The 138,343-nt window shown below is 38.8% G+C and overlaps 1 protein-coding gene across 8 annotated transcripts; it reads right to left on the reverse strand.

The window, feature by feature from the left end:
* Window positions 1-57,133: 57,133 nt before the first annotated feature.
* RBM26 (RNA binding motif protein 26) lies at window positions 57,134-121,231 on the reverse strand. Of its 8 annotated transcripts, XR_007768212.1 has the most exons (23): window positions 120,900-121,231; window positions 106,923-107,041; window positions 106,228-106,364; window positions 105,259-105,347; window positions 104,415-104,653; window positions 102,345-102,605; window positions 99,570-99,809; window positions 97,919-98,086; window positions 97,429-97,569; window positions 96,292-96,403; window positions 95,318-95,477; window positions 93,125-93,289; window positions 89,441-89,572; window positions 88,357-88,428; window positions 85,071-85,199; window positions 82,778-82,852; window positions 81,950-82,120; window positions 75,535-75,639; window positions 72,836-73,045; window positions 70,300-70,386; window positions 66,873-66,986; window positions 61,083-62,221; window positions 57,134-57,195 (listed from the first exon to the last, which is right to left on the reverse strand). XR_007768212.1 is itself a non-coding variant. In XM_050915268.1 (22 exons), the coding sequence occupies exons 1-22, from the start codon at window positions 120,968-120,970 to the stop codon at window positions 62,132-62,134; spliced, it is 3,048 nt and encodes a 1,015-aa protein (XP_050771225.1). In that variant the 5' UTR covers window positions 120,971-121,231; the 3' UTR covers window positions 60,681-62,131. The 8 variants fall into 8 exon arrangements, 7 of the variants coding, with proteins under 7 accessions (XP_050771225.1, XP_050771223.1, XP_050771221.1 ...); XM_050915268.1 differs by lacking the exon at window positions 57,134-57,195 and having other exon boundaries at window positions 60,681-62,221; window positions 97,429-97,588; window positions 97,950-98,086; window positions 104,442-104,653; XM_050915266.1 differs by lacking the exon at window positions 57,134-57,195 and having other exon boundaries at window positions 60,681-62,221; window positions 97,946-98,086.
* Window positions 121,232-138,343: the final 17,112 nt, after the last annotated feature.

A 138,343-nucleotide genomic window follows, 5' to 3' on the forward strand; every position in this document is an offset into this window, starting at 1 on the left:
ATTGCAAAGTGTTATTAAAGAAACAAGGAAATAAAAGCTTCGTGTCTCAATTCTTGCGAAATACAGAAAAAAATAGCATGTCTGTAATAAATCCTACATACCAAGAGATTGTTATATTATATTAACTATAAAAAACACATTATGGGATTGTATCTATAAAAATATTGTTACCTGTGTCAGAACTTTGAGAACTTAAATTTTTATTTTTTAACCCTATACTCTGATAACACTGCAATATTGTAATTTCTTCTTTCAACTTCAAGCTGCTAATAAAGCATGTTAGAGAGAACCGCTGTAATTCATCTACAAGCATGTACCGTAACTAAAAGCCACTTCTGTGCAGTGAAGCTTAAATGCTTCATTTACAACATGTATTTATTTACTCACTGAGTAACTAAATACCTACAAAACAAACTGGTAATGCATTCCTGTCTAGTTTTAGTAGGATTTGTGCTGCTAATGCATTGCAGAATGAAGGAAAAGGTATTGCCTTATCATCACAGATTATTCATACACATGAAGTTCTTTATCAAACCACAAATGTAGTGATTGGAAAGTGTATCAGAAAAGTTCGCTAAACCTGTCAGAAAAATCCAAACAATAAATGGCAAGAGGAGATTGTGAACTAATTATTCTATTTATTTTTTTTTTAAATATCATTTTTTTGCTGAAGTGGCAGCATTGTTCAGCTCATGGAGTTGATTTGATCAAAATCACACATTTCCAAAATGGTATCAATTTGCAGAGTGGAGTAAATGCTGTAATTCATAATCAATGCCTGGTTTTGTATGAATTTATAGGAATCATCAGGGGTATTTTAACCAGAGGCTTTTGTTTCCCATGAAAAATTAAAGGTGTTAGTTTATTAGAAATGTTAGAATGAATCAAAGAGAGGAAGCTACACTGCAAACTGCTATGAGACAGACCTTTGGGACAGCAGATGTAATTTGTGATTGACCAAAACCATCCATTAAATTCAATGTAAAAACCCACTTTCAGCTTTGATGGATTTAAAATCTGGCACCTATTTCCTTCTTTCCTTATGCTAAGATCCAGTGAGCTTATTTGAAAAAAAATTGAAATTTTGGGAAGAAAGTAAAAAAATTCCCCCCACCAACTCCATTTTCTCTCCCTTGTATCTGCAACTGATCCAAAGGCATAAGCTTGATTCACACTTATGCTGAAAGCCACACCTAACTGATCCATAGGTGGACCCCTGTTTCAGGTGGCTTCCAGCTGGCTGGATATGATTTTAGTCACCGAATGGTTTTGGCTACAGAAAGTGAGATGATTTAACTTTGCTAGCCAGCTAAGCTCAATAAGATATTCAAGCCATCTTGTTTCTAAACTCAAATGTCTTTTATTTAATCAAACTTTTTCCCTAAAAAACACATAAATTTTAATGCATACTTAACATAACCATTCAACATAACCAAGAGAAGAGAGAGCTGTGTGTATTGGCATCTGGACAAGTCAGAAATAAGCAGATCCTAGTGGATGGCATTTGGGAAAACTCGCTAAAATATGGACATCTATGGGAGATAAGAACATGGTACTGTCCTGTTAATGGCACCATAAAGAGCAAGGCCGACTGCGATCTTGGCTTACTCCCTACCTTGCAGTTGCCTTGACTGCTAAACTTTAAAAAGTATAACAAACTTCAGGAGAATGGGAAGCATAAGCAAGTCTAAACTCAGCCTAAGCTTCTTCTTGATTGTGTTGGTTACATTGCATGAAAGACAATTCAAAGTGCCTTCAGCTGCTCAGTGCCGATGTCTGCGTCGGGTCAGTCTCCCTGGTGGAGAGCAGCAGCCTGTGTGACTGTGTGAGTCAACTTATCATAGGGTGGATATCTAAACTACACCAGAATAATTGAACTCTACAAATGCTTATTTCTCTTTCCATTATCTATAAAGGGAGCCTACAGTGTCTGGCTCAGATGTCATCACCTACATTTTAGATATCTAAGATTAGGTTGGATGAATCATGCCCTGTGAGTCTCAGAAAAGAGTTGACTGGCTTGTCCCACACACATCCAGCCCTCTGAATACATCTGAAAATCAGTCAGAGCTCATGTCATGGGCCATGGTATTTCCTAGGCACCTGATCAAAGTTTGTTATGCATGCTCTGTAGTGCCTGCACTTTGGGACAGGTGAACTTCACCTTACAGGGTTTGATTCATTCAGTGTAATCAGATTCTGTCTGAATTACTGAAATAGCACTGTGTTGATCTCAGAAAGCATAATCAATGGTAGAGTCCACTTTTTATTCCTATCCAGAGGATTTTCTCAGATGATTGACTGATTTTTAAACCTTGTTTCTACATACCAGGAATGTACGTCACTCATCAGGTTACATACGACTGCAGAACAAGAAGGATGTCACCCTATATGCATGCATCTTTATTGTTCCCCGTGATTCTGATTGGTGTGTAGAAGGGCATATAGGATTTACAAAGGTAGATGAGGAGACCAAAACCAGAGAGACTGTAGCTTGATAAGCAAGTGACTTCTCCAAGAAGCACTGAGTTGGCCACTTCTTCTATAATCAACCGAAGCAGGAGACACAAGGCTATTTTCTGGGAAGCCTCACTAACTAATAAATTTTGTGTGCAGGAAGGAACCTCCTCTCTCCACCGTGAAAGGCATCTGCCCTCAGCTTTCTGCACCCCAGCAAGTGAAGGTGCCTCTATGATGAGATGCATTCAGACCATCCTTGGATCTGCCCATGCCTGAAAGCTCCAGGCTGTTCCAGATACAGTCTCCTGATTCACTGAGTTCCTCTGCAGAGATGCTTTAGATCCCTCTGTGGTCGATGCAGAGGAGTAGGCTCCTGACTTGCAATTCCTTAACTGATTTTCAGAAACATTAGCTCCCTCTTTTAACCAAGCCACCTAGGCTTTCAATTCTGGAGGTCTTAATCACTCTACAGAGACCAGAAATCCACTCTTAATATTTGTAATATGGTGGATAGGTCCCTACACAGGCCACTGAAGATGTCCCTCTGCCTCCAACCCAAGGACTTGTTTAACTTCTTTTATACTCAAACTTCGGCACTAATTAGGCATAACTAGCCCAATTGACATGACTAGTCAACAAATTAGAATGATTATAGTTTGTTGCTATTTTAGAGATATGAAAAGGCAGTAGAGAACACAGCTCCATATCTGTACATTTCTATAGACATTAGCTTTGGTAAGCCTATGTATTTTAAACTAAAAGTTGCATATGGGAGTCAACCGCTTCCCTGGAAGTTCCTGTTCTTCAGTTCCTAATGAGAAGAAGGCACAGTCAGGAAATTTCAGAGAGCTTCAGTGGCAGAATATCCCAGAGAAGACACTGAATGTTGCACTCATTTATTTCAGCCCTAAGTTCGGCTCAGATCTAGCTGAGCTGTAGCAGCTCTCAACAGTTTCTTGCCATTTTCGCCACCTACATTAGTGACATTTCCTAAAAGCATCTCCTTGCTAGCTAACACCAGTTTTGTTCCCCTGGGGCTAGCAATAATTTAAAATATATTTATCCACTTAGGAAGAGACAGATCAAAGAGCAGCTGGATTAGAGGGGGGAAAAAGCAACAGCCAAGACTTGAGGGGATTCTTAGGTTTCAAAATAGAAAAGGTTGCTTTTATACTTTCTTGGTTGTTTTTACATTATATATTTTTCTAGCATCCCCACAAATATGCTGATAGAACAAATGAATGAATTCTGTATGAAAAAAATCTGTGACAGTTTGAAGGGCACAGGATCCTTCTGTTCCAAGATCTCTCTGTGGACACTGCCCAGAAGTGATGGGAATTCCTAGACTCGAAGTGCATACCACTTACATTAATTATTGAAATAAACTTCATATCAGGTTCAGCATTTTAAAATATATTTATTTGCACAGAAGAAGAAAGAGATAGGATGCCTCCGATGCTTCTGCCATCTGCTCCTTTGAAAAGAAGACTCATCCTCTTGTCTCTTGGCATAGATAATTTCTTATTTACAGAACTGAAAAAGCAGCTCCAAAAGCCTGTGTTAAGCTGAGGACTTTGGTATCATAAAACAATGTCTCTGTTTTATATTCCATTTTACAGTTCAGAAGTCCTCATCATGTACATTCGTTCTTGAAGATCAGGGTCCTAAACAGCTTAAGGTGAAGCTGACATTGAAAACATGCCCTCCTGGTTTCCCTTCTCTGCTCACCTAACATTCCGTCTAAGGCAGCTGACATCTCAAAGTGATGGTTCGTGCTATATCTAAAGGATAGTTATTGAATTAAAATCAAGCTAAGAGTTAAAACCCACTCATTCTGGTGTTCTAACTCCTCCCCACCCACCACACAAAGCTTTCAAATTCCTCATTTTTGCACATTGCTCTTCAGTAGGTAGTTGTTGTACTAGTTCACCTCTAAAGGTAGTTGTTATGTATCTGGGATTCTGATGTCATTCCCACAATTAGGAAACTGATTAATTCTCCACCTACAGATTTTTCTACCATGTTTAAATCACAGGCTGACTTCTTAAAAACCAAAAGTAATCAAGGTCCAAAAATATAGTATTGGTAAGAAATCTGCAATCAGGTTATCACCATGTAACTTAATAGTTGCTTCCCACATGCTTGTGCTCAAAACCGATTTGAAAGAAAGTATTGGGAGTTTCATTCAGTGTTCAGCAGGAAATAATTTTCAGGGGAGCTAATAATCCCCACCCATGCAGCCCTCAAAACCAGAACACAGCAGCAGCTGGCCTTTCTCTCAGTAGCTGATTGATTTTCCTTTAAAAACGCTGAGATATGAGAGATATCCCATCACGGAGAATATTTTCACAGTGGAGGACCTAGCAACCTTCCCAGAACCAAAAAGGAAGAATGGAGTTTGCAAGATGGGGGTTTGGAGAAGGTGTCAGGAAGTCTGTCTGTGAGGACTCTCACCTCCAATGTAAATGACTACAAGCTAGTCACTTTATATGCCCTTTATATACATGCCAAGCTTTTTTCGCTTGTCCTTTGATTGTTAAGGTCCAGTCTTTCCAGGGCCTTCCACAATGCTGCCTGTCCTTTCAAAGCTGATTCAAGACTTATGTACTGAAGACTATGATCGTGTTCATCCTTGATCCCCAAATCCCTTTTGATTCCCTTTCTTTTCATAGACCATACAAATTCATTTCCTTGCCCCCTGCTACAAACTCTGCATGGTATCAGAGAGGGATCAATGCAGCAGGACGTTCCCTCCTCTGCAAATGAAGCAATGTCGTTTGTTCCGCTTGTTCTTGCTCTCTTTGGTCATTATGTGACTAGTATTTTGCCTCAACATTTACAGCATCCTGACAATAACTTAGGTCAGTTCAAAATACTGTAGTTTCTTTATTTGTTGTGTACTTCTTACCTAAAAACATCAGCAATGTTTGTGAAGAACATGAATTGATTGTACATCAACTTGGGAGTAACTGTGAACTAATTAGCACAGGGTATTTTAACATAAATTGGATGGATGAAAAAACCTATTCAATTAAACACCTGTTTGTTGAATGAGGTTTGTCCTACTTGATTAATGAGCCTGCAAAGTTAAATAACCACCCAGGTAAACGCTTTTTTATCTACTGAACTCTTTGTCACTGTCTATTGAGACTCAAACCAGATGTAGAAATCCGGACTTTTTAAGAACTGTTGTCTTGTGATTTTGCATTAAATAGAGGAAATAGCCATATGTTAAGTGTTTGGCAATACCTTTCTGTGGTCATTTTCATTTCTGATTGAGTGATGGACAGACAGCTAAGGAGGAAAAGATACGGTCTTGATTTAAAATGGTCGGTTTGGTAGTAAATTGGACCCACCTTGCTGATGCAGAGTGCACTGCTGGAGTTCTTTTGGTGAAACTGGGGCAAAACCAGCTTGAGAGTGAAGACTGAAAGATCTTTCTTTGTCACAGAAAATAAAACTGTACACTCTAAGAACTGAAAGAGACTATTATAATCACGTAATGTGATCTCCTGGATAACACAGATTTAAGTGCTTTACTCATTAAACTCTATGCAGAGTCCATGACTCCTGTGGGGGATAACACATCTCTTATCAAGACATCCAGTTCTGATTTTTAAAAGAGGGAGAAAGATGTTAGAAGAGAATTCTCTGTTTTGCTGCTGACCTCTGCTTGGAAAGTGATCTTTTAAAATCTACAGTAATGTTACATTTAATCAGGAGAAGACAGATAAACAAAGGACCTGGGGAGTTACTTGTGACAGGTATTCATGAACCAAAACAAGGGAAAAGACAACTGAAAGCAAATGCCTATTGTCAGTGCAAAAGCAATACCAATAAAAGCAAACTAAACATTTAGTTTGAAATCCATTCTGCTGAGCCAGAACTAACAACGGCTGCAATGCTAAGGTTCCCTAGAACAATGAGTTTTAAGACTCACATATATTTTATTTGTTGATTTGATTTCTGACCTGGAGCATTAAATTCCGGAAGGACTTTCCAAAGATTATGTTCTAAAGCCACCTGGTCATTGGTGGTATTTTCCTTCCAAAAATAGCCTAAGGTGTTGTGATTCTCTTCCCCTGCAAAACAGTATTCTGAAAGATGCTTGATCATCAAAATATTTCTAGGATATAGTAATAACATGTTCTGAAATAATTCTGCCTTGGTTGTTGCAGTGGGACCTGGTATGCTAGGGTAAAATTATGACTACAAGTGGCATACTTCACAGATAGCAAACGAGGGGGAAAGGACTTAAAACTCTGTGAAGAATCTCTTTAAGAATTTGAAGATAAATAGGGAAAAAGTCTGTGGGGGATCACTCTGAAGTAAAAATCACAGTGGACTCAATCTATTTGCTAAGCTGCTATGTCTGATATTATATAATATTGTTATAAAATAGTTTGGCAGCCTTTTAAAATCATAATTTGCTTAGCTCTCTTTTGTTTCCATCCCTGAGTATTGTAAATTGACGATACATTTTTTTTTGACCACTCTAAAATTATTGCCATATACAGAAGGCCATACCTTAATCTTACTCATACCTGTGCTACTTGAGATCAATTGACTTCTACAAAAGAAAATGCACAAAAAATTGCAAGAGATTCCCTGTAACATCCAGAGTTTTTCAAATTTCCCCAGAAATTAGGACCTGGTCTAGAAATGTGCTAGCAAGAGTTTGAACTTTAGCTCTCAGGAAAGGAATTGAGGATGATCAGTATCTCTTCTGAATGAAGTCACACCAAAGTCCTCTCCAGTACTGCAACAGCAGCAAAGCAAACTACTTTGTCCTCCATTTAATCTGATTAAGAAGTTGCATGAGAAATGATCAATGAAATTGTGCTGGCAGTCTGAGTATTTCAAGCAAGCAAATAAAACTGTAACGCAGGCATACAGATCATGAGGGTTTTTCTTACAAAAAAAAAAAAAAAAGTGCTTTTTGTTTCCTTCATGGCTTTTTAGCCTTCAGCCTTAGTTCTTCAAGCTTTTCTTTGCAAATGTAATCAGGTAATTAATTTTTAAATTTATTTTTAAGAAAAATTAATGATCTGACCTATTAGGACTTCTTAAAAAGAAAGAGCCAGGTTTACTATAGAATGGGACAATATGATTGAATTCAGGTGTTTTGCTAAATGTAACCCCATTTGAAGGTTTTCTCACTGTTGGGTGTTCAGGACATCTCTTCTGTGTGGGGGTTCATGAGTGTTCAGTAAGCCATAAGGTCAAGCTTGACTCTCCCTCTCAGGGTTACTTTGGTTTGGGAAACTTTTGCTATCCACAAAGAAAAACTGTCCTTGCAGAGTACGACTATAAAGCCAATAGTTACTCAATACACATGATACAGCTAAATAGTACAAGTGATGGGAGAGTGGGAATGAAGATGCTAAATATCGACAGCAGTGAGGTTGGAAGCTGTTGGGTCTAATCAAGGTTTTGTCACTGTCTCGGTGAGACATGTTAGACAACTGATCCATCTGTTCTTTCACAAATCACCTGGCACAAGGAATGATAATTAGCTGCCTCAGAAGTATAACATGATGCTTAAGTGGTGTTTGAGTAGTGTTTTAATTGGCTTGTAAAGGCAAGAAAGGCAAAGAAATTTAATTTAGCTAGAATGCTAGACTGGGATTTCTGCTTAATTGTAGAAACAGGCCTGGGAAGATTGTCCTCAAATCAGAAGGAGAATCAGCAGGTTGCCAGCACAGGTGACATTTGGGTTGACTGAGGTGGGACAGTCAGTAGATGTTAAGGTCCCCTGCTTTTTACTGCACCTGGCAGTGACAGCTCCAGAACTGTTGCATGCATGCTGCAGGAGGCAAAGGATGGGACCTGGTCTCTCTGGCTGAACTGGGATGCCTGATTTGCATCTCAATTGTCCATGCTCAGGGAAGCAGGGCTTCAGAGGTGCAGAAGTTCCCTATCTAGTCTGTGTAAAAACACAGGCGAAAGCTTCACAAGGACAACTTTCCTTTGGTGCCCAAGCTAAATGCATATTTATCTAGAAGGCCTCAAATCACCTGCTTGTCTCTCCTGACTGTACCAGACTTTAGGTACTCTCTTTTGGAGGACAGCAACACTGTGCACCTAATGTACAGATGCAGTTTAGGGGGCTGAATTGAAGGCAGTGACTTTCCTGTAGTCATAAGGAAAGTCTTTCTACATGTAGTAGCAGTCCCTTCAGTCTAACAGGCAGTACTCTCTAGTTCCTCCTGTGGAGAGACTGACTTTAAACAATCTTATCAAATGCAGAAAATTCCTGTATGGTTAAACCTCTAAACTTGTCCCTTCTGAGAACCTACAGCCAGCTGAAACAAGAAGACTTGAACTTCTCATGCTGAAAGAAAGTGTGTATTATTATGTAACATTTCATAAATGATTTCCTTTTGTGATTGTATTTTTAATACAAAAATGTTATCATGTTTTCATTCTCTTCAAAGTTTGAGGGAGAAACACATTTCTGAACAATTCCTTCAGATCAAAGAGGCCAAACTTATTTTGGGGATGCACAGTTTCAGTTTTAACAAAACCAGTACCATTTAACCTATTGACCCTGTTAGCGAGGTGGGATTAGATGGTGGTGTAAGGTGCTTCTTTTTGCTGCATGGCCATTAAGAAACAATACAAAGAAGACTCTGGGTTGCCAGACATTTTCAGAGGAGAACAACTGTGCAAAGCTGGCTGCTCACAGACACCTCTACTTTTTTCTCTCCATAAATCCATCATCCTGCCACAGACTATTTTAAACAAATAATAAAATTCCTTTATATTATCACATCAGTCACTATACAGCACTTTCAATTGCACAAACTTTTTATTAAACAAATTAAACACTACATATTAACTCTAACTGCAGTAACCCCCCACTATGCGCCACAAGCAGTTTTACATCTGGTAGTATCTGTGCTGAAAGTACCATTCCATGTCTGCAGCTACAGAAATGGCTTTTTTTGCTCATCAGAGAGAGACAGGTTTCTTTTTCTCTTAAAAAGACACATAACTATGCAAAATTAATAATTGTGCTTCAGCAAACATTCATTCTTACAGAAAGTACCTTGTAGTGTCAGTTTTAAGTGATGGAGATATACTTTTCTCTTGATTTTTTTCTTAAAAGTTTTTCAGGATATGTTCATAGAAAAATTGTCAGGTTTAATACTATGTGATTTTATTGGCCATCACTGCAACTTCACAGGGAGCACCACTGAATATCCACCCTATACTCTCTACTAACCTAAATATCACATATGCATTTCCATACTTTTCTTGCATATCCCATTGAAAGGCGTGGAAAAATTTCCTTCAGCAGGTTCAGTTACACCACCTCAAGCTTCTGGAGTTTCCTTCTGGGTTGCCTGCAGAGAAATGCCTGTTTGTTGCAGTGGCTATGTGGCAAGCTCTATTTTGTCACCATTCTTATGTGTAACTTTTTGTCTCACACATCTGTTGCATTGTCATTAGCCTGAACGGTAAACTTTTTAGAGCACAAATTGGTTTTTATTAGATTTTGCAGAGGATGTGTTAGATATTGTCATCACACCAGGTCCTGTTACAGAGTTGAAGACTTGTGAGCCATAAAATGTGGAGTAGCTCATGACTTACAAGGGGAGGTCACCTGGGAATGAGGTGGTTGCTATTCTAGCACATGCTTCTCACAAGAACCGTCAGCCAAAATCCTGACACTCTCACCCACAGCCTCTGCTAGGTGGTGAAAAGGCACAGACTGTTCCTGCAGCACAGGACAAAGTGAAGAAGTCCTTAAAGTCAACCCATACTTGATGTTTTACTGCTTGGAGTGAAATGAGGGCTTTCAGAGCCTGCTGTAGTGATAATGGACCCATGTTAAGAAAGGGCACCCTCTCCTGGCACAGCGCCTACAGTCTGTGGTTTTAGTTCCTCCTTTCTATCCACTCAGGGCCCCTGCGTTTCCTCTAGCAGCAAGTTGAAAGCTATTACATACAGGCTTATTTTTTAAATATGAGCTGAGCAAAACCATCTCCGTGTACTATTTTCCAGTTGCTCAAACTGAGGGATGGTGCCTTGCATGAGAGTCACAGTCCCTGCGATTGAAATTCAACCAAAAAAGTCTTCCTCTGACACTTTGCTGTGCTAGAAATATGCTGAGACCTGATGTGGCTCTGCCTTCATATCTCTGCCGCTTACCCCGGGCCTGAAAATGCTGGGTATTTTTGCTGGTGTGTGAACTGACTCGCTGAATTGGGGAAGAGGCCAAAAGACTGTGGACCCTTGCATCCCCCACTGCAAACAAAAGGTGTACGGAAAGAAGGAACTTGGGAAATAACTCACGCCTTGCTGCACTAGTCATGTGAATCGGCCACGAAGGAAAAACCTTATGAAAGTATATGAGGGGATAAGCAGAAGAGCTAAAAGGTGTCGTGGCCTTCCCAAGTGACGTGATTCCCTGCTCCTTGCAGAAAATTACACTTAAGCAAGAATAATCCATCCCTGCACCCTGCAGTGGCAAGACGCCCCCTCCTCCAAACCGTGTGTTTGTGCCACCTTTTCCCCTGTGCCTGTGTCATCCAAAAAAACATTATTAGTGGAAAGAAAAACATAAGTGAAAGGATTCTGGAAATTTAGGAGGTACCAAACAGTGTTTACTGAGCTACAGGACAATATGTTGTAACAGCACTACGGAGGAGAAGACAAGCACTGTGAAAGAAGTGACACCCTGCTTTTCTGCAGACACTGAGGAATTTCTTCATGGATTCAAGTGAAGGGTGGGGAAGTGGTGCAAGCCCTTCTCTTTCACCCAGCCTATTTGGTGCCAGTATTTTAAATGATAGGCTTCGGGTGCAAACTCCAAGAGCCTGAAAGCATCACTCAGCATGCAACAGTCCTTTAATCTCTGGACAAAGAGGATCTTTTGGTTGCCTCCAGCCATTAATAGGAAGTTTGGAAATTTTGCTTCTTACACATCTCTATCCCAAGAGCAAAATTAACTTACACTCTTTCTCATGGAGATAAAACAGCAGAAAATGTAAAAGATGAGTGATGCTGTGCTAGGGGAATAAGGCAAAGGAAATGTTAAAAACTGATAGCTTATTCCCAAAGAAACAATATGAGCTCAGCCAAGCAGAAAAATGTGCAAATACTGCTCTTAATTCACTCTAGACAATTTGTCGTTTGTAATATTTTCCTTAGAGTTTGTGAAACCACAAACTCGGTGGGTAAACTGCTGCTATTTCTCTTGTGTAGTTGTTTACCTGGGGAGAAGAATAGGAACATGGGCAGGGGGTTGTAGAGAGCTATTTAAAAATGGTCTGGCACCCTAGAATTTAACACTGAGGTGCTTGTGGCAGCAGTTTCCTCTCATTTGTGTATTTCATTCCTTTTAAAGCTCAAATATATGATAGTTAAATTTCAGAATTTCCTTTTATTTTTGCTTTTTCATAACGCTGCTTTAATATTAATTTATTTATAATACATGCAGTATAAAGAAATCTGTACACGCGTGTATGTGTAGGAGTAGGAGGTTGGAGGGCAATTTACTAAAATGATGAAGTGACATAGACTCTTTAAGTCTTATTGACTTTCAGGGGAGCTATATTTAAAGCTAGTCTTTGCAAGGAAATTGATGGACAAAGTTTTTTTGTGAGGTAATGAAAACTGTGCACATCAGTGTTAACAAATATACGGCCAGAAATTTAGGAATAAGTTACCTTAATTTGTGGCTTTGCAAAACACCAGCAAAAAATGTAGTTCAATATACAGCATAGCTCCTTGTGAATTTTGCAAATAGCTGTGATGCAAATAAATAGAAAAATGAGGCAGTCAGTAAATAAATTATCGAGTGAGAAGTTTTCATTTCAGTGTTTTTAGGATGAAATATTTTGGTTTCTTAATTTGAATCTTTTCAGTCAAAAATATTTTCAAGTCTACCTGAAAGGAAATTCCTTGAGTTTGTTGTTTAGCCTGAAGACAAATAAAAGGCTTTTTCTTTCCTTGAATCTCTTTTTTTTCCCACTTATTTGGCAGACTAAAAAAATCTGTCATTCACACTTATCCCATTAATTTTGCTATGATTTCATTTTTTAAATCCCTTCTCTTTTTCCCAATAGTTACACATCCTACGTGGAAACTATAATCACTGCAGCAACACAGTTACTCCAAGTAATTATGTATGTCTGTTTCCTCATGAAAAATGACCCCTCAGGCATGTGGAAGTTAAGTGTGAGCCCTTAAGTTTCATTACGTACTTCTTAAAGTCTTACTGTCAATTTGGAGGTAAAATTAAGAACTGAAACAGATCTCCTAAATCCTAACTACAATACCAAATTTCTTTCCATAGGCAAATCACTTGATCACCCCTCTGAGTCTTAATCAAGTAGATGATATAAAGTATGGCCTGATGAGCTAATAAGAAGCTGAGACTATTTTTATAAATTATTGCTTCACTGCATTTGAAGATGGGAGTTAGGCTCCTAAATCATGTTGGTATCTTTGCAAAATGATAAAATTATTACAAAACAACCCAATATATTTTTGTGGATAACTGTTAATAGAAGAAAAAAATCCGCAGGAAAAACCTATAGTTTCCAATCATACTTTTAATGGAATTACTTCAATGAGAACTCTGATGTTCTGTTTGTTTCGGTGAGCTTTCTCTACAATCAGTGTTTTCAGTCTTCCACTGAGATCTTAGCTCTCAAAAAGGAACCGTCCTTCAGGGAGTTCCCAAAGGTTAATTAGTAAAAATTTCAGGCTTCTTTCAAAATGTTCTTCTGTCTTATGTTTTGATTTCTGTGTATTCCTGATATGTTGCAGTTGTCACAGAGATCAATATGTGAGTTGTGCACCTCTTGCCCCATACCTACACAATGCAAGGCTTTATCCCTAGTAATTCTGGCTCAAGTTGTTTCTTTCCTTTATGTCTAGGTCTGGAAGACACGCATGCATGGACTTCAGCAGAAGCCAAGCGGCTGTGCAGGGATGGGCATCTACCAGAACAACACTTTACCAGAACAGGGCTTTTAGTCTCTTGGTTGCTTCAAGCTACCTGCATTCTTTGTTCAAAGCTTCCTAAAAAAAATGGAGGCCTTTGTTACTGATCTGTTCTCCTCTGCATGTGCTACCTAATGTCTTACGTTTCGAATACACGGCAAAAACTTCCTTTCTTGGGGAAGTTTTTTTATCCATCCATTATACATGGATAATAATTTTATCCATTAGAGGCAGGGACATAATCCAATGTGCATTTTAGAACAAAGTGCAAAAGAATCTCATCCAAAATACCATTATAAGCTTTCTGTCAGTAGACTTTTTCCAGTCACCTTTGACCTGTTCATGCACCTATTGGAAGAGGCACAAAGTGATATTAAACCCTAACACCTGATTTTCACAGTCTTTCTCATGGACTGGTGTTAAGAGACTAAAAAGTGGATAGGAAAAGGTCCTAGAGAGTTTATCTTGTCCATTGTACCACTGCAGTACAGGATCAGTTCTGTTCACATCACTCCTGATCACTTTTTCACTAACATGCTCTGCAATGACAAATAATCCTTAATTGATGCACACAGACTGTCCCAGTGCTTCAAAATCCCTTACCGTTAAAAGTTTCTTCTGTTATCCAACATGAATCTATTTTTCCTAATTTCAGTGCATTCCTTCTTTTCCTGGTCACATGAATGTGAAAAAAGCTGGGGTTTTTTTTCCTCTTTGAAAAGAAATTTATGAGAATAAAATTTATGCACTTGGAAATTTGTACCATATTCCCACTTAAACTACTGTTCTTTAGACTAAACATTCCCAATTGTAAAAGTCAAAAAGCTTTCTAAATCTCTCATCATTCTTGTAACTCTCTGGACTTCTTGCTTTAGCCCACATCTGCCTTGACATACGGTACCCAGAACAGGACAAAGTTTACAGTGGAGAACTTGTCAAGGCTGTCAAGACCAGAAGGACATATTCATGTGTTTTGAAAGCTATGCTCCTATTGATATATCACATTTTGAAATTTGCCTTTCTAAAAGTGTAATATTTTCAGTCACATTTAGTTTGTGATCCATTATAAGTCCTAGTTTATTACTAGTTTTCTAGATCTTATATAGAATGTTACTCTTATTCATCAAAATCAGTCTGACTCCTTACTTTTTCCTAAAAGTCCTTCTCTGTAATAGAGTCACACATAGAGTTTCATATACCAGCCTAACTTCAGATACCATTTTTAATGTCCCTTGACAAGTGCAATTGCAGCGTGGGGAGTCCATGCGGTTATGTTAAGCCATCACAACACTGTCTTCTCGCTGTTCTAACTGCTCCCTTTGATACAGGTATTGTGAGGAGCTCAGCTTGATGGCATATCACTCTGCTTTCAAACATGTTTTCAAAGGGCCTGTTTTCGCTGTAGCATCCTGGAAGAGACACACTTCAGAGTTGCTGCAAAGGCTTGTTGTAAGTATGGTCACTGTGAGAAAAGTCAGACTATTGCCTAACGTTAGTCGCGTTAAAAGGGAATGCTGGATGAGCAAGGCTGCTGCTGAGCTTGTCCCTGTTCTCTCCGTCTTTGATCTGATTCAGAAGCATCAACTAAACCTCACTGGTAACCTGAAAAACAGCAAACACAGTTCACCCCGCTTCAGAGAGCGGTAAACAACGAATGGCAAAGCCTGCCTCTGCTGCACTTCATACCAGCTTGAACAGTGATATGTTGGTTTGGGGAAGCAGCTCCAGCATAGAAAACATATTAATTTCCCCAATGTTCTTCCTTCAGTTTCACCTCTGCATCACAGAGGTGAAAAGCAGCTCCTGATAATACCAGGGAGAGAAAAAGAAAATAAACCTGGACAAATACAGATTTGGGGTTTGCCATAGTTTTAAGAACTACAATGAAAAACTTGCTATAGGTCAAGCTAAGAGAGAAGTATTGTATTCCCAGATAGTCAAAAAGGTGAAAAAATGTAAAGTTCAGTTAAAAAAAAAATTGTTTCAATTCTGAACATTTTACAATTTTTGAAGTTAAATCAAAAGTAAATTTTAGGGTGAAGAATTGTTTCAAGTACATGGAACTGAACCATTTTAAGCTTTAGAAACTTAGGAGGATTCTTCTCAAATTAAATCATTTGTTGAAAATGAGACACACTGCAAAAAATGTTAGTGTCTCCAAATTGTCCTTCATCTCCCTCACCCAAATTGCCCATCATAAAACTTCACTCGCATCTTATAAAGAAGATAGTGAGTATAAGGAGTTAAACGCAATAAGAAGCAGAAATCCTTAGCAAATGGAAAGGAGACTGATGTTTCGACTTTTACTCCCCAAATAAGGAACAATATAAAGTCCTTTGAGAAAATGACTAATGTAAAAGGAGCAAAAGACTCTCTTTCCTGGAATAACAAAAATACACATATATTTTAATCTCTGTTCTGGCTTTCATAATGCAACTACATGCTTTTGACTCTGTGGTGCTGTCAGCAAAAATTAATCTTAAAAGTAGCACACATGAGTGACTTCAGCCTTTGCCTTAATTTAGTTTTTCACTAAGAGCCGAGATAAGACGTAGCCGCACTGAAGAAGGATGGACGGCTGTACACTATATTGTAGGAGACGACAGTGCTAAATTAATCATGCTCTATCTGGAATTTGCAATTCTTTCAGAGATGCTCAAGACAATATAAAAAATTTAGTGGTAACAGTGAAAGTAGGCAGGAGGTTGTGAGGCAGAAAGCTTCAGAGGGCACTTTAAATGTGAAAGATGCATTACAGTTTCTCACACATGAACAAGATAGCGTACCTTACTAAAAATATAATAAATAAGGAGTGTATTCTGCCAGATGCAGCTGTGAAGGGAGCGCTCTCCCAGTCAGATGTACCGAGCGTGATTGACACCCCCTTAGCTTTGCTGTGATATGACTAAATATGAAAACGAACAGCCTCAGAAGGATGTTTGCATTAGGAACAACATACCATTCTGTTACTCTCAGAAGCCCAGCAAATACATCAGAACTTTTGGTACACATACTAGAGGAGTCAGTCTGTTCCTCAGTCACGATTTCACTTTTCATTTGCTTTCCTGCTTCTCTGCTTTTCTTTTCTTTTTTTCTTTTCATTTTCACTGCATTGTCTCCTTGCTCGCTCCTGCTACAAACATCAGGTGAATGAAGGGAGACGTAAATTATCCCATTAGTGGCTCACTGCTGATAGTCTGATGTAATTTGAATAAATCAGTGCATGCCTGGCTGCAGCAGCAACAGGAGGGAGAGACAGATGTGCAGGTTCCCTCTGCTCGGGTACCACTGACTTCCCTGCAAGGGCTTTCAACGCACACTTGGGTTTTGTGAGCCTGCAAAGCTCACTACTGCAACAGGGACCCTCTCGTTCCAGAAAGCAAAATGTAAAAGAAAAACTCCCCTTTAAGTTTGGAAACAAATAGGTAACTGGTGAGTTTCCTTTTCCTTGCAAACCTACCTGCCACAGTCAGTGGATTACAACCAGGTGTTGAAAGTTGCTCTGGGAGTTTCCACAGCAATCAAAGGCTCTTCAGGGTAGCCCCAAAGTCGCTCTGTTTCTGAGGGAAGAAAAGATTGTTACTGACTTGATCAAGATTAGCGAACAAAAGGCTAAATAAGTTCCTCCTTTCCCATCTGAACACACTATTGATGCTTTTGAGCCAGGGCCTCTGCTGAGGGTCTGTATGGGCTTTTCACTGTAGTGAGGGACCTTTCTCTCACCACATCGGTGTCTTTGCATTTGGGGACGCAGGGAGGTGGGGAAGATGCCAACCTTTCACCAGATAACCCTCTACAGACCATTTTTAATTGTGACATTAAAGTGGACTGTGGTTATATAGGTAAATGTAAGGCTGTGGGAACTGTGGGAAAGGCAGCCAAAAATGTATGGGAGGAAAACTTCTAGAGTACCTTTCCCAAATACAGAGAATGAGTATACAGTTAAACAGTTTCAACAGGGATGAACACCCAAGGAGCACAGTGAGAGAGAGTGATAGTGACAGTGCGAGTGAGAGATGCCCTACAGTGTAAGGAAGCAGTTTCTGAAATTATTGCCTTGTGGTTTCAATTCTTCTTGCACGTCCACCTGCATCTTCCCATTTCTGGTTGCAAGACCCTGTTTTGCAATTGAATTTTTCTCTGAGATCACAACAAAAATTACACCTCACACCTTAGCTTGGGAGCCAGTGGTCTTGGAAACAAGCAGTGCCTTAAAAGATAAGTTTGGATCTCCAAATATCACCAACAGAGCATCTGGAGTATATTGGCCAGTTAAAAAGTAGCTGTGACACTGCATCAGTGCAAATCAGCCAAAGTGTAAGGCTACCTCTAGGCTTCATTTTTCACGATACCATTTGTTCTGGGAGACAATGTTGCAAAACTAGTACCGTTAGAAAGCGCTAGGCTGAAAAACCTCTATTTTTTCACTTTGACCCCTTTTGGCTCTTTCTACTTTCACCCAGCTGTGCTGCTTTCTGGGAAAGAACAACCTGAGACCCCACAGGGAAGTCTTTAATGTGCCATGTCCTGGTTTCGGCTGGGACAGAGTTAATTCTCTTCTTAGTAGCTGGTACAGTGCTGTGTTTTGGATTTAGTGTGAGAATGATGTTGATAACACACTGATGTTTTAATTGTTGCTAAGTAGTGCTTATCTTAAATTAAGGACTTTTCAGTTTCCCATGCTCTGCCAGCAAGCAGGTGTGCAAGAAGCTGGGAGGGAGCATAGCTGGGGCAGCTGACCCGAACTAGCCAAAGGGATATTCCATACCATGGAATGTCATGCCCAGTATATAAACTGGGGGGGAGCTGGCTGGGAGGTGTGCATTGCTGCTTGGGCATCAGTCTGTGGGTGGTGAGCAACTGCATTGTGCATCACTGGGTTTTTCCCCTTTTTTTTTCCTTCCCCCCCCCCTTTCCCCCCCCTTTTCCCCCCCCCTTTCCCCCCCCCTTTTTTCCCCCCCTTTTTTCCCCCTTTTTCTCTCCATTCCTTTTCATTACTATTATTATTATATTTCATTATTATTATTGTTAGTATTATATTTTACTGTAGTTATTAAACTGTCCTTATCTCAACCCATGAGTTTTACCTTCTTTCCTGATTCTCCTCCCCACCCCACTGGGAGGGGGGAGGAGTGAGGGAGCGGCTGCGTGGTGCTTAGCTGCTGGCTGGGGTTAAACCACGACATGCCAATAGCCCTGTAAGCAGATAATGCAAAGAGCAGAGCCAGGCGGGCAAACGAAACTGCTGGGCAAACAAGTTGAGTCTGTCTCATACTGCTGACTCACTCTAGCAAAATACTTCCATCCAGGTTAGTTACAAGAGAAGACAATATTTTGTTGAGTTACTGCTCATGTCTCAAAAGATTCACTGTTGAGTTACCTGAATCTGGTGATTGTAACCACTTAATACAGTGGTTATTAATAACTGTTTCATTACAATTGACTCATAATTTCTCAAATTCAATTTATGTATAAAATTTCATTTAACTAATGGAATTCATTTAATTATAGAATATGTGAGGTACGTTATGTTATTCTAAAAAATCTGATTGTTTATAACAAAGATTGATAAAACTCACAGAACATCTTACTAGATACATTTTCATTACAGTGTTTACAAAGTAACTAATAAATCATAAAAATTCTTTAAAATTCTTTCTTTTCTCAAAGTATGCACACTGTAAGTGTTGTAAAGATAATCTTGCCTATAAGCTTCTCACCTGTTCCAAAAGGGATCCATTTCTGTGCAAAATCAAACAAATTATTCTCAGCTTCTAAGCTGTTATTTGTGTCTCAATAGCTTTGACTCCCTTCAATTTTTATAAATATTCATTTTGTTTGGAGTATATTAGTATTACTTTGTAAGTTTTAGGGTTGCAATAGACACAGTGGGTCCCAGCCTAGCCAATTCATGAAGTAGAACAGATGGTGGTAGTTTGTTTAAGCAATGTTTACTGCCTGTTCTAGCCTTGGTTTAAATGTCCTTCACATTATTATTTCCTAATTTCATACTATTATTACTAATTATATGATGTTGGCTTTTTTTTTGCTTAGCAGATAATTCTCCTTGACACATGAGCTAATCACTTTTGTTACTATGAATTGCAGAAGCAATTATTTTTTAAGCTAGAGCCTTTAGGTCTCTCCTTGTACAGTAAATGAAGGTGTGATTGTAGCATGAATAAGCAGTAGCTATTTATGCAAGCTTTAATCTTGCCAGCAGGAGTAGCAGGAGTAGAGAAGCCATGACTGACTCCACTTAGCATGACCTGTACAAGCACACTCAAGACTCTGGATTTCTCCTTCTGCACTGAGGTCTCTGCTATCACCACATTGTTGTCATTCTTAAAGGCAGTGGTGGAGCACTGTAACACCACTGTGAATGCTAATTAAACCAATGATAACTTGGACTTAACAAACCACCAAACCTCTCTTTTCTGTGTGAACATATTAAGAAGAGGAAACAAGGCTCTGTGCAAGTTGTCTTGTTATAAAATGACATAAAAGGGTGAGGCTAGCTCCAAAGTCAGGAAATTACAATGATTGTTCTTGAAAATGCTCCATTGGAAAATAACTTTCCAATACTGTCATCACTTATAAAGAACACTGGAAAAGTTATCTTTAACCACTGGGGTGGCTGGGAAGGAACAAGTATTAGCTCTTACCCAGTAGGCAATAATTCAGTGATTTACTGTGATGGTTGATTTTTGTGTGTGAGAGAGATATTTCATGTTAAAATAATTTTAGAGCAAAAATATTCTGGTGCAGAGTGTTAACTCTTTTAGATAGCCATTTAAAAATAAAACTTTGTTCTGACTCATCAATATGTTTCTTCGTAAATTGCCAGAAATTTTTTCACACAGGTAAATATCACTTTTTAGGTGGTTCAATTTTTTTCTAAGGAGCTCAGAATTTTGGTGTTCTTTCTATAGCAGTCAGTAGTTGAATCACTTCTTTAAATGAACAACAAAATACCACCTGAACTCTAGCACTGAAGGAGGTCCTTCTATAATTAAGGTCTTCTTCCCGCCATTAGAGTGAGAATATTTTAAATTAAATACTGCAAAGCATGTATATATCATCTGGGCTACAAAAATACTTCAGGTGGGCATATATAGCATAAAATACGGTTTATTGTGGATGGAAATCAGTACATTTTCAAAAATGCAGGGTAAGCATTCCTAGCAATTGCTCTTAATACAAATTTGCTTCGTAAGTGGTACTAGCTCTCTTCTATGACTAAGATAGAAAATGTTCCAAGTAGGGAAACAAATTATTAGTGCTCTTTTAGACCTAAAAAGACCTTTTAAGACCTAAAAAAATTGTATTGAGCAAAAATGATTTTGACTTTTCAGTTTAGCTGCTGTTCATGTATTACCGAAACTTACACTGCAAATTAAATTTTATATAACTTGGAAAAGTCCACCAATAGCCAAAATGTATTCAGTCAAGGGTAAAAACATTTTCAGCCTTCGAAACCGGGGCTAGGGCAGAAAAAACCCCAAACACCTTTCTTGCTGATTTCTATGTTGGCGTGATACAGGATTTCTATTACTGTTTTGGACTGTGTGGCTATTGTGGACAGAGTGGATGAGGAAGAAGCCACTCAGTCCTTAAAGACATTGGCCAGAGCTTTACCCAGAATATGGAAAAGATTTCACTTGGGGCCAGTGCATTTAAATGTGAAAGAATTTGAAAACCCTGTTTCCTCTCCCTCCCAAAGACATGCAAAAAACAGAATGAGTTGAGCCAATTCTCACCCGTTTAAAGAGCATGTCAAATGGCTCCAGTGACACGAATATCCAGTCATATACTCCCAGTGGGAACTTCAAACTTTATCCTGTGCCTCCTTGCTTCTCCTAATGATCCTGCTTTCTCACCTCTGCCTGACCAGAAAAGGAATGACACTGGAGGTGACTGTGTCATAGTTGTATAAAAAAAATGGCCCCAGAGAAATCGCTGCAAGACTGCTTCCCAGTCTGGTGTCTCAGAGAGCCCTGCTCTTCTGCAGGTGAGATACAGAGACACCAGTGCCCTCAAAGCACCTTCCCCTTTTCACATCCCTTCCAGTTCCTCCTCTCCCTTACTCCTGCAAAACTTCTGTCATTACATGCCCAGGACTTTCCCTCTTGTTGTGATCCCCAAATTGTACCACTCTTCCTGTTTTATTTCCTTTTTTATGTTATTGTGCTATTTCTTCTCCACCCTTCTTTTACTCATTCCTGCTTTTGCTTCTTGCTTTCATCAAATTGCATATTTTTGCCAGCCCTGTCCCACTGCTGGTTGTACCGTCCCACTCAATTTCCTCTTCCTCAGACACACCTCCCACATCTTTATTTTCACCTTTATTTTCTGTTTATGGTCAGTTACCCTTGGCATCCCAGGCATAGTGCCGCAGGCTCAGTACGTTCTCCACCAAAGCGGTTTCTTCCTCCACATATTGTTTTGTTTTCTTCTTCCGTGCCTTCTTTTCTCCTAAACTAAATATGTCCACTCAGGTAGTCCACAAAGTGATATATACTCTTCATGAGTTCGTGAGGTTATAATAAGAACTTTGAAACCCTGTTGGAATATCCAACATCCTCCTCTCAAAAGCTTTTATCTCAAACAGCTAATTAGGGACAATTCAATGTCTCTACGTTAATGGTGGCTGTATGGCAAGAACAATTTTGGTTAAAGAAATCTTCTTGTTGCCCTTCACCTGCTTTGGACAATTTCAGATTTCATATTAGACTAGGACTCCACAGTCACTATTGCACTTAACACTATCTTTGCAGTCTCTTTTTTTGGGGGGTGGGGAGGAAATTTGCAGAGATTAATATCCATTGAAGATGAATGATATGCCAAAGGGCATACCTTGTGGAAAAATTCTCCAGCTGAATGCATAAAAGATAAGAGGGGTGGAGCAGCAAATAATTAAAGAAATGAACCAGAGAGGATTACTAATGTAACAGTTTTGTTCTTGTTCTGTACATGCATATACAAAATCTAACATGATAATGGCAAAGGTAGCCAAATGCATGCACTGCAAAAGTGTTTAAGGGCAGCTATTTACTTATTTATTTTTAAATAACTGCCATTGTTTGGCATAGTCATGAGTGCCATCTTGTACTAGCATACCATAAGGCCTAACAGAGAGAATGCTCTTAAGAGAGGGAGAAGTCAAAGTCCTGAATTTTTAAGTTGTTTTCACATGAAAATATCATGTACACATACTTCTTAAACATAATCATTTCCTAGTGTTTTACTGCAGACATAGAAAGTGTTTATGACAGCGTTGGTTAAAACATGGTGGCAGTTCTGGCCCTTTCTTTTACTGTTGTCCAGAACTCTTTCCACCAGTTTGATTTTTGACAGATACTATTTATACTTGATTTTTGCCAAAAGAGTAAATGTTTTTTTTGAAAGTTAGAGCAAAAGTGGAACAGCGATGTTGACACAGGGATATATTCCAGCATGCTTCACCTGGGAACGGAGTTTACTTGAGAAGAACATTCAACCAAGGTTGTTTGTAGAGCTCATCAAAGGATGCCTCGCTCTTGTGACAGTAATAGCAATCCCTTCTCGTGTCAGTTCCCATTAAGTCAATGGCAGTGTAACCTTTCCCTTACTATGAGTGGCACAGATGATAGAAACTGTACTTTTTAATTAGGAAATATTATACACGCAGACAGAAGTCTGGGCAGGAGCTCTGTTCATGGCTGCTTCATTTATGCTGCTGACCCTCATTTCCCGTTCTGTTTGCGTCTACTCTCTAGTCTTGAGTTGGCCCTGATTTGAGGTATGGGGGGAGGAGAGGTTCTTTGTGGTGACAGGAATAAAACCTTAGATCAAGCTAAGTTTGAAGTTTCATTCAAGTTTTCCATTAAAGAAAAGTGTAAGAACTCAATTTTATGCTGACTACAATAAAATACCTTGTTTTTAGGAGCTCAGGAGACAAACAAGGACATGAAAAGGTAGATTTGCAGAGAAAGAGTCTTTGTCCTTTTTTATGGTAACCTATTGATTAGGGCATGCATCCAGAGCGTGAGAGATCTGGACACCAGCCCCTTCTCACATAAATATTTAATAGTTATACAAAAGGAAACAGCATCTTAAGAGAAACTAAGAACCTGGTACCATTGCACTGTCAAGCCAGTCCCCGGGGCAACGGGAGACTGATAGTCAAATATCGTCACACAGAAGAGTGAGTTGAACCTAGGGCTCCTATATCTTGGTGTGTCCTAAATGACAGTTTACTAAGTAAAGGAGGAACACCTTTTCTGCCAATATATCCTACTAAAGTTCACTAGCTCCTCTCTCTTTCTTCACCGTTGTTTACTGCAAGGTAACAGGTCAGGAGAATGTTTGAAGAATGAGACCTACATGTCTGAAAAATAATTAATGAAAAATAATATACAAAGGTTTATAACATTGCCTCTGCCCTTGCCCAGCACTGCTGGGGAGTGGTTTCAGAGGTATGTGGACATATTATAACAAAAATAACACAATTGTAATTTAAATTAGTATAGTATGTTTCACGGAAGATCAAATCAGGAAATTCAACTGAAAAACTCTCAGCTAAATTTAAGTTAAATAACTCTACTTTTTTTAAAAAAACAACTAAAGAAAACACGTGCAAAATAACTGAAGGTAGTATGAATTCAGAATTTGGGAATGATGAGCATTCATCATTCTTTTCTCTTATATAAATATGTGTACGTATATGTATATATGTCTATTCATATGTATTTTATGGAATATATTTATATGTTTTCAGCTATGTTTATTTTCCTTTTCCTGTTAAGTTTGTCACCAATAGAAAACACTTCTGGTTAGAGTGTCTTTCTCTTATATGCAGTACATCCTGTTCTGTATTACCAAGAAGAATTGTTACTGTACAGATTAATGTACATATTTAGCCTTGCAAACAAGCAGATGTGATCAATCAGTCTGAGTGTGTCCATAGTAATCCTTTTCCTACTTTCTACTTCCCCAGACTAATTTTGACCTCTTGGCCAGCGTCAGGCACAGAGGACAGAGGTTTCAACAATGAGCAGGAGCAAACTGCTCAGCGCCTAACTCAGATCCTGAGGCAAGATGAACCTCGACTTGACTTAATTTTAAGGCCCAGAGCAAAGCAGTCCTCTTAAGTTAGGTAGCTGTTCCCAGTCCACTGTTTCCTCAGTGGAAAGCAGTGGATGTCTTTCAAGGTCTCAAAAAGCAGGAGATCAGGTCCAAATTTAGATAAATTTAAGGTTCTTTCCTTTGGCATCCTTTGGAAGCACCTCCACCCTTCCATTGACTTTATTGGGAAATGAAGTGCCTATGGCTGTAGGAATGTCACTCATACTGAAGTTTCAGGCAAAGTTAAGTGTCTGTGTTAAGCAGACTGGTTTCAATATTCTGTTTCTACAAGTTCTGTAGGTACAGCCTGGGATTCAAATATACACAAGTTCACCCCATCACAGTTACTTTTGATTTTGTGGGCTGATAGCTGGAGTCAAAGCAGTCTACATTTTGCTATCAAAATACTCTTTCAGTGGAGACTATAAATATGTGTGAAGATGGTACAAAAATAATCTTCTTTAGCTCAAGTGTTCATCCAAATTACTTGATTTTGAAAAGTTTTCTAAGAAACCCACCATGTAAATTCACTTTTTATGTATATGATGTCTGAGGTTAAAAGTTAGATATGCAAAACAAAATGTATGTTCTGTGTATTTCAATTGTAGGATTGATCTGCAGTTCTTTATGGGACTTTACGACAAGGTATTCACAAACTGGCAGCCTTCCCTATCTCTTCAAGGAGCAGACATTTAAAGAAAGCTCAGACAAACAGCAATGTAAGTGAAATTCTTCAGGAAGTACTGCTTTACCTGCAGCAAACCAATATACATGGAGAGGTTTCCGATATCTGTATTCTGCTTTTTGCCCAAACATGGGCCAAGAGGAAGTGGACTGGAAAGCATCCTAAAAATTGGGAATATGGAGGACAGGAGGTTACTCTTCCAGAAATATGTCCTTTAGTTGGAACAAAAGCTCAGAGGAGTGAACCCCTCTCTTATGCTGGCTGAACTCCTAATTTATGAATCTGTAGAAATTTGGATCCTGCAAATACTTGTGTTCAGGCCTGCTTGATTTTAAGCACAAGCAGCACAGCTGAAATCAGACTACCAACATGCCTGGAGTTCAGATTACAGAACATCTTTGCAGAGCTGGGCAGACTTGTTCACTGCGCCTTTTAAGTGAGCCAGTATATAATGGTGGTGTCAAGGGGGAGGACGTGGGGCACTGGCAGCAGCAAAGGCTGCAAGTAATAAAAAGTGCTTTTCTAATTGGCTGCAATAATGTTTAAATTTTCTAATAAATAACATTCACACACGTCACAAATAAGCCCTAGGTGGATGTTCCAATAGAGATATTTATTTGGTATACTGAACAGATTACATTTACAGAGTTATACTGCGCAGCAGGGAAATCACTCTACGTGGAGTGACAGGGCAACGGCCTTATAGCCATCCAGTCCCTTTTGTAGCGAAGCACTTAGGCACGTGAGTATTGATTTCAGTGGAGCAGCTCGAGCTTAGTATTATAGATGTGTATTGCTGAAGTGGGTTGTGGAGCGGTGCAGAAACCAAGCAACCTTTAGGAAAATATTTATAGGATCCAGGTGGGGTGCGATAAGCCCAAGTTCAAGTGAAAGAGGAAGACTGATCGCTTGCTTCCTTGTTCTTAATATTATTCTCTTATATTACAGGTATAACTGTCAGAGAGCTTATTTTTTAAATGTGTTAAGAATTGCGTTCTTCAGAAGCGTAAATGTGCTCTGTCAAGAGAAATATACTCACAACAATTAATTCATTTTTTAATTAAGAGATTTCATACTATTTGGTACCTTAAGCCATGCAGCTGCTAGTGTTTACTGCATCTCTTTGTGTATGTGTGTTTGGCCCTTACTTCCGTCAAAATGTTCTCCTCCGAGTATTTCTTTTTTTCCTGTTCTGTGCAGGGATGCATGAGGGAACAAGATGAAACCTGACTAATATTGTTTGGTAATATGGTTGTTTGCAGTTTATTTGTTCTCTGGTGGATTTTATTATAGCTGCTGAATTTTTACTCATTAGTTTAATGATGGTTATTTTGCAGATTTCTTTTATCCTTTATTTTTTATTGAATCCTTATTCACAATACCACAGTGATTTGAATATGCTCTTCATGATGCAAAATTTAATTAGATACTAACTAAGTAAGTGGTCCATTAAAATATTATTCAGATTGTTCAGGGAAATGTTTTGGTAAACATTTTCTTTGGAAGTTGACTTTTTGGTAAGGGAAATGGAAAAAGACAAATGAATGTTGCTGTTCATTTTGTCTCTCAGCATGCAAAGGGTGAGATAGTGTGCATCTGAATTACATCTCCATTTGCAGTGGGGGAAAGGACCTTGCCATTAGAGGAATCATAGCATCCATTTATTATGCAGTTCAGGTCTAGACTGGCTATACTGTAGTCCATCAAAAAGTATTTTAGGGGAGAGATGCTCATAATGTAGCAGGGAGCTCCACTGTTTGAATGATGATGATGATGCACTGCAGTTGCTGAAGCCACATAATACACATTGCTGGAAAACGTCCCGAAAAAGATTTGAGCTGGAAATAAAGATATACATTGTGTGTATTTAAGAATGGCTCCATTCACTAACAAGAGAGGCTTTAATTATACATGGGTTTTCACAAACAAGTTAGTTCAGAGAGTGTTCAATTCACAAAGGTCTCTTTCCCTATACTCTGGGCTCCCCGTTCTAAGCAGTTTTGCAGCTATTGAAACAGCTGCACAATTTTTGATTTGGTCATGGATACTTTTAATGTGCACATAAAATGAAGAGGAGAGGGAGGGAACATCTCTCTGCCAGCTCCATGCAGAAGAGTAAGCCAGCTTGGTATCTGAAGAATATTGAGTGTGTCTGTGCTGACCTCATGGAGCTGGAAATCAGACCTCCCTAAATCACACGCACAGCTTTGATGGCGAGCAGTTTGCCAAGTGGCAGCACATCCTTCAATGGCAAAAGGGAGGGAGAGAGACTTGTTAAGTAGAGAGGTGAATGGGAAGAGAAAAGGTCAACTGTTAGAAAGAAAGAACAGCATGTGAAGCAAAGGGACTGGAAGAAATGTCAGAAATACAAGGGAAGACCATTTCTCTCTCAAGACAGTGGACTGAAACCTTTTAGCCAGAGACCTGTGGTCAGAGGTTGTCACTCATCCCCCAAATAAACTATTTGTTTTAGTACCACGAGGCTTCTTTCTGCATTCACGAACTCGTTGGTGTGAAGCATCAGCTGCTCTCTGCTGAGGTGTGGCCATGGGGAAATATAGTCAACATTTTAGTTGTGGTGTTCATGCAGACACAGAGCGTGGAAACATTTATATCTAGGAAGTAAGTTTAAACCAATGCTACGGATAAAGGGAAAACTGAAGTAGGAGGTAGAGCTCCAAACTGGAAGAACTCCACCAGGAACTATTATTCTTCAATGCTACCATTTGGCAGATCAGTAACCCTGTTGTGGGAGAAGTTCATCTGGGAGTTGAACTGGAATAAAAGACAAGGTCTTAGTGGGGTATGGAAGAAGTGAGCCCTTCAGCATCGCTAAAGGGATTTTTTTCTATGTTAAAGGACATCTTACTGGCTCAAAAAGGAAGCCAAACCAAGTAACATTCAGGGTGCTCTGGATGGGAAAGATAGCCATGTCCAGGAAAGATGAAATGGTCTCAAGATACCTTATAGCCAAGATTGGTTTCTCAAAGAACTAACCTATTGGTTTTTCTGGCATTTCCAAAACCTGGTAGATTTTCCATCAACAGAGTAGATGATACCTCATTTGTTATGAATCCACATCTTCAGGCTCACCTCCCATGTGAATTGTCTGTAGTGTCAGTGCTTGCATTGCAGCCTTTCTCACCTCTGAGGCAGGAATAGGAACTCCTACCCATTTCTACAACCACTTAATTCTACAACACTGCAAAAATGTCGCACCTTATCAAATGGAGTTAAAATTGGGTAATGTATTTGAAATTATTATGGTGAGGATGACAGATACATATTCATACATGTGTGACAACGTACATATACACAGATGATCACAGAGCACTATCATATGAGTTTCATATCCTTGGAAAATCAGATAAATTATAGCATTTCAGGCCGAAGAAAATAATTATGTTTGTCTTTTGTTGATATGAAAGGTTGAGAGTTCGAGTTGTTTGAAGAGTATTAATAAGATGATTGTAATAAATCAAGAATTTTGGAAATTAAATAGATATTCTAACATTTTCAGGCTTTTTTTGTCCCAAAGTATTTGCAAGACTACTTTGGTATTGCTAACTTTGTGGTTCTCAGCCCATTCCAAAACTTCAGTGGAAAAAATACATCTAAATCTGAAAAAAACACCCTCCAAAACACTCCCCAAAAAAGAACAAAAGAACCTCAACTATGGATGGAGGTTTCTAGACAGTTTTTCCTCTCTCCTATGCCATGCTGTAGCAGTTGGAGTCTCTGAGGGATCAGGATGCCTTCCTGCCATAGAGATTTCATGCAAGGGCATGCTGCAGGCTCCCTGTGTCCTCTTACGCAGATGGACAAGACAGCATCCTTTCTGGAAAAAAGATCTTCTCCTTACCTTCCCCCAAGTGAGTGTGGAGAAAAACATAGCATCTGTGGGAATTTGTGCCTGACAACTGTGGGAGTCGTTGAAACTGTTAGAGAGATCCTAGAAATCACTCTTCCTTTGAAAGCCAGATCGGACAGGGAAAGACGAAAAGGCATTGCAGTAGATGAGGGTGGAAGAGGGTGACTATTAAGCCCTTGTTATCCATCTCAGGCTCCCTCCCTCCCTCCCTCTCTCCCCCATGCAAACATGTTCAGCCAACTGGCACTTTAGCTTGCAAACAGAGAGCAGCAGTTTTCTCTTGTGTGTACTGTTTCAGGTTTCAGCAGTGCTTGAGTAGCATTGCTTTTAAATGTTTATATTTTATTCAGAAAGCTTAATTGGGAGTTTTTCCTATCCTACTGAAGCTGTGGATAGGAAAAGTTGAAAACGGCTAGCAAATTACCACTGGCAAGTAATTTTTAAAGCATGAGGCACAACAAATTCTCTTTAGAGGACCAGCAGTCGAGGACCATGGTGAATAGACAGTGAAGTCATGTTTTCATTGCACTCATTATCACAACAGTGTCAGAGACAAGGGATCCCTGGCCTCATCTCACTTTCTTTCTATGTAGTTTAATCAGGTAATATCACTCCTTTTATGTTTTTAAGAGTAATAGAGTAATTGATGACACTAGAGGTAGTGTCTATTGTAACGTGAGTGTTTTGGGCACGTCTACCCCAACATGGGTCTTTGTAAAGCATGTATGATGCTGTAGGTGACATGCTGAGATGCCTGCTCATACTTCATCAATGGCTCTGACACAACTGTGGGATCCCACTTCCTTTCTTCTCCTTTCTGCTTCCCTCTTCCTCACTGCCTGGCAAAATTCCTCATTGAAGACACTGTATCCACTGTTCCTGGTATCTAGTGCTGCAGGCAGGTGTTCCTCTGCCAAGCTTGCTTGTTACACTGAACTATATAACAAAAGTGCCTTCTTCCTTTGAGCTATGGCTCAAACCAAAGAAGTTTCAAGAAAGGAGGTAGAGAGAGGATCAAATGAGAAACTGAGGAGAACTCAAGGATGTTTCAGTTACAACTGGGCCCCTTCATTAAGTGATTTGGTCAGGTGTATTTCGGGGGGGAGGGGGGAGGGGGGGGAATCAAAATTCCTAGTATGTCACTCTGCTTGTACCTATCCCTATATGCTTTACCATCAAAATGGTAGTTGTGTGCCAAAGATGTACGTTTTCATGACTCTAGAGGAGACGGTTTCTAACACAGGTTAACACAAGACTCTTCTGCAGAAGCAACTGTTACACAAATTAGTAGGCCCCTGCTGAGTCTACCTGGCTCATCCTACCTGAGTAACTTGGGATCCTATCATAAAATACACTCCCAGTAAGGTCAATAGATGTTATAGTTACTTCCAAGAAGTAATTTCAATGCTTCTGTTCTTTCAGTGCTTTCTGTTAACTCCTCTTCCAGAATTTCTTGTGAGAGATCAAGCTATTGTAGGAACATGGAAACCAAGGGGTTGATCCGGATACTAATCCAAAACACAGGTCTTTGTATTAAAACTTAGTCTGAGTTATAGGGAAGGTCTCAGAAGGAAAAGAAAGAAGCATGAATCCATTTGCAAAGTTGCTATGTTACATAGCCAGTTTCTTCTAACTACTTTTGATCTCAAAAGGTGGAGACATGTGAAACTTTTTCTCAAATCAATAGGTCAGTAGTTTTCTGTGGAGTCGGGGAAAGACATGACGTTGGCATGCAGCCATTTTAAGTTATGGGAAAGATGAATGGGCTTTGCAAGCTCTTACTAGTGGTGTTGTCGGTATATATACTTTAACATACTGCCACTTAGTGATAGGAATGCAGTACGGCAAGAGAAGCTGCACTTGCCTTCCATGAAGGACTGGACCTCTGCCATAAATCAGCTCGTTTATTTTCACTCTATTAGGTGTGTTGGGGAGGACGGGGGAGATTGGTTTGGTTTCGACTGGATTTCATTTGGCTTTTACACAAACAGTTCGGCAATAATCTTTTGTTTCCAGTCGTCAGAGGTTATAAGGCTATTACTGATTGAAGTCAATGTGCCTCTTAGATTAAAGACTTTTACTTGTATATTTACACATTCTCTTCATCGTTTCAGACATCTCTCTCTCATGCTTTGCCTGCGGCCCATCTTGTATTTAAAGTTGATTTTGGACCTGACATGTAGCTTGTCTGAATCTTACTGAATCCAGTGAAAATTAGCCTCAGAAATAAGGCAGAAGAATTGAGCTCCTAAATTTTGTCTTGATCGTATCTTGACTCTCAAGCTACATACTTTGGATATTGTTGAGAATATTGTGTGAGTTTTCCAAGAGTATAAATATCCCTCATAGGAGACACTGCAAGTGATCCAAGATTTCCCGTTTGTTGTTACTGTCCTGAGCATGAGATAAAATGACTCATCTCGGTTTAGTCACAAAAAGATGTAATATTCCCTGACTGTAGGTTTTATTTTCATTATGAAAATTTAGGACTAATAGGGTCTTCCTGATCTTTCAATCCAGTTCAATATTACCAAGGGTGACTGGGCAGCACACATTGTCTCTGTCATGAATTTGACAAGCTCCACATTAAAACTGTTCCTTTGGGGGGCGGGGGGGGGGGGGGGGGGGGTTGCCCCCATATTTCATATGGGAAAGCTTTATTCTCGCTGCTGTAATCAATAGAAGAAACTATTGTCATCTCTTGCACACATTTATTATGAGCGAAATTTATTTTATGTCATAGCTGAAGCTTAGGTCTTTTTTTCCCCCAGAAGTTACCCTGATACTCTTCGAGAAGGCAGTCTTACCCTGTTTTGGTCCTTGCTTTGGTCTCTTGGTTTCCTTTCTAAATGTGAGCTTAGACCCTGTCTTATTGTCTCTTATATTATGATAGAAAAATGATATTATCACTTAGACAGAAGAGGATTGATTTGGAAAGAGAGATTGCTACTACTACAAGTTACATTTATGTTGTCTCGCTGGTGAATAAAATGAGATAGGTATCAAGTTTTCGGGCAAGTTCTTCTATCTCTTTGATTAGTTTTAGAAATGATAGTAGTTAAAAAATCTCTTCTTCTGGTGATTGCTTTGTACTTTCCCACCATTTGCAGTAATAATTGCAAAAGCAAGTAGTGGAATGTGAGGTTTTAACCCATATTTTATGGGTCACAAATGGGCTCTAAAAACATCGCAGTCTTGCAATTTCATCTAGAGATAATTATTAGATAATGCCAGTAGTAAATTATTTGCTGCTCATATACTTCCTAATATTCACTACCCACAGGTAATTATTCCACCATTTTAAAGAGAAAGTACATTTGAAACTATTTGCTAACCCTTTTAAGAATTGTACACACAATGAGCAAACCATTGCCCCAGCACTGCAAACTCAAAGTAGCCATATCATTACACATGCTGGACTAGAATCAGATATGCCACTGTCAATCCAGACCAAGAGTCCTGGAGTTACTAAACTGGATGGAGTTGCCTCCTCATCCCTGATGGATCTCAGTAGAATTGCTCTGGGTTCACACCGGTGTAAGAGAGGCCAGAACCTGCCTTTTTTGTATCATGTCCTAAATGCACCTATATGTCTCCATCAAATACATGGGCAGTTTTTGGCTCAGAAAACCTGTTTTGGTTCAGTTGTCTTGTTCTGACGAGTCCTACCCGGTATGGTAAGAACTCATATAAGACTTTTCTGTCTTAAAGTAGAACTCAAAGGCTGAATGAGAGACCATGAAACCATTTTGACAGCACAAGCATAAAGGGTTTAAAATTCCCGTTTCCGGGATAATATTGTAAAAATAAGGAGGATTATCAACTTGCTTTTTTAGAAAAGCTAACTAACTCACTTGGTGATGGCTGGCATTAACCATTTTACTGCAGAATAATCAACCACATCATCACCTATAACTTACATGCAGAGTAGACTGTGCACTATATTTCTAATCAAATCCATATTCTATTTGCTTCTCCATTCCAGAGACCTCAAAACCACCTTTTCTGTTTTAAATTGTAATCAATTCAGGCAGCCCAGATTGTTTCCACACTGCCACAGACCCGACTGCCTCCCACAAAACAGTTCTCCTATGGTCAAGTAATTTAAATGATAAATTTAATGGTAAATTAAATTAATACAAAACACACTCTTTACCTCCAAGAAAGCAAAATTGGAAAGAAAAATATGTTGACAGCAATTTCACTACTAATGTATTGTGCTGAAAGCTCTGCATGAAGTTGGTTCTGCCACTGACAAAATCGCTTAGAAGTAATAAAAAAAAGTGCCAGGGTAGCCTTGACTAAAGCATTCAATATCTCTGTGAGTGAAGGTCTTCTGTAGAAGTCTTTACCATGTCTTACCACTTTTAGTAATGGCATCTGGACTCCTTTTCTAGGCAAACTTTTTTCTGTAAATACATCTACTGCATGATGCCTCACATGTTTTTGCATTAGGATCTGGAACCTCTCCAAAATTCCAAAAATCCTTTAAAAATTCTATTACATTGTGTAAGGCCTCAAAAGAAAACAACCACCTGCTTCAATTCTGACTACCGGTAACAATGGCTGAGTCACACTAATAGAACTACACTCAGTCCTCAAAACTGGGACTTAAGAAGTTCCCCTCTACTGAAACTACCAAAAATAGTTCCCTGTTCAGTGTGTTGGGAGTGTACTTTCCATTACTGGAGACCTGAAGAAAAGGAAATAAGTCCCAAATCCATGGGAACTCTGTATCAGTATCACCTTTTTGGTTTGAATTCCCCCTTTTTCACAAGACTCACTGCTTGAGCAGATGCCCCTTACTAAAACTGCTGCCGGCAGATGGAGGGGACTTGTCAGAGCTGTGCCTGGAAGCTCACAAGGCATGCCGGCACGGTATCTGTGTTAGCTAATGCTATCAGCATCTCTTTCATAAGAACTTAAGTCATCCCAAATTTTTTAAAAGACTTGTCATTGTTTCTCAAGTAGATAAAAGCTTCATTACATTTCAGGCTACCGATGCTGCCTTCTTCATGAGTTAGGTGATGTTAAACACCACTAAAAATTGATAAAGAATCAAATCGCTGCCTAATTTACAAAATAACAGTCAACTGACACCACATTAAAAGGCTGATCAGCCTTCAAAATTATTGCAGTGTGTTTATTTTTTAGATCATTTTTAGTCTTTGAAATGTCAAACGCAGTGATCCATCTGAGCTGCAAATGTGGATGAACATACACAGGAATGTCATCCGCTTGGAGAAGAGTTGAAAGCAATTGCACATGGATTCATTACAAAACTTATGCCTGTTCTGCATAAAATTCATGAAGAACAATGTAACCAGCCAGCCTCAGTTCTGCTACTTAATCGGTTTAACTTTTGAGAAGGATACCCACCTTTTATCTAACATGCCATTCAGGCATGCAGGAAAGCCAGGGTCATTGTACCTGCCCCCTCCTGCCCCTTTTGTTGCTGAAACTCATGAACCTACAGCCCCTCATCACACTTTTCTGATGCAACTCCGGAGCTATGTATGGTGATAAGCTTTTAAAGCAAGAGCCTAAAGCAAGTCTCCTCAAGCCGTATTCAGGCTTCACAAAAGAGTTGAGCTTCTGCAGCCAGAGGTCTCTATAAATAGGGCATACATACTTACCAATTCTGTGTACAGAGGTAGCTAGGAAACTAATGAATTTCGGGAATATGCAGCCAAGCTTATGGGCTCTGTAGAAACTGTTACTTCTTGTGAATTGCAATGGCATTACAGGAGAGTTTCCACTGACTTTGCAATTTCTGGAAAGGAATTTCTTGAAAGGCTGTGGTTGTTACTGGTTTTATTGCAAAGGCTCATGCTGTACAGTACTAAACAGCTGAGCTCCTTGACCCCAAGTGGTTGCTGAACCGTGCGTGGGAGAAAACAGAACTAAAATTATACTGGAGTATAAGAGTGGAAGAGTGGTGTACTTAAAAGTCCTACCAGAGCTGAAACTCTCAGTAAGGATGACATCTGGAGAATGTTGTGAAAACATTTCACTCCGTCACTGCAAACAGTGGGTGCCAACAAAAGAAGAAAACAAGGAAGAGGGTGGTTTTATTTCTGAATAATTTGGGTTTTTAAATAGTTTCTGTTGACTTGGGCAAAAATGATTAATTATAAACTCACAGTTGACAGAGCCTGGTGTGCGGTGAATTTTTTATATATGACTTCTTCTAAATTGTAAGGATAGGGTGGAAACTTTTTTCCACAGTTGAATGTCTTGGTGCACTGTGGTTTCATTGAATAAAATGGTGTAGAAATAATTCATAACAATGTCAACTATTTTATTTCATGGAAAATCAGATCCTCTTTATCTCTGGTATCCCATTTAAACAGCTTGCTGTTATAGATGGTTTAGGGAATTTTAAAATTATGTAATACAAAATACAATTTGTTTCTTTCAGACTAATCTGAAGAACTACATTTTTGATCAGTCACACAGCAAACAGGTAGAGATTGATTTTAGTAAACAATTTCTAAAAACCAGGCAAGCAAGACTAGAATTATGTATACAGAATGAGGGATACAGAATTCTGCCCTGTCAGGTCTGAAAACATGCATTCACCATCACTAAAACTTGTTATTAAATGTGGTTAATAGATTGAAAATGCAACATTTGTGATATTGTTAGTGCTAGAAGGAAAGCTTGTATTAAGGCTTTTACCAGCAAAGCACTCAAGAATCTGTTTAAATCTTGGTGAAATCAATAGGGGGTTAAAATCCATGTATAATGTTAAAGATGTTTTTGCGTCCTTTGTTGAATATATATGGACTCGAATATATGCCTTTCAGAACGTGGGTATCAATGTAAGCATCATTTCAATTATTTTTTCAAGAGTTGTAATTACATTACAAAACAACAGACTTAGTGGATGTGTAGTTTTGGTCCCAAGGTGCTACCATCAATAAAAGTTTACCAGAAGCAATTGTCTCAAGAGACTATAAAGTGAAACACTTTTGGAGGCATCTCCAAATAAAACTCTGTAATTAGTAACCATTATCTCAAGTGTCTAGAATAAAAGATTCATTAGCACTAGATTTAAATCAAACAAAAAAGCACCAACAGTTTTCTCTCTAAATTTAAGGTTTAAATTGATAACTATTTTACACTTAATTTTGAGCTGTTGTCATTTCTTGTGTTTCTAATCTAGAGTGTTTGCGCTTTTTCCCACTAGTAAATATTCACATTGTTTTGTTCTGGCAACCCCCGATACCAGCAGTTTCTCCATCATGGATCGGATGGCTGGTTTTCTGTAAGATCTGGTATATAAACAGGCAGACGCATGTTGAGCTACCTCTTCTTTTCTAACATCCTTTAGTGATGGAGACACCAGAACCAAACACAATGTACCAGCTGCCACGTCACATCCTATAAGCTATGGTATGGTGTCTCTGGTTTGAATACACGTCCAATGTGTAACAGGTAGGTGTGTTTCAATGTGGCTGAAACATTGCACTGAAAACTTGCATTCAGTACATTATATGTCTTAATTCTCAAAACCTTCCCCCTTTCTCGTATTTAATGGATGCAATCTCTCTTGCAAGCCTGACCCATGCAGACCTATGCCAAGTCTATGTCTCTTTTGTCTTACTTGTTATACCCTCAATTTTGACAATTTTTATTAAGAGCAACTGTCCAGTTTCCAACCCATTCACCACTGGCTCTGTGTTGATCCTGCAAAGTGCAGGCTTTTTCATCACAACGTCACCTGGTGTACATCTGAGCGCCGCACAGAAACTCAACTGTCACCACAGTTCAGAAAAACCTTCGCTGAACTTTTGCTCTAGTCAGAAGAGCAATGCTGGTGTTATACAATAAAATGTATTTTCCAAAAAATCACAAGAACATCTGAAATTAACTTCCATTCTTTATTACTCATGTTCCACTTCAGCCATTCCGCAGGAGAAATCTCAGGCTGAATGACCTACAATGATGCAAGCTCAACCTGTTTGGTTACTGTCACAATTTTTTTTCCTGCACTTGTTTTTATATAGAATCTTTCATGCCAACGCAAAGAACCAAGCATTAATCATTTTTAAAAAAGGTAATGAATGAATATTTCAAAGTAACTTTAAGTGGCCAGGCTTCTGTCCACATTTTTGTATATATTTTCCCTTTGTAAATAAAAAAATTGTAAATAAATGAACTGATAATCTTCCTGTTCTAAGTGTTGAGACAATTCAACACCAGTGAATTGAATCCATAGATGTGTAATACCATCCAAGAGATGGTATTAGCTATTGTTTTAAACACATTTCTTAGCTAGGTATGTGACAAAACCAGTGTGCTCACATGTACACACACAGATGATTTTTGCTTCCACTTCTCTCAGGTTTAGCAGGGATTAATTTCAAAAGAATCAGGCTGCTGCCCATTTAAACATTTTAAAAAAAGAGTTAGTCAGTTTTCCAGTGTGCAGGAATATAGTTATTTTTAATAAATCCCCCAAACTCTGAGAAATTACAGATATTGACTGCTCAACAGAGGAAATGAAGACATTTAACTTTTTTCATAAGAGAATATGCTAGTGGGTGCATCATTTTCACCTTAAGAAGTTAGGAATAAGGCATAGCATGTAGTCGATGTCGAAGGTCTGCCGACTCAGACTTGCAATAAGCCTGTTCGAACACTTCTTAAATTTCCCTTGTTTTCAGCCTGTTGAACTCTTTCCTCTCCTACCTGTTCCTTCCAATATAGGAAGAACGAAAACTCAAAACTTAATAGAGGGCGAAAAAAGGAAGAAACACACTAGATTTGTTATTTACCTTTACAGAAACTCGTGTTTTGGTCTGTGAATTTCCCTGCTGCTGTTTCATTATTCTTTGTCAGCCATGTCCCAAACTTAGCACAGTTAGCCCGCAAATACAATGTTTCTCCATCATAAGCAAGCAGTCGTGCTGAAGCAGCGGTTGCCGGGTTTTTGGGTGCCCAGTTCTTTCTCAGAAGCCTTTTCTTGCCACGACTGCCCCAACCAAACTTGTTTCCTTCTTACAACTCTGAACCATGTCAGGAGCAGTGGAGATACAAAATGTTTAATGTTTTTGAACCAGAAGTTAGATATTTTCTGAAACGATGGAAACAGGGGAGGGACTTACACCGAAGCTTCCTCGTAGCTCAGTTTAAAGTCAATCAACCATGTGACACAGTTCTATTGGAAACTAAGCTTCATTAGTTCTGGTGCTCATGGTACTACTTGTTTTTAATTAAATTACTAAATGAGGGATTACGTGCAGAGACTGCACTGATACTGTAATTGCTTCCAGTGATGAAATTCAAATTTCAAGCCGTGAGCTTCTGTAATACAAATGGATCCTTTATCTAGCCAGAATGTAGAGCTGCAGTCAGTTAAAAATAAGGTAATAGCTTTATTTACAACAAAAGGGCTGTTCTGACATTAGCATCATGATTGTTTTGTGACCTTTTCAAATAAACATGCATTTAAACATGCACTCATACCAATGCATGAGTCGTACAGAAACTAGAGCTAAACTTGTATAATAACAACAGCTGTCAGTTTTCTTCAGTTATAAGCTGAGTACATGAGACGTAAGTATCTGTTTTAACAAATTCAGAGTTTGCAAAGGTAGTAAGGAGCCGCATGAGCACATCTATTCTGACCTCTATGTTAATACTGGCTGTAGAACTTTAGTCAGTAGTTTCTGCATCATGTACGGTAATTTACAGTTGAATTACAGCACAGCATTTAGAAAAGAGTTGCAGGAAGAAGATGCATCCTGCCCTTTTAGGTCCTCAGTGCAAAACAGGCAGAGAGGCAAGTCATTCCAAAACTCCAGGCTCAGGAGCTGAAAATGCTTGTGTGCAAGAGTGGAGCACGGATATAGACGTTCACTCAACAGAGAATTGGCTGAGCATTGTTTTTAAGAAGACATCAAATCTTAATTTAAGAACGTCACATAACAGTGAATCATCGTCTAAATTACCCTTGTTAAAATTTACCCACAGGGTTTGAAGAGCTTTCTCTTTATGTAGAATATGTCAAGTCACTACTCCACCTTCTTTTTTTTACTAAACTAAGAACTGCTTACATCTGTTCATATAGGACATATTTTTCAGTTTTATTTTTATTTTGGCAATATATTGCCACACCTATTATGGTGCAACTCAGCATCCACCAGCTGCTCGCTCACGTACCCTGCAGCGGGATGGGGGAGAGAATTGGGAGAGCAAAAACTAGAGAAAACCCATGGGTCAAGATAAGACAGTTTAATAAGTGAAGGAAAAAAACCCAAAACAAAACAAGTGATGCAAAGGCAATCATTCATTCACCACCTCCCATCAGCAAACTGATGCCCAGCCAGTCTCTGAGCAACCTTGGAAAGACTACTCCCCCAGTTTTATTGCTGAGCATGACATCATATAGTATATCAAATATCCCTTTGGTCAGTTGGGGTCAGCTGTTCTAGCTGTGTCCCCTCCCAACCTCTTGCCCACCCCCAGCCTACTTGCTGGTGGGGCTGTGGGGGGGGACAGGGAGAAACAGAGAAAGCCTTGAAGCTGTGAAAGCACTGTTCAGCAACAGCTAAAACATTGGTGAGTTATCAACACAGTTTTGGTCACAAATCTAAAACACAGCACCATATGGGCTGCTATGAAGAAAATGAACTCCCTCCCTTAATGAAAGAAAGCAAGCTAGACCTGACATTTGATTCTTATGGTTCACAGAGCACTGATACCCTGAACCATGTATCTGTGGAGTAAGGCTGTAGGTTAAAGTACCTACAGAAATAATTCAACTTAAATTACAATGAATGATGCTGAAACTGAAGAAGCACCTGCCATATTTATTTTGCAACACAGAGTAAAAAATAATGAAATGCCACTAGTATTGGAGAAAGTATATGAAGTCAAGAAAACATCCATTCCATTACACATCTGTAAAGGAAAAATAGATGTAAGTCACTCTTCTGACTGCAACCACATTTTAAGTTGCAGCTGCTTAAACAGACAATTTTGATACTGTCTCCTTTTTTTGGGACACCAGTTTTCCCTACAAATCCTGTCTCTCTCTCTGCCTGCTTCTTTAAAGATGGCTGTTCAAATTCATTAAGTATATAGCTCATCAAGGTACTACTCTGTGTTAGGTTATGTGATAAAAATCTCATCTCCACAGACACAAAGGTGCACAGATGAGCAATGCTGAGTGAGGTAACCCAACTAAAACCCTGCCTAGTGACTTCCAGGCCCATCACAGGAGAGATGTCAGCCCCAGGGGTGAAACCCATCACCACGAGTCAAGGGGAGCAGCTCTCCAGAGTACCTTTCAGACTGAGGGGGGTCACTGCCTAGGGGCACGGAGCATGTTATGGGATGCAAGGGAAGAGTGTTTTGGGATTGCACAGGACTTACTGTAGGATGTGCAGGGGAGGAACTAGCTGGTGAGTAGGCAAAGTGGCTCAGGAGCCGGGGGGTGTCTGAGGGTAAGAACATGGGAAGAGCGGGCTTCTGGAAGCACCAGCAGACTCCTGTCTGACTGCTGGAAAGATCTTGGGGCTTGGGGCTTGGCTGAGAGACCCGTATGTGGGTGTACGTGAGGCACCAGGAGACAAGAGGATCCAGGGCAATTTACTGGACAGGCTGCATGTCCGAGCCCAGCTACTGGATCCACATTGCATATATATCTATATTTTTCCCATAAACGGGCCTTCTTCCCGATCAGCCAGAGAGGAGAACAAGATGAAGCCATGAGTGCTGTTTGTATTCATGTGTGTCTGCCTGTGTTGATCTGTGTGGCCGGACAGGTATGTTTATTTATATACATGTATTGTACACATGCATTTGTGTGCATGCCTACTGGGAATACATCCCCAGCCTCGCCACTGGTTGGAGCTGGGCACCTGGAGCTGTGGCAGCCTCCTCTCCATGGGGATGCCAGATTCGGCAACCCTACGAACCTGTACTGACATTTCAACACACGTTGTTCTACAAATATTGAAAACTTCTGGATTAACTTTGATCTAAAGGTACTATACATACAGAAGCGTAACAGCAGTGACCTTTGTTTTGTTCATACATATTGAAGTGTCCCTTTTTTTATTCCTTTACTAATGCCCACTTTTCTGCCACATCTGTGTTTGTATTTTAGTTTGAAAAGATATCTGGCAACTTACTTTATTAGAACGTAAGAACTTCTTTCTCTACGTTGGTAAAGTTCATCCAAGTTCAGAGGTACCTTCTGCCAGACAGGTAAGAAGTATCACTGTCACCTCTATTGTCTGTCTCTTTACAGCAGAGTGGTAGCGTTGCCCTGGCACTGCATGTGGAAGGAAATCTGTTGAAATCAACTGTGTACAGCATATGCAGATCCCACTTATTTTATTATTCATATTAATCTCAGCTCATTTTCATTTTATGTGAGTATTTTGATTCAGGTATAAGGCAGTTTTTATTATATAGTATGTTTTATTATTACTTTTCCACCTTACACCCCTGAAGGTCCCAGCGGCCTCCATTTCTACCATTTGACTATTTGCAGTGTTTCAAAGTAACCATCGGGTGCCTGTCCTTTTTAGCATCTAATTACACATTGTAAGGGCTTGATTACCAAAATGCATTAAACAATAATTAGATAAGGATAATTTACATCCAAACAATAAAGTTGAAAAGAACAATATAACTGGTAATTGGCCTTGACCAAGGTAAATAATGTCCTCTTTTTTATTTACATTTGGTTTTCCCCATAAACTGCCTACTGGGTTGTACAGAAGTAAGAGGCTAGCAAAAATCTGAATCCCCATCCATCAGTATTAATCTCACACTTTACTGAGGCCCCATCCATTTATCTTTCCGACACAAATTAGAAATTCAAGAGTTTTAACAAATGAGCCTGCAAATGTAAACTTATTAGGCCATATATTTTTACTACACACTGTGCAGTGCCCTCCACAAAGCTGTCCCTTCAGAGAGTGTTTTCCTATTTTGTGTTATTGATGGCAGCTAACTAATCACATTTTTAATGTTGTCTTTGGGGAGGGCTGTTTGAGTGAATGTGCAAACTAAACTACCCAGAATAAATCTACCTTATTAAATGCTTGAAATTATGTGTCTTTTACGATAAAGAAACTCTCGAGCATTGTTACATTTGCTAACCTTCTTTTTGCTGAAATCAAAAGACCGGGATTAATTAAAATAATACATCAAAACAGGGGTTTGTACAGAATGTGTCTGCGTGTGAGAGAAAGGCCAAGAAAAATTGGTTAATTGGTCTCTTCATCCCTGCTCTATTTCCCTCCATTGAAATATCTTTAAAAATTGCATTTAAACTAACCTTTTTTAGCGAAATGTTGTAATTATCTACACTCTTGGAGAATTTACTAGTGAATGGATCAAAATGCAGACCTCAAGACAGAGCCCTCCTCCTGCACTTGTCACAAGAGTTTGTCAAAGCTTCTGCATAGCAGGGAGACTCTCTGAACAAAGCATTTCAGATTTTACAAAATCAGGTTATTTTACTGATAACTAATTCCTGAAAGTTTCTGTTAAGTGATATATTTAGTTTTCTATCTGCTTTTTTTGAGGCGTAGTTGTTCATATGTCTTTAAACTTGTATAATTTTAGAGAAGACTGGGAGAAGGAGGGACTGATCTGAATGGCATAGGCTTTTCTACAAGATCATGTTTAAAAGCTTTTAATATGCACAGACAAACATCTTTGACCAATGATATCCATGCTGTTTCATCTCATCATTCTTAGCGTTTAACAAAATGATGTAATTACTTCAAGGATCTTTATTACTTTGCTAAAAGGCGGGTTAAATCATTTTAACCAATGATCAGTAGAAATGCTAATTGCCCTTTTATTGCTCCCTTCCCAGCAGCAAATACAAACATGGGCGATATCTGGATTCTTATCTTTAAAAATCAGGCATATTATCTGTTTCCAAGATTTGAGCAGTGAAGCTAGTTTGGTGTCCTTGGGACCTTTAGGACTGTTCAGTGTAGTACATTTCATTAGTGACTCCTACAGAAAAGGCAGAGAACATTTTCTGGTTTTCAGATAGGTAGGAAATAAAACATGAGGACTAATGATTTTATTTTTTGAAAAAAGGAAAATATTAATGTTAAATGTACTTCCTCACATAAAGAAAGGGTGATAGTTTTACAACGCAAGGCAGGGGATGAAGTTCAGTTTGCTTTACGTGTGTAACAGTGCAGATATCTACTTCTGCCCCAGTCACCGTTTAAAATCAGTTTCCATTTGCAGCAGTCATTTACAGCAGTGGTTCCATGAAAAAAAAAAATCAAGCACCATAGTTCTTGATATCAGTCCAAAGGAAAAAGAGCTTTAGCACAGGACAAGGGTAAGCCTTGTGAAAGGTACACAAATTTTGTTTTAGTTTTCTATATTCTTGCTAAAATACTCCAGTTAGTGCAACAGCCCAGTTAGTCGTCATTTCTTTTCTTAATTAGACTTCAGATTCTACAGTACTTGGTAATTTATAAATCACTTGGATTATTTTGTATCAACTGTATTGTTACACCAAATACATTGTTTTGCAGCTGTTGTCCCAAGCAATCTGCTTATTAGATGTAGTCACATTTTTAGCAATTTACTTGAAATTCTGTTTGAATTTTTTTTATTATTTATATGTACCAACTGAGAAATCCTGTAGATGCCACTACAGTAGTAAAATTATCTAGCAGAATTTCAGAGCAATGAATATTCTGCCATTTCAATACAATATATATCCTATAAATAGCACTCTAATGCATATGAAATTACAAATACTGTTATGTTGTCGAAACCCTATGGCTTGTGCTGTAGAGGAGGTCAGGCAAGATGATCATAATGGTCCCATTTGGCCTTACGATCTATGAATTTCCAAGAGTTATAGGTATAGTTTAAGTGCACCCTCAGCATGAGTTGCCTTATTATTTAGCAGGAAGGGGGAAAAAGTAACCTTGTTCATGCTTATACTATAATGCAGTAGGTCAACACACATTTTACCCATAGGGTAAATAAGTTTTCTTTTTCATATAAAAAGAACAGGCAATTTAACATATGTCTTTCTTTGCATATACCCATAGACCATGGAGATGTGTATGTGTAACCTGCTAATCCTTTCTGTGTGTGCTTATTCTTTTGCATTTAGCTATAGTCAAGAGGGGGTCAGCTTTGTGTAATAAAATATATAGGGAGAGATGGAGCTGTTGTCTCTCTTACATGCTGATGAAGTTACTTGCAATCTAAAGCAAAACAAAAAGCAAGTTAATGGAAGTTTGTTTATTCTAACATCCAACCTAAGAGACTGAGCTGAGGAGAAACCTTTATTTACCCAAGCAGACCCGGGAAAATGAGAAAATCCCCATGAATTACACGAAGGTACTTACAGAAGCAGGGGAGATTGTTTTTAATCAAACATCAATAGATATCTAGTTGAAGAATAAATGGAAAGTGTACATTTTATTAGAGCTGAGGGAATATGGCAAAACATTTTCCATTAGTATTTGTTCAAAATTTTAAACACATTTCTTGCCCTCACTCTGTTGTGTTTCTCTGACTTGCCTAGCAAAACATTTTATGGATAAGGATATTAAAGGATACAGAACTTGAAGAAATATTGCAATGTAGTTTCTGAAATTATAAGGCAAGTATTTACATCAAGAACCCAGTTTGGAGAACTGCATGTTCACATTTACTTAGGAGGCAGATAAACTTAATGAAGAAAGTTTAGAATCTAATTTCCCTTTCCCAAACTGCCTTTAAGTCCTACTGTCACAAGTATTTTGACTGCAAAACTTACCCTGAGAGCTGCTATTTTGTTTTGTGGCTGTTGTAGTTGTTCCCTTCCGTTCTCCTTTTCTTGCACTACTTCAGAATAAATCTACCAATACACATAACTAAGTTCAGAGAGAGGTAAAGGAGGTAAAACAAGGGATGATTATTATGTTTTTAATAAATGAAAAAATCCCAGGATTTAACAATAAAATTTCCATGTTCCAATAAGTTAAATTAGAAACAAAGCAAGAAATTAATGTCTTGTTTTCTTGTTAAAATCTGAGAAAAAGCAGAGGACAGAATCTTATCCATAAGCATAGTTCTTCCCAAGACCAATATGGTGCACAAGCCTAAATATTTAATTCAGTTCTACCAGCTTTAACGTATCTATGAGATTTCCAGATCAAATCATTGCATGGTAAGAAGAGATAATAGTTTATCAATAGATATTAACCCCGCTGTTGAAGAACGGGGTACCTAAGGAATTTTTATTGTTCATTTTATATGAAGAAAATGGGTTTTGAAAATGGTACCTATTTTCTTGAGTAGATAAAACTTCTTCTGCCTCTTTGATTACAAAGATATCTCAGGACATTTCAGCTATTGGGATGGATTTTGCAAGTGGGAGAAGCTGGGAGGGAATATTAGATTCCCTATGGAACACCTTGTTGAAGGTTACTCAGAGTAACCTAAAAGATGTAACAACATTCCGGAAATCCTCAAGCCATCTTTTTGGTCTGGACCAAGAGCTGCTACTGCATTGATTTTCAGAATCAAACCTGTTGGCAATGTAGTTGCAGCTTGTCAAGTACAGAATGAAGTTTTTTGTTAGCTAACTCATTTCTTGAGTTTCTGTTGCTCCTCAGTTTGATGCTATGGGCCTAACATGCTAATGAATAGTCTCTTCCAAACACAACTGTATCCCTCTTTTCCAAATACTTTATTTTGCAAATATGATTTGTGTATTTAGCATAATTCATTCGCAGACTCGAGAAAGAGGGACGGAAAGGAGGTCAACTTTGGAAAGCTGTTAATGAGGAAAGAGATGAAGTAGTATGATGTGAAGGAAGGATGTGAAAAAGGAAACTGATACTATTCTAGTGATCACAAACAAGGAAAACGTAGTGAGCATGGAGTACAGCACGACTTATTTCTTCAGCTGCATTTTTAATGACAGTAGAATTCAGTCATAAAAATGAGGAAAAGAGCAAAATTTAATGGAGAAGTACAGTGATCTCCAACACACTGAGCTGTGAATGTTAATATCTTAAATTGCTACAGTTAAATACATCAGACTTTGTCAAAGCCCTTTAACAGTTCAGCCTGTTTAGCCTAGTAAAATGAAGGCTGCGACGACATGAGAGCTGTTCATGAACTTATCAAGGAAGTAAACATCATGAGAGGAGAAAAGCTATTTAAAACAAAGGACAGCAAACCATAGGTAACTTGGATGTAAGTCAGTTTAGGATACAAATTGTATCGTTCTTCATAATCAGAAAAAAATATGCCTTTTTTTTTTTGTACAACCTTACCAGAGAAACAGATGAAAATATCCTACAGTTTTAAGATACATCTTGATCAGTTTATGAAAGGGATTATGCCATATTACTACCACTGTTATCAGCGAACTCCACTTGACATGAAGGTCACTTCAGGGATTTTTCCCCCTTCACCAAGAGAATGAAATGAAGTTAAAAAGGATTTTAAAAAATAAAATTGAAAACATTTTGCTTAAAAATATTTCAGTCATATCTGCTGACAAATTATTTTCTTCATTTGAAAACAATTATTTTGATATTTTAGAACTGCTAGAAAAATATCAATTGTTTGTATACATCTAAATACCACCTTTTCTTACCAGGTTGTTTTTAGAAGCTTTCAATGGTCTTTATAGATTTGTGTCCACGTTATCATCTACCTTCTTAAATGATGATAGTTATGGACATTCAGAGTATAACCAATGCCGATACCAAAGGGATGGATGATTTGTATATGTAGATTAATTTTTTTGCATTTTTGTATAGATAATCATTTGGCTGAACCTCTTCTCCCCTCACAAAAAAGCAACATGACATTCAACTGTTTTAATTGGTGACCTTTTTGTATACATTATAAGAAGTGATGTGTAAATTATACAGATAAGTTAAGAGAAGGTGATCTGAAATAGAAGCATGACAGCAGTTGTAAGTACATTTGGAAAGCTAAGTCAAAACCCAGAATTTTGAAAAATCACAGTAATTTGAACAATACTTCATCCATGAGCTTTCAATGCCAGTTCAAAAATGGATCTTAATTTCAAATGAATACAGCACCTCTGTAACAGGCTGCCACAAAGTACTCAGAAATAAGAATGTGTTTTTATTTACTATTCCCTTTTGAGAAGAAAATCTTAGTCTTCATTTTGAAATAATGTATGTTCCTCCTATATATAATCAAAAGCAAAGAGATTTTCAGGGTTTACAGGAGGACAAGATAAAATGGCAAAATGCAAAGGCATATACCAGTAATAGACTGCAAAATCAATTTAAGAAGTGCAACTGCAGTTGTCTTTCCCAGGTTTTTAATTATGTGTTTGTTTGCCATGGTGGCCTAATTTAGTCAAGTAGATGAGCCAACATTAAAAGCTGGTAGGAGAGGTAAGTAATCCCCAGGGTGGGCTGCTTGTGTAGAGAGTTTAAAAGCTACATGTACAGAAGCAGAAGCCAAGGCAAATTTGAGAAGGGGGTCCACATGATAAACAGTGAAAAGCCAGCAAATCAGATTTTTCACAATTAGTTGAACAACAACTGTGACAGGTTCAGCGCTTAGCATTTTCATTTGTGTGCTCAAATTTGGTTATCCGTCCTCTTTTATGCAAATGTGATGTGACAGGAGAAGCTGGGAGCACTCAAGCAGGCCGATCACTCACAACAGGAGCTAGGTCTGTACAGCTGAGAGGCCTGGATTAAATGGACTGAGTGCTGATGGATAAATGACATAAGCCAGGCTGAAAGCCTCATGAAGTGATTTAGAACTTCCACAAGATGATGCCCAGAACATAAATTGTACTTTATCCTCAAATATAAAAATAGAGGGGAGAAAAACATCAGCTTCTGATAATAAATAACCATGCTTATAACCTCACTAAATCCAACATGCTTGTTGCCTACTAGAATACAAAAGTTGGGAAAACTACCTCTAATAATCGCTTGCGCACCACCATGTAACTATACAATTCACTGTGGTGTTTTTGTGCCTTCATGGGAGACCTGGAAAGCTGATTAGGCAATTAAAGCATTCACTCTACTTTGACAGATGGGAGCATGGCTGATGAAATACATGTACAGGCACAAAAAAATATTTTCACAATATATGTGCAAGTAATTTGGCAACACAAATTATGTGGTCAGAGAATTCTATCCTGCTGCAGAAGGTATAATAATTAAGGTGATGTATTGTGCTAGAAAGCATACTTACACACGACTAGGGCTAAAGGGCGAATTATCTGTGTATAGCTCCCCCTTCGTCGGTTTATAGGAAACTGCAATTCTATAGGTAGGCTTGCCAGGAAAGTATCACAGTTTGCCCCTTTGATTACACCATTGCATTATTACTAGTTTAATTTTTAAGATGGCTGATAATACTTAGTGGATAGTTGCCGTGGTTTAACCCCAGCCAGCAGCCAAGCACCACGCAGCCGCTCCCTCACTCCCCCCTCCCTGCTCCCAGTGGGATGGGGAGGAGAATTGGGAAAGAAGGTAAAACTCGTGGGTTGAGATAAGAATGGTTTAATAACTAAAGTAAAATATAATACTAACAATAATAATAACGAAATATAATAATAATAATAGTAATGAAAAGGAATATAACAAAAAAAACAAGGGGGGGGGACGAAAAAAAACCAGCGATGCACAATGCAATTGCTCACCACCCGCTGACCCATGCCCGAGCAGCGATCCGCCCCTCCCGGCCAACTCCCCCCATTTATATACTGAGCATGACATTCTATGGTATGGAATATCCCTTTGGCTAGTTCAGGTCAGCTGTCCTGGCCATGCTCCCTCCTAGCTTCTTGCACACCTGCTTGCTGGCAGAGCATGGGAAACTGAAAAGTCCTTGGCTTAAGATAAGCGCTACTTAGCAACAACTAAAACATCAGCATGTTATCAACATCATTCTCACACTAAATCCAAAACACAGCACTGTACCAGCTACTAAGAAGAAAATTAACTCTATCCCAGCCGAAACCAGGACAATAGTTCACGAGACCTCCAAACCTTACTAATGATAGGCAAGTTTGAATATAATGGCCTATGTGTATTTCAGCTTTAAGATTTTTATTCATTTTCTTCAATAAGGTTTCTTCTAACTCTGTATCTCACAAGACCATCGTGTATTTTACACTTCCCATTAAATCCAATAGTTACTATGGTCTATAGATTTTTGATTGCGAATTGCCATTTATTTGTATGTTAGCAAAAGTACTAGGATTTTTTTTTTTTTTTAAAGTACCCTTTCTCTCTTTTAGCTAGTGACATTTATCGCTAGAGACTATGGATTCCTTGCAGAACAGTGTTGTCAATTGTCACTGCCTTTCCAAAGAACAGATCTTCCTCAAGGCCCCTCCATCTACCAGTGGAACTAGATCCCATTGCCTGCTGCTGTTGGACAAAGCTTGGCATTTAAAGATACTGCACAACTCCAACAACATCTGAATTAGTAAAACAAACAGGTCCAGCGTATATCATAGGGACTGGGACTTTATTGTCAGTACTATTAAATTGTTAGGCCTTAGCACCGCAGAGACCTGGATCAGCTATCCCAAGCCAGAGACCATTCCCAGCAGAGAACGTGGATGTGGTTGTCCTGTTTTGAAGCCTAATAGGGTGTATGAGAGTTGTTCCATGCCAGTTGGCCTCAGCATCAGAGAACAGTCCCAGCCATGTTTAATTTACTAGTATTGATGTAGACTAAGAGGCTGAGTACCAACATTCAGACAGGGAACAAGACACTGAAATAACCTATGTCTCCAGTGAGTTCTGCTAAAAGCAAAAGCTACAAAGACATGCTGAAATGTGATAGTGCCGGATAGGCAGCAGACTAAACCACAGCATGACTACATGACATCAAGGCATTCGGAAGCCACCACAGTCTACCACCTTGCAAAATCTTCAGGCAAGGTACTATAGGCAGGAGCAGTTGGTGTTGCAAGAACATCGATGGGCTTTTCTCACCATTCGATTGTTGGGGTAGAAGTGCAAGTTGTAAGCAATCATTTGTCCTTTGTCCCATACACATTCGGTGTAAAATTCAGAAGGGCCTGAGATACCCACATTATTTAAAATTTCATTCAGTATCTTTGTAAACAAAATTACAGAATTCATGCTGAGGGTTCCTAACACATTATTCCCATAGCCACTAAATAATACTAAACGAGTGGCTAGAGGAGACTACTCATTTTTTGTTCGGACATTTGGAAAGAAACAAACTGTTGCGTTCTTCAAAAGGCAATGCGTATTTTTGCAAGTAACAGTATATATGGTATTTGGGTACATTTTAGAGATTTGCATATGTGCTACTGTCAGCTTTGAGAACTCTTTAAATTGACCAGTGGATCCATGGACATAAAAGTAGAAAATTACTTTTCATTGTGATTTTTGGACTCCAACAAAGATGTAAGATTACAGTCCACCTTTCCTTTCATATTAATATTTTCATTTTGAATGTTTTTGATTACCTGATTTTAGAAAGCAGTCATCAAAGCATACACAACCTCTCTCAGATAAGACAGTACTTGGTATGGCTCCTAACACTTCAAATGTTCAGATCGGTTCCCAATCTGTTCACAGAAAGAAGGGCAAGACAGGACCATTGATTATTTGGACAGCTGGAAAGATATCTGAAAGGGGTTAGGCACTGAAATGCTTTGCACTGCAAAAGTGTCCACTTCTAAAAGTTCAATTGAGACAAGCTCCTGTTAATGTAACCGTAAGAGTTTAGACCCGTACCTTCCAGCTTATTCTGCAGCCATGATGACCAAAGAGGATCCCCTACTCCTATATCACAACAATAGCTCATCATCATTCAACTTCCCATCTGAAATTATGATCTGCCCATTAAGTTGCTCATGTAACTGCTTCCTAACTTGTTCACTCAGGCAACAGGGTTAAAGAGTTTAAATAACGGGAAAGATCCATTACTTGACTTGTTTAAGCTAACCTACCTAACTTGGACAAACAGGTTTGAACACACAAACACTGTTTGACTGGAAAAGTAGTCTTTCAAAATAGCAACTGACTGATGACACAACATACTCCATAGGGATTCATAACAAGGAACACTGAATTTTGCGATCCCTAAGCCATCCAGAAGGAATCACTGAAGTGAGGTTTCTCTAAACTGTTAGGTATCTTGGATGCTACTTTAAAGTTCCAGATGGAAGCCTCTGTGAAAGCACAAGGCAGAGAACCAGTATTTCCTTGCCCTATTCTGTGCATTTAGCAGTATTTCCCAAACCTTTTATAGCAAGTCTCTTCTCTTCTGCAACAAACTAGGCTACCCACAGGTGTGGCAGAGTGTCAGTGGATTGCAGGAAAGGAAATATGCACATAACCAAATGTTTGGCCAAGAACTTGAAACCTCAGCTTCCATCTGCCTCAGCACCTCCTTCCAGCAATTTAGTATTGGTAGTTTATTTCACCAACACCAAACAAACTTCAGCAAAACCAGCCTTGATGCTGTCTAACCTAATCGCACGTCCTATAGCACATGGTACATCCCCATACTTATTCCACTTTCTTCCCACCTGCTTGGTTCCCTGAGTGGCTAAGGTCCCTAAATGCCATCAGAAGCGTCTGTGTTCCGTTCCAATGGTTTAGCTCGGCTGCACAAATCCATTAGAAGCAATGATCTCTTCCTGCTGCAGCCTAGCCTCAGGGCTGTTTTACCCAGCTGGCAAACCTGAGTTCTCCTAGGAAGCGAAAGTGCAGGCACTGTGGCCCTGCTGCACAATGGTGACGTGGAGGAGGAAGCATCTCCTAAGTAGCCTGCTGCTACTGCATTAGCACTGCACTGACACAGAAGTCACACAGCCTTTGAAACAAAACTACTATACTCACAATAAGCTAAATGGCGATCCAAAAGGTCTGACAAAATTCTTCCAAGGCTTCTCACACCTCCTTTGGAGGTGATCCTTGACTCATCCGAGACTGCCTTTCCCCCTGCCCTCCACCACCCCATCAGAACCACTGAGGGATACGCCAAAAGGAGCCAGAGCTCCCACAGCAGAGTCCCTATTTATAAGGCCATGAAGACTACCTTTCTACTGACTTCCAAATGGGTACAGAGGGTCAGCTCAAATGCAGGGCCATGCAGCTTTCAATTTAGCAGGTCACTGTTGAACCACAGCATGCCTTGTGTTTCCGAGAAGCCTGTGCAAGTGCGATGCTTCTGTTCTCAATTGCTCTTCTGATCTTCTGTGGAAGCACTTCAGCTTCCCCATTCTGCTCACTAAATGCTTTGTTAAATGTTTTGTCCTGGCTTCTGTAAAGCAGAGAAGAGAAGAGAAAAACCAAGAGCTGAAGCCAAACACACGTAACTGAGAAGAGCACAGTGGTGCTGGTGTTTCCAATGAAGGTAGCTCAAGGTTGAACCAGACCTGTGGGATGAAGAGCTCTACTAATCCCAGCTCCTCACTCCTGCCCCAACATCCTCCACCACTAACATCTTTTCAGCCACCTGGTGAAGTAGATCAGGAAGGTAATTCAGTTGGACTACCCCAGTTTTAAAAGCATAGCCCAGCTCCTCGATTACTACATTATCACACAAATACCTGCTGTGTCAAGCACATAGGATGGGCAGGAGTGACCAGCCTGGGTCTTCTTTAATGCTGGCATGGAACAAGACTATTTACAAGAACATTTTGCACAACTTAGTCCTGGCTATCAAAGAGTTACTACTGCTTTACCTAGAAAAAGAGTTCTTGAAAAACACTATAAAGTTCAGTAGTGGGCAGAAATTATTTCACAAAAAGATTCAAAAGCTAAAAGATAGCTCAGTATTTGTTAATTCAGGGTGACTCCAGAGAGTAATTCATAAGCTTCTAAATTAATATTTTTAAGGAGGTCGTAAAATGTGAACTTTAGTAACTGCTACAGCCAATCAAGCTGCCATCAGTCTTGCCTTAGACTACTAAAACACTAGTAATTACCTACTCAAATTACTTTAAAAGTTTAACAAAAGCTTATCTACAGACAGTATCGTAGCATGATATACTGCCATCTTAAAAATTGCAATGTAGTGAATATTACTGGTTAATCTTTTTATTATTTCAGATTCCAGTTTCTATAACTTACTCTGCTAATACAAAGCTATTTCTTCAGTGTTTTCCTGGCAAGCAGTCTTCAAAAAATTCAGCATATAGTAAATTTGCAGAGAAGGGCCAGTACAAGAGCAAACACATCAGTATTTTCAGTACAGAAAGCATTACAGTAAATGAGGACAGACAAGAAATAGCACTTACTTTAAACTCACTTGAAAGGATGTTTAGAAATAGTTCAACACAGAAACAGAAGAAACTAATATATTTTAAATTATTTTAATATTAAAGTTATCAAAACATAAATTTAGTGAAGACATACAAATAATATTGTGGGAAGTCCACCAATAAAAAATTGCAAATACAGACAGCATTAACCTGCTAAAAGTTAACAAGGTCTAATGGTGACTTATGTTCCTTAATTTTTCACTTGTATCGACAGAAAAAAGTGCTCAGTTTCATTCTGCTATACTGCCAATATCCTTACATAATTTCTAATAGAAAAATTCTTTTGTAATTCAGGTCAGGCAGTAAGTCTGCTCTCCAGCACTTTGTGCGTTAACCATCTCTCAGCTTCTTTCACCATAAAGGCTACTGCTATTGCTCTTTACTTTTTAATCTCACATTTTTCAGTAACGGAATACTCTCACACATAAATTTGGCTACATCACAATAATACATCTAAATACACTATGTACAGGATGTTGCTTCTGGCAACAAAGAATTCCAAACTCTAAAATCAGAAAATGTCTTTTTCAGATACCAAAAGGTAGTTTTGCAAACCAGCTGATGAAATTTTACCACTGCAAAAAAACCCCAACAGAGGTAGCTTGTAGGACTCCCAGTGTTCAGATACCTGAATATTAGAAACAAATATTCACCAATTATTGACTTAGTATTTTAAAAGTAGACAGATTTTTTTATTCCCTGAAAGATACTAAGTAAGTGCTCCTGGATATAGCAGCAAAAGAAGTTTTCTATTTCTATTCTCTCTGTAGAAAGATTAACCCATTTAAAAGGTGTTCCAGTAGATAAGCAGTTATGGTTCCATAATCAGGCCCATTCAATCACTGGAATAATGCATGGAAGCAAAGTTTTCAGATATGAGCAGATAACATTTCCCTTCGCTGTAAGAATTTGTTTGAAAGACAGTCAAGGTTTCAGTTACTCAGGTATAGAAAGTCCACCTTTGTGAACATCTGTACTGCACAATTCTATACTGCAGCTAGGTTTTCTAAACCTGCTCACTTGCTGCTTACTGGGTATTTCTATTTTGGGGGTTTTTTTTGATAAAACTTGCAATTTTACTTAACCTTACACAACTTTTTTTGTCTTATACATGAAGGATGGTACGGCCTATGGAGGAGTTTTGGAAACAGCAGCAATGAGAAAGTTTAAGATTGTAGAACTTTGCAAATAAATAAATAGTATCCTACCACTCTTCTCTGTTTTCTAAGGTAAAATATTACCATGGAGAACGTATATGGAAAAACATAATTAAAAATTGTATCAAAATACATATGAACATAGTATGTCTCTTCTATTTGCTACCAAATTCGTAGAAATAGCACATGGGGTATACATAATTTTAAACATTATCTAATACTTCTCTGAGAACAGCAGTGGGTAAAATGTTAATTATCTATCAGATCTGAATGCAAACAGATAATTGTGATAAATAAAACCAAAGAATTTTTTCAACAAGAATTTCTCTTCTCACAATCACTTCTGGTAAGCAAGGTTTCCAGCTTTAAGTGAACTCAAAGATACTGACTTCTTGGAAGTTTTCCAGCATTTTATGATGTCTATCCACAGGTGACGATACAGCTGCCATCTTGCAAGAAGAAAGAGAGCATACAATAATCTCCACATAGCTGAATTTGTGAGTTAGGAGGAGCGTAACAAAATTTGTGATACCTCAGCACTTTCTGATACCGCACTAATGACTGAAAGGGAAAAGAAAACAACACAGAATGAGTCACATGTGCATCCTGCACGTTGTTGGCCTAAATGTGGTTTGTGTGCACGGATGTTGCATGTTCAGGGTTCCAAGTGTAGAGATGCATGGGCTACCAGTAGCCTGCCAATGCACTTGGGCAAGATGGTAACAGACAGTATATCGGAAGTACCAGGACGAAAAAATATTCCATATTGTAGTTGAAAAATTGTTTCGTGTAGTTACACTGCACCAGTTGGTGCAGCTACACTAGTAATTCTTTGACGTATTTAACACAAGTCTACCATAAAGCAAAAGATAACTGGCTACAGTGGTGAAATTTCTTCACACCGTGTTAGGCTGGCAATTCTTTTGTAGTTTATATAAAAATGTAGTATTATCTGCCATTTCTGCCCCCCCCGCCCCTCCAGTAATAAGTTTTAGCTTTCCATTCACTGCATATCCCCTATCCTAGAGCATAAACACATGCTTAAAAGATTAATTTTTATGAAAAGCTTTGACAAACAGGATGTAGCTACCCAAAGTTTTCTATAACTTCAACTGTAATCTATCAAAAACTAATTCAACTCCCAGAGCAGAAAAGGAGATGGATATATGCCTGTTGCAACACAAAAATGTTCTTCTGTTTTATTCAGATTTAAACACCTGGAGTCATGTTTTATCATTGCCACCTAAATCCAAAGAGAGATACTTTGTTTCAGTTCACACAAATAAAATTTCTGCTGACATGGTAGAGATGTATACAGGTTTCTGCAAGAAATGCAAATATTAGTATGAGAACTGAAACAGGAAAAATATCACAGAAGCGTTGAAATGGGAGCAAATTACTTTCAGTTATTGTGTTTCACTTGTGTAGCCATAGTGCCCTCTAGCAGTCGAAAGAGAAAATACAGGGGTTTAGCTCAAGGAAAAAAAAAAATCCACAAAATCAGAACTGTCTTTTTTTAAGCAGAGAAAGGACAGTTTGCAAATGAGAGGAAGAACATTTCTTCATGCTAAAAACAAGGTATTTGAATGGAAAGGACACTTCTCTCAGCTTTTATGCAGCAGAATCCTGCAAAGCTGGGAAGCTCTATAAAAGGAGAGTTCTTGTACCCTAAAAGCACTTCTGTAGATCTCACCTACACTGTATATGCGTTAGCAACATGCACGTGATTTTGGCAGAAGGATATAGGTTTTTACATGCATAGATCAACATACATTTTTGTGAAGTCTTTGTTTTCTCTACAAGGAGGAAACATTTTGGCTTAAACATCTTTCTTGCACAAAATTCCGTGCAAGATGAAGAATAAATTACAACCTTTAAAACTGAAGAAACTTTTCTCATATCCCTAGAGAGCAAATTATTGTATAGAGAGAAGAGTTAGTGTGCCTTACAGCTGAGAAATTTTCTATCTAGCTGCGGATCATTAGGAAAACATTTTGGAGAAGTTAGTGTTTCTTTTTTCCTTTGCATTTAAAAGAACACTAAGCCTAAGAAGTAGAAGTCATTCTTTAGCAACTGGGAAATGGTCATCTGCACTGTTCCGAGTTTCGAGGCCAGTAAATATCATCTCTCATTTCAAATAATCTCCATAGTTTGTCAGGAGGACAGTTTGCTTATTTCCCCGCCCCCCCCCTCCTTTTTAAAGAAAAGTATATGCTAGATGATATAAAAAGATGTGACTTTTTACAGAAAATATTTACCCATCAAATTACTACCCAAAAATCTTATGTGAAACCGCAACACAGAAAAGTAAAATAGCATAAAAGAGTAAAAAGATTACTTTAACCTCTCTGCATCCAAAAGTCAAAATAAAAAAATGTCTACTGCAGATGTTTCTCAGAAAAATGAATTTTGAAGAGTACATGCCTCAAAATTTTTTTTCCTCCCAGTTGCTAACAGGGAAATACTAAAACCCAGCTCATCAACTAGCAGAGACAGATTTGCTGAAAGTGGTATTCCAGTCTTTGTCAGAGAAAGGTGAGAAACTGAATTAATCTGTTGTGCTAACAAAGCAGGAAGGATCTTGGAATTCAAACTATAACATCAAAATTATTATAAAATACCACAGGGTCAGATGAGATGATTTTCAAAGACATCAACTGGTCTCAGGATTACAAGCTTACTGTAAGAAGAAAAAAAAAAAATTAATCTTCACTCAGAAAAAGAACAAAGTACCAACATTCAGATAAGCTTTAGCATTAACATATATAGAAGGATTTTACAAATAATAATGATCCATTAGGAAAAAAAGACAAATTTCTTGTGCAGGATGTTCTTGAAATCCCTCTGATTAGCATTCCAATTAGATCTAAAGAGAATTCAAATAAAAGACTGAAATCACTGAAGTCTATTTTTGTTGCAAGTGTTTTTGATGTCTACAGATTTAAAACATGGTTTAGAATAAAACATGCAAACACATATTAAAGTAAAAAATGAAAATAATTATTTTATAAAACTACAGTATTTAGGCAACTGTGTGACAAGCACACTAATGTGTTTATAAAGGTCTACATGAGTCTACAAAAACTAAGAGTTCATTTTCACCAAGGATCAGTTTACAGCTATATTAGCTCAACTGAAAAAAAAATTTTTTTTTTAAAAATCTTGATCAAGAATTTCTACTTTGCCTGACTTAACAGATTAATTTGAAAGTAATCAAGTGCTATAACATCAGTACAGTAAGAAACAGCTCCACTCAGAATAGGATGACAAAGAACAATCAAAACTGTTCACATTTTTCACACTTATTTTTCCCGCAAACCCCTCAAATTTCTGCTATTTGTTCCAGTTGTTCTAGTCTTGTTAATGGTAACTTAATTTGCTAATTGTAATAAAAGGTTAAGTGATGCAGGATTAAATCTGACTATATCTTCCTTAGTTGCAACATTAAAACAATGTTGAATTACAGTAAATGAGGTGCTTCATTGAAGGTCTATGCCCCTTTATGTTACTTTATGTGTTGGTACAACAGTAGTGTATGACTGGTGGAAGAAACAAAAAAGTCTCCTGCCCCTCCCCATCTATTTTTGGTGAGACCTACTAGTTCAGGGATTAGTTAAAAAAAAAAAAAATACAGAGAACGTCCCAAATCACTTCCTTGAATCAAAACCAAATTCTTGTGTACCTTTTTGTGCTCTTTTATGCTCATAAGACAACTGACAATTACAAATTGTCCATTTCATCTAAAACACCCTCAAATAAACGTACAGTTATTAAAAGTTATCCAAGCACTGACAAGAATAGTAAGCTTAGTCAGTGTGGGGACCTCTTCAGAGTAGATGGTCAACAACAAAATCAGATGTTTTAGATTAGGTTACAATCATGCTATGCTGTTCTCAGATACCCAAGTTACCCGGATAATAATTTTTGACTCCTTTTCTAGTTAAATAATAGAGACTGTTTTCAGACTGTGGTTTAGAACAGAAACCTATTTTAAGTGCCTGAAGTTATAAAAATACTTTTCAATGGGTGCTTTTTCTATTTAAGAAATAGACCTGCTTCGACTTGGTTGTAAAATAAGTCCTGTATCTTTCTGTTTCACTAATAAATAACCTGTATTTCTTCTATGGGTTTTCTGATTTGAAATAAGTGATTTTTAAGAGAAGAAAAAATACAAATAGCACTGGCCATAAGCAATGCTTCAAAGAGGTATTCTTGTTACTTTACTGTTTTGTAGACAAACTGTAATAGTCTGAATTATTGACTCCCATTACTTAAAATTTTTTGTAGTTCAGCCAAATGTGGTTTACTACAATATTGTCATTGAACTACATGTCAGACCACATCTTATTCAAGCCCTTTAGCATCTAGTTGGAAAAGAAAATACCTTCTTAAATGTTTACCTTTTTTTCCACAGAAATTTTGAAAAGCTGTCTGAGGAAAACCAAGGTAACCCCGCTCTTGGTGTTTCAGACTAGGAAAATCCATTTGCAGAACTGTTAAAAAACCCAATGATTTAGCTAATCACAGTGGAGGCATACTTGGGAATGCATTCAGAAGGATGAACTAAGTAAAGAAGGGAATGAAAGTCAGCAGGATGCTTGGTTTGTTGATTCAAACAAGGAAGGATGCTGCTCCAGGTGACAACAGACTTCACTGAAGGCTATGCTAATAAGGATCTGACTGAACTGAAATGACAAGAGTTGGCTAAGGCAGTAGCAAAAAAAGGGAGGGGAGAGCAGAGCTAGACAAGGAATAAAAGGATAGAGCAAGCCAAAAAGAAATTATATCAAGAAAGTCATTTGGTATTAACAGAAATATGTACAGAATCCATTTAGATTGCAACTGGGACACTGTTCTCTTACACTGCATGGCTTACTCCGAAGGGCATACAATCACAGATGAGTTTCAACTGAAACAAATGTTTGGGTCAACAGTTAAAGGCTTCAGAGAGGCAAAGTTAAAAAAAAAGATAGATAAACAGGGAGTTTGTTTCTTAAAGCAAGAGTAAACCAAACCACTCTGATCCAGGTGGTTTTCAATCATTCAGAGCATCACAAGGTAACAGCAGGGGAAAAAATACACACCAGTAAGAATTCCCCCCAACACCTTTCGTTGATGGAAGTTTGGCGGAGGAAGGTGGTAAAAAGAATTTTGAAAGGTTTCATCCCCTTACAGGTAGACCAGGGTGCAAACAGTTATTAAGAAATGAATCTTGCATGGATGCATTACCAGGCTGAATTCAAAACAAGCAGGCAAACTTGGAACACTAATTTTAAAATTATGCGATACAGCAATTTCACATGATTCATAAGAAGCACCCATGTAAAGAACACACTAATAGTTGTCATTAGCTTGTGTTGACTGACTGCAGTGAAAAGGCAGGTTTGAGCACCAGACAAAGCATGACACACAACTACCTTAAGGCAGCATGCAGAGTCCTTTCCTGTGCTGTACCTGTTCTGTAAGACAACACACAAAAAACTTCCACCTCCCAGACTGTCAATCTGGCACCCTTCAGATGTACTAAATTATTGAAAAAGTAGGAAAGCTTGTATTTAATTCAGTGAACTAGAACAGCTCATTCAGAGCACTGGATAAAAAGGTTCTTAAAATATTTTATTTTGCCTGAAATTCAGTGTAAAAGGAAATCAATTTCCCAAATACAATTCCTTATGGCAAGATTTAGAACTTACTACAACAAGCATGGCAGTCAGCTGTGAAATTTCAATGTGAAACTAAGACTATACAAAAATTTTAAGTGCATATTTTTGCAACAAGATATGCATATACACACACACAGGAATGTAGGGGGGGGGGAAAAAAACCACAACAAAAAATTCCAAAACAGGATCCAGGTCTCAAAACCCCCCGAAATAACTGAAAAGCACAGAACAAAATTTCTACAGCTGGAGCTCTTCTCTCTAGGATACTACTACTTTCCTCCATTCCTATTTTGGAATTAAAAAAAAGGGGCAGAGACATGACTTACAGCAGATCACCCCCACCTCCCCCCCAAAAAAGACAAAAACACAGACTAAAGAAAATACACTGTTAACTGAAGTACTATCCCCTGCATCTATTTGATAAATGAGAGAGTGGTTTTATGCTGCACTCATGAGTTGATGGGGGGGGGGGGGGGGGGGGGGGGGGGGGAAGACGGACAGACGACACGACCCAAACAAAATAAAACCTGCAACTCTAATACTTAATAAAAGGATTTTCTTTTGAAAACAAGACCAGCAGAATGCCACTAAATGGAAATAAAAACAAGTGTCTCTGGTGAGAGAGGTCCTTTATGGCAAAGGACCAAGCACTTCCCCTTCCCAAGAAGAGGAGAAACTTCAGACCTCACATAACAGAACGCCCTGTTAGAAAGAGCCAGTGAAGTATTTCTGTGGAGTATACTAACATTTCATGTATGTACATTTTTAAATGGTGAATATACACTACAGTGTGAACTTAGTATCTGCTAAGTGTTACTTTTCAAATGGAAAAATGTAATCATAGAAACACAGGAATAAAAAAAGATGCATTAGTGTGCGTAGTCGAATTTTTTAGAATACCTACCAAATATTCCACTTCTCCTAATGTATTTTTCTAAATTGCATTTCAGTACTGCATGTATTTTTGTGGGATCAAATTTTCTTCTACAGTTGCACAGTGCAGGGATACAGAATAAATTCCTTGTTGTTGGAATATTATTCTATTGACGGTTTGACTTAAATCAGTTTAAAATTCAGAAGACATCCAAAAGGTTTTATGCAACAGAGTACACCTGTGTGCTAATGTAAATGAAACATCATTGAGATTTTTTTTATATTTAATACTATTTTAGTGTAAGTGATAGTGATTAGAGCTCCTTTTGTGAATATGGGGGTGGGGGTTGCCATTTGGAATGGTCTTTTTTCTTTTTTTTTTTCTTTTTTTTTTTCTTTTTTTTTTTTCATTATGAAGGACCATTGCCTTAGCTTTTTTGGTTATTGCTTTTTTTTCTTTTTTTCTTTTTTTTTTTTTTGAAGACCATTCCATTTCTTTATTTTTTAACATCTTAAAGTCATAAGGACTTATATGCAAAGCAGTCATACACTTTATCATTAAAACCCATAGGTAAAATACGTACACAAATCCAACAAAAGGCTAGTACATAGTAAAGCCTAAGCATACTACTATGCAATATTATGAATACATAACTTTAGAGACTTCGTTTAGTACTGTTATCTATTCATTTCTGAAAACATTCACAAAGATTTTAAATGCAAATTTTCATTCCGTATCTGGAATAGAACAAAAATTATCTATGTTATAACAACTTTTGGTCATTTGTGTTTGACCAATTCGGTAAATTACAAAGAACCCAAAGAATTCTGTAACTTTCTGTAGAACTATGTAATAAAAACATTGCATATGTTCCTAGTATGATGTCTTTAGCAATCATTTACTGAAATGTAACTCAAACATCAATCTCTCAAAACGTATATAACCGACCAGCTGCTTTTTAGCCTATATCTGAATCCAACTTCATCACAAAACCCCTTTTAATACAAAGATGCAGAAGTACATTAGGTAATACTAATGCAACACAGGTGCAGTTCTAGCATTGTCATTGATCAGTTGAATCATCTTCTCCATGAACGAGATTCGTTATCCTCCTCCTCTTCATCATCATCTTGAAGCAGCGAGTCATCCACCAAGGATTCTTCCTGAAACTTCAAGAGAAAAACGTGATACTGTTACATCAGAAAATGTTAGATCAAAAGGCAAAATACAAATCTCTGATACTTGTGATTTAATAAAGAACAAATTTATTTTTAATAGGTAAACAGTAATGCTTTCGAAAAAGTATACTGTGTATATATATATATGTATTATATACATATATTAATAAATGGCAAATGAAACTTTTTTTTTCTTTTCAATGGACTTCAAAATGACCAGGACATCTGCACCTCATACTTAAATAGCTCTTCTGATTCTTCAGCATATCATTCATGCCCAAGCTGCAATGCTCCCATGAAACTCAAGATGCTATACTGAAAACTAATGTTAGTGTTTGCACGTTCACAGTAACTATGCTTGTTTTCATCCAAGAGCTTAATCTACCTGTGCCACACCATCAAAAAGGGTGAATCTGAGACATTCTGATTTTGACAGCTTAATCAAGCTTAAAACCGATATAAAGGTTTAAAAGACCGGGGCAGGGAGACAAGTATTAACAGAAATTTAGACAAAATATATTAATGTATTTTCAATTCCTTTCAGTAACAATATAGTAACTTGACAGACTTCACAAAACCCTGAACATTTCAGGTCAACAGTTAAAGGCTTCAGAGAGGCAAAGTTAAAAAAAAAGATAGATAAACAGGGAGTTGTTTTAATTTTTATCTACATATAGACACAGGGGTGTATATATAAACTATCCTCTGTCTCAGAACTTTTTTGACGATTGCACCTATCACAGCAATTTCTGCACTAGCTAAAGAAAGGACTAAAATACAAGGATGTCTTTCTCTAACAAAATCTCCCAGCTGTTAGTTAACAGTTATGGTCCTTCTTGCTTATTCTTCTTGTCCCAGTAATTGCAGCTTTTTGCTACAGAATTTCCAAATTCAACAGCAGGCGTGAAGGTTGATTTGTGAAGTCAGGGAGCCTTCTGGAGAGATGTGAGGCTCTAGGCTGAAGAAAGCCTAGAACTAAGCCTTCTCTCTTTCCAGCAGGCTCTTCCACAAGAGGGAGAAACTATTATCTTCATTACTTTTGCCTACGGAAAGGGCATTTTAAAAAGCAGCTCTGTTGACACCTGACCTGTCTGTCAATGTATGCTTGGGTACTCTAAGCCAGACTAAAACACAGAAGCTTTCTGATGACTTAGCCTCTTCCCCTGGTGTCTAGATGTCCAGCAGGCTAAAATACGACAGTGCTGTCAAAAAGGAGGAGTCCTGGGCAGCGCACAATGCAGAACTCTAAGGTGCACAAGGCTGAGTGGTGGTAGGGATGATCAAAAAGCCTTGAACAACTTCCATACAGGGGAACAACTATAGGGACTTGGATTCTCTGGCCTGGAGAGAAAGTAACTGAGGGGAAGTATGACAGGAGTCCATATATATTAAGTGTCTCAGAGAAAGTGAAGAGAGACTGCTGGTCATATTTTTGATGCAAGAGCAGGAGAACATCAAAATTAAACATGCAGGTGGCAGGTCCAATATAAAGATACTTATTCTGGGTAGACATAGTTGAACAGTAGCACTCCCTGTTGCAGGACATTATAGATGCTATTCAGATTCCAAAGAAACCAGACAAATTCATAAAATAAACACCTATGGCTTTCAACTACAAAGACACCACATCTCTGACTGAACACACCCCTGAACTGCAAACCATTGATGATTAAAAGCTTATCTCTACTTATATGTTTTATACTCTTCCTAGGCATCTGCTGTTGACTCAGTAGTCAACTCTTTTGTTAGGCACCCAGGTGTAGAATGTAAGGCATCTAGGAAGATTAGGTGCTTTCATAATCAAGTAGCTACTCACCAGGGATTTTCTAAAGCACCCAAGTCCAAAAGACCTACCTCATATTTTCATAAATGGACAAGGAGCCCTGTTTCATTATTAAGAATGTCACTCTTCTGAATGATCTAGCTCCCTTTTTTCTTTTTTCCTTCAAACATCAAAGTACTTAGTTTCACTCAAGTCTTAAGCCTGCTATCCCCCTTTAGCATAGTATTCCTTAGCTGAACTAAAATGGTAGTTTAGACATGGAAAAATGAAAGAAACCTTTTTCATGTGTTTACAATAGCTGCTATAAAATGAAGCTAAATAAGTAGCATGATGAATTGTAGGCATGCAGAAACTCAAGACATTTTATATATATAAAGAATGTATGACTGAAATTCAGGCCACTAAGAACCTACCACACCCCCAATCTAATCCTGCATAAAGTACCAAATTTTAAACAATAAAACTATGTAAAATTTCTTTTACGCAAGTGGTTGAACTTCAGCGTGTGGACATGAAGTTCTTGAACTCATCCATCCGGGACCTGGGGATCATAACATTATACCTCAAATACTAATTTAACCAAATGCTAGAGGCAATACAAAGCTCACAGAAGGAAAGAATGGCATTTAAATGTAAAATTTCCCAAGGATTATTGAATAGAAATTCCTCATGTAAAGAAATTTGGTGAAGATTAGGAGGACTAATTCAGTTGTAGAAAATTCAAATAAAATCCAATCTCATTAGAGAAAGAAGATAGGAGAGCTACATATATTTGGCTTGTTTTGAAAATGGGAAAGGGCCAGAGGTAAGTACATCAATCATGTTAAATAAAATCTGTAAACACTGGGCCAGGTAAGAATCCAGCAACACTACTAACAAAAATATAGGTAAACTAGTATTTTTATATTACACATTTGCTATTGCAAAGATTTCAACAAGCATACAAAGCAATGAACAGCTAGGGTTTTTGATCCAAGATCAACTCCTATACATTTTCCACAAGAATAATTAGCTGACGAATGACTGCAGAAACAGTCCAGAGATAAATAAAAACAATTAAATTAAAGAACAAAATCAGATCTCAAGAAAAGTGTTAGAAAAATAAATGGTCAGAAAAAACACCCCTACAATAAAGGTAAACATCCCAATAATGAAATTATTTCTTAAAAAAACATTACTTCCCCTTTTTACTTAAATTTTGAAAATCTGGAAAGTTTTAGATGAGTCCATCAATTTATGAACTACAGAAAACAGCCTCATGCAGTCTTTTCCCTGTGTTTTCTTTCCCTACCTGATGATTCTGTTAAGGAGAACAACCATCACCTAAAATAGGTGTATCCCACTACCACAAACACTTCTCAGCTGACAAATTGTCGTCACGCATCTAGGCCTGAGGTCTTTTCACGAGTTTGTCCTTTCCCTTTGCCAGGGCAGCCAGCGCATGTCGCTTGTTACTATCTTCATTCCCTTTCCCCCACTACCTATACCCCAGAGGTTCCCTCCTATAGTCAGTGTCTTCAGGTGGGGTTAACAGATGAATCTCTCTGTAGTTCACCTGCCAATGAATCCGTACTTTCCTTCCTTTCCTGCGCTGAAGTGTTTGCATATTCCTGCATGCCCTTCCTTCACCATGCAAAATGGAGAAGTCTCAGTGAAGTAGTTACTCAATGAGACCTCTCAATAAGGTAGACTCCTTGCAGCAACAAATATTGCTGTTGATCTTCACAGGCAATATATCCCTGAAGGAGAAGTGACAAAATATCTAAGATGCTCTGAAGATTCCCCAATGTAGCCTCTTGTTCACTCACAGCTCATTACTATCTGACAATGCTCGAGGTTTGCGTATACAAGGAAAGTAATATTTAGTAAGTCAGAATGCACAAATGCCTAATATGAATACACAGTAGTGGAGGTAGTCTACCTGTCTTCGGCTGACATGCTAAAAAGAAATCAGCATTTTTGGAGACAGAAAGCAAACAGACAAACTAGCTTTCTTCAGAAAAAAAAACCAGAAAGTGAATACTACAAAATGTAAAAAAACTAACCAAATTTGGTTACATCAAAACAATCTTGTGAAACTGCTTCTATGGTAGGTCTGCCAAAATATCATAGGAAAAAGATACAGACAAAATACTATCACCGAGTAAGTCAAGGTGTACTTCAGCTATTCTATGGCAATTATGTAGACACAGTTAACTGACAGTAAATGAATTAGAAAAAAGACTGCTTGACTTCTTCCGCAACTGGCATTTATTTTTCAGAATTCACCAACATCAGTCTTTTGAGTGTAATGAGTTAAATGCATCAAGAAATGTCACCCCACTATTCCTACATTAACCAATTAAGGTTATTTGGACAAGGCTTTAATATCTTTCATGCACCATGATGAAGACTACCACTCAGCAGGGGTACTTCAGATGTCTGAATGAAGTCAGTAAATGCTCTAAATTATTCCTTCACCTGTATCCTCCAAGCCATATCTCTCTATAAAGGAAAATTATATTCTGAAATTTGATCCTCTAAGAAATTAGTGCCTAAAGTAGATGGTACACGTTTTGGACAAAATCCTCAATCTCTCTCATGCAAGTTCGAACCCATCCCTTCCATTTTCTAGATATATCCTCTAGAGTTTTTTGTTGTGTAAGAAGTGAAACATTTCTGTAAGGAAAAGTAAAGTATCTGGACTTTCAACAGCCTAGAAAACAAGAAATGTATTTATAGATAAATCCACTTTCTGATATCAAAACATGAGTTAGATTAAAAAACAGAAGTATGAATCAACAGATCATTTTCTTTTGAAAAAGCTACATTATTTCATCTTAAAAAAGAAAGAAAAAAAAAAAGAAAAAGCCAGCTTACTTCTTCTTCATCAGGTTCAGCTTCTTCTGTTTCAACAGCTGACATACTAGCAACAGGCTTGTTCCATGCCAACTTTAACTCCTGTCCTTTAAAACGAGATCCATGAATTGCAGCCTAAAACAAGTTTAAACATTTTAGTTATACATTTCTTTGTCAGGGGAAAAATTAACTTCAGTAATACTTAAATGCCAGACATAAACCAACAGCCTGCTTTTTCAAAAGAAAATCCAAGTTGTAGTATGTTCATAGTGAATTACTGTTAATAGGTTAAAACAAAATAACTTCATTCACCGCACATGGAATTCACACCCTTTCAGGAAAATGATCAAAATATATTCAGAAGAAAATAAGCTTGGAAAACCATAAATCATTTGGTGATGTGGGTAACAGACTGAACCAACGCCTTCCTGGTTTTTAATATTATCTTGACAGTTCTTCACCTTTCAAAGACGGACACAAAACTGTTAATGCATAACTTACTGGAAGAAGTAAGACATCCCACAAATACAAATGATTTAATATATTAAAAGAAAAACCCCAAACAAGTAAAACAAGCCCCTTTGTGATTACAACTTAATCTACTGGAAAACGTTCCACTTCCTGTAAAGCCGTTGTAATTGAAATGTAAAAATTTTTAACTTATGGGATATTCATGCCTTTCTAAGTAGCAGCTGCATTAAGTGGCTGCTTTGGAAATAGTATGTTCAAATTAAAGTAACATGAATGAGCATAAATCAGCGTTAGCAACATTCCGAAATAACCGTCACGGTCACAAAAGATTTATAGTACAATCTGAAAGCACAGCATAATGTGAAATGTAGAAACAATTACATGTTCAATGACATCTGAACATGAATTGTGTGATATTAAAGTCCCCAGGTATAAATTTTAAATCTGTACATATAAATTTATGATAAATTTAAAGATTCTATGCTTATTAAAATGCAGCTCAGGAGCTTTTTGTCCATGGTCTCATCACAATGTCACACAAGTAGAATTTTTAAAAGTACTTATACGTGACATTTAGGTCCAGAAACAACTTGTAATCTTTGGAAGAAATTACTACTACATAAAAATGCAACATTTTACAATAGGGAATCCTCCTCTTCCTTCCAGGCTAGAACATACATGGTCATAAAGCCTAGGCCTATTTTCATTTAAGAAGGTAAAATATTAGCTGCATTTACTTCACAATTGGCCTCAACAGAGGTTTTTAATGATTACCTTCTACAACTTCTCCAATTGCCAGTCTTAAAGTCTGCTTTAGTAGTAAACACAGAAATTCCAGTGGAAATATATTTAATACATAAGAATATCTTAAGGAAAATACAGATTTTACTATATTTGATCAAACACAGTTTTCAAAAAATTTTAATTTAAAAATGAAGGTGCAATTAGACACAAAGTCATTCAACAATTAAAAGTTTTAATGCTAACTAGAACGTGGACATCTCAAACATCGATCACGAATTCTGACCCAGTTAAAATGTCCCCACTTTCTGCAGCATACTCTGAACTTCACTTTGAACATAGCTTGAAAACTCCACCTATTCTATTTGAGAGTGATTGAGGAAAAACATACCACTTTTTAAATGCAGTGAAATGTATCATAAAAAAAAAAAAAGGAAAAAAAAAGTACCACCTTTCCACCAAACATATCTCCCTTCTCCCCCTGCCCACATCTCTATTGGTTCTCTGCACTACTTTCTTTTTCAGGTGCTTCCTCTCTCTACACTTCTATGTTTGGTTCCAAAATACTACCATTCCCTGCTTTTTGGGTATAGAAATTTAGCTAAGGCTAATTTCCATGCCAATTTTTAGGCAAAACAAGTTACAACAGTAAAAACTGTACTATCTATAGTAAGATACTGTTAAGATCCTTGTTGTGAATCATACTCCACCTGGGAGAAGTAAAGACTTTATTTGGACAGTCCATACAAACAGATCATTGTTCTAGGTGACCTGTTTTTATTTTCAGGGAAGCACAAGTTCCTCTCAATACTTAGAATATTTCTTATGTAAACTACAATGTCGAAGAATATGAAGTTGCAAAATGAAGTACCCAATGTCAGGAAGCACCAAAACTAAAATGACAACCTTAATTCAGTCCACTGGTGAGTATACTAATTACGACAGCTTTTATCTGTGAGCAGGTATTTCTTAGTCTCCACAGAACTTTTGTTCACTGTTGAACTGTGTTCCTTCAATACAGTTGTCTGGTACTGTTTTTCCCTATCAGTCAGTATATACTATGTACCATTAATTACACTTGCTTTTTTCCAGAATAATTATAATCTCCATACAGTTCGTGCTCATCATTGCTATATTTAAGAGTTTCACAAACAAAATTTCTATGTTTCCGTAAAACAACTTTGGCACATGCATCAAATTGTTTCTCAAAATATGTAATCATAATGATAGCGTAAGTGTTCAAAACTATTGTCCCCATTGGCTTAATTTGCATTGTAAATATCAGTATTTCTGTCAATTGGGTCACTGGTGTCTCAAGATAAAGCATAGAAAAAGAGAAGAGTCTGGCCAGGTATGAAAACTGTGTTCAAGTAAACTCCATAAGATGAACCCTGTGCAAAAATAGAAACTTTGTGCAAAATATAAACATAAAATGAAATCTTTCCATACAACCATACCGTAAATATGAATCCATTCTTTCTGGAGTCCCTATTATTTTCAGGATACTCCTTCCCAACAGTGATGCAAGGATTTTAAAGAAAACAAAATCATTTGCAGAACAACTATGTTTGTTATTTTGCGCAGGTGCACATACTGCCTACACCATGAACTGAATAAGGCAGGAGTCCCGCTGCGCCAAATGTATAAAGTCCATATGTAAGGATGCTGAATTACAACATAGGTCAACTCTGGATTTCAGTCTCTAGAAGTTACTTATATAATTCTATACTTCTGTAACTTCCTACATTTCTAAAAAATATGCTAAAAAGGAAAAAAAAAAAAGAAAATCCCTTTACATCAAATCACATTTACACTATTACAGGTTTTCAGGCAAAGGTAAATCCAACTGATCCCAAAAAAAATACATAGGCTCACTTTGCAGGATGTCAGTGAAATTTCAGGAAGACTGTGAAGGTACCAAATCTGCAGGTGAAAAAACCTGGCAATTAAATAAAGATAAAACCAAGACATCCAGCTATCAACTCCCAAGTGTTTCTCTTAATTTCTCTCTTACATCCTGTACTTGAGTTTGCTATAAACATCCTCATTTCCTAAGTATATCAGTAATATGCTGTTCTGAGAGATTTGTTTAATCTAGGATTAAACGTTTGTGTCAGACTTCCTTTAAAGTGTTTTAAAATAATTCACAGTATTACATTTAATCAAATATAGAAGTATAATGTAACTAGAAAGTAGTTGAATGTTGCAGAGTATTTTCAACAAAGACTATACTCACAGCTTCAGCTTCTGCTCTTGTTTTAAAAGTAATCACGGCATGGAGAGAAGAGTCATCTATCTGGCAATCTTCAATTTCACCATATTGCTTTTAATAAATAAATAAAAAAAAGCTTAGTGAAATAGTTCTCCACCTCTAAAAATGCTGTTCTAAATCAAATACCCTTGAAAATCATATAAAATTAGAATAGTGTACCTTTCACAGCCTTAATGCCAATCAGAGTACTTGTCTTTGCAAGGAATAGTTACTTTTACTTGCATTTCTAAAACACAAAAGTGCTGTAGTCTCTGGATTTCCTGATTGTAAACATACAGGTATGAAGTAAAATTATGACAGAAAAAGAGGTTGTTCTGCTTCAATACTTCTCTCTTGGTCAGAAGGAAGGGATCTTGAGATGATTCCATTAGTCTATTATGAAACTCATCCACAAAAAGATTTATTAATTAGACACAGGGACTGTAGAAAAATTTTCAAAACCTAACTTGATTTCAGCATCTTAACAACCTGACCCATCTATTCTTGTAATGGACTCTATGGTATTGCTACCTTTAATGCTGCCATCACTGTAAGCTGCAATGCCCAAGATATCTGTACAGGTGGAGTGCACTGCTGATGTGCAGAGAGTTGTGATATCATATCACAGAAACAGAAATACAGCTCAGTGCATTTCCATGGAATTTGGAGCAAGCTTAAAACAGCAAATGCACAACCTGCAAAATGAAATAATTAACGTTTTTTCTCAGTGCTAGACTATTAACACTGTGAACAGAATTGTATTTGTTGATGCTACTAAGGTGTTTTTTTGGTTAATATTTTTGTTTGTTAAAGTTAGTGAGTTTAATACTCCCTGCAATAAAACCAAAGCATAAGAAAACACTAAGTTCTGAGCAAATTTATGACCATAAACTGACACCACACAGCAAGCTTTTAACAGTGGCACATTCTCTGTCTTCATTTTTACATTCTTTGCAGTCAGTAAGAGAAGTACATAATGAAATGAAAAATATGAAAGGTGACCAGCAAAATTTACTTTAGCAATATTCATAAGGCAGACTGAATCACAATATAATGCTGTGGATTAAAAATGGTTTTTTTCTTATACTTATTATTGAAATTGGACTCAGAAACATCCTATGGTTGGCCAAGTGGATTGTATTGCTTCATTTTAAAGTTATATGTTCTTAGTTTTACACCAAAAATCTGTAAAGTCATTGCTCAAATGTTCAGTCCATCATACATCTCTATAGAAAGTACTTTTGTTCCCCTTAAATACACACACATATAGAGAGAGAGGTATGTATAAAAGTTTGGTCTGTCATTTGTCTCTATAGAAAGTAATTTTGTTCCCCTTATGGGTATGATGGTTCCCTTTTTGTTCCCTTATATAGGTATGATGCGGTGTATTTAAGGGGAACAAAATATATATGTACATATATGTATGTGTGTATATATATAGAGCTCCTGGAAGCATGAAACCTTAAAAAACACAGTATAATAGTGGTGGGGTTTTTGTTGGTTTTTTGTTTGTTTTTTAAGTTTATTTTAAAAAGGAGAGACATATCCTTGTTGGCTCTTGTTCTTTTGAAAAGCTGCTTGCATGGCTGCCAGACAGGAAATATTAAGTACACTGACTGGAGGAGAATTTACTGGACTTACTGGCTCTTGGACTTCCGCCTTCAGAGAGGATCACTGCAATTAAATATTGGGGGGAAAAATACACAGGGGGCGGGGCAGAGACGAAGATTCACACAATCTATGCCACTAGATATTCTTAGCATTCATTCCATAAAATAAACAAATTTCCTTTTATTATAAACATTTTTAGGGAGGATAAGGGTTTTTATAAATTTATGTTGATTTCTCACTTTATTTCCAAATAAAAATTTGCTAAAAATTATGTAAATCAATTTATCATTTTTTAGACTAAAAACAGAAAAAAACGTAGAAATAGCTCTGACTTCTTAAGCTTACAGACATGAACAGACAGAAACCTTTGGCTGCCCTGCCAAGATCTGCATATAGTTGCACAATTCTCATCTTGATTCTTAAATTCAGAAAGTTAGGCAAAAGCACTGAAAATTTTCAGTGAAAACTTTCATTAAGCATTTGTTAAGATACTTCAATAGAGATAAACAGACTTCAGGTACTGAAAGTTTGGCACTGAATCAATCTTTGTTCTCACCATCCCTTCAGTTATTTTATCTTTCTATACCTAAAAATTTGTACCAATTTTACATATATCCTGAACAAATAAATATTATAAGTCATTACTTTATATTCCCAATTTCCTTTCTTTTTAAGAAAAGAACCAAGCCTTGTAAATGCTATGCAGTTACAGTTATAACTAGTTGAATCAATGGTGTAATTTCTCTTTGTTTCACCTTTTTCTGATGCATCCTCTTTTTCCATGAACAGATATATCATGTTAAAGATTCATTCCTAAATAATATTTCCAGATGAATTGAATCAAGAGAAAACAAGTCATTCAATAGAAGAATGTCATCCAAAGAACAGAAAAAGTGAAATTGCCACATACCGCAAAATGAGGAAGAAGATCTTCTCTATCACTTTCTGTAAATGCAGAGATTTCTAATGCCCTAGGTCGATGATCCACAACTGCATGCACAGGAACTCCTCTGCCTCTACCCCGGCCTCGTATTCCTCTACCTCTGCTACGTGATGCACCCCGACCTCTTGCATGAACCCCTCTACCACGAACTGAAGAAAGAATCCCTCGTTTGGCAGCCTAAGATGTTTATACATAACATATTGATGTATTAAAATTCATAATCTAAATATTTAGACAAAATTAACAAACACATTCTGATGTTTCCTAAAACACATCCCCAAACAAGCCTCAGAAAGAGCAGCTTAGAGGTCTTAAAATAACAAAAGGTGAATATGTTAATAACATTAAAAAGCTAATAGTGTTAATTATTAACAGATCAAAAATAGGCTGGAAATAGGAAAAAAGAACCAGGTATTAAAAACAGATATCAAAAGAGCCCTTATCTGTGAGGATAACTCCTCATAGGAGAGAGGAACTGCAGTACAACATCTGAAATTTCATTAACAAATTGTCTTGATGTGGTGACTAACTACTTAATTTGTCTCTATCTCTTAATTTGTCTCTGAAAGTCCAGCCAGGACTTTTATTCTGATCAGAATTAATGCAGCATAACAGCTTTTGGCCACAGAACTGTGAGGTATGAAACAGAGGCTCTAATGAGCATCTCTAAGGACAAAGTATTCGCTAAAAATTTGGCTCTATGTACTCACTAATTTCCATTCCCACAATACCTATGTATCCCTTCTAAAGAACTGGCATACACTCTCCAAGAATGTCAAAAGGCTGATGACAGTATGTCTGACACCCATTTAAAAAATAATTTGCCAAAGTTATTTTAAGTTTCAAAAAAGCACTTTCAAGGATTTAATTTCAACGTTTATAACAAGGAAAAAAGAAAAAAAAAATCTTTTCAAACCCAAACAGATCTGATGTAGGAATCAAATGTTAAATGAAATCACCATAGCAATGTTTTTAATATATCCTACAGTGTTTACAACTCAAGCACTGATAGCACTACTTTAATGCATGCCAGTGATATCACCCATGAGGAGATCAATCTGTTATGGCTTTATTCATGAAATTATCTGAATGATTTTACAATAGTTTGTAGTTCACATATTATTTTTTGTAAAGAAAATCCTGTGGGTTTTTTTTTTTTTAAACATTTTAAAATGATTAAATGAATAATCCAGAAAGTTAAAGATTATGCTGACTCAACAATCAAGCTGTATACTGTTTGGGTTTTCTCACAGTAAAATCAGGGCCACCTGGAACGGAACAGCAGGTTATGAGCCACAGAAGCAAAACATGAATACTGTGGGAGTTAAAGTCACAAAGACAATGTGTGAATAAAAGTTTTTCTAAAGAATTTGTAAGAATACTGAAGAATCAAATATCAATGGAAAAAAAACCATATCCCTCTTGTAAATTACACAAGGGATACATTTCATGCTGTTCCTTGAAACATACTAGTATGCTTCACTAGTAACCCTCTACTACTCGGATTTCTCAATCTACTTTGATCAGTATTTGCTAAAGGCTTCAGAATATTCACTCCAACTCAAAATACAAACAGATTCAATGAGAGATGGAGTAGGATTAGCACAGAACTACAGTGTAACTTTATCTTGAACGAGCACCTACTTTTCTACTGCTATTTTACGTATCATTCAAGTCACTTTCTAAAATGTACGATTTATAAATAAGCTTTCAGTACACTTATGAAATATTATTCACCATCAGAATATATATTGTTAACATAAGCTTTTATGTGATCTCTATTCAATTGCCTTGGCTTATTAACAAACTTATTTTCACAATTACCAAAGCTGCATAACAACTTAGTTTTAAAGTAAGATTTTAATGCAACTTAGCCATACGTATGTGCACTGTGTTCATATGTAGTTATACATAAGACATGACCAAACTTCATTAAGACAAGAGCGATTTAAGCGACACAGCAGCCTGCTTAACAGTAAAAAGAGATAAGATTATCATGCAATTAAGTAGATATTACACAATCATATAGGCGAGACAGTGCCTAACACAGAATAACACCCACAGCATTCAGAATTTCTCAAAATAAGACACAGATATGAAGAATCTTGCACAGCCTTCTCAATTTTTTTAAAAGCAAGTATTTTAAGAAAAAGCATGTTTCTATACATGGAACACTTCTTGAAACACCGTATTTGCTTTTGGTAAGTCCTCCTTCTCTTGAAATCAATGCTGTAGTAAGATTACTTTTGGCACTTCAGCCTTTTTGGTTAATCTCATTAAGAGGATGCTAACACTTAAGAATGAAAGATCAAGCAGTGTTTTTTAACTCTTCTGTATCAAACACAACACCACCTACAGGCAACAATTTAGAAACAATCCACGTTCTCAAGGAAGTATTACTACCACAAAACTATAAAATATGTCATCTAAATAGTTACAGAATTTAAACAGATTAATAATCAAAATTAAAGATACTAGTATTTCTCTACCTCATTGGAATTCAGAAACTGATTTTTTAAAATATTATTGCTAAATGCCTCCATCTACATGCAACTTAATATTGCACTCTGGAAAAAAATAGTTTATGATACAACACACAAGCTAATAAACATACATGAAAATATTTGATTAAAAGTTAATTGCTACAAAAGAAGAGACAAACATACTTCCAGCTGTAGCTCTGTATATTTTCGTCTTAATTCAGTAACTTCCTCCCCAGCTTGCATCTTCTTGTATAAATCCAGTTCAGTATCTAGTAACTCTTTCTGCATCTAAGAAATTGTTACGGTACATTATTAGTTCCACAGTTCACATTCTCTACTGAGGAAACAATTTTCCGATAAAACCCAAGAATCTATTGCTACACTCCTATCAGCAGGCTATTTCAGAAATACACAGTGACTTAAAGATTGGCCAGCGTTGGCCTCCAGGTAAGGTAGAAGTCTGCCACAGCATCTCTATCTGGAAAACAGATTCCTAGAAACTCTAAGGAAAGGGAATTTGAAAACTAGAAGCTGTAGTGGAATTTTAAACTTAACCAAGTTGTGGGTTATTAATTCAGATCACAGCTGTAACTTTGCAGGTATACCGCTTACTATGCTAGGTTTCCACCTTCAAAAACAAACCAAGCACAAGCTTAGGAGCCTTCCTGGCAAGATAAAACTTCAATGTGTAGTAGTATGTTTCTGAGCTTGGTGATGTCAAACCTTTTAGACTATCACACAAAGCCAAAGCCAATGGAATTTTTTCTAAACTAGAGATACACAAAATATAAAATGCAAAAGTATATGGTAGTGATGATGAGATAAAAAGGGATTCTACAAAAAAATGCAGTACAATTATGAATGAATACAAAATCTATAATCAGTATTGAGAAAAAGCATCTAAGTTTATCATAATTCCATAATGCAAAAAGCACAAATGGCAGTTCTGTTCAGACCACAGTAGAAAAAACACAGTAACAAGACCTCTGCTAACAGAAGGTTGGTCTCTGATGCACCCAGAGTTGCCTTCCAGCACAGAGTACCTTAAAAAAATTATTACGAAGTTCAAAAATATTTATGAAACTGAAAGGTGTCTCTGAACCCAAATTTAGACATGTTTATTGCAACCACTGAGGTGCGGGTGCTGGCACAGGTGCAGGAAAGGGCTTTATGCGACCATGAAAATTTTACTTGAAGTTCTGTTCCAAATTGAAAGCTTTCTTTTTTCTTTTTTTTTTTAAATGGAAAAAGCAGCAGCCAAATGTTGCGGTGACATCACAAATGAAGGATAAAATTATAGATGATTGTGAAACAGTTTTACATTTACACCCATTGATTCAAAACCACAGCATGTAATGTATTCAAAGGCTGGTTGTCAAGAGACGAAGGTTTCGCAGTTGTGACAGTTTTACCACTGAATGGTAAAGAAGGGGTTTTTTTGTTTCTTTGTTTTTTCCTGGAAGCTTTAAAAGAAAAAAAGCTGGATTATTCAACTGGCAACTTCAACCTGAACCCCTTTCAGCCCCATTTTCTGATTATCTACAGCAACCACAGAAAAAACCCATTATCTCCTGTATAATGGTTTTCAAAGTTTTCAAAATTGGAAACTGTTTCTCTCAAATCCCACTGTGTTGCAACACATCAATGACACGGCAAAACAACCACTTCTGAAGTTTAATAATGACCAGCAGTTAGAACTCACAAAGCAGCCAGTGACACTGGTGTTGTAAAGACTTTTGAGGTTTATGTCTAGTGCTCTTAATGAAGACGTCTCTTTTATAGAGCTGTGCCAGGTCTCAAGAAGAAAATACCTCCTTCAAGATACACCAAGAGGCAGCAAAGGTTTCTACACTCAGGGGGGAAGAGTATTTTGTAATCTGCATGAACTGGAACAAGACAAAAATAGGTAAAGATAATGGCACAGTCACATGGGTCTCATCTTCAAGTTTGCAGGGTCTTCTGAGCTGCCCTGGTTTTAAACGCCAAGAAAATGCAGGAGAACCTAGAGCAAAGTCTTTCAGAAAATTGTCAAAGTTGTAAATTTTAACTGAAGGCTCTGTTAATTCCTCACTTTCACAAAGGTTAGATGGGACTGATTGTTTTCTCTTTCAAATGTTAACAAAACAATGTTCACAGATAATGCACAAACTCCCTGAGAGGAAAGCTATCAATAAAATCAACTTCTACAGTTCAGATATTTTGTCCATTATGAAATGGGTTTGCTTAAAATGTTTCTTCACTTTTCATATTACAAAGGAAATGGAAAAAACAGCTCAAGAACTTCATTAAAATTGTAATTCAAATTAGCTTATCACCTCACTTTACTAAGTAAAAAAAACCAATCACACAAGGAAGTGGTGGACCAAGTTGCCAAGCAAAGGGTGATGTGGGCAGAAGAGATCTCAAGATCAACAAAACCAAGTTGAAGGAGAACCATCTCAAGCATACACATACCAATCCACATAAATGAGGGAGGGCCTACAGAACAGTATAATGGGGGAAGATCTCATTTCTTTTCTGGGAAATCAGTGCTTCTCTGAAGAGCCTGTATACTAATACACAAAACATGAAACAAAGAGGAGGAATTAGATGTCTGTGCACAGTTACAGGGCTACAATCTCATCGGGACCACAGAAACATCGTAGGAAAACTCACACGACTGAAGTGGTGCAGTGGACGGATACGATCTCTTAAGGAAGGACAAGCCAGGACAGTGAGCAGCAGGATTTGCCCTTTATGTGAGACAGCAGTATGAATGCACAGAGCTCTGCCTGGGGACAGATGATGAGCCAGTCGAAAGTTTATGAGTCAGGACTGAGATGCCAGACCTATGCGGGTGACATTGCAGTGCGTGTGCACTACACACTGCCTGATCAGGTAAAAGAAGTAGATGAGGCCTCCCTCAGGCAACTGGAAAAAGCCTCCTGTTTGAAGACACCAGGCCTGGGTATCTGCTGGAAAGGCAACATGATTTTCAAGAATCATATCCTCCAAGTTCCAGATCACGCAGGAAATAAAGCAAAGGTGGCAGGATGCCTGACTGGATGAACAAGGGGATCCTAACAAAACTTAAATCCAGAAACAAAGTGTACAAGAGGTGGAAGCAGGGTCAGATCACAGAAGGAATACATAGAAACTGTCTGAGCATGCAGGCACTGGTTTGGAAAGCCAAAGCCCACCTAGAGTTGAATCTGGCAAGGGGGGTGAAAAACAAGAAGAAAGGCTTCTGCACGCCTATCAGCAGCAAGAGGAACACTATGCTGTGAAAAATGTGGGCTGACTGCTGAATGTGAAAGGGGACCTGGCAACAAAGGACACGGGAACAGTAGAGGTACTCAATACCTCCTACTCCTCAGTCTTTACTGGAAAGACTTGCCTTCAGCAATCCCAGATCCTGAGACTGGTGGAAAAGCCTAGAGGAAGAAGACTTACCTTTGTTGGAAGAGAATCAAGTTAGGTAACATTTAAACAAACTGGACATACACAAAAACCTGGGACCCAATAGGATGCAACCATTAAGTACTGAGGGATCTCGTTGATGTCATTGCAAAGCCAAATCTCAATTATCTTTGAAAAGTCATGGCATTTGGGGGAGGTTCCTCGGGACTGAGAAAATGCAAATATCACTCTGATCTTCAAGAATGGCAAGGAGATCTGGGGAACTACATGCTGGTCACCTCACCACAGTCCCTGGGAGGATGAAGGAGCAAATAATCTTGGAAACCATTTCCAAGCATATTAAGAACAAGAAGGCAATGGGGGAAAGGGAAGGAGAAATCATGCTTGACCTTCACAGCCATCTACAATGAGATGACTGGCTTGGTGGACCAGAGCAGAGTAGTGGAAGTTGTTTATCTTGACTTCAGTAAGGCTTTCAATACCATTGCCCACAACATCCTCACAGCCAAAAGGATGAAATGCTGACGAGATAGGTAGACAGTGAGATGAACTGAAAACTGGCTGAACTGCTGGGTTCAAAGGGTTCTGATCAGTGGCAGAAAGTCCAGCTGGAGACCAGTCACTAGTGGTGTACCCCAGCAGTCACTACTGTGTAACATCTTCATTATTGACCTGGATGGTAAGACAGTGTGCCCTCAGCAAGTTTGTGGACAATACAAAATTTGTAGGAGTGGCTGGTACACCAGCTGGTTGTGTTTCCATTCAGAAGGATCTTGACATGCTGGAGAAATGCGGCAGGAGGAACCTCCTGCATCTCAACAAAGGGAAATGCCATGTCCTGCACCTGGGGAGGAATAACCCCAGCCACCAGTACAGGTTGGGAGCTGTCCAGACAAAGAGGACCTGAGGAGTCCTGGTAGCAGCAAAGAAGTTGAACATGAGCCAGCAGTGTGTTCTTGTGGCAAAGAAGGCCGATAGCCTCCTGGGCTGCATTAGGAAGAGCACCACCAGCAGGCCAAGGGAGGTGATCCTTCTCTACTCCGCAGTGGTGAGGCCACATATGGAGCGCTGCGTCCAGTTCCAGGCTCCCCAGCACGAGAGACATATACTGGAGAGAGTCCAGTGAAAGGCCACAAAGATGATTAAGGGACTGGAGCATCTACTATATGAGCAGAGGCTGACAGAGCTGGGATTGTTTAACTCCAGGAAGAGAAGGTGGCGGGGGAGGATCTTATCCATGAGTATAAATACTCAGTATGGATGAGTAAAGAAGACACCCAGACTCTTCTTAGTGGCACCTGGTGATAGAACAAGACAATCCCCAGAGATCCCTTCCAATCTCAACTATTTTGAGCAATTTTGTGTTATCGGACTATTTTCTTGTCCACTCCAAGAATTTACTGGACCACTCTCAGGGTAAAATAACTGTCACGGGTTAAAATGCTGCATTTAAGTTTTCTACTCAAGAATTTATCAAGTTTTCATGATGCAACTTGTTTCTTCATTTCTATGGGTCTGGATTCATTTCCTTGCATGTGACAAAATCCACAACCAACTGTTATTCTTGGATCAAAATGGATATAAACTGTTTTTTCCTGTTCAAATTTACGAAGCACTGTATACCACCAGCAGAAGAGTATTTCTCAAAAACACGAGGCTTTAACAATCAAATGCAGCTTTAAAAATATTGCCAATTTCTAGGACTTTCATAGTTCAAATTCATTCTACAGGCAGGTAACTTCCTTCAGACCTCTCAGAAACATTTTCTCAACAGACAACATCCACACTCTCTCAAAAACATAAAAATATATATATAAAAAAAAGTCTCATCTCCAAAAAAAGAAGAGTATAATCTTATTATAGCAGTGCCTGAATTCTGGGATTATTACCCTTAGTCCCTCTCTAAAACACAGGAGAATACTCTGGTGTAACTGAAGTTGTTTTAAGAGGTATAAACTGACTTCCAGAAATTATAATCTATGCCCATTTTCAAGATAAAAATATGCTGCTTCAACTTCTTCCTGACTGACGAACGATGTAGGAAGCTACAGTGAGTACATACAAGTCATTTCAGTATCTCTTTTTGATATTTCTTTTCAAAACTGTACAGTAACTGTGCAGTTACTTTTAATGCCTATATTTCTATGTAAAATAAAGCAGCAGAAATGCTGCTTCAAACTGAAAACTAATGAACCACTTAAATTAAATCTGGGTTGTAACGTTACACCAGCTTTTTAAAACAGAACCCCACACATTAGAAGAGAAGACTAAGCATTCCGAAGATTTAAGAACTGAATGAAAACAGCAAGAAAAGATCAAGACTTTTTGTCTTTACTGGAAAATACACTGTACAAAAATCTGCTCTTTTCTTAGTATGCACTTCCTCACTTGATAAAGCAAGAAAAGCCTGTAAGATGTTTAAAAGAACACTTATTAATTTCTTAAAATGTTATTTCTCAAAGTCTCGCTTAATTCTTAATCACCTTGTGACCTGTTTAGGAACAAATACTTCTATAAAAAGCAAAACACTGCATTTTAAAAAGGTAATATAATTGCATCTTTAAGCAGTTGGGAAACTGGTTATAGCTATATGCTAACAAGAATGATAGCAGAAGAGAGAAACTCCTCTCACAGGTACAAACCAAACATGGGTAGCTAGATCAAAGGAAAACTGATCAGTATAATCTTCAATCTAAAAAGCTTAATACATTGAAAAATTTCTGTGACATAAAAAGCCCCAGAAAATTATGTACCAGTACAGTAGTCAACTAGTTTCATGAAGCAGTTTGCTTTGTGTATTAAACCTGACCAGAAAATACCTGTGTTGCATAATGATAATCCTTCTGCATAAGAAATACTATTTTCATGATTTCTATTCAAAATTTAAGAAAGCAATAGACTATACACAAAAGATCGGATAAGGCAAAAGAAATAATCATAAGATTTTTTGTTTTGTTTTTTTTTTTGATTTTCCAGATGATGTAATATCTGTGTAGCAGTGAGCAAACTTTTTAGACAACAGCATGGTTTTAAAATCAACGTTCCTTTAAAAAGAAGGCAAACCCAATCTCACTTCAAAGACGACTTCAAAATTAAACCAGTGTGGTTCTAAATACTGCTGATGTGGCTGCACATTTTTGTTCTGCTGACATAAGCATGTGAATTCACCTTATTAAAAAGCTGACCAAAACTTGAATACCTGAGTCTTAGTTTTCATGCTTTTTAAAGGAGCCCCTCCTCCTGGTGATACACCTTTTAATTCATCCTTTAACTTGGTAATGCTATTAGTCAAAATTTCCAGTGTTTTCATGATTTCTGCTTTGTCTTCTGACTTCATGGCTTTATTCTTCTCCAGCTTTGAAATCAGCATCTATCCAATTTAAAAAAACAAAACAAAACAAAACACCACCAAACCAAAAAAATCTTGTTACTTAGCAACTACTATTACAGATCTGTTTTCCAATACACATTACAACTAATGGAAAAACAGAATATTGCATTTCTTTTGCTGTGATCTTCAAACTCAACATATAGGGCTTTTAACAGCTTATATTAAATCTTTATCTGAATCTGTGATTGATTAATTTGCTAATGAACATCTGATATCTCCATTTCATTTGGACAGATTTGCTCAACATACTTAAATTATTTCAAAATTTTTCTTCAACTTAAATGACATTTTGGCCTAAACCTAAGTGCAGTCATGCACACTTTTCTACATCAATCTCTCCTGCTCTTGTCAAGTAGAACTCTCAGGCTTTCACTTCTCCCAAAAAAACATATGCATGTTGCATCCAAATTAGGCAATTTCAACTAAAATTGCACCTAGATTGAATAAGCTTGTAGTTTTTGAAGTGAACTAACAAGACAAGTTAGATTAGAACTCTAAACTTAAAATAATGTGATAACACGAGTCTAAGGGAATGCTTATTTTATAGGCCAGTTTTGTAGCTCATGCTTACAAATTCTGAAATATTTTAAAGTGAACTGAGATTTTACAACTGAATTGCTGACTTTAACATTTTACCTTTTGTGTTTCAATGTGCTTCTCTAAGATTTCTTGCTTCTTTTTTCTCACATCTTGTTGAAGTCGTAATGCTTCCTAGAAGCATAAAAAAAATTACAGAAAGTTCTAGATTTTGAAAAATAATGCCAGAAGAATAAGATACTATACCTGACAACTACACAGTAGTAACTTATAGTAACAGGGAAAAAATTAGTAACAGAAACTCAAGGAACTAATAGGCAATATTTCAAATTATGTTTTGGAAAACAATGCATCACCAAATTAGTGAAGGATCTAATGATCTTTCTTAGATCTGTGCTGGGAAGACTTCATTATTACTTATGTACAAAGTAACCCCTTACACAACTCCATTGAAAGCTGAAAGGCAATATAATACAGTACCACAAGAGGTACAACATACAAGAGTTTAAATGTGCAAGGACAGTATCCTGAAAGCAACTGTAAATCAAGTCCATCAATTAAAACACATTCTCCAGTACAGTTACAAGCAAAAAGAAAATACATTCTGTTTTCTAAAATTAAAGCGTTACCCAAAGAAAACCATCTCTCTTGCGTCTGACTGCTATAACTTGGAAGTGACAAGTACTACCACTCAATCTGCTAAAAACAGAATCTTTACATTGCAATGGACAAATTAAAATGAATTGAAACTGATAAATTTGTGACATATTGCACTCAGAAGGAGAAGAAGGAGGAGATGCCACAGCTGCTGTGCTCAGCTCCTACTAACGCTGCTTGAGAGAAAGCAATTGCTTCTTGCTCTCAGATACAGAATGTAGAAGTCTTAGACAGCAGGATACTTGCAGAAAACAATTAAGAGCTTTGATATCAACATATTTAATGGGATAAAAGAGGAGAGGCAGAAGATGATTTTGCACCTCTAGATCACCAATCAACTGGGATCTGACTGCATGTGGATTATCTTATACAAAGAGTGTAAATGCACAACAGCCATAAAAAAGAAACAGTAATAAGGTTGCTGTATGTCTTCCCAAATACTGACAAATTCTGCTGAAATGTTAGTTTCGCAATATAGTGTGCAATCATTTTTCTGAAGGGAAAGGGAAGATACGACAAGGGGATGAATGCTAAGAAAAACTAGGGAGACAGGAGGAAAGAAGGCAGTGAGTCCCACAAAATCATGTTTTTCCACAAGTACTAGTATGTTGTAATAGAAATCTCTGAGGAGAGGAAGGAGCACAAGAGCACATGAAAAAAGGGCCAGTCACTTAGCATGTCTTCAGTGTCTTCTCTCTAAAAAAACCCTACAGCTGTTATGAGTCAATAATTTTATTATGAGCTTTTTGCCATTTCACAGGCACTTAGCCTCTTAATTTGAAAGGTAAAGGCTCTAATTCTGAAAAACATGTTTTAGGGGACAAATATGAAATGACATCCCAAAATTAGAAGTGATTTCTTTAAAGTCTGGACCAATGCCACAACTGACATGCAGCTACAAACTGCTATTTCAAATTATATTAGACATTAGTTACAGAAGTTTACCAATAAGCTAAAATCTTTGTTTAACAGCTATACTGCTTTAAATACTTATGTTTGAACCTAACTTAGTATTGAAAGCTTAATTTGTGGTTTGAAACCAGTAAGATAAACATTGTCCTATATTTAGTTTTTCTAAATGATAAGAATAAATGTGAAAAAGGAGCTTTACTGGGCTCTTTTGAAAATTCTAAGCAAGCTAAACTAACACTGAGCAACCTATTCAAGGCCAAATGCATTTTTGTTGCATTTCCTGTCTAATATCTAATAAAAAAAAAAAAGAAAACCTAGTACTATGCAAACAATAAAGATGGATGCAGGAGAACTATAGTTTCGAAACAATAAAATGCAGTCATACAGTTCTCAGTTCTCTCAAGCGAAGAAACAGTTTTGGTCACAAGTACAAAACAGACTGAGAATAAAGGCCAGTTTGATGATAATAAAGACCAGTTCCAGAAAGGCTTAAGAGAGAAAAATAGTGACTATACTATACTCCCTTCTCACTCACAATAGACAATTCATGCTTCAACATGGAGATTCTGCTTCCAGGAAAAAGTGTTTCACATTTTGAACTTCTAGAGAGTTTTAAACCTGCTTACACTGCCTGAATATACACTGAAAAAGTAACAAAACAATGCTGAATTTTCTTCTCCTTTGAAAAGAAACCATTATAGTGAATTTAATCTTATAATTAGTTTCATCTATGCTCTTGAGATGAATATACATAGTGCACTATCTCTAGTGGTCACAAGTTCCCAATCTAGGTCCATTTTATAAAGAAGCATATTTAATTTACCTGTTTTTTCTTCTGTGCTTCATTAGAGTCTAGCACGGAAGTTGAAACAACAGGCAAAGATTTCTGTGCTGCCTTCAAAGCAGCAGGGTTGTACACAGTTTTTGTCAAGCCAGTAGAAGTGGATAAAACCTATAGGAGGAAATCATTTTATTTTTTTGCCAGTGAATTTCAATTTTTTTAAAAAAATACACGAGTGCTTAAAAATATATAAGCGTCTTTTCTTTTGTCTGTTTTGATGATATGAAATATAAAAATTTGGTGTAACAATTATATTTGGAGTTGCTGAAGTTAAACAATTTTTAAAGAGGCAGCACCACATCAGATATATAAGAATTATAAACATCAGATTATAAATCCTTTCCATTGAGATTTCATATGTACTTCCAAGTTTCAAATATATAAAATTTTATGTATTTGAGCATAATTAAGGAAACAGAAGACTGAGATTTTCCCGAGAATAACTGAAGTTTTTCGTTTTTGTTTTGAAGTTTAAAATACAATTTTTCATGGCTGCATGAATTTTCCAAGTAAAAATTCAACATAATTTTATAGACTAAGGTCCAAAGTAGATACAATAGTTCCTTTTCATATGCAATTTGTGCAAAGCAGAGCTTGCACAATCAACAAGAAATAACTCAAGTACAGGGAAGTCTTCAACATCATACAGCAAAGGAAGAGACTCCTATGTCTCTCTCATCTTTCCTACATTTGTAATGAGGTATGAAATTTCTCCATGACTTACTGAGAACACAGTTGTCTGCTTTACAACCTCTCTAAAGTATACTATGTACATCTCCACAATACCTGAAGATTTGGACTATTCTGTTTTCTTATCACGTTCCTTAAAGGACATTTTGGCCATGTTAGTATTGAAAAATCCATGGCTAAGTGCTGGAGATAACATAGGCATGATCTTGTCCGCCTTGTTAGCAAATCACAGCAATTATGCAATTGGTATCATTTCCCAGAGTTTAAAAATACTCTCTATGTATGTGGAAAATTAAAAGATGCATGCAGAGTCTATTGCTCACCATGCACTCCATAAAATAGACACAACGCCCACCAACAGGAGAAAAAAACAGAGACAGCCAAGAAACATTAGAAGGACAGAAAAGATCAAGAGATCAGAAGAATTTACAACAGGAATGCTTCATATAAAAGCTTTTCACTTCGTTGTGCTATTTATACTATTTCTTCCCACAGTAAAGTATTTTCTAGAGTAGGCAGTGCAGAGAGAACCAAAAAAAAAACCCAAAAACCCAAAGCATGTTATGGCGTATTATAAAAGGTGATATAAAATGCTCTAAGCAGGCCATTAAAAACGAGATGAAGGAATTTTTTTAAAACTTATTAAAGCACATTAATGTATGCACATCCCAATCATATAGTTCCTATTACAAAGTAGCTTTAGGACAGGCTACATCACAAACAGAGGACCAAGTAAAGACAAAACTATTGACACACTCCTTTTGCCCTGAACTGTCTTCATGGCAGAGTGAACCATGCTTCCTCATCTCTTTTAATGTAAGGAGAGATGACACAGCAGATGTACCTGCATCAACTAATACAAAAGAGCAAGAAGCAACACATTAATGTCTTCTACATCTCTTAATACTATTCAAGAGAAGGAATACTATGAATCTCTTCACAAGTTCATAAATTGCAAGTTCCTATACAGATCTTAAAAGGCCTCAAGATGACTGTTTCATCTCCTTTTCCTCCTGCTCTTTGGGAAGCATAGCTACCAACTTTCTTGCTGGAAAGTTCTTGTCAAACCTTGCACTCAGTCAGAAGCAAAAAAAAATATCTAGGACATGATGTCTATGTTTTTTGACAGCTGTCAATCATTTAATTTCTAATGGCTATAGAGCGTTATCACTGCAAACTAAGCAAGGTATTTCCTTGTCAAGGGACAGTAGTAGGTAAAAACAGGTCAAACCAAGTTTCAGAACCCTACTAAAAATGCCAAAGGAAACTGCTGCTTCACACCCAGTCCACTGAACATCCCAGCAGCTAATCAAAATCAGTCTGTACTATAAGACAACACAGTGGAAAATCATTTTAGCATGATTTTACTCTTTGTAGAAAAGTGTTTCAGGATAACTCAACTCTTACGGAATGAGAAAAAAAAGTATTTCCACTCAAACTGAAGTGGACTTCCTATTTCTAAAGTAAGTACATAGTATGTATGTAAAGTGTAGTTCAGGAATACACAGTAAGATACTTATCTGCAACTAATTTATGGCAATAAGAATGCAACTAATCAAACCAACAACGAAATGTAGACAAGAAGCCAAGATCAGTGCATTCAGATGGACTGCTTGGCTTGAAATGAGTTGAAGAGATATCCTCTACAATTACAACCCAACATTAAGTATTGTCATCTTCGTATGCTAAGTACAGCACAGTATTTTTGGAGTGATTTTTACTTGTTAGATTCCAGTAAATGCATTAACTGCCATACTGTAAGGGGGCAGGGGGAAAATGCAGTGGATGCTTCATTCATTTCAGGGCAAGCCAATTTCCAATAGAAAAGATATATACCTAGGCAGAGGAGTCTTGTTACCAGATAAAACTTGCTAACTTTCTACCGAAAGTCTTCTCAAATGAATGTTATAAACACTGGGGAAGCCTATCCCCTAGGTGCTAAATAGATCTGGAAACATGCATCACGAACTTTGCTGCTTAAGTAAACACATCAACAACTCTGTGTTCTGAAAACTGCAACCACTGGGCAAAATACATAACTCATAACCACAATTCAGCTGCACCTTTCCCACCTTACCTCTCTTTGTCCTTTCTATACTGATTAATTTCCACTTTTATCTTTTCACAAGTACTGCAAATTGTAAGACCAAATAAAAGGGTAAATGTTTATAGCATCACCTTTTAGGGGACACAAAAGCCCAAAAATATTTTTCTAGAAAGGCCTTCTATAGATTCATATGTAATGTCAATATTTAGTTTTTAAATTTATTTCTGTATTCTTCTAACAACTCAGGATCCTGGAACATATCTAGTTATTTTCATGACTGAGTAAATCGAACCTACTATACTAAAACAAAAACCACAGAATAGCAGCTTCTGTCCTAGCATGTTTTATTCTTCTTATAATCATTTAGCCATCTGCTGAGTTTCAATATATTATACTTCATAAAACTAATCTTTAACAAATAACTTTATTCATAGTTATGAAACAAACTTAATATTGACACAAGGGGTTTTATAATAAAATTAATTCTACTGAAATTAAACATGAGAGGAAGAGAATGAGACATTCTCTTACCTTTTCAGTTGTTGGAGTGACTGGCTTTGACACAAAACCCAGTCTATCCTTCACAGATAATTTAGTCACATTCTAAGAAAACAAAACAAAATTATAGTTCAAATATACTTTATGAATATTTTACTGTTTCCTGTGTAATTCCAAATGTTAGGAATTTAGAAAAAACATATTTAACTAATAAAACCATAGACTTTTCAGCAACAATACAAGAAAAATAATATTAAAGCAGCTGATAAAATGAATTTTAGATATTTGATTTTACAGTTAATAGACATCTGTAAATAGGTAAGACAAAGATAAAGCCAAATTTGGAATCAAAGATTATACTATATATTTTTTGCAAAAAGTCCATGACATGCTAGCCAGCAGAGGATTATCTACACAGGCCCTTTTAAATACACTTCAGTTTTTGCATTTTATAATCTGCTATTTGCAGGCATCAATTGCAGAAAGTTGTTGTTTGAATTTAAACTACAAATGTTTTCTGAAGCGTGGTGGTCTTCCTTTTAAGAAGTAAAACTAAAGTAGTGGCACAATGCTAATAATGAAATACTTCTAACATAATAAAAATGTAAAGGCTATTTCTAATGGGAGTAACACGCCAGATTCTGTCACTATTCATATTGGTACTGTGGTTACATTCTTCCTTGTATTAAGGGTGACGTGCAAATACTGAAAACACTTTTAGATGCTGACCATTGGTCTCTAATGGTTTGAACTCTTTAACAGATATAATATTAAAAAAGGATAGCTTTGGATAGAAACCAACTTTATTTTGAAATCTGAAAACTGCAATTTAACACAACATTACTGAAATACTTTCCAAGTCTTTTGTTTTTTTTTAAACTAAGTAAAAAACTACGATACTAAAAATTAAGTACCATGCTTGGGTAAGAAAGTCATCTATCATTGCACCGAGGAAAACTTTAATCATCAAAACACCACTCAATCAAATTAGATACACTTACAAGTAGTAAATGTGTACTTGCACTGTATGAGTAACTGTAACGGATACATTCATACACTATGGAACCTATTACAGAAAGAAAAAAGTGCAACTGATTTTTTTGGCTATCATACATACCTGAGTGACTTCTGTATTGGCACTCTGTGGTTCTGCAGGTTCAATATTACTTGCAGGTACCGGACCTAATCGCTCCTTGACCGACTGTTTCACTACCGGTAAACTAGGTTGCTGAACTAAGGGTTGTATTACCTGTAATGCCACCCCACACCCAAAAAAGCACATCATAATATTAACAACAGAAAGCTGCTACATATGTAGTTCAATAAATACACAATGAAATTGCAGCAATGGCATTTAGATTTACACTTCTTCCTTTCTATCATTCAATAGCTTTTTCACCTGATGGCAAAAATAAACACTTCATGAGGTTTAGGATGTTACACTGACTATCTGCATAGCGCATACAGCAATAACATCTGTTTTGCACTTGATGCTCACAGAAGTGATCAAACAACTCTGGTCTATTTCTATTAATCACGTCTACTTAGACTATCTTAATTTCCACCTGTTAGAACTGAATAAAAAGTAATAAGCAGTCTTCTGAATCCTTCCACAAATCTTTCATCATCAACCATTTAGTTATGGAAAGGCAGAATACAAACTTGTATCATAAAGACTCTCACTTTTTACAGCGATACGTCACTTTTCATCTCTTATGTGTTTAACTTGGACAAAATAGAAAAAGAAAGGATATGGAGACATGCAGTCATGGGACTGAGGAAAAAGAAAAAAGAGCAGCTCGTCTTTGAACCTACCATGGATATGGCCTGACAGCTAACACCTTGCCTTTCTTCCTTTGACAAAAACATTGAACACTTAAGACAAAAAAAGTACACTTCCAAGCAAGCTTCCTGTCATATTTATGACCCTCAGGAGGTCACCTAATCCATTCCTCCACTCCAGGGCAGTCAGCTATACCTAAGCCACTACTGACAGTATCTATCTATCTAGTTCTCACAGATTTCCAATGAAAGAGGTCCTGTCACCTCTCTAGGCAAAAGGTGCTTCAGTATCCTTTAGCATTAGAAAATGTTTTTTAATATCTAACCTAAACCTCCTGTGCTGCCTTTTAAGCCCAGTACTTCTTGGTTTATCTACCACAGATGTGGAGAGCACATTATTTCTGCTTCGTGGCAGAAACCTTGTATTTGATGATTTATTATCGTTGACTCCCACCATTTTCACTAAGTACTTCCACTCCTTTCAGAATTCCCACAGTAAGCATTTTCCAAAGTAATCCTGCTGAGGAAACAGCAATGCTCCAGAAATTGTGCAGGACCAGACACTACTGAAGGAACAACTTAAAAAGCCAACTGATTTAACATTGAAAAAAATTCAAAAGTCTGTCTTAAGTGCCTGACAGAAAGAATCTGGCTGGAAATCATTATAAATACAGGTGACATTAATTCCACTGTCATTAATTAATACACCAGAAATCTTAACAAAAATTCAAATACTTATATGTGAAGTACTATAAGAAAAGAGTTTCCATACTACTTGTAGATATGATACCAAATATTAATTTCAATGAAAAGGGAAGTAAATATTCATGCTCCTGAAAGGCTTATGAATTATCTGTTTACTGACTCAATAATTTGATAGTTGTTATATTTTGGGGTAGAAGAACATGAAAGCATTGCACTTAAAATTTTAATTTCCTGTTTAAATTTTTCTTGTCACTGTGCGCCCTCTATTGCCCATAATAGACTTCAAATTGTAGTCTCCTGACAGGTGCTGAAAGGCTGTTCTTTGTGAAGTGGAAACCCTTAATACTGTCACCTGGTACCAAGGGGAATTCATTCTCAAACCATCAAGGTTAACTTGCCAAAGGTGGTGTGCTGGGAAGCTAGTAACATCACTAAAAACTGTAAGACTATTTAAAATTGATGTTTTGCAAAATAACAAATATACAGATCAGGTATTTGTTTGAAAATACACAGTTAATACTCCAAGCCGGATAGCATCATCAGCAAATAAGCTGACGGCAATAACCGTTCAAGCTATCCTTCTCAAGAGAGGTAATGTTTGTATGAATGCAAATTACATACTCCACTGCCCTCTTCTGGCTGATGAGATGCAAATCAAGCTTAGAAAATAAGTAACATTTTGAGTAGCGCTAGTTCAGATCAAGCGTCAAGGATATTTATAAATTTGATTCCAAACTCAAATCTAAAGGATGATAACTGGGGAGACAGTGAGATAGGTGTCGTTAAAACTGCATTTTTGTAGATAAAAAGTGGGGCATTTGTTACAAAAGAAGGAAAGAAAGAAAACTATTAAAATGCCCTACAGCAGGATTGCTATGGAAAACTGGGTCATTGATTCTGAATGATGATGACATACACCATTCAGAGAAAGAAGGAATTCAAAACTTAGAGCAGCAATTGAAAGAATCCTCTAACAACTCATCTGTTCATTATATCAGCATATATAAATAAGTGAACATTTGTTCTATAGAGCCTGCCTCATATTTTCTAAGCATAGAATGTGGTGTTCCACACTGACAGCAAATCCAATAAAGCAGGATATACAAGTATTTAGAAGGACTTGCTACACCAGGAGCTAACTGACAAGACTGTCTATCCAATAACCTACATGACCTGGAAGAATCCAGGCTTCCTCTTACGTTTGAGTAGAGCCACTATGCCTGCTAACAAGTCTGATTTGGCTTGCCACAGGTTACGAATATAAGCTCCACAACAGTAATTGCTGTTTCATATTCTTAAAAAGTTGCCTATGCTACTATGCACATGACAACTACCTATAGGTACTCCACTGTGCAATTCAATCAAAAAATGTAGAATAGAATAGTTCAGTTGGAAGGGACGTACAGTGATCACCTAGTCCAAATCCCTGATCACTTCAGGGCTAACCAGAAGTTAAAGCATGTTATTAAGGGTATTATCCAAACGCCTCTTTAAACCCTGACAGGCTTGGGGCATCAACCACCTCTCTAGGAAGCCTGTTCCAGTGTCTAACCACCCTCTCTGCAAAGAAATGCTTCCTAGCGTCAAGTCTGAACCTCCCCTGGCACAGCTCTGAACCACTTCCACATGTCCTGTCACTGGATATCAGGGAGATCAGCACCTCCCTCTCCACTTACAAATGTAAAATGTCCCATATCCATTCCCACAAATTTAGTTTTTCTAATACAGCTCTCCTCTTACACTGTTGTTTGCATGCCCTCTCTCTCTACATATGTATATGTGTATATCTGTATATATATATATAGGTACCTTTATGTAAAACAAATTCTACTGCTACTTTCTATAGCAATGTGCATACTCAACAGGAAAGGAAAAAGGAAAAGACTGGAAAAAACAGCATCTTTTGGAAGAAAATGGAGATTATGTTCCAAGAAAAGAAATATAACTCTGCTGTCTTTCTTACACTCACCAGAAGGAAAAAAAAAAAAAGCCTATACTAGTTAAAGCAAAATAGATGTTATTCAGGAGACAGTAGCATCAAATCTTGCTTCACATGAGATGACATCAGAGTGGAATTCTCCATGAGTCACAGAAGGGCTTTCTTTAAATACCTTCAGTCTTATCTTGCTAACCAACTCCTGAACCTTGTATCTGAGGTCAAAGAATCTACAATTAAAGAGTAACTTTTGGAAAATAATTACATGAAGTATTATTTCAAAAGTACTTAGTTTACTGTCTATAAACATTTTTTAAAAATGTTTAGAAGATTGTATTTTACATAACATTCCAGATAAAATAGACGTAGATCCTCTACCTTTTGTGTGGTAGTTTGGATTTGTGGTGCACTGCCTTCTCGATGCCAATAAACTTTAATAAAACGATTATTTAATACTGCTTCTGTACTTGATATAGCTTTCTTTGCTTCCTCATGTGTGGCAAACTGAATAAGGGCACCTTCTGGATCACCTTGATATGCAACCTAAGATTTAAAACAGAAGAACAAAACTTACTGCATGTAGGATTTTCATTTGTCTCTCGATTATCATAAAATCATTAGTTTCAAGGCTCAGAAGCTTACAATTTAAACCCAATATGGGTCATTAGATAAATACTTTGCATTCATGATTCTGTTTGAAAAGCTGGTGTCAAGAAGCAACCTTGAGATTAAGCTAATAAACTTTAAGAATAGTTAAAAACCCCCAAACAAACTGAAGTAAAATACCTAAACAGTCAAACAGTATTTCTAATTGCAAATACAAGCAGTTGTTTGAAAGACAAGAGGAAGCATCACTGAAGTAAAGAAAATTGCTACAAAAAATACAGGCGTCAGTTAATAAACGTCCTATCTAGTATCAGAGATAGACAACAAAGTTCATTTTGGTTCTCCTCCTTTGAGCATTAACGTATTATTTTAGACACCTTCAAAGGACAAAATTGTACCTTTTGGAATAAGAGCATAGCTTGCAATATCTATCTGCTTATCTGTCTGTCTCTCTATACACATCCACACACAATTTTACTTGCCTTACTGATTCATACTGCCTGCTAATACACCCATATTCTTAGGTAAACTATGGAAAGCCTTAAGAAATATTTAAGAGCAATTAAGATTTAAATTCCCTCAGTGTTCAGGCAGGCATAGGTTTATTCTGCACTGTATCAGTACGCACAAAAATATTCTGTTACACCTCTTCATTCAATCTCTCAGTGCAAACAAGAAAGCGTACATAAAAACACAAGCTAGCATCTGAAACTTGTTGATAATGAAGCATGATGAAAGATCACACTGAGTAGCTGTCCTGGTTTCGGCTGGGATAGAGATAACTCTCTTCTTAGTAGCTGGTACAGTGCTCTGTTTTGGATTTAGTGTAAGAATAATGTTGATAACACACTGATGTTTTAGTTGTTACTAAGTAGCACTTATCCTAAGTTAAGGATTTTTCAGCTTCCCATGCTCTGCCAGCAAGTGGGTGTACAAGAAGCTGGGAAGGAGCATAGCCAGGACAGCTGACCCAAACTAGCCAAAGGGATATTCCATACCATAGAACATCATGCCCAGTATATAAACTGGGGGGAGTTGGCTGGGAGGGGCGGATCGCTGCTCAGGCATCGGTCAATGGGTGGTGAGCAACTGCATCGTGCATCACTGGGGTTTTTTTTCCCCTTTTTTCCCCCCCTCTTTTTTTTGTTATATTCCTTTTCACTACAATTATTATTATTATATTTCATTATTGTTATTGTTAGTATTATATTTTACTTTAGTTATTAAACTGTTCTTATCTCAACCCATGAGTTTTACCGTCTTTCCCGATTCTCCTCCCCACCCCACTGGGAGGGGGGAGGAGTGAGGGAGCGGCTGCGTGGTGCTTAGCTGCTGGCTGGCGTTAAACCATGACAGTAGCTTAGAGACTGGATGTGAAATACTGACATTACACATACAGCCTGCAATATGTAACATTAACCTAAGTTAGGCCCTAGTTCTTTGCATCTCTTTCGTATCTTTCTCTAATTGTTTGCTTATTTCTGTTTATAAACATGGGTCACTCAGATACACCACGAAGTAATTATAAGGGACAAACCTCCACTACTATGGGACTAGAAAGCAATTATATCACAGGGACTGCTTTCTGGATGAGAAACACAGGTTTTCTGTATTTAAAATTTATCTGAAAAAATACAGAGGGTTTATGATATCAGATCCAAACTTGAGAAAACGGGTGAAGGAAAAACACTTCTAATGAATTTTCAATGTTTTAAACAATGTATCTTAAGTGTCTTTCTGTGAGGAAAACATTTGTTCAAAATCTAAAAGAAGACTAGAGCATTTCATTCCTGCTGCTTCAATGACAATTCCATTAAAAACAATGAGATCATGTTTAAGAAACAAGTCAGGAAAATAATGAGAACAGTTTCAGGGAACAAGTTAAAAAACAATTGGCATTCTCCTTTTAGCAACTACCTCTATCATTAAGTCAAAGCATACTGCCTTCTCTTTGTTGACTCTTACCTGCAAGTTGACTAAGTTTCCAAACTTACTGAAGTGCTCATTAAGTTTGCTGATATTGTTAAGTTCTGGGGGAACTTTTCTCAATTCAAGTTTTGTATTTTCATTTCCAAACTGCACCTTCTTCTGGAAACCTGGACTATTTGTTCTGTTAAAATTTTGCCTGCAACAAATAAAAATCAAGCCAGAAATCCATAGCAAGCTAGTAAACACAGTGTTAATTGTATATGCTTACATAGGAGCACGTGTGTACGAGACACAGAGAGAAAGATCTGCAGACTTAAAAAAAAAAAAAAAAGGCAATTTTAGAAAAGTTTAGAAGAGTACAGCACACAGGCCCATCCACCTGCAGTTTTCCCCACCGATAGTCTCAGCATACCCCAGCACATAAATCTGTGAGATAATTCACAGTAATTTGCTTGTGTCAGTAAGTTCTGACTTCCTCATTGATTCTCTCAAAAAACTATTTCACAGCTACTCCACCTAATCTCCCCACTAACATTTCAAATAACTGTTACTTCAAGACTCTCCTCAGTCCCAGTAATCTCTTAAAATCCCTTCCAACCTTTTGTCACCCCAGGTATATCTGGACACTAAGCACTGCACCCTGTATTTTCTGTCAGTAACATACCTGGCAACTCAAACCAAAATAGCAATGACACAATTCACATTTCAAAACTAAAATCAGTCATCTCTAACAACCACCACACTGCAGCTTCCCTGTTTCTTAGATCGTTCCACCTTTCAGGGGGTAGATCTTGGTATCATCCAAAGCAACTTCAGCTATCTCTATACTGCCTTTGAGAGAACACAGTCAAATAAAGATCACTGTCTAGTGTGATTTATTTTAGTACAGTCAGCTTATTCACAGTTTAACTTGCTTGCAATTTATATAGATTTATATATGTTTCAGATTACAGAAAAGAGCTCCACGGAATTCCAACTATTAAGCCAACCTTGTGTTAATGATCACTCACTTGTCAAACCAAGTCTTCTTTGTAGGAACTCCACCATCCCCTGCACCAATTGTTCTTTTCCTGGATTCAGCATCTACTACTATTCTCATACTACTTTTATTAGGAGGTTTTTCTGTAAACAGATGAAAAGATTTTACAATACTTTTTGTATTTTCTGTGTATTTGATTGTAAAAAGGCATTCTGCTCACATTGAATTTGCACTGAAAAGCACAATTGTTTATTTTGAAATTACTAGGATCCTTGTTCAAACTATATCAAATCTTGATCACACACTTTTCCTCTTAACTATCAACAGATGCTGTGACAGATCAAAATAGCTAATAGCTTTCATTTTGTCACAGTAACATCACACATAAGGAAAACAAAAGAGGTGTGACAGAAGGCATCTGCCTCAAGATGACTGCACTCACTGATTCACAATGTCCCATATAATACTCTGAGGCTCACACCATTTCTGCTAACACCTCCATTCTACTATTAGATGGCACACACAAAAATGCTTATGATAGGAAATGTACAGTACTCCAGAGCACTAACACCTAGGAGCAAGGTTTAGGGATGGGGTGGGAGAGGAGTGGCTCTTGCTGAAGAACAGGAATCATATTGGGGGACTCCACACTGCAAATACACCAACAGAAACATAATAAGATTAAATACAGATACATACAAATGTAAACAAAGCCACATTAAAAAAAATGGGTTTATCCCTCCTCCCTTCTCATTTTGTGTGCTGCTGTTTCTTCTCAGGGCCACAGGAACTATGAGGTTAAGATTACTCATGCATAACTGTCTGCTACCAGATAAAAACTACTCCCTCCTCTCTGCAGAAAAAATCATCCTAAGATTCCGTTACAGAAACATTAACATTTTTTTGTATAAAAGATATACAAAGTGAACAGTTATTACGGCCAAGTGTAAACTGTGCAATACTCTAGCAAGAGATTCCATTTTATCTGTAAAAATGCACACACAAAGCAACTATGAGCATAATTCCCTATTCAATTAAAATTCTCTCAATTCCAGAAGATTTTAAAAAATGCAATGTTTTGCAGTATTACATTCTCTGAAAACTGCCTCAATCTGCATTAATGTAAGAAAACCAGCTAAACTAAATAAGTATAGCTTTGAAAGCGTACCTCTGGGTGGTAGATCCATATCCCCTGATGTGAGTCCTATCAAATTTGGTCTTTGGGCATGTACTCTATGTCTATACATAGGTCTTGAAGTATTTGTTATACTTGGAGCTTCTGGATTATAGCCATCTGTGTCGTACGTTTCTGGTAACAAAGACATTGTCTAATTAAAATAAATTGCAGTTAAACCCCCTAAGGTTTCAAATATAATATTTCATTTAATTACAAGATACAGTTATGATGGAAGAGTTGTATAACAACTATTCTAAAAAACTGCCATGCCAAGTTTTCTGCTTAAACACAATGAAAATATTATTCCATAGTCAAGATTCACACTACATGCAAATTTTATTCTGTCCTGAACTAAGTTAGGAAAAAAGTGTTAAGTTACTGTTGCAGTCTAAATGATACAAACTTATTCTCCCAAACTATGAAATTATAATCTCTAAAAAGTACAGTATAATATGAATCAATGTTATTCTATTTAGCAAACCTTGTGGGCAAAGCCTCAGTACTACACCTGCTGTAAAAAGAGAGGGTGGAGCAGGAGGCGGCTGGTGATGAATACCCGTTGTAACAACAGTAGGAACTGAGCTAGTTGCTGAGTTTGGGGGAGCATCCATGCCAGCAGGCTGCAAAGGGGGAAGTGGAGGGGGTGGTCCTGTCAAAAACAAAGGAAAACACTGCATTCATTTATTATCCACTAGACTTACATTACACCCAACTCATAAGGAAATTGATCTGAAATGTTTTTAAGGCTTTTTTAAAAAAAAGGGGTTGACAGGGCATGTATACAGACATGATGCTGTACCATTCATTCACACGAAACCATCCTCACCAGCAAATGACTCAGAACTTAGATTACAGGGAAAAGCATTTGAATAGTTCAACATTTCTCCGAACACCTTTCTACAAGCAAAACTTAATTGCTAAACCAATATTTATCTTCACCAACAGATCTTTAAAGCTCTATAAAACCCCCTCAAAGAAACAAATTCTATTTTTTAATAGTGTATAAGAAAAATATTCTATGATGACAATAATGCACTTGATTGAAATTATTTTTCCAAATATCCAAGAAGAAACCAACAACTCTGGTGGAAAGTCAAAGGGATCCTTCTTAAAACTGAGGGATTTGTTTGTTTGTTTAGTTTGACTTTTTTTTTTTTTTTTTTTAACACAACAGGTAATGTGATACTTTCAAAGCTGAGCAGTCAAGTCTGACCTTCAATTTAATCATTGGCAAAACCAGTTTTGGAAAAAGATACAAAGTCACATATTTGGACTTTCCACACAGATCTGGAAATAGCATGTGAGGCAGAACCAACCATCCCAGCGATACAGTTACTCTCTATACTAAGTGAAATAAATACATTCAGATCTTACTTAAATATACTATCAACTGGAAATGTAAACAGTTTAAGAAATTTCCAAGTGATATCAAATATCAATTACTCTTGAACAATTTTACCAAACGGAACAGGTAAGTTAATAAAAAAAGAGAGAAAGGAATAACCACATAAAACTAACATAACGGTTTTTAAACCACACAAGGGAACTGAATACTAAACTGCTATTTTATAAATGAGAGCCAGGCACATAAGTCTTCATGTAATTTTTAGTGCTTGAGCCAAAGTACTTTCCAATGAAAGAGTAAACAAGCTGGAGAATTTTTCTTTCTCAGTTACTTTATAAGTCTAGTTTCAAAACTCATCACAAACGACATTTTCAGGTGTAAATTTGACGTGATCATGAATTCTCTTTAATTTTATTATTACAAATGAAATGCCAAATATCTGTTGTTTCCAGGATTTACCTTCTTCTCTAACAGTAGTCAGTTTCAGACAACTTCTCCTATGTAACTCAAGGAATTGAGTTTTGCCATGCCATGCTTTTGCTTAAACACAATTAAAATATTATTCCATATTCAAGATTCACATTTAAAACGCAAATCTTAAAATAATCAACTTCGCAAAAATTACCACAAAAAAAAAATCATTTTGGGGTAAGTTATGCCATAGTACAGCATAGTACAACTTTCTAAAATGTAGTTGGCATTCTTAAAACAGCTTTTTGCACTGCATACAACCCAAGTAACATCCAGGCTTTTCTACTAAAAATGGGGTTTAATCTTTTTTAATTACCTGTTACAGGTGGAAGGCTAGGTGGTAAGGGGCCTGGTGGTGGTACTGGAGGTCTAAGATTAACAGGAGGAGGACTCAGAATTGGTGGAGGGGGAGGAAGTCCAGGAGGAGGTGGTCCTTCGACAACAGGGGGTTGTGCTGGAAAAGGCAGAATGCCAGGAAGATTCACATCTTCTACCACTACTGGATCACTTCCATGATCAAAAGGGCACATGTCTCCTCTCATACAGAAACCCTTTTCTGAAACATCAAAACCAAAAAGAATTGTTAGTGTTCAACAGCTGTAGTTTGATTCAGAGTAGATATGAGACATTCTATGTATAATGCAGCAGTTAGTAAATTAAGAGCTTCACATACCAGCAGAAATTTATATTAGAAAATGAAATTGACCGTTTAACAGTCAGCACACAGGCAGATTGCAGCGACATTCTAGCAGAATAAATACAGTAGTTAGATTTTTCTTGAAGATTTAATTCTGCACTGAATTATAACAAACTGAGAAACACTTCATTCTTTGCTTTCAAAGTAAAAAGTGCAGGTACTGGGATTGAGAAATTCCTACTAAAGTTAGAAGTTAATAATATAAAATTCCAACATGAGAAAATTCACTCAAATTCTTTTTTCCCCTTTTGCAATTATTTCAGGAAGAATTAGAATATTTTGCCATAGTTTAATGTGATTATGTAAGAGCAAAAACTTTTGTTATTTATATATATGTATTGTATATGTGTATATATACATACATATGTAAATATGAAATACACACATATAAATAAAAATAAATATACATTCACTTCTTTTCTTTTACATGCAAGCAAAACATTGGAGCGGGTCCAGAGGAGGGCCACAAACATGATCAGAGGGCTGGAACACCTCTCCTATGAGGAAAGGCTGAGAGAGTTGGGGTAGTTCAGTCTGGAGAAGAGCAGGCTCTGGGGAGACCTTATCGCAGCCTTTCAATACCTAAAGGGGGCTTATAAGAAAGATGGGGACAGACTTTTTAGCAGGGCCTCTAGCAACAGGACAAGGGGTAATGGCTTCAATTTAAAGGAGGGTAGATTTAGACTAGATATAAGGAAGAAATTTTTTACAATGAGGGTGGTGAGACACTGGAACAGGTTGCCCACAGAGGTGGTAGATGCCCCATCCCTGGAAACATTCAAGGTCAGGTTGGACGGGGCTCTGAGCCACCTGATCTAGTTGAAGATGTCCCTGCTCATTGCAGGGGGCTTGGACTAGATGACCTTTAAAGGTCCCTTCCAACCCAAACCATTCTATGATTATCTGTTTAGTAACAGCCCCCTCACAAAGCCAATAAAATTCAACGCAATATGGGGGAAAAGGTCAAAACATCTTCTGGTAAAACAGGAAGAAAGCTGAGTGTCCACTTCCTCAAAACATGATGCTGAAAAGCAGTCTGTATTACCTCATCTTCAGGAAGAGTTACAGAACGTATAGATTGAAATGTTAAGGAAAAATAGAAGTTCTGCAGAGGGTCAAGTAGAAAATGTGAAAGTACAGACTGGAAGAGCAGTATGTTGGAACTAGCTAGCCACTGAAGCAAGAGATGAGGTTATAAATTTAGAAGACAAACAGCCATGAGAAAAGCAAGTGGAAGAAACATCTACTGAGAGATTTTAGTAACAGTCAGAAACGTAGGGAAAAAAACGACAGTAAAAATTTGAGGACAACTATATCACAGTTTTCCAACACCTTACCATTTGCTTCATACTCAGAAATTGGAAATAATAAGCTGCTATAGAAGACAGACTGTTAAAGGTACGAAGTCCCAGTGTCATGTCTGGAGATGTTATTTCAGAATTATACTAGCCTGCACATTTTGTTCCTTTCTAAAAAGTCTGTAGAGCTGGGAGACCATGACACAATGTTCTGCAGCTCAGCCTGCATTAGAAGAAAACTTCAAAACAAAACTACACTTTCACAACTCAACTTGCTCCACAGTATTGCTATGACGTATACTGGCAAAACTATTCTTCACAAGTACAACTCTGCCAACACGTGAGAGCTCAGCCTCCCGTTTTCTTTACTTAAAAAAAAAAAAATTCTATTCTAATCAGAGTTCTGAATGTAAACTGGCCTAGATCTTAAACTCGTCATTGTGGTACACAACAAAAAAAAACCCTCAGAAAAAACTTTAGGCGGAAATTTATACTCTTCTGAGCTAACAGGTTGACTGGCTGAATCTAGCTAGGACACTGCCAACTGCAGCAGCCTCTTGTACGGATTTTGGCACACGACATGCAAAATGATAGCTTAAGACACAGATAAGCACAAAAACCCACCCAATTTTAAGAAACACCTACACATAAAAAATAGGTTAACATGAGCCTGGGAAGTTGCAGCTCCATACCTTTCTAGTTAAGAATTATCTCTTAGATAGGACGGAATAAAAAATGATGAGGTCAGTAAGGTGTTAATCATGGTCAAAACTACCAAATACAGTACTTGGCTTGAACATGACATAAGACAGAAAACCTGGGTAAAACTGGATTTTTTCATAATTTTTTTATATATATATACTATTTTTCATCTATATAAAATAATTCCAGTAACTAAAAAAATTATACAAACACTAAGAAAGTTGTCTAAAAACTAAGTTAATAAAAAGTGAAATAAAATTTGCATTCAAGAATTGTGTAATAGAAAAAACACAGTATTAGAGGAGATCAGGAAAAGAAAGGAAAATTACCTCAGTCTTTTCAGAAAGGGGCCAATCATAGGTGCAGGAAGCAATTAAAAAAAATACAGACTTACCATCATAATCTCTACAGCGTTTCTTTGGCAGTGGAGGTCTTCCATAGGAGTTGTGGTCCAGCTGCTCTTCATGGAACTCTGACCAGCTTTCAGTAGTGTTATTTCCATGATGAGCAGGAGCAATAACAGTAATAGTGCTGCTCAGTGTAGGGACAGGGTAGTGGCCGGACGAAATATTTGTCACAGAAGAAACTGGAGTATAATTGTTCTCTAATGGATCTGTTCTATCCATATCATATTTTGGCTTTCCCAAATCCCTTTCTGTTTAAAAAAAAAAAAAAGTTATACTGGATGATTCCTCCTCCACATTTTCACCAGAAGCAGCCACTAACCTGTGTAACTATCTTTACTCCACATCAATTCAACTCAAAATATAAAAATGATAATTGAAATGTTCTACAGGTTGCCCAGAGTGCCTGTAGAGTCTCCACCCTCGGAGTTATTTATAACCCAACTGGACAGGGTCCTGAGTAACCTCCTCCACTTTATCTGCTTTGAGAAGGGGTGTGGTACTACATGACCTTCAGAGGTCTCTTCCAACCTCAACTATTCCATGATTCTACATTCCAAAGGTTTAATCAGAAAAACAATAATCTTAAAAGTACACAGTCAGCCACTGGGGTATTTTAATAACAGCTATACCAACAGTAAAGCAGAAACCCTATTTAGCTTCAAGCAGAGTACATCTTCTGTAGTGATGCACATATTCTAAGAACTTCAGATGGAAAATTATTCTGAATAAAGGGAAGCAATGGGCAAGAAAAAGGTAACCACACCACTTGAAAACTCTATAAAAGTTACACGTCTTTAATGTTTCAAGACACTGTTATTGTTGTATCTTCATGTTGTTTATCTTCATTTTGTCTGCACTCAAATGCATATATTTATTGCATGCAAAGCTTTGTCATTACGGGAGAAATAATAGTGCCTGACAGGTGTGGAACACTCCCGGACAGACACAGCAGCAACATGACCTTTTATTCTGAATACATACAAACTATTCTCTTAATTTTCTAATATTACCATCAAATAAACAGTAAGTATCCAGATTAAGACAGAAGAGTTGCGTCATGAAGTTGGTAGACTCAAATAACCCCACATTAAAGGAACATTAATAAACATGTCTTAAAGATGGCAGGTAAGTGTGGGTAAAACAGGCTTTTCTTAATGTGCTTAGAAAAAGAAACAAAGCTTTCACTATAAGATATTGTCTATAAGATATTACTGTTGCAGTTTATGTAAAATAATCCTTAAATTAAGATTTAATCACATTGTAATCTTTTAGTGAAACTGCTGCGTGCTATTTAACTTGCTCGTTCCTAAGTTGTTTGGAAAATATCTGCTCACATATTTTCAGGAACTCTGCATTCTTACTTTTAACGCTGAGTTACCAAGGCCCATAACACACAGAGGACTTAAACCAGATTATTTTTACCTCTACATTGTCTAGACAGAATAAAGATATAAAATGACTCTCAATGCTCTCTTCCAATTTTTCAGTAACAACTATTGGGGGAAAAAGCATTCTTTTCAGCTGAATAAACAGCTTTGTTTTTAAAGAAGTTTAATTCGAAAAACTACTGTACTGAAGCCTTAAGTCCTACAGATATGTGTGCAAATGCAAATATTTACTGTAATAATTTCAGCCCCTCCCTATGACACCAAGGAGGGGAGACGACAAAAATAACAGAGCTGTACTGTTCTGCTTGACAAGTCATTTGCTGCCAAACAGGTAATTTCTGCCAGTTCTACCTCCATAGATGGGTATTAATTTCTGTATCTTCCCAAACCAGATTCTCAGTTTCCTAAAACTTAATGAAATGCAATTAATTCAGATCTTTCTGCCTCTCTCACAACATTGCTTAAAAGTGGCCAACACAGTCAAAGGTATTAGATAAGAACAGAGGGAAAGAGGGGAAAACAAGCACTGAAAACATAATCACATAAGCCTTATTTCCACAGAAAACCAAGCTAAATTTGAACAAAGAAACAAGAATAATAGAGGAAATTTTGGTACATCTTGAACACAGTGTTTAAGTTTAGTGTCTAAATTTTGTAGGCAACATTCACCGTATTTTAGAGACCAACTGTTGGTACCTCTGCTTCGTGTTCTGCTCCGGCTTCTGCTCCGGTCTCGATCTCGGTCCCGCAGTCTCTCTTTGCTCCAACTTCTACTTCGACTTCTGCTGTAGCTCCGACTCCTCCCTCTCCTTCTGTTATATCGATCCCTATAGGAATCTCTTCTGGGAGGATTTCGGTCATAATCTCTCTTCCGAGAACGTTCATCTTTTTTCCTTTCATCACGGCTTCTAAACATGTAATTTTGTAAGTTAATTACAAGAATTATGAAGCCATAATTTAAAACCTTAACTACCATTAAAAACCTCAAGAAATGGCAATGGAAAATTAGGGAAAAGCTACAAATGGAATCTAACTACGGCCCTTCCTTTCTTCTCAGAAGACTTTTAAAATTCTTTTATTTGGTTTATGCATTTTACTTTTACCATCCATAAGATTTTAAAACATATGGAAAATTCTGTTTCTGCCTAGTACTGCACCTTCCCCAAGTTGGAAACACCAACAGGTAACAGTTACTGAAGGGAAAGCTTCTAAATTAAAATTATCACAATTCAGTCTCAATACTGAGCAGAGTAAGTGTTGTAATATAAACCACAAATCTAACATAAAAATGAATCATAAAACTCAAATGTGATAGTTGTGCACAACTCAGAGACAGTTTACACTGTCACTTATACTCGTCATTTAACTACATACGCATAAAAGCAATAAAAGTCTTAATTGTATGCTTATTAGGTCGCCATACAGAAAGAAAATATTTAATTTAATAACACCATAAAAATCCAAATCCATCTGATCACTGATATAATACAAGAGGTTAAGCAAAATTTATTACCTCGTATCTCTGTAGCGAGAACTTGACTGAGGCGGGCTGTGATTTAATCTTCTAGAAAACTTTTTCTCTCGCTCTTCCTCTTTAACTATCTGAATTTAAAGTACACACATTAGATCAAAACTTGAGTACACTATAATGGAGACTTCTGCACAATCAAATAAAACCAAAAAACTCAAAATGCTGAGCAAAATCAGCAGTAACACTGAACTGAAACAACATTTTTGCATCTAATGCAATTAGAGAATCTTCGTAATGTATTAGATGTCTATTTCTAGGAATATTCAAAGCACGGATTGGAAGACAATAAAGCAGAACATGCAATCCTTATTGTGCTGCACTGAAAATACATTTGCTTTTGCCACAGGTGGACAAAAATCCATACTAAGGTGCAGTGACAGATCTGGGAAGACATGAATATTCAACAATTGACACAGCAGGGTCTTTTCTTCATCAGCAGGTTAGCTGGTTCAGATCACGGTTCAACACTTTCATGCAGCCAAACCTAGGCTGCTGTTGAAAAGGACAAATCTACTCTTCTGGCTCAAAGAACAACATAAACACTTGTGTCGGAATAAGGATATTATCTAGATCAAGCAGCTGCAGGAATGAGGACTGCCATTTGGAATGGCAGCCTGGATTTATACTGAATTAAAGGGCAGCATAACTACAACAGCAACCCTGAGCAAAGAACTAATGTAGGTTGTACTGCAACTCCTACGCTACTCAGTAACTTTATTTACATTTGCCTAGTCAGAACCACTTTGGTTTACCTTTGAAGCACCCACTTATGTTTAGAAAAATTGTGCAGCAGTACTCACTAGGCACAAATCTTCTAACATATTTTAATGCTGTAGTGTAAGTTTTGGGACTATTATTAATAAACAAATAAACACGATGAAGTTGAACCACATAAGCGAACCACAGGAATGAGGAAAAAAGACATACATTTAAAATAAAATCAATGCCTACCTCTTCTTTTTTTGTCTCTTTTTCTTGGTGCTGAAAAAATTCTACTTTCAGGCTTCCTGATGATGGCTGTTCTGGTGGAGGTAGGTAGCTTTTTGTATTCACAGCATCGAACAGTTTTTCCACAAATATCTGAGTTTCTAAAAGTAAAGAGTATACAAATATCCATTATTCAAAACTTCAGTTATCATTTGCTTTAAAAATAAATTAAAAAAACACCACAAAAATCAGCATTCACTAAAAAGTTAAAACAATGAAGAGTATTTTTTTAAAATACTCTGCTGCTAATTTTATATTTAAAAAGGACATTGACAGAGTCAAGAAACATGTCGATAATGACAATGTTTCACAAAGGTTTTCAATCTTTGAATTATTTAATGCCTCTTAATAAAACATCTGGAAGAATATTTCTGGAATATATACAGAGCTCCAATACTTCTAATTCTGGCAATAACTCTTAACATTCGTAATTTTCTTCCTGGAACACCAATAGACACAAAACATATACTTAATATATGCCTACTGTGCTATACACCTATTTTTTAAAACAAATTGCTTCATGAAAATTGAATTACATACTTCAAAGTAACAAAGCTAATAAAGAGATAAATGCACAATTCTATGGTAAAAGATTGTTTGAATGAATTAAACAAGACAGACTTTTCACTCAAGCTTAATTGTTATGACAAAGACCATACCTTTCTGAAGAAATACATCCAGCTGATCAACACACAATGCCTTCAGTTCCTTTTCACTTTTATCCTTCTTTACCAAAGCCAGAACATATTTAGCTAGGGCAGATGGATCTGCATCACATCTGCAAATAGAGTAATAAAAAAAAAAAAAAAAAGCAGCAATTAAATTACAGACGTTAATGTCTGAAACTGGTATGACCAACACATAGAGAGGACCAAAACGTTTCCTACCAAAGTAATTGAAAAACACTCAGGGGTATTTTTTAAGACATAGTCCAGATATGTAAGATTGCTAAGTATCACCTTTCTTTTCCAGAGAAGCAATTGTCTAGAATATTTCCAAACAGTATTGCATGGAGCACCTCATAGCAAACTAGAATGAACTATTTAGAATTAAACAGCCTCAACTGCCTAATAGTTTTAAAAACAATTACAAACACAACAAATACTTCCATAATTTCCCAATGATGAAATCAGTAATTCTGAGTGTAATACTGAGTGACTGTTAACAAGGAAAAGTCAGTCTACCTAATTACAAATGAATACAGTGATACAGCAGAAGTGATCTATGCTATAAAAAAAATCTAGGCTCTCAGAGAGACTCTTTCTCTTAAATATATTTTTAAAGAATCTTATTACTACCTACATATGAACACCATAAAAAGCAGATTAACTGAAAAATCTTAATTTTGAAAGCCTAAGGAAAAAGTGTTCATATAATATTATCACAGAAATCTCCGTAAGAGGTACACAGACAATGAAGGGAAATTTAGGGGATGATTATCCATTTTAGACATCTAAATTCAATCTAAAATTAAGTATGGAGCCCTTCAGTGTAGAAGCTGATGGTCTCCTGCCCATCAATAAAGAACGTAGAACAGAGTAAGCTGTATATCCACATTAAGTAGAACATTATTTAATATAACTGATATAATTTTATTATAATGTTTCACAAATAGTAATCTACAATGAATTTTGTAGTGGTGTTATAGAGTAAAACCTGTCAAAGCAAGTGAGAATACTGCAGAAAACCATTTCACGCTTCATAATTCAAAGCCAGTAACTAATGAAACGGTGAAACACTGGTTTATCAGGCAGAACAGCAGCATTTTCTTAAATCATTTAAGCCCATTATTTAGCATAAATCAAAGGAAGACCTCAGACCCCACAAAACCAGGCAGGATTTAACACATGCACACTGGTCATGTGATACAGACAGCTAGCTTGTTTGGGTGGTGATCAAAGTTAATACTAGTGTTTTAAAGAACTACAAGAGGGAAAAAAATTGCACTGATGCATCCTAACTGTACATTCTCTCTAGCAAAAATAACTGAGAAATAAGTAAAATTAAACTGTGGCCAGGGAGTTGCACTGAATATGAGTATCACACAAATACTGTTCTAGCATAGAAGTCCACTAGTAACAATGAATGAATAAAACAGCGGTTCCCAATCTCTTCCACATTAAGACAAATGAAATTTCAATGCTGAAGCTTAAATTATAAATCTGATCATTTAAATGACATGTATTTTAGACACTGGGCAGAAGAAACCAAATCCTTCACCATATCACGCTACCTAATTCCTCCCCCCAAAGAAACTATCTCCTGCATAGCAAGCAACAACCTCTGTGCAAACATATCCACTAAGCAAAGGAAGCAGATCTGTCTGCATCCATCCTCAGGAGATCTTCTGGATAGCCTGGGCCCAGCACAGAGTGCTCTGAAGTTAAAGGTCAGAGCTTCAAAACATAACTCAGCATCCTCTAGAAAGCAGGCAATAGCAGAATTTCATGCTGTAAAAGCAACTTGAGCTGCTAGGGGACGTACCACAGTATTCTGTATTAGTCTGCATTATTTATAGATACAGGAGATGGGAGTTCACAATCAGTCTACATTCCAGAACTAAACTGACAAAATGCAAATATATACTGTTAATCGATGTCCTGGTTTCGGCTAGGACAGAGTTAATTTTCTTCCTAGTAGCTGGTATAGTGCTGTGTTTTGGATTTAGTAGGAAAAGAATGTTGATAACACACCGATGTTTTTAGTTGTTGCTAAGTAGTGTTTATACTAAGTCAAGGATTTTTCAGCTTCTCGTGCCCAGGCAGCAAGAAGGCTGGAGGGGCACAAGAAGCTGGGAGGGGACACCATCAGGACAGCTGACCCAAATTGGCCAAAGAGCTATTCCATACCATATGACATCATGCCCAGTATATAAACTGGGGGGAGTTAACTGGGAGGGGGGATCGCGGCTCGGGAACTAACTGGGCATCGGTCAACGAGTGGTGAGCAATTGCATTGTGCACCACTTACTTTGTATAGTTTAATTCTTTTAGTATTGCTATTGTCATATTATTATTATTATCATTATCATTGTTTTTCATTCCTTTCTGTCCTATTAAACTGTCTTTATCTCAACTCACGAGTTTTTTTTCCTGATTCTCTCCCCCATCCCAGGGGTGGGGGGGCAGTGAGCAAGCGGCTGCGTGGTGCTTAGCTGCCGGCTGGGGTTAAACCACGACAGTCGAAAAACAGACTGCACACCGATTGAAAATTCTTCAGAAGTGTTTTCCTTCAACTATCACATCTGGTTTGCCCCCGTTCAGATTTAACAATTCTTTCTCCAGAAGAAAATGTTGTCCAAGCACCAAGTCATCCTGGAAGCAGGCACATAACCTCCTACAGCGAGAGCGGTAGGACTGCACAGTCTCTTTTATGCTGCTAGCACCTGAGCACATCATCCAAGCAGATTATCTGAAAGCCCAGTGTTGAACAGAGTGTTCATCATAGGCTGCAATGAGGGTTCTCATCCAGTACAGCCCCCAGGAGGCCCTAAGGTCAGCATTTCATAACTGCTCAATGCTTGAATTTGCAAATTTTTTTTTTTTTTTACTGTTCTTTAATGCAACTTCAATGTCACTACAGGATTTTCAGTCCTCTCCCAGTTTCAAGCTGAATCATGCCTCAGGAAATTAGTGTGCTATTTTCATATTATCTATCTATAGTCATAACAGGAAAACAATTTTTGGGGGAGGGGACAATTTTCACATGATAATCCTCAATTCTTTTCTTCTCCTTTCTATTCTCCACAAAAATCAGATAAAATATTACAAGCTGAATTTTTTTACTTCAATTTCCACAAATTTGGTTCTCATCTGGTAATATGAGCAGTCAGCTGTCACTGTTCAAAATCTGCTACAACTGATTTAAATGACAACACATGTGCACTCAAAATTGGGGGGGGGGGGGAAGAGAGAAAAGAAAAAACCAAGAGTCAGTCTAGAAGGTAAAAACCCACTGCTGTTAGCTACTGCAATGTACTTCAATTCTCCAGCTCCTACAGTAGTGATTATACAACAACCTCATGTTCAGTTTAAAGTAATTCCTCTCTCACGAGCAGGGTAGAAAATGGAAAATCTTGTCTGGAAAGCCACCTAGACTCCAACAGGCGTAACAAAAAAATTAAAACAAACAAACAAAACCCAAACAGACAAAACCTGTTTAAAAATAATGAACAATGAGTGCTTTCACCCCTCACCGCCATGATGATTTTGGAAATCTTAGCAATACTGTCCACCCCAGAACGACCTCAGAATTTGAATCCATCCACCCAACTCCAAGATACTCTCAATAAAATATCCTCAATAAAAATGTACATAAATGTATTTTTAATTTCCAAAACACAGAATCACTTTCTCCTGTGGCACTGTCTTAGCATTTATCACTCTGTATGCAATACAACCACACATGAACAATGCAAAACAATGGTACTGAACTCTATTATTATTATTCAAAATGTAAGTGTAGAAATTCCCCCGTGCACAACAGGAAGAACTTACACGCTTTCAAGTTAAAACTCTGTATTTATTTTGGCTATTCAACAAATACTATTTTTTGAGAAATACTAACAGACGAATTACTTCAAATTGATGCTAATTAAGCAATAATGAATACAATGCATTTTGTGGTAGAGTGAGATGGAGAAAATGTTTTTGTAAATTGGCAGTATGATTTTATGTGATTTCTTCTCACTTTTTAAAATTAAACTGCAAATTATCTTTACTCAGCTGAAGGCTGACTTCCTTTTTTATGTACTGACTTGAAACAGAAGTCTCCTCTTATATCTGTTGTTCAAAGCTTGAAAAAACCCACAAACAACAGATCTGTTTTCTCCACACTATTGTGAAGATCATGCTTGTTTCTCTAGCTAGTATTTTAGATAGATTTAACAAGGTTATAGTCTGATCTTTTACTGCTTTTCAGACTCTTATAAAATGCCTTTTTTTTTTTTTTTTAAGATGATGCTAAAATTAAATTACTAGCAACCTGAAGTGGTGGAAGAGAGGAGTAACTGGTCTCATGAAGTAAAAAGGAAATTTAAACTTTACAGAATTATGAATACAGGAGGTCTGCCTGAAAATTTCTGTTCTTTATAGCTATTAGAGTTCTGGATATTATCATTAATGGTTTTGTTTGGTAAGAGCTGCTTTTTTGAAGGAATTCCTTTCTACTTTTTCATTCAAACTGAATTCTGAAATGTTGTGTATAAATTGTCCATCCTTTGGTTTAGTCAAAATCTACTGGTTTGGATTACAGAGGCCTTGAGTTTTTCTGATAAACAAGTTCTTATGTTCTCTAGTTTGACAGTATTTTCTTACAGAATACCAGCCTTTGTGTGTGAATAACATGCAATATGCTTGCTGTATCTTTGTTGTGCATACATGGATTTTTCACCCATTTTGAGCTAGCTTTATCAGTTTTTCTAAACCTCTCTGTCTTGTATTTTATGCTCTTATACTTGACATTGTTTTATTAAGTGATGTCACTTTAAAGAAAACAGGAGAGGCACCCATGCTGATGGCAGCAAAACATACTGTATAGCACAAGGACTTACCATACAGTATATATCATGCTATATTCTTGCAGATTATAAGATTAATAGAAAGGTCCTTAATTGACAATTCAGAAAAATGAGAAAAATCAGAATACCACCTACACATTTCAAACAGTCTAAGTTGCGTTCAAAATTAAAAACAGATTTATATTTCAATTCTAGTGTTCACTGAATGATACACATTTTCAATTGTTAGATACAGGTTTGAATCCTTAGCTTAACTTGAATATGGTGTGGTACATCACGGACCTGAGCATAAATGGAATCTGTGCATTAAAGGTGTGACAGAAGTTTAGACGTAACTTTATTCTTATGCTAATATTTGGCTACCAGAAAAAACATTCACATATACTGAAACATGTAAAACAACATTTCTCAACTTTGAATCCCATACCTCATCCCCTCAACTTTTTGTAGGCATGTGCTGCAAGCAGTAGTAAGCATCACTAATCACATAAATTTCTCCTCCTGTTTTCTCTGTCATGTTTTCTTTAACAAAACAAACAAAAAACAGTTGGCACAAGTAATCTGAACTCATTTCCACTGCGGCAAGTACATCCCAGTGCATGCTACAATTAAACACTGCAGCATGTTTTGTTACACCCACTTTCTGAACATATGATCCTAACTAGTAACGCTAAATGTTTTTACCTCTAGTAATGGTTTTTTTTTTTTGCAGAGTCTGTACTCTATCAGTCAGAGAATATGCAGTGTCTACTGCTCTATATTAAACAAGGGAGATTGCTCTTGTAATCCTGCTTTAATAAACAGTATTTAATATACAGGCACAGATGGAAGAATTCTCTTGCTAGAGCTCTACATGTTCTTCAGAGAATGATCTGGATACCTCCAACTGCTAACCACCAGAGAAAAGCTTCAAAAAGGAACGTAACACCCAATCAAATATTTTGTTCAATTGTAGGAGCAAGAGTTCACAACTGCAACAAACCTCACAGAAAAGTTCAAAATCCTTTGTTTCTGATCTCATCCGGCTTTGCAGTCATTATTTGAAATTATCATTCCAAATAAAGAAAATAAAGCAGAAGAGGAAAGCTGAAGTTGTTAGAGTAAATTTAAGCCTTAAATAGATGTATATATATTTTAAAATAATGAATGTTTGAGAAGGGGAAAGTAATTTGGCTGAAGAGGACTCACTTCTCTGTATAGGTGTTTTGGTTTTTTTTATTTGAATACTTTGCAATTCAATCTATCCATTTCCAATGCTCAGATTTACATATTTTAAAATATAAAATACTAAATATGTTCTGACAACCCACTTTGATTTTTATAATCACCATGCAATTACAGGCATCAGCCTTAACTTACAAATGCAGTGGATGTGGAATACATATTAGTTTGCAAAAAAATGTTACTGCTGTAGCTGTACATACAAACCCCCTTATTAACAACAGAGCTTATACTGACTTAGAAAGACTTTGCCAAAATAGCTAAAAGTAATTAAAAAAGGCAGAGAAGCTAAACCAGCAAAATACCTTTGTACGTAAATATTGCAGAACAACCATTTTAAAAGATATTGAATAGAAGCATACAGCAAATATCTCTCAAGCCTTAAGAGAGAATAAACATAAACTTTGAATACAGTATGCTGAGGACATATTTTGCCAGGTTAGTGCCTAAGAATGTGTTTAAGCATCAGTACAAAAATACATATTCAAATGCAAGACAAAACATGCTGTTCGTTTGAGTATTAATGTAAAAGGTATCAAAAAGGAAGGCAGATATGAAAGTCTCTGCTGGACTAAATATTTCACTATCAACTGAGAACTTCGGGCATGTCTTCCCAACAGGGGCCTGAACTCTCCACCAAGCAAATATTGAATATAAGGCCACTAGGACTCCGGTTCGAACACTTACACCGACAGCAAAAAAACCCAAACACCTGAAGAATTCTTAAACCAAGAGAAGGAGGAAGAAATGCAAGGAATTAAAAAATGGCAAGCAGACTCAAGAATGATAGTTGTGAAGTTGATAATATACCTGAAAAATGCACATATTTAAATAGCTTATTAATGTTGCCTGTCCTACTCCAGTCTGACTTCCTCAAATAACGTTTTCCAACACGACAAAGCACAGAATGAGTAAAGATACATATTCTAGGTTTCCTACATATATATCAAGCTGAAGCCTTTTAAAGTGTTAACTAATTAGTTTGAGGAAAGGTCTGAAATATCTAAACCCAGATACTTTCCTCTCAGAAAAAACACACATCTCTAGTGCTATGAAGTTCCTCATGCTATAATTCATCATTTCAGTCAGTTCTTAATAAGCAAAGTAGCCACTTTGAACTGGAGCCTTAAAAGAGTTTCTGGTCATTTTTTTAAAAGTAGTATCTACAGTATTTGGTGCAGACCTGGTACTATGGTGCTGTAGTAAACACTACAGAAATCAGTTTAACAAGAGGATAATCCTTTATTTTGCTAAATATCTCACTAGCATGGCAAAACAAACTGCTGCTTAAATTTTACAGTTATTAGACAACACCTCAACCATTACATAGAAAATGAATTTGATTTTTTAAGCTTTTTGGCAATGTAACTTAATTCACACTTTTCTACATATCTTTTCTATGAAAAAAAAAATCTAGTATCCCAAAGTCTACCCTCTGGTGAAAACGTTTGGAAAATGTATGCAAATTCCCAAAGGGAGATACACATAAGTAGTGTTTAACTATATGGTATGTAACCTTTTTACGATCGGGGGGGGGGAAAATCCCATACTGAAGCTGTCAAACTGTAATCTGACAGTTTTCACAAAATCAACATGGTTACTCGCTTAGGGGAAAAAGTGTGCTTGGGGGAGGGAGAGGAGTGAGGACAGAAAAGAAACTTCCATAAAGTTTCCTTGTAAGGAAAACAGTACTTGTTCGTTTCAGACATATTTAATCACCTTTATTTCAAGCTAATGCCAAGACCCTCAACCTAGACTTCATTTTGGACACAGCTAGTGTGCACACACTACTTTAAGATGGTAAAAGAAACTACAAGAGGGTTTTTTTCTTCATTTTTAAAAATGAGTGTACATATCAAAACGGTGCTGCAAGTCCTGAAACTAGTTCCTTGACAAATTTAAACTACCACAATACATTGAAACCGCAAAAGCATGTCTGAAGTCCTCCAGGCAGTGAATGGTCTTTCTGTAAAGGAAGTAACATGTAGGTGCATGTTATTTGTCATACTCTGATCCTGAGAATTTATAACTTAAATTTCAGAGTCTAGTTTTGTTGCCTAAAGATTAATACTTATACTTCTGTAGAATACTGCTCAGTTCTTGACGTTAACCAAGGTGGACATGGTTATGTTCGAAGGCTGAGAGTCATGCTTTGTATTTGCAGGGCTGAGTGGGTGCAGAAAAATGTACGTTGCATATTGGGCAGAGCAGCTAATGTAATTTAGGCAGTTGTACCATTCTGTTGTGTTGCTACTAAAAAAAAAATAAAAATCTATAAAAAGCTCCAGTGTTCAATAAGTAAAACGAATGACAGACTCATTCAGCAAGATCTCACTTTTATCTTGAGACCCTACTGCAGATGAGAAGGACCAATTTCATTAACTCTTTAACAGTACTTAAAGTAACAGAAATACATTGAGGAATGCAACAGCCTCCAATGCTGTTACGTAAGTTACTGATATCATTACAATAGTTCTAAATTATCATGATACCCAGATCTGACATGTTCATACAGCTGCAACCAGTAACCAGCAGCTTAAAATGCCACCTCCAGTTTCAAGACAGCTCTCATGAGGCAGAACAGCTGTCAGCTTGCTGGTTGTCCAACACACATTCAATGCAGAAAGCAAAAATCATCACAGTGTCTCTAGGACTTGCGATGCAGCCAAGAGGCTCCATTTCGCTGCTGATGCTCAGTGTAAGAACAAGAAAGTTTCCTGTAACAGGAATAATTTTCTCCTCTTTATTTTCTCCTTTCAACTATACCTTATAATATCAATACTTTAATTCTGTCATAGTAGTTTTACACAGAAGCTTACCAGTATCAGCACTCTGAATCTTGATTTCTCAAATACAGCAGCTCTCCCTGAGTCAGGTGAACAAACTATCAAGTTTTATAACAGATGTAGAAGAGTAACTTCACTAGTGTTAAGAGACTGACATACCAATGACATGTATTCGTGCTTTATTTATCTTCGTTATAAATAGCTTAATGTAAAGTGTTAACAGAGTAAGTGAAATGAAGAAAAACATCTATTGCTTTTGAACTTCCGTTTCATGGGAAATGAGAGTGAAACCTCCTGGTTGGCTGATGAGTGTTATTGGTAGGATGGTGTGCCACATGTATGTGGAAAGGAATGCCAAAGTTTTTCATTTTAACTTATTTCGATTCTTTCAGTATCTTGGCTTATTAGCATATTGCCTACACCATTGTTAAACCTTTTTTATTCACTATCTTTCTTAAGTAATTGGGTGAAGATAACTAACCAGTAACCTATTAACAATTAAGCAAAGATCCAAACAGTGAAAAAATATGATGAGATTTAACAAAGAAAGGTTGAAAAGCATGACAAACAAAAATAGAACAGTGAAGGCATAACTGAACACCAGAGCATACTGACTGCTTGCCATAAAATATTCCAATTATATATATATACTCAAAATATTCTTTAAACAATTTGGATTTTATTCCCTCTGACATAAGTAGTTACAACACCATCATCGCTTACAGATTTAACTAATGCAAAAAACCTTTCCATTTTAATGAGGTATGCCTAAATACTGCATAAACATTGTTTTACATATTTTTTCATCTTCCTTGCAAGTCTGATTTAGTACATGAACAATCCTTCATAAAAACGTAAATACAGCAAAGTGGAAAAAATTAGATATGGGAGCCTTAATCAAGTTGTAAGTAAAATTCAGTGGGCCAGCGGAAGATTTTAATCAAATTTCTTTTACAAAAAGTAATTAAAAACAAGAAAATTTTCCACTGTAAAGAATTAGGGCAAGGGGGAGAACATTCCAATGTCTTACAAGGCAAAATGGTGAGTGCAGCATTAGTACAAAAGAGCTAATTTTTTCACAGGTATAGATTCAAACAAATTCAGGAAAAAAAAATGAAAAAGACATTCCTACTTGGAACTTTGCCAAGCCAGATCCTGATATTCCAGCAAGGATTATATACACGGTTTATACAGGATCTGGAACGGACTTGCAGAAAAGAAACCTGTAACAATAGATATGGCCCAGTGAGGACCTTGTTAGTACAGACATTAGAAGTGACAGATGTAAGGTTATATTCCAAGTTTAACATTACTTTCAAACACTTTACAGGAGCCATGCCACGGACAAGAAAAAGTGTATAACACTAGAAACTAAGCATACTGCTGTCTGCAAGCAACCAAGACAACTGTTGACAAATGCCTTCTTTACAGAGCTGACTGGAGTTGAACATACAAGATAGTTCTAGTCAAATACAGAGCAGCCACAGCACAAAAAAATACTTTTGCCACTTTGTTTACACTGGTACTAAATTCATAGCTGTATCTGTAGTGGTTCTGTGTACATATTTAGTAATTCTCTGTACACCAAACTGAGCTGCTCAAAGAGTTATTTCCAAAACCACAAAAGCAGCCTCTCTTCGGAAAACTGTAGAAAGTTACTAGAGAACTACCACCCCTCAAGCAGAGCTGGACTGTGTAAATGCTCCAGCATGGCAGCATTTGCAGTTTCTGCCTCACTGCAACAAGACCAAACTCAGATAAGGAGTGTTTGTATGGAAGATCACCAAGGCTTTACCAAAGGCATTAAAGCAGTCCAAAACAAACAAACAAAACCCCCCAACAACTCACCACAAACAAACAAAAAATTCCAAAACCTAAATCCCCTATCATCCCTCTTGTCACACATTCTTGTCTATGAACAGTGTTTCCCAGAGGCACCATGTGAAAGCAATCCAACAACCAAATGATGTCCAGTCCATACAATTATAACACACTTGTTTCATTACACTAAAAAGTTAGCATTCTTGCTAATGCTTTAAAATAGTTTAAAGATAAAACTTCATTATAAAATGAAACAATCTTTATAGATATTGCTATCTTCTAGTTCTGAAATGTTATGTTTCAGAAGTACAGGTGTTATGGCCTTTGGAACAAGCTATATATCCTGACTAAAAACTACTAGCTACTTGGAAACGGGCAACTAGGAGAATAAAGCATGTTCTAACTACTTAGCTCTAGATAACTAGCACATAAATATAGACCTATATATGTGTGTATAAAATTTATTTATGTATCTTCTTAAATGCACTTCTCCCCTTAAAACTACCGAGACAACACCTCCATAATGATCTAACACAGTGGTGTCTTCCTTAGTCTAGTTAGGAAATTCAGGTGCCTATCCTGCAGCTAAAGGTTTCTGAAAGAGCCACAAGATAAAAACAGTTGGCACATTTTTTTGTTTCATTAAAAGGAAAAGACAAGTCAAAAATTATTTTCAGGCTATGGTAACACCTCCAAAGGACCAGCACTTAGGGCCTCATTGTACTAGTACTACACCAAGAGCACTTACTTCTTTAGAAGTAACTTCTTTAGAAGTTACTGCACACTAGAATTTTCATACAGCCAGAAGCTATGGCTGTAGGCACACATTTCAGATAGCTGAGATCAGAAGCAGCTCCAAGAGTATTTGACTGCTAGGAAATGACAATACTTCTCCACCAATTCCAACATTTATTGGAATAATGCAGTTACATAGGACTCTGCACAAAACTGAATGACGGTTTAATTTAACAGTCCGTGCTGGCTTGTTTCCTCCCAAAGCTAAAAATTCAGAGAACTCAACATCCTCCAGGTCAACAACTACCTACCCCACAACACAGTTTTCCAGCATGAGAACCACATTTGAACTGCTCACACACCGCATTTAACAGAAACATGTTGGTCCTTTTAGTGCTAAAAAGCAGAAAATTGCACTGATCACAAAAGCTGAAAATCTCAATTTCACCCTTTAACTGCTATCACTAGCAGATATCACAGTTCAATATTCAAACAAATAGAGAAACACAGAACAACCTGAGTTTATTACCAGAATAAGAAGTTACTCCTACACATCACTAAGGAACAGAGCTTGAGGGGAAAGACTGAGGAACGGTACTGACCTCTAGCTAAATAGTATCTGGCAAACTTTCGATACTTTTTATATTGTGAATAGGAAACTTTTATTATTCACTGGTGAAAGTTAAACTTCGGCTCCTGATGCATAATACTCAAGAAAGAGCAGAAAAACTGTATGAATGAATTTTGGATACAGCTCTGCAAAATCCAACGGACCTAATGTACTTACTTAATAAAGGGATTCTGAAGTCAATTGAAGCCCTCGTGTAAATGCCACTAGCGGACTTCCAGTTTCAGATTTCACAGAATTTAAAAATGCTCCTTGTAAACTGTTTGAAGCTAACATATCAATCTCCAGCTGCTGACCAACTGAGAGGTAAGTGTGTATGATTTAATATTTCAAATTACCAACATGTATTTTGGAAATGACAAGATTTTCCAAAGTTAAATACTGTTTGTTTCCAGCCTCTTGACCAACACACTCTACTGACATCAAACTGCTGACTGCCATTAACAGAATATTCATGCAAGAAAGTATCCAGAGACTAACAGGGAGCATTCTGCACCAGAGGACTAGCTGGATCTATTATCACAGAACACAATCTGCTCTGTTATTCTAATATTACCTTACCAGTGTGCTCTGTTATTCTACTATTACCTTACATTGACCCAAGAGGAAGATTAATTCACCTTCCCAAAACCACACCTTTACAGGAAGATGCATTTTTTTTCCAAATTAAAAAAAAAAAAAAAATCCTACCACAGTCTTAAGGGTCAAACCTTTTATATAAGGGCACTCAGCATAATTTGCTGCAGGCCTAATTCAAAGTCCACTGAAATTAAGTTCAAGACTCATCTATTTCAGTGTGGTTTGGATTAGGCTCTATGGAAAAAAAAAAACCATACACCCACCCCCCCAAAACGCAAATGAAACTCTCCTAAAAATGTCACAGCATTTTATAACTTTTTCAAGTTATTTCAGCATAAGCCGTACAAACTATACATATACATACATATACTTAACTAATGGCTATGGAAGCCATAAAGCAGACTTCCCCCCCCCCCCCCATTTGATAGCACCAGAGTAGAACTGACAGTGGCCAAACATCTCAGAAAAAAGTTAATTCCAGAATTAATTTATAAGTTCTAGTTCTATTGACTCAAATCACGCTCCAGCAGTTTAATTCAGACATGTTAAAACAGTGTTTCAGAATGACAAGTCAAGTGCATGCTTTGATCTAAAACGTCTATAGTCACCATACTTCCAGCAGACAAAACCTTTAAAATCAAGTTCACGTCTCAGTCCCACTAAAATATCATTCAGAGAAGAAAGACATGGGCTATCTGCAGAAAAGCCCCAATTACTCACATGAATGTTATGCGTAAAGGCCAAGCAGGTATTCACAAATAGGCAAATTATTCTCTGGGGCTCCTACTCCCAAGCGCTCTACTGATGCAATTTTTGTTCAGGGGGAGGGAAACAAGAGAGCGTCAAATATTCAAAACAACTGAGAATGACGTGTGACGAGTCTATGGAAAATGCTACTGGGAAGATCCCAGGGTCCTGGAAAACATCCCAATGGCACCAGAGCTCTCTCAGAGAAGGTCACTGGACAGGGCGGCATGCCGTGGCTATTAACCTGGCCTCTACCGGGGCTGAGAGCAGGGAACAGTGAGCTGCACACGCAGACACATTATCTCCCGCTTACCCTGGGCTACAAAGGGAAAGACGAATGCGGTCGCTAGGGGGGGAAGCTGCATCCTCCAGAGAAAGACGGTCCTACCTCCCAGCCGAGGACGGCGCCGGGAGAGCGGGGGAACGACGTAGCCCCCCACAGAAGGCGGCTGTAGTAGAAGGGCGCTGGGAGGGCATCTCCTCGGATGCCCTCACGGGCCTCTCCGGCACAGCGTTTCCCTCCCCGAGGATCCCCGTCTTTTCCAAGGGAAGGTTTATTTTGGAGGGGGCGAGAGAGAGAGGAAGGGTCGCGGCTACTTACATGGGCTCCAAGGTTTTGCTGAGCCAGGATTTCAGCGCCTCGAAGTTTTCTATGATCATTTTAACCACCATCCAGAGCGGCCCAGGCCCCCCGCCTCCCCGGCAGCACCAGCAGCAACAACGGCGGCGGGGTCCGCGCCGCCCCGCCGGCCGGGACCCCGGCTCCCGCCGCGCCTCCTCCCACCCGCCGAGGCCGCGGCCGCCTCCCGGTTCGGCAGAGGCCGCTTGGCAGGGGCCGGAGGCCCAGCGCCACGAAGGGGGCGGAACCAGCCGAGCAGCGGCTGCTCCCTGCGGGCCCCGCTCTCGCCGCTCCTCAGCCGGGGAGCGCGGTCCGGCCGCTCCGCAGTTCCCCCCCGCCTCAGCGGCGGGCAGAGGGCAGCGCGACCGGCGGGCCCGACGAGCGGCGGAGCCCGAGCGCGGCTCCGAAACGCACCGGCCCTGCCCCCCCCGCTCCCTTTAGCCGCAGAGCCAGACGGAGCGAGCGAGCGAGCAGGTAAGATGGCGGTGCCCCGCCGTCGCGAGAATAAGGAGTCTCGCGAGAACGGGCGGTGCGCGGGGGCTGCCGGGAGGTGGGGCCGGCCCGGGGTTGGGGCGGGAGCGCTGAGGTAGCGGTGGGGCGGTGTGGCCTGTGGCGGCAATCGGCGTGGCCCGGGTGGGAGCGCCCTCCCGCCGCCCTCCCGCCAGGGGAGAGCGGTCCCTCGGCCTCCCGGGTAGTCGGGAGAGTGCTGTAATAAGGAAACGCGCGCTGGAGGAGAAGCAGAAAGGGGGGCACAGCGAGTGCACCCTCCCCCGTGGCGTGAACGCTCATAAATGTTTGCAACTGACAAAAAATAAAAATAAGGTGGTTTTTTTTTTTAAAGAAAAGGTCGGAGTAAAAAATTTCTCTGAAAACGTGGGAGTTGGCAGCGAAGTCCTGTGTCTTCCCGACGCTGGCCCTGCGTGAGGTGGGATGGGGCGCTGCTGTGGGCCTGTGGGTGCCGACACCAACCTGCACGTGGTGGTTCCCTGGCCAGTTCAGGCCCCACAGGGTGGACTTGATGGAGGAGCTGAGCCCACGTGGCTGTTTGGTCACGCCTAGAGGCAATGGTGGCAGGGGTGCACGGACTGGCCCCCCGAAAACAAGTGCCCGCCAGTGCGGGGCCTTCCTATGAAAAGTTAACGTACACCACTGCTTTCGCCAGTACCCTGGATTAACCGAGCGCTGAAAGAAAATGTCCACAGTGAATGTACCTCAGTCAGTTTGGTGGGCTTCCGAAAGACCGGCGTCTTACCTGAGCTTCCAAGTGAGGAGTTTTGCACAGTTGATGAACAAAGGCGAGCATTTCAAGGAAATCATTCACTTTGTCTTTCTCGGGGCAGAGTGGCTGACTCTCAAGGTGTCTGCCTGGTTTTCTCAGATAGAGGGGAACTTCAGGTAATTGACTTAGATTAGACAGCAACCATGGTCTTGGCTGACCTGTTGATTTATGAGCATTCTGATGTCCTACTTTTGTCATGCAGAGTCGGGATAACAGCAGAGGGAGCCCTAGAGAGCAGGGGTGAAGGCAAGAAGACGTGTTTGGATATAAAGTAGGACACCTGGCTGTTCTCCTGGCATGGGAACTCCTTCAAGATCCATCCCCAGATTCATCCTGCCCATGGGAACCCACCATGGACTGCTAGTACTTCTGTTTGAAAAAGCTCAACTTTACTTCGCTGCATCTGTAACAGAGCAAGGGTCATTGGCAATTATGACACTTATTTACAATTTTCCATGCCACCGAGAAGCACTTGACCTCAGCAGAGAGACTGCCAAGAAATCCAGTATCTGACACAGCTAAATAAGAGCTGGAGGAGGCTAGGGCTGCCTGCACGTGATATTTGATTATCATCCATGAAAGTTTGTTGAAAACTGGAGACTGTAGCAAGCCAACCAAATAAACTGCCAGCTTAGTTGGTACTTCAGTGAGGACTTCCCAATTACAAGACATACTTCGGTTTCTTTGCGTAGTGGAGAGCACATCCCTTCAGTAGACAGAAAATCACCAGAGTCTGAAATTCTCTGGAGACTGTTCTGTAGATATCTAAAAAGTCCTTGGCTCACAGTCACCAACTTGTAAGTTAACTCCCCCTGAACACATAAAAAGGGTCACTAAGCTTGGGATTCTGATGGGTCTTTGAAGGGACAGGCACATAGAAATTAGGCATTGTGATAAGAATCTAAATTTGTTTTTTGATGTGGCCCTTAATCCTTTGCAAAAGCCAGTGTCTAGTGGAAATAATTCAGGCAAGCACTGTGTCGCTCCACTTCACTCTCATCTTTGTAACTACCTTTGATCCTTGAACATACAATGGCCAGCAAGAAAACACAGCCTCTAAGGCTTCCCCACATAAAATGTATGGATATAATCATGGTAGCAACTTCTCTGTGTTTGACATTTCATTTTCTAACCTGCTTTCCAGCCATTCAGAAGCACAGTGCTGTAAGTAAATGAAATTTGTGATCCGCAAAAAGATTTCACGAATACATTTTATGCACTGGATAAGACTTGGCTGCATGTGGTAATTTTTGAACATTACTGTGTTGATAGAAGTATGCTGTTATCACACTTCTGTGGCGATATTCAGAGTAAGTAACTAACTAAATAAATAAAAGCTGCTGACATTCCCAGTTCTAGAGTTCGCAGACTTGAAGTCTGAAGGCCTTATAAAGATTTAGAGCCCACCTCTTCAGAAGTGACCGCAATGTTCTATAGCATCTTTCAGGCAATTTTAATTTCATTTCATGGCAGGAATTAGAGGAGTACAAAGTAAAACTGTTTATTAGATCTGAGGAAACCATTCCCTCTGAAATATAAAGTGGCTTCTATACATAAGGTGGTTTCTATTTAAGACGCAACATCTTTACGTTCTTAATAACAATTTTAAAAACATAAAATAAGGAATAGTCTTTACTTAAATCAAACTTTAGTCACACGTGAAATCAGTACTTTAACTGAAAAATATCCTGAAGATCATGTTTCATTTAATGCAACGTAATAGAGAATCTGTGCAAAGGGTCAAAGTAATTATTAACTTCTACAATATCATATTTCCGTGAGACAAATAAGTTTCTATTTTTCCTGTAGCTGTTCAATGTAAAATTCATGAACTGTCCAAGGGAAAATAAAACATACCCTAAATTTCATCCCTACCTGTACAATTAAAGCCCTGAAGAAGATAACAAGGAAAAAAATGAATCTTTGGAAAGATTGGAAAGCAGCAAAAGAATCTCCTTATGTTTCAGCAATTTAACACCTTCATTTAAAAAATCAGTTCTTGTTCCTAAATGATAGTGATATTCTGTATCATGTATATGATCTATGGACACCAAACATTTAATAGGAACTAAATAATAGAAATCTCAAAAATATGAAAATAGACATGTATATTCTGTGGATTAATATAAAAAGTGCATTTTAACATCAATAATCTTAAAATCTAAATAAATTGTTATGTTAATAAAGTAATACAAATCTAATTCTCTTATTTATTCATGCATCAGAATTACAGATTCCTAACAGCCTTTTTGGCTTATAAAAACTTTAAGTTCTTCAGAGTAGTATAGATGTTTTTTTCATATATAATAACTCCCGAAGTTCATAGGTTTGGTGTGTGCCTAGTTTGGAGTAGTCTTATCTGACTCAATTTAGTGACCTTTGATGTCTAAAAATAAAGGGTTGTATTTATTCACATCTTTATTGTTTCACCTACTCACGTGAGAGCTGAATGTTGCCAGCCAAGACAGAGATATTAATCCTTCCTGATATTTCTCAGATTTTATTTCTGCTGACTCCTCTCCAAAGCCATTGGACTTGTGCTCATAAACAATCTTTGTCAATTTGTAAAGCTGCAATTTTTAAGTGTTAAAGATTTTTCTTTGAAAGCTGACATTTTCTTAAATGTCTATAGATCTCTTTTTAACTCGGATTTGTCCCTTTAATTTTTTAATACAAAAAGTTGCAGAAGAGAAGAACTTTTGGGCACATCCATCTTTTTGCCAAACCTATCCTACCTTCATCAGTCAGTGCTTATGTCATACAGAAAAAAGGTTAATTATTCTTCTTATTTATTTGTTTGTGGTTTTTTTTGTTTGTTTGTTTGTTTGTTTGAAGTGAGTTTAATTTTTTTGAAGCTGCCAGACTGGTCTATGGCATTATGAAATTCTCCAATCTATCCTTCTAATGCTTCATCTTTTTATTTAGGAAAATGCGATTGCATCTGCAATTGGATTTAAACATTCATTTCTGATTACAGGTATTCTACTAGTGTTAAATGTGATTCTGGTTTTGCATAGCGGATGTAATCCACCAGTTCCAGACTTGGGGCCCCTAGTGTCTCCCAGAAAAAGCATTTAAGCATTACAGGCCTCAGATGTATCTGAGTGGATGATCTGGAGATCAAGGGTTCCAGATCCTTGCAGGGTATCACGGCCCCTAGCATCAACACACAGTCTAAAACAGCAGGGCTTGATGAAACTGGATGGCATCAGGATGGCTTGATGGAACAAAAATATTTTTGTATGTTGTTCAGATTTTTAGTTTGTACTTTCACTGAGTTTGGGGGTTTGCTGTTAGTTGCTATTTAGATATGTATAGATGTACATCTGTACCTCTGTAGATGTACGGTCTTTCCTCTGTGTAGAAGGGTCAAATAATATTCCTCCTGATACTCCCTGTCTACTCTACAGTGAGTTTCATCTCAGGAGACATCAATATGAGTTTTGAGGACAATGTCATGGAATGGATCCAGACCTGAAGACTCCCCCTTCCGTCCTTCACAAATAGCAAATGTCTGTCAGTTCCTGAGCATCTGAAAGCTGAGGCATTGCTGCCTTTCCCCATAAATACACCTACTAGTGCTTCAACAGAGCAGCAGGTCAGCTTCATATTACTCTTACTTGACTGTGCCTCAAAAAGATCAATTTTTATATGAATGTTCAGTCCTTTGCTTTTTTACTGTTGACTCCTGCATAGTGAATTGAATCAAATTGAGCCATTGCCACTTAAAAACTGGGGCCTGTGAAAGCTCTCAGAGCAGATGGTCTTTAAGATCTGAATGTCTTCCTCTAATCTTGAAACCACAAAAATTTAATCATGAAATATACTGTGGACATTAGATGACTTTCTGTGACCATGGTCTTTCTGTACAACAGACCTAAGCTATAGGATTGAATATCTCTCCTGCTTTCTGTTGCTGCAGGACGAAGATAGGTGATATAGCTGGAGAAAAGGGCTCTATGTGGCCCTCCTTGAGCAGGGGGTTTGGACCAGATGACCTCCAGAGGTCCCTTCCAACCTTAACCATCCCACAATTCTATGAAAGGCTTTTGGCAGAGTGTCCCAAAGCCACAGGTGTTCGAAGTATTTGTAGCTGGTGCATGTAGCATTTAACCTGAGATTGCAAGTCATAGAATTGAGCATTGCTTTTTTGAACTGACATAACAGTTGTTTAACAGGTTTTCTTGAAAGCCAAGGTCAGAACAAGTTGTTACAGTCAAAAGTCAAATCTACAAACTCTGTGTTTTTTATTATTGTTTAAATATAGAGACATTACCAGTAGTGGATATTTAACAACATACATCACACTTCTGAAGTCACACTATGCTAAGTCTATATTGTGTATCTCTAAATGGCCTTGTGTTTTAAAATATGAAATGGGTCAGTTTTGTAATACAGGATGCTCATGTTGTGGAACCTCATTAGCTTGTACTAACGCGGGGACAGCTTGTTGTGTACTTGCTCATTAGCTTGTACTAACGCAGGGACAGGATTGCTCCACTTCGCCAATGGCAGCAAAATTAAGCTTAGCCCCTGCTTGTGCCTATGGGAAGGATGACCGGGAAAGGGCCCAGGGTGTAATTAATACCTCGTCTTCTTCCCCAAATGCGATGGAGCAGGAAAGGAAAGACATAGCTCATAACTCTGCCCCTATGACACCAACCAGCAGAGCTTCATCTTCCAGAAATCTTTGTAGTGCAGTCAGCAAGTAGCAACTGTGTCATTCTGGTCTGTGCGAGCCAACGATGACGGGGCAGAGCCACACCTGGATTTGTGCGTGCACGTGGGGTAAGCAGCCGCCCACGTTCCCCAATTCCCTCGGGCAAACCACTGTGACAGAGGCGGCCGTGAGGCCCCCGTGCCTTGCAGGAACACGGTGGCTCCTTGACCCTGGGCGAGGCTGGAGGCAGCTGTGATGCTGATGACGGTGCTGCAGTCTCAGCTTTCGTGTCATGAAGCACATGCTCTGTGTGTGGGATTTACTGCTAGGGAAGAGAGGCTGGCTTCCTAGTAATTAAGTAGGTCCATCCCAAATGTTATTTCCAAACTCCTGTCTACTGTGCGTCTCATACACCAGCTAACGCTCTGCCCCACTTTTGGCCATAAGCCTACAGTTTTGGGCCACATTGCACAGCACATGGACTGTTGACTCCTGGAGTGGCAGATTTTGAGTTGGCACTGTCTAGTGTATTTTGCTATGCAAATCGTATGCAGAAATAGAAGACATAGTATCCTTTCCATTTCAGATGTTAGTCATACACAAACCATAGGAGGAAGCAAGCAGGATCTTAATTTTGCCCTTTCCGCTACCCCTTATGCCCAGCCCACCTTCCCATTAAATTGAACAAGTGTAGAGAAAAATTATTTTTCCAAGCCAGCATTTCTGCAGAATATACCATGCTGGAGGTAGGGCATTCCTGAGCCACGGCATGAACCTCCTTTGCCTCTGAGATGGCCCAGCTATCTAAGATTGTAATCAAACTTGTAGTAAATGAGAAGAATAATCACAAGTGGCAGAATGTACTTTATCCATTTATCTTAAAACCACTAATTTAGTTTTAATTATAAATAAACAGTCTTTTCAGTTAAAACTGAATGCCAGCCGTCGTTAAAGACTGCTCTGACAAGCCACGTGACTAACCCAGCAAGGATGGCTTCGTACTACAGATGTAAGAGCTCCATGTTGAACGTATTAAAAACACTGTCAAAGAATTTTAAAGGATACCTTCTGTCATGTTTGAGGTGAAAGTTGTATTGTTTACACTATCTATTCTTCTTCACAATAGACTACTGTATACAGAATCATGTATGGTGAAGCCGCGAAGTCTTGGTTGTATGAGTTCTTCCTACAGAAATACACAAATAAATTGCTCCTGAGAGGATGAGGCTATCTATTTTTTATTTCATTTACTGTTTGTTTTGGGAGAGTTATTGGGTTTACAATTAGACAATTAAAAAGGATCTAATTTTAGCATTAAAAAGGTTATCTAAATCTTCTTTGTGAACAATTTATTAGATAAACTATTATTTTAAAGTTTTCAGATTGCCCAACACAGAGATCAGGATTTCTATAACTGATTGGATTATTAAAAATTACTGCAGTATTACAAATATTGAAAAAGTGCTGTCGTCCATTGTGCAAGGCATTTTTATATTTTTCAACTGTCAGATCACGGAAAAAACTTTCAGGAAGTTTGGAAATAATTTTTTTTTTAACCATTTTAATTTCCATTTGAAGCAACTTTTAATTTTTCTCTTTAAGGAAACTGAAACAGTATGGTACTTTACGGTTTTGTTCTCTGTTGTGCGCAGGCCTCAGCCCTGAAGTCAGCATGGTTAGGATTTGCTTAGGTCAATGCTGCTGCAGAGCCAGAAGAGGGAGCACAGACATTGTTTCTTCTTGGTCATGCTGTGGAGGCAACTTGGATTATTTTGCAGAGGAAAATCACTAAATCTGTTTTTAGAGGAGGTATTGTAGAATACTTTTTTCCTTCTTTTTTTTTAAAGATTTTTTTAATAAGATTTAATTAAGGGAAAATTAAGAACTGGATAATTTTATCAATTCTTATCAAGCAAAAAAATCTGTTCGTAATTTTATGAATGGCTGGTATAGTATTTTAACATTTTTAACACCTTTTACAGAGTATTTTTACATTTTCTGCTGCAGCCACTGAGGAAGGTGAAGCTTATCAAAATCCAAATATAGCAGAAAAGCTTGATTCACTTCAGTCTAATATTAGAAAGTGTCTTTAAGCATGTTACTATATTTGTAGTCTAACTTCAGATCATATATTTACCCAGTAATTTTCAGATGTATTTGTATTAAAAACGTTATTTTAAAGACACAAAGGATACATAAATTCTCTCCACCTTTTCAATAGTAATTGTTAGAACTTCTCATATCTCACCTCTGTCATAATTTCTTATATTTCTCAGTTGTTATAATTTCTCATACCACTTAGATGTTCCTGACTTTGTAGAGAAAGTCATCAGAAAGTGCCTTGTTGCACCCTGGTAATAATTTCTACTACTTAATAGGAGAGTTGCACTGCTTTCCTGTAGCAGAACTTGTGTGAAGCTTTTTTAAGAATTCCCTGAATAAATTTAAAATATATAATCTATGTGATGGCTTTGTGGTACTGAAACAAGATTCACTCTTACGCCTTTGGTTTTGCCTAAACTGGCTTCTGTGTGGGATTTGTGAGAGCAGGACCCAAAATCATCTATGGATTACTCTTTCCAAAAGTGGACATTTGCAAGGGATGTGTGGCATTATGATCTTGGTCTTGTCCTCTTGGATAGTTAAATACTGCACTTACTCTTCAAACTTTGGTCCTTTTGCTACTCCCTGTGAGATAAATTACAGCTCCAGTAAATGAATGGAAGCTAAAGCAGCGAGTTTTGGCCTCACAGAAGTGTAAGTAGATTTTGCGATAGATTTAAATGAAACTAGCTTTTTTTCTTATTTTCTGTCATGCCAACGTCTGTCTTTTGAAAAGTACCATACGTGTTCCTTCAAGTATGTTCCTAAAATTAGTGTTCTTTGCAGAACTGCTTGTGGGTGGTCAGATTATTAATGATGTTTATTTGTATTTGAAATTAATCTTATAGATCCTATTGACTAGGTTTGAACTTCAGGTCCCAAAGGCATTAACTCAGGAAAACTCCACAAACAGAATTATTTTGGTTGTCATCGAAATAAGACAGGGAGAATATTACTTATACTGTATTCTGGATTTGCTACTGAATGTATTATATTTTGAGCACGTACTCTTGTGCTGACACCGCAGGATGGTCATGTTCACAAATCCAAAAGTTTATACCTTAGCATAGTTCTGTTGAAGCCAATGGAACTGCAGCCTACAGGAGTCTTTTCATTTGGCGTATTCATCCCTAGGATAGCCCTACTGCCATAGTTATTGAATTTGGTTGAAAATTCCCAGATTTTACAATTAAACAATTACCAAAAAAAAGAAACAGAAAACTAAACAGAAGCAAAGCACATAGAACCCCACAGTAGGGGAAAGGATTTGTAAATGCCTATTAAGAATGGTAAGGGTGAAGGTGTGCCCTGTAACCAAAGAACATTTGTGTTAGCCACTATGTAGATGGAGAATGACTTGTTAAATCTCAGTAAAATGGAGGGTTTTCTGGTGGGCAGAAGTGGGCGTTTGAGACTCCTGTGCTCACAATACAGTCCTTTAGTAGAAGACCCCCACCAGTAGTGGTCCGCATTTGAGAAGTACTGTGTACTCTGCTGAGCTCCCAGGCAGTAATTCTCCTGTAATTTGTCATTGGAGAGTGTCATGGTTTAACCCCAGCCAGCAGCTAAGCACCACACAGCCACTCGCTCACTCCTCCCCCCTCCCAGTGGGATGGGGAGGGGAATTGAAAAAAAAGTAAAACTCGTGGGTTGAGATAAGAACAGTTTAATAACTAAAGTAAAATAAAATATAATAATAACAATAATAACAAAAATATAATAATAATAATGATAGTAATGAAAAAGAATATAACAAAAAAAAGAGAGAAATAAAACCCAAGAAAAGCCAAGTGACGCACAATGCAATTGCTCACCACCCGCTGACCGATGCCCGAGTAGCGATCCACCCCTCCTGGCCAATTACCCCCATTTATATACTGAGCATGATGTCCTATGGTATGGAATATCCCTTTGGCTAGTTCAGGTCAGCTGCCCTGGCTATGCTCCTTTCTAGCTTCTTGCACACCTGCTTGCTGGCAGAGCATGGGAAACTGAAAAATCCTTAAGATAAGCGCTACTTAGCAACAACTAAAACATCAGTGTGTTATCAACATTATTCTCACACTAAATCCAAAAGATGCTGTACAGGCTACTAAGAAGAAAATTAACTCTATCCCAGCCGAAACCAGGGCAGAGAGAAAACACACCAGAGAGAAAGCCACAAACCTTATCAAATTCAAAACGTAACAGAACATGGCAGTGCATATTCTGGCAGCCGGCACAGAAGTCATTGCCATCAAAGATGCGATGGAGACACAACAGAAGCACAGTGGGCTGCAACAGACAGCCTTGGTCCTTCCCTCTTTACACAGCATCAGCCAATGCCGTAGACTAAGGACACCAACTCCAGCGGTCTGTGGTTATCTGTAGACTAACAGATCCTATTCCAGAGGTCATTTTTCTCTACAGGTTGTCAGTGGCCCAGGTCCAGGCAGCACAGAGTCTCACAGTGATGGCCATGACTAACACTTCAGCTTCTTACATACAAAGGGTTGTAGTGAATGGGACTGTTTCTGGCTGGCCGCCAGTCACCAGTGGTGTTCCTCAGGGCTCAATTCTAGGGCCAGTTCTGATCGATATTTTTACCAATGATCTGGGTGCAGGAGTTGAATGCAGCCGTAGTAGGTTTGCTGACGATACTAAACTGGGAGGTGCTGTTGACTCTCTCAAGGAACAAGATGCCTTGCAGAGGGATCTAGATAGATTGGAGCATCAGGCAATCATCAATGGCATGAAATTTAACAAGAACAAATGACAGATTCTGCACTTGGGATGGAGCAATGCTGGACACAAGTATAAATTGGGGGAGAGGTGGCTGGAGAGCAGCCCTGCAGAAGGGGATCTGGAAGTGCTGGTCGACAGCAGGCTCAACAGGAGTCAGCACCCAAGAAGGCAAACTGCGTCCTGGGGTGCATCAAACACACCGTAACCAGCCGGTCAAAAGAGGTGGTTATCCCGCTATATTCAGCATTGGTGCGGCCTCACCTTGAGTACTGTGTGCACTTCTGGGCCCCACAATTCAAGAAGAATGTGAAGGTCCTTGAATGCATCCAGAGAAGGGCCAGAAAGCTGGTGAAAGGGCTGGAAGTCATGTCCTGTGAGGAGCAGCTAAGGACTTTGGGTTTGACTAGTTTGGAGGAAAGGAGGCTGAGGGGCGACCTCATTGCTCTCTACAGCTTCCTGAGGAGGGGAAGTGGAGAGGGAGGTGCTGAGCTTTTATCCCTGGTACCCAGTGCCAGGATGCGTGGGAATGGTCCAAAGCTGCATCAGGGGAGGTTCAGACTTGACATTAGGAACCATTTCTTTACCGAGAGGGTAGTCAAACACCGGAGCAGTCTTTGTAGAGAGATGGTTGATGCCCCATGCCTATCAGTGTTTAAGAGACATTTGTACAATGCTCTTCATAACATCCTTTAGCTTTTGGTCAGCCCTGAAGTGGTCAGGCAGTTGGACTAGATGATCGTTGTAGGTCCCTTCCAACTGAAATATTCTATTCTATTCTACTCAAACTAAGAAATTATAGGCTTTCGACCCAGAGAACAATATAAAATATTTGTAATAGAGACCTGATGCTACATTTTTAGGTGATGGGCAGACTAAATTATCCTTCCTTCACTAATTTCTACTAATTTCCACACCATATCTTCCTGACAAATCATAAAAAAGCCACATTTCACCAGCTCTATGTTTACACATTTTCAGTTAGAGGTTTCAAGGGTACTTAGCCAAGGCATTCGTGGGGATGGAGCTCAGCTCTAGGTTATTCTGGAACAACAAATTGCTCAGCCATTAACTTTGCTTTTTCTGTTTTCTGTTTCATGGTTTGTTCCTTCTGAAGAGGAGATGACCCCACCAGCTGCAGCCAGGTCAGCCACTGCACTTGTGGCAGCAGCAAGCACAGCGGTGACAGGAGCCAAGGCTGTCCCCTTCCACTACAGCAACAATTTGTGACAGACCCATCCTAGCTGTCCTTCAGAAAGGCTTCAAAATAAACTGCCAGGCACCATGAAAAACAATTTTTACAAGGTAGCTTTAATTGTTGTTAAATAACACTTCTCTGTCTCAGGCCACCGTCACCAGTAATGTCATGGGGAGCCCCTCAAGCTGCAGGACCCACTGGTTGCTATTGTAGCTAGAGGCAGGACAAATGCCAGCACGCGTTTTGGCTTCTGAAGCTCTTAAGAGGGCAAAGAGCAGCCCTTCCCACCTCAGCCGGAAGGTCTCCTGTGAAGCTAGAAATACCTGTGGCTGCTTTTTGGTGGGTGCTTTGGTTTGTCTGCAGTGTCAAGAGAGCAGCAGAACTTCCAAAAGTCCAAAGTCACTCGGACAGTTGGCCACCACCCCATAAAGTAGCTTGTGTGCAAAGAACAGAGCTTAATTCTCACTGTTGTCATATGCAAGAGGGCTCGGCTGCTTTTTCACTGTGAGTAGCAACCCTTGAACAGTTGCAAAAGCTGTGGTCGTACATAAACCATGCATTCTCCTTCATGTACCTACATCGAATTATTGTAGCAATTACGAAAAGAATATTCCTCTTCTTAAATGGAACCTCGGAACTTATTCATCTCATGTCCTTTCAAGGTCTTGTCTTCCTCAGAAGAGCAGCTGTCAATGACAGCACACACAGGCCATTAGGGAACAGACATTCTGCACAGAGACAGGCCCAGGTCATCCTTTGATCTCCTCTACCTTCCCATTGGCCTCGTACTCAGCCGTTGAGTGACAAGAAGGTCCAGGCTTGTGTCTGGCTCCTGACTGTGATGTTGCCTTGCTCTTGCAGCATAAAGCGGTGATGCTTTGCTTTGAAGCACAATACATGCCAAGTGATTGATGGGAAGGAGAAGTCGAAAAAGCCAGGTTAAACGGTGCCCAGGAACCCTTGTAAAATGCCAGTGGCAGGTGCAAAGATAAAACGTGTGTGTGCTCCCCTCTCTCACTTTTCAGCCATCCAATACGTCCTTCTTCAGACACTCATCTTTGCAAATATACATTGCATGATGTGGAGGCACTGCAGGCCTGGAAACTCTTTCCTGCCACCAATCCGAGAGGCCTTACAGAGAGTTCTGCTCTCTCTCTTGCTCCCTCTTTCTCCCCGTGCCCCCCGCCCCCTTCCTTCCTTCCTTCCTTCCTTCCTTCCTTCCTTCCGTCCGTCCGTCCGTCCCTGCTGTCCCTCCCTCCCTCCCTTCCCTTCCACAAAACGTCACACAACACCTTGGGTTTTGCTTTTGAGCTTCTCCTGACTCAGCTGCATACATTGGGAGCCAAAGAGGCAAGAGGACCGGCTCGAGCAGGCAGAAGGACAGCTTTCTTCCCTCTGCCGACTGTCGGAAGCATCCCAGGAGGCGTGGGAAGGGGGCAGGACGTGTCTGCAACCCCCTGGGCTGCACTATTCTGGTCTGCTCTGCTTCTTGCAGTTTCCCCCCGATGTTTTAGAGCCTGGGCTCTAAAAGAGAGTGCCAACCACCACCTCTTACCCAGACAGGATGTGAAGAAAAAACGCTGGTGTGCAGAAGTCGGAGTTAAGGAAAAAAGTCAAAGATGGAGCTGTGTGGAAACTCCATCCCCGGACTCTGTCACCAGGGTGCATCCTCTTTCTCCCTGCCCCATAACAAGAGAGAGCCTTTCCACTGGCACCGCTGCTTTGGCTGGAGGAAACGTGCCCTTCTCACCCTCACGGCAGTGGCACCGGGAGACCTGCAGAAAGAGGGTGGGACCGACTGCGGCTGGCACCGGGACGGGCACGAAGCATCCCGGGACACATGCCCACCTACTCGTGACCAAAAGCAGCTTGGCAAAGCTGCTGGCAAGCAGCGTGGCAGAAAAGGCCCCGGGGGTCCTGGCGGACACCGGGTTGCCCAGGAGCCAGCAAGGTGCCCTTGCCCAAAGGCGGCGGCGAGTGGTACCCGGGGCTGCACTGGGCAAAGCCTTGGCAGCAGCTGGAGGGAGGTGACCCTTCCCCTCTGCTCAGCGCTGGGGAGGCCATGCCTGCAGTGCTGTGCCCGGGTCTGGGCTCCCCAGGACGAGAGAGACACGGGCAGAGTGGGGAGAGCCCCCCAGGGCCCCTCCCCCACCCCCGCCCCCCAGGGCGACCGTTGGGCTCATGTTGTGTTGACCCGGCGCTGGCCCGGCAACGGCCCCAGTGCCTGCAGGGACGGCGCTGTGCCAGCACGCAGCGGCGCTGGGGAGAGCCAAGCTCTTGCCCAGCAGCACTGCCCGGCACCAGGACCCCCCTGGCAGCCTTGCTCGAGCCGGCTGGGCACTGTCCTGAGCCCCACCAGCGTGTCCCACGCCAGGCTTCGCCTGCCCTCGGCGCAATGGGCTCCAGGTAGGCTCCCCCCGCGGCTCGGGGACACGCCGGCACCGCCGGGCCCCGCACCAGCCGCCTTTCTCATGCCCCCGAGCAGCAGTGCGCGCCCGTCCCGCCATCACCCGAGCCCCTGCTCCATCAGCGCGTGCGGGTGACCCAGGGCCGTGCGACAAGGAAGAGGGACCTCCTCCTCTTCAGCGAGGCCTTGCTCATCGCCAAGCCCCAGTAAGACTCGCAGAGCTCAGCTGCTTTTCCTCCCAAGCCCTGGCCCTGGCCCTGGCCCTGGCCCTGGCCCCAGGGCAGGGACAGCCAAGGAGCAGCCCCAGGCCCCCGGCACCCTGCTGCTGGATGCAGCCATGGCCGTGCCCGTGGCAGGCGGGCGCTGGAGGGGAGCCACCGGCCTCGGCCACCTCCACATCACTCCCTGCCGCTCCTCTCTGCAGACGTGGCAGCGCCCCGCGCCCGCAGCTCTGCCTGGCCCTGGGCCAGCTGCAGGTGCTGAGCAGCGCCAAGGGGGCAGCCGGGGATGCCGCCGAGGAGGAGGAAGGCAAGCCCACCAACTCCCTTGTCCTCGTCTGGCCCTGCGGCTCCTGCGTCGTCACCTTCCGGTGAGTCTCGGTGCCACCTCCCACGGCAGGGCTGGGCAGCGCCCGCCTCTGCCCGCAGGCTGGGGAGCAGCGGGCACTCAGGCTGTTTCTCCTCTCTTTCTGCAGCTCCCGGGCGCTGAAGGAGCTCTGGGTCAGCGCGCTCCTGGGGTAAGCCCTGCCTGGCAGTGCAGCCTGGGGGGCCCGTGCTCACATCACGGGGGGATGCTCCAGGCGGAGCCGTACGAGGCGGAAACACCGCTCCCCAGCTGGGGAGAGGTGCCCCCACGGCTGCGGGCAGCTCTTGAGCGGGCAGAGCTGGCGCAGCGGCTTCGCCCAGCTCTGTCCAGCCAACACCTGCCCAGCCCCGTCCTCACCACTGCCGCTGCTCTCCGCTCGACTGCCGGGCGGTGCCCGGCTGCTTCGGGGCAGCTTGCAAGTGCTCCCCGGGCTGGCAGGAGAGGGAAAAGGCGGCTTGGGTCTCACACAGCTCTTGCTCTGCCCCTTGCCCCTGCGCAGGCCACCAGAAGGAGTGGAGGGAGCCCGGGTGACCCAGCTGCCCTCCATCAAGCTCCTGCTGAAGGAGCTGAGCAGCCGCCATGCCGTGAGTGTCCCTCCTGTCTCCCCTCTGCCCCCAGACGCTGCTCCAGCCCAGCATCAGGCGCATCGCTCCTCACCTTCTGCTCTTTCCCCCTTGCCCAGGCGACGACACTACACGCCAGCAGCCTGGAGAGGCTGGTCGAGAGCCAGGCAAAGGTGAGGGTCGCTCGGGGTGCCATCTCAGCCGTCGCCACCTCTCACACACGGCCAGGGGCCGATGCAGCTCGCCGGGGCCCTTTCTGCTGCGGGGCTGCTGGGTGAGCGCGGCGTGTTGCTTGCAGGCTGGCGCAGAGCAGCGGCCACCACCCGTCCCCTCTGGCAGCCAAGGTGGACCTGGCCGCGCGGCTGGTGAGTTTGGAGAAGACGGGGGCAGGACGGCCCTTCTCTCCTCCTCGCGCAGGCGGGCACTCCTGCTGCACTGGGGCTGCTGCTGCCCTTCCCGCAGGGCACGTCCGTCCCCATTGCTCTGCGGCAGGAGAGAGCTGAGCCCCCGGGGACCCTCGTTCCCAAGCGACGCCTCTCCCGTGCGCTCAGCAGCGGGGGGACAGCGCTGAGAGGGTCCGGGAGCGCTCGCCTGGCGCTTCTCCTCCATGGCTCTTTGCTCTCTTTTCCTTGGCAGCAGGCGGGACCCGCAGCAGGAGGAGGGGGCTGCCCTGGCCCTTTGCGCGGCGAGGGACCTCGGCCGCTGCAGAGGCGCCCGGGCCGTCGGGCTCTGGCGGCAGGGGGGCTCTCTTCGGCCGGCCCCTGGCAGCTCTCTGCAGCCAGGACGGCACGCTGCCCCAGCCCATCCAGGTAAGCAAGCCTGGCCAGGGGGTCCCCAGCCCGCTGGCTCTCTGCAGAGGCGGTGTCCCCAGCAGAGGGACCCCGGCTGGGGCTCGGGGACAAAGCCGCCTCCTCCCCACGCACCCACCTCCAGCCCCCCCTCCAGCCTGCCCTAGGGAAAGCAGAGCCCTCCACACATGCTCCTGCCCCTGAGCAAGGTTCACCTGCCCCAGGGCCTGCCTCCAGCCACGCCACTCTCCTCCTCTGTCCCCTGCAGGACCTGCTGGCTCTCCTGCACGAGCACGGGCCATCCACGGAGGGGATCTTCCGGCTGGCGGCCGGCGAGCGCGCCTCCCGCGAGCTCCGGGAGGCCCTCGACAGCGGAGCGGAGGTCCACCTCGAAAGCCAGCCTGCACACCTGCTGGCCGGCATCTTGAAGGTGAACCCTCCGGACCTGGAGTCCAGCAGCTCCCGGCTCTCTCGCTGCCGGCGACGCTGCCTGCGCTCCCGGCGGCAGTGGTCAAAGCCTCACCCGGAGCCCTTGGCGTTGCAGGACTTCCTCCGGAAGATCCCCTCCAAGCTCCTCCAGGCAGAGCTCTACGAGGAGTGGATGAGCGCCCTGCACAAGACCAGCAGGCAGGAGAGGCTGGCAGGACTGAAAGAGTAAGTGCGGCGAGCAGCCTGCCTGCTCCGCAGGGACTGGCAGAGGCCAAGTCCTGCCTGCAAAGCCACAGCCTGCCTGCAGAAGCTGTGTCTTCTGCCAGCCACCTCTTGCTGCTGTGGGGTGGGGTTTTGGGGGGAAGAGGCTCAGAAAAGCCTTTCTCTCCTTGGAGCACTTCCCGCAGGCACTGGGCGTTGCTCCACGAAGGGACTCTGGCCAGAAGGGCAGGGAGGGAGGGAGGTGGCCGTACCTCAGCAAAGGCTGTCCCTCTGCTGGAGACCAGGCGTGGCCAGGGAGCCTTCCCTCGGCTGGGCTTGGCAGAGCTCAGCCCGGGAGAGCTGTGTTGACGATGGCTACTTTGTTAATGTTGTGTTGACGATGGCTACTTTGTTAACGTTGTGTTGACGATGGCTACTTTGTTAACGTTGTAGAGCTCAGCCCGGGAGAGCTGTGTTGACGATGGCTACTTT

The sequence above is a fragment of the Gymnogyps californianus genome, chromosome 1 (genome assembly GCF_018139145.2).
Source record: "Gymnogyps californianus isolate 813 chromosome 1, ASM1813914v2, whole genome shotgun sequence".
Classification (NCBI taxonomy): Eukaryota; Metazoa; Chordata; class Aves; order Accipitriformes; family Cathartidae; genus Gymnogyps; species Gymnogyps californianus.

Coding starts and splice junctions, on each gene's coding strand:
- RBM26 (XM_050915264.1), bottom strand. CDS start 120,970: ATGGTGGTTAAAATGATCATAGAAAACTTCGAGGCGCTGAAATCCTGG. Junction 93,290..95,317: donor GAAACTTAGTCAACTTGCAG/GTAAGAGTCAAC, acceptor TTTAAATCTTAG/GTTGCATATCAAGGTGATCC. Junction 75,640..81,949: donor GCATGAAAACTAAGACTCAG/GTATTCAAGTTT, acceptor ACAATTTCTTAG/ATGCAGAAAGAGTTACTAGA.